This window comes from Lynx canadensis, chromosome B4 (assembly GCF_007474595.2).
Source record: "Lynx canadensis isolate LIC74 chromosome B4, mLynCan4.pri.v2, whole genome shotgun sequence".
Lineage (NCBI taxonomy): Eukaryota > Metazoa > Chordata > Mammalia > Carnivora > Felidae > Lynx > Lynx canadensis.
In genome coordinates, this window is record NC_044309.1 from 73,003,182 (window position 1) to 73,147,360 (window position 144,179).

General features: G+C 41.3%; 1 protein-coding gene and 1 long non-coding RNA gene across 6 annotated transcripts; one reads left to right on the plus strand and one right to left on the minus strand.

Annotated features, from left to right (window-relative positions):
- Positions 1-9,303: 9,303 nt before the first annotated feature.
- Positions 9,304-23,625, minus strand: SLC38A2 (solute carrier family 38 member 2). Of its 4 annotated transcripts, none has more exons than XM_030322405.2 (16): positions 23,275-23,625; positions 21,953-22,069; positions 21,564-21,645; positions 21,301-21,416; positions 18,106-18,179; positions 17,927-18,019; positions 17,716-17,797; positions 16,221-16,303; positions 15,766-15,824; positions 15,486-15,653; positions 14,998-15,077; positions 14,783-14,883; positions 14,075-14,199; positions 13,588-13,732; positions 13,369-13,466; positions 9,304-12,306 (listed from the first exon to the last, which is right to left on the minus strand). In XM_030322405.2, the coding sequence occupies exons 2-16, from the start codon at positions 22,066-22,068 to the stop codon at positions 12,208-12,210; spliced, it is 1,521 nt and encodes a 506-aa protein (XP_030178265.1). In that variant the 5' UTR covers position 22,069; positions 23,275-23,625; the 3' UTR covers positions 9,304-12,207. The 4 variants fall into 4 exon arrangements, with proteins under 4 accessions (XP_030178265.1, XP_030178264.1, XP_032449846.1 ...); XM_030322404.1 differs by having other exon boundaries at positions 21,953-22,150; positions 23,275-23,581; XM_032593955.1 differs by lacking the exon at positions 21,301-21,416 and having other exon boundaries at positions 23,275-23,580.
- Positions 23,626-31,518: 7,893 nt separating this feature from the next.
- Positions 31,519-72,728, plus strand: LOC115518856. Of its 2 annotated transcripts, none has more exons than XR_003970336.1 (4): positions 31,519-31,618; positions 57,561-57,675; positions 59,567-59,801; positions 67,481-72,728. It is a non-coding gene; the product is annotated as an uncharacterized LOC115518856 (long non-coding RNA). The 2 variants fall into 2 exon arrangements; XR_003970337.1 differs by lacking the exon at positions 67,481-72,728 and adding an exon at positions 63,310-63,347.
- Positions 72,729-144,179: the final 71,451 nt, after the last annotated feature.

Here is a 144,179-nt window from a genome sequence, read left to right on the forward strand (position 1 = left end):
GTCCCGTGGCCATTCTCATCCTCAGAACATGTCCTCTGGCTGCCTCTTGTAGTACCTCAGCTTTCTGAGGTGGACTCTCTCCTTTCTCCCGACTCCCTTTACTCTCAACCCTTCTTTTATTCTCCACTTCCGCACCTTTTTTTGGTTCTCCCTTAATTGTACCTTTTTTTCCAATTTTCCAGACTAGGCCCAGAAGGATAGAGAAGGAGGAGTCCTATCTTTCATGTCCAAAGAGACCATCTAGCTTCTCCATGAATCATGCATCAAGTATAGGAAGCTGCAGTCTGTTCTTATTTGAAGTCACACCTGCTAAAATGACTATAATTTTTTAAAAATGGAAACAACAAGTGAAGATTGTGAAGATTAGAGAAATTGGAAACCTCGGGCATTGCTCACAGGGGTGTAAAATGGTACAGCCACTATGAAAAACAGTTTGACAGTTTCTCAGAAGGTTAAACTTAGAATTATCATATACCCCAGCAATCCCACTCCTAGGTATATATCCACAAGAATTGAAAGCAGGGACTTAAACAGATATTTGTATGCCCATGTTTATAACACAGTAGCCAAAAAGGTGGAAACAACCAGTATCTACCGGATACAGATAAACAAAATGTGGTATATATGTACAATAGAATATTATTTAACCATAAAAAGGAATGAAATTTTGTTATGTGCTACAACATAGATAGACCCAAAAAACATTATGCTTGGGGCGCCTGGGTGGCTCAGTTGGTTAAGCGGCCGACTTCAGCTCAGGTCATGATTTTGCAGTCCGTGGGTTTGAGCCCCGCGTCGGGCTCTGTGCTGACAGCTCAGAGCCTGGAGCCTGTTTCAGATTCTGTGTCTCCCTCTCTCTGACCCTCCCCCGTTCATGCTCTGTCTCTCTCTGTCTCAAAAATAAATAAACATTAAAAAAAAAAGTTAAAAAAAAAACAAAAACATTATGCTTAGTGAAATGAGCCTGACACAGAAGGACAGATATAATATGGTTCCACTTATATGTGGTCCCTAGAATAAACAAATTTATAGAAACAGAAAGTGGGATAAAGGTTATTAGGGACTGAGGGGAGGGGATAGGGAGAGCTATTGTTTAATGGATACAGAGATAATGAAATGGGGATATTGAAAAAGTTTTGAGTACAGAGAGAGGTGATGGTTACACAACATTGTGCATGTATTTTGTGGCACTGAATTGCACCCTTAGGAGTAGTTAAAATGATAAATATTACGTTATGTAAATTTTACCATGGTAACCCTCCCTCCAAATACCATATTTTCTATACCTGCTATGTACAATTTCCCCCATGACAGAGATGCAAACTCGGGCTGAGGAAAATAACATTGTCAAGGACACACATCTAGGAAGTGCAGATTGGAATGCAAATCCAGTTGTGGACTCAGGCCTTCTCTTAATCCTAAACCACTAAATCATTATCTCTTATTTACTGTACTGGTTTGTGATAACACTTTTAATGTTAAAGTGCAGTTAACTGTTGGTTTGTTCCCCTGGCTTGATTGTGAACTTCTTATAGGAAGGAAAAGCTTTCTCCATATTTGAATGCTTAATGATTAACTCAGAGGCTGACACATGGAGTCTTCTGGAAGCTGAAGGCGTTGCTAAGGGTTAGGCCAAGACCCAGCCAAGGACTTGATCTGAAATGGGGCTGTGATGGATTCTATTAAGGAACTCTGCAAATGTGAACATAGCACTTATGCCAGCACTTAGATGTTGGGGTGCAGGGCCAAGGAACACAGTCTCCGACCTCAGGAAACTTGAGTCTAGTGGCCCAGGTGTGGACAGTGAGACAGTCTTAGAGAACCACCAGACACATGCTCAGAGAGCGCATAAGGTACAATGGAGGAGGCAGCGCCTGATCTGAGTCTTGATGAAAAGACGGGGAGAAGAAGAGCAGGAAACAGTGTTCCAGGCAGAAGACAAAGCAAGTGTGAAGACATGGAGTGTATGAAAGCATGGTGGGTACTGGGAATAATTCTTTGTGGCTGGGATATGGAGTAAGGGGAGGGAGATGTGCTATGATCCAAAGCCGGAGAGGTGGAAGAAGTCCCAGCCAGGAAGGGCCACTGAGATTTGGGACTTCGTGCTGACAGATGGTTGTAAAAAGAGAACTGACAGGGGCGCCTGGGCAGCTCAGTTGGTTGAGTGTCTCTTGATTTTGTGTCAGGTCATGAGCTCATGGTTTGTGTGATCAAGCCCCGAGTCGGACTCTGTGCTGATAGTTCACAGCCTGCCCGGGATTCTCTCTCTCTCTCTCTCTCTCTCTCTCTCTCTCTCTCTCTCTCTCTCACTCTGTGCCCCTCCTCACCTCAAAATAAATAAATAGGCATTAAAAAAAAAATAAAAAAGAGAACTGACATGATCACATTTGTTCTGTGGAAAAATCAGTCTGAATGCAATGTGGGGAATGGATTGGATGGCGACAGACAAGGCTGGAATCCCAGGGTGGATTCCAGAGATGCCAGTGGCTTGAAACCATCCGAGAAGGCTTACAAGCCAAGAGTTACAGGCAGGGCCCTGTCACTCAAGGGATGTAGCACAGATGTCAGAAATAGGGACTGACAGCCAAGCCTGACAGTCTAAGGGAGCTGCTGTCAGAGAATGGCTGCAGAAGTCAAAGATGGAGTCCCAGGAGCCAGGCTGAGTCAGAAGGCAAGAAAGCGGGTGCCAGCATGGGGCATGGATTCCAAAACTGGGATCTCAGGGACCCTGAAGAGCCTTCAACATTACAGAGGAAATGTCAAAGCAGCAAGACACATCCCCTTGTTATGAGAGGCGGGATGACCAGGAACCAACCATTCGGGTCCTGAGATCTGTTCTGATTCACTTCTCTGTGCCCAGTCCCCTCTACTTACTCTCCACACAGTGTAATCTTTTTCTTCTCCCGTTGAACTGCATTGAGATTTTGAGTGACCATTAATTCAATGATTATTCAGCACCCCAAATGAACTTATCACTTTGACAGAGTCCTTGGGACACAGAGGCCAAAAATTGGTAGTGGGATGGAGACACCTGTCTTCCTTGGAGCCTCGGCTGAGGGGCACTGATGAGTTCAGGGTGCTACAGTCTGTGTAAGCACCTCATCATATTAAGCAAGCTCAAGAAGGGATAAATAGAAAAAAAACCCCAATATTTATTGATTAGATCTTTTTAGTTCAAAACTAATTTTGAAATTTCCAGTTGTGAAGGTGAAAATTGAGAAAAAATTGACAATTTCACGTAGTTCGGACATGTAAAAGTCACCTTGTTGTGAGCCTCAGAAACACATAATTGACTTAATCAGTCACATTCACCATTGGTTCAAGTTGGCCACCTGTTGTCTGTCGGTTTTCCCACCCCCCACCCCCAACACCAAAGAACTAGAGCACTGACCACAGCATCCATCTCTCTGCATACTTGCCCCCCCCTGCCCTTTGCAGAACCCTCCTGAAACAACCACTGTCTTGAATGTTGCGTATATCACTCTCTCTCTAATCGTTGTATCCAGCACATAGGTAAGGCTGGTCTAAATACTGTTTAGTTGTTGTTTTGAAACTTATGAAAAGAACTGGGGCGCCTGGGTGGCGCAGTCGGTTAAGCGTCCGACTTCGGCCAGGTCACGATCTCGCGGTCCGTGAGTTCGAGCCCCGCGTCGGGCTCTGGGCTGATGGCTCGGAGCCTGGAGCCTGTTTCCGATTCTGTGTCTCCCTCTCTCTCTGCCCCTCTCTGTCTCTCTCTGTCCCAAAAAAATAAAATAAAAAAACGTTGAAAAAAAAAATTAAAAAAAAAAGAAACTTATGAAAAGAACATAATGCTGCAAGTATGTGATATTCTGAGGCCTTGCATTTTTCATTCAAGGTATTACTAAAATGAACTGTAGTTTATTCATTCTCAATGTTTACAGTTTTCCGCTGTGTGATATACACAGTGAAAGGCACTTTCTGGGTTATTTCACTCCATCTCCAAAACAACCCAAAAAATGGGCGTATAATATTCATCCTTACTTTGGGAGCAAATTAATTAATGGCACATCAGGACTGAGGCTTGAGTCTCAACTCCCTCACTTTCTGGGCAAGTTACATAATCTCTTAAGGTTGAGACTGGATTTGTAAGCCTCACTTTCTTCTTCGGTAAAATTTGGATTGAAAAACAAAAAGCCCCTCCCTTAGGGGATTGTCATGATTATCTCAGCATGGCACCTGGCAGGTGGTAAGTACTAAATGATGTGAATTACGTTAGATTTTATTACAAAGTGAGGCAACTGGGCCATTGGCAGGTTAAGGAGATCTTTCTGGAGATCACACAGCTAGCAATGGCAAACCAGAACTTGAACCTGTCTTTGCACAACTACAAGGTTATGCTTTTCCCCCAGACCTTTAAGTGTAGTGTGTGTGTGTGTGTGTGTGTGTGTGTGTGTGTGTGTGTGTGTTAAAAAAAAAAGGGTGCTTGTTTAAAATGCAATTCACTAGGTTCTCTCTCACAAGCAAGAAGGAATTTCTCTTGCTTCATTGCCTTTAATACAGGCGGTAAGTACTAAACATTTCTTTTTGGAACAGTTTATGAGAGAAAAATGTTTTCAAATTTATGAGGCTCTCATGCATTTTGAGAAGAGATTTTCATATTCCACATATTTCCTTCTTTGGATCTTTCTATTTAGGGATCAGTTTAAAAATACAATCCCTCTCTCTGGAGCAAAAAGGTTGTGAACCCTGAGTTTCATATCTCTTGAGATTTTCAGTCACTTTAAAGGAGAAATACAAAGAAAATGAAAGGAAATAAAAAGAAATATAGCTTATTTTTGGCTTGGAAAACAGCACGGTTCCATGATAGGCTGCAGTAAATTGGAGACACTGAAAGAAAATTCATCATTTACCAAAACTTATGGGATGCTTTTCCCCTCAAGAAAAATAAACAGTTGCGTACTGGAATTACATCCTTAAAATAGGCCTCTTCAATATATCTGGTTCCTTTTACTGCCTGTTGACCAGATGCCTCTCTTTAAAAAATTTTATTGATGTGTGATTTTGCCACATTTTTAGTAACAATGTATATAGCTTTAGAAGCTTAAAGCTCTACTTTGAGGACCTAGAAGTAATGTCCCAAGCCCCTTGGAAACAGATGATTTACAGGATTTGTTTGTGCTCAGTTGTCCATTTAAAACTAAAGACCCCTAGAACTAGATCAAACCAGAGTTCAGTTTTGTTTTTGGTTTTTTTTTCAAAGATTTCTCTCCCTACCTTTTTGAAAAGACCACACCTTCTTTCAGTGAACTGAAGGCGATTCTTGGCAATGGCATCATTGTTGACTCGGGGACAGGAAATGGATTGTTCAACATCTATGTCTGTTTTCTACTTTGATTTCTTTACCTGTCCCACATTAGAGATACCTGGAAGGACATGAGTGTTTCCTCAGCAATATATACATATCAAGGAGACTTGGCCTCTGTGTGACCCAGTGTCAATCATGAGATTAGTGGGCTGTTCCAAGGTAAAGATGATCGGGTTGTAGACGGGATGCCTGGGCCACCATCTTGTCAATAGGGGAGAAAGAGACTATTAGAAAATGGTGACTCAGTAGTTGAACTTCAGGCCAGCAGGTTCTTGGTATCTCGGGGTCTTGTTCTTCTGAAAGAACTTAGACTCATGTTTTCAAAGTATGTTCATGGGGCTTTAGATTTTAAAGTAGCTCCTTGTGGGCCATGGTGGAGAGATGAAGCAGGTAGAAAGGGTTTGGGAGCCAGAGCCGTTAGGCTCTAGACCTCACCCCTCACCATTTCAACCCACACAGCTCTGCTTTTATCTCATTGATAGATTGGACCTTACATCAGATATATTTTTTTAATGTGTATTATTTATTTTGAGAGAGAGAGAGAGAGAGTGTGTGTGTGTGGGGGGGCATGACCTGGGGAGGGGCAGAAGGAGAGGGAGAGAGAATCCCAAGCAGGCTCCATGCTGTCAGCACAGAGCCCTACGTGGGGCTCCATCTCACAAACTGTGAGATCATGACCTGAGCTGAAATCGTCGGATGCTTTACTAACTGAGTCACTCAGGCGCCCCTACATCAGATATTTTTAATATAATCATATAAGGAAGTTGAACTTACCAGAACTTCTTTCAGGGAAAGTAAGTGGTTAGGAAGACTGCTAAGATGAGTCCAGTAAATATGTGTCCAGTAAAATGCCATCTCAGGAAAGTGAATCTTAATGACTTCAAAACTTTTGTTCGTTTGAGAAGGATAAGCAGGTTTGAAGACAGAGTTGAATTGCTCAAAGACAGAGTTGAATTGCTCATGGGCATCAAGGACAGGCTGTGTGTGTGTTGTGGGAGGAAGGCCAGACAGAGAATCTCTTGTGCACAGCACAGCCAAAGGGACTTGGGAGAAGAAATGTGTCAAATGGTATTTTATGAAGTGGCACACAGTAGGACATGTAATGTAAAAAATCTCCTTTACTGTCCAATCCTCTGAACACCCACATTCCAAACAATATTTAGTCAAACTTGCTCAGTGATGCTTTGAGGCTTTCATTGTGAGTAGATTCTTCGTGGAGAAGGCAAGAAATACTGAGGTTTGTAAACTGATGGTGTAGACAAGAAACAGACACCATACATGTTTCATCTGGTGATTCACCAGAAGGACTCCCAAGACTCAATAGCCGGTAATACTCACTACTGAGATTTATTACAGCAAAGGGTACAGAGCAAAAGGAAGAGGAAAAGGATACGTAACATTGGAATCCAGAGAGGTCCGGCACAGGGTCCTAAGAACTTCCTTGTCTGAGGCCACACAGGAATGAGTGCTTTTTTTCTAGCAGTGAACTACAGGGATGTGTGTGGAATGTCTGTGCTCAGGGAAGCCAAAATGAGTCTCAAGGTCTAAGGCTTTTATGGGGGACTGGTTACGTAGGCATATTCTGCTTGGCAACCAGTCTTGGCAACCAAAACTCAGGATCTCAACAATGAAACCAGGTGCATGTCATTAATCTTGGTGTCTGTGTAGAGCAACCTGAAAAGCCAGGATAGCATGGTCCATTGCTTTAGGTATATGTAACAATACCATTAGTCACTAGCATAAAAAACTTTCTGAGGTCCACATTCCCAGGAGTTGGCCAAGAGACATTCATGGTTCCCTTGAAGACATAAGTAGTAAGCAACCAGACTTACTGTGTGAACTTTTCCCTCACAATATGTGGAACACAACCAAGTCTGACTAGGATTCGAAATAGATTTCACCACCGCAAAATCACATGTATGTAGTAGAGGTTAAAGATGGCTTCTGCCACCTGGAGGCAGATCACAGGCTAGGCAAGAAGCCTTCCTGTCATAGGCTATTGGTTGAAGATGAAGAAACTATTATCTTTTAAGTCAGAGTGTTTAATTTCATGGTACTTGCTGTATTTATTTTACAAGCATTTAGTAAATTTTTGCTTAAAACTTGGAGCCTTTTCTCAACTTCTGTGTGATGTGCTAGATTGTTGTGAATGTTGGGGACATATTAATGAAAAGACAGGTGTCTGCTCTTAGGAAACTTACGACGTATGGGGGGGGGAATCAGAAAAAAAAAGTAATTAGAGGAAGATATAATCCATTGATTTGGGGCAGAGTTGTAAAAGAAGACTGGTGTTCTCCCTGGGAGGCTAGAAAAAGGAAATTAGAGAAAATGAGATTATCAGTACTGCAAAGCCGTTTTATCACTTTCCTGTATGCCTTGCTAGCTAGGGTGATCAACCATCCCAGTTTGAATGGACTGAGGGGTTTCCTAGAATGCAGTACTTCTAGTGCGAAAGCTGTGACAGTTGGTGACCCTATTTCCAGCCCATGACCATTTCACTCCTCCTCCTCCTCCTCCTCCTCCTCCTCCTCCTCCTCCTCCTCCTCGGGGAACTGTTCTCCCAATCACGGGGCTGGGTCTTGGAAGCCCTTTTTGTCCTGTGTCACCCTGCCAACCTGGCTATAGTAGAGATCAGGACCCAGTATTAGCCAATGTTTATCTAGAGAAGTTGGCTGAGGAAATTGCTCACAATCTAACTGCAGAGTTCTGTAGTGAAGTCTCACATGTTTCTGTCACTGAGGTCTCTGGAACAAATCTCGTGTTTGACCTTTCGGAAGCCTGTTTTTCTTTTAATTCTCTGAGGTACCTGATCTTCTGAGTTCTCTTCCTTTGCCACCATTTTTGCTTAACCTAATTTAAATGGATTTTCTTTACTGTTACCAGAAACTTAACTAAGCCAATTGTCCAGGAAAGAGTATTGCCAAGTCAGGACAGACTGCTCTTGTTCTTTAGTTAGAAGTGTTCCTAGAATATTCCTCGGGTTTACTGGAGAGATCTTTTGGGAATAGCTAACTACCTGGTTATAGAACTGTATTTTCATCTCTCGAGTGGACCTACCCACCAAATATATCCCTAGTTTCAGATTAAATTGGTATTCTGCTTCATTTCGGTATCCCTTTTCTTTTTGGAATGGCTCAAAGTGTCTGGATTCTGTTAAAACTGGAGTGTGACACACAACCTCATCATCTTTCCCAAGGGCATGTTATTTGTATGCAGTAGGTGTGCAATGAACACTCAGATGAGTAACTGACACCTCTAAGCCTTTTGTTAATTCGGAGGTATTGCATATTCTGCTCTACTTTCTAACCACAAATAATGCCCTCCCACTTAACCATTGCACTTGCAGAAAAATTGTGGCCTTTGCAACCACTCCCAAGCACACCTGGTGCTGTATCTTCTTTTGTTTTGGCCTTGGATACTTCACTGCACATGCTCTAAGCTTTGAAGGCTATCAGTAGGCCATACCTGAACTACCGTTGTGTATCTTAGCAACCCCTCTCCCATCTAGTGTCACTCAGATAAACTTCAGCCTGTCTGTGGATTCGTCTGCAGCCACAGTGCTGATGCTTTCCTGGGACCTCACCTAAGCTGAACTCCACAGGACTTCTTCCTAGGCCTATTTCAGCACCCCTTAGTTTTATCTGTGCCTCAGCATCAGCTGGGGTAGGTTTCTGGGGTGGGGGTGACCTGTGGGCTGCCCTCCAGACCTATGGAATCAGACTGTGTAGCTGCACTCATAAAAAGCTCCCAGGTGATCCTGATGCACTACTGGCCTACCCACAGCAGGCCCAACTCTGGGTCCTTGGGAGGCCTTTCAGCAGGTTCTTCCTTCCCTCTTCACACTTTTAGGAACTTGAAAACTTTTTTCTGACCATTCTCATCATACTCCTTACCATTATATGGACACCTCAGTAGGTCCTGATGTAAAATACATCAGAGACTGTTTATCCCATTACCTCAAAGAAAACACGGACTACTCAGGATTAAGCATGTATTTATTTTAGTTCAGTTAAAACAAACATACATTGTTTCATTGAAACGGTGTAGCACTCTTTGCCAACAAGTCCTAGTGGAAGTGTTGGCCTCTAACAGTACAGTGGGGGTATTTACACTATATACATAAAGCTAACACACCCAGGTTCTCAAAGATCTTTCATTACACTAGATCACATTTGATTTCATTACACTAGATCACATTTTGAAACTACTGCATTTTGAAAATTAGACCTTATTTAAAATTTAAATAAGAGATCTGAATTTGCACCAAGTTTTCATGAAAAAATGTGATGTTCATCCAGTCTGTTTATTGCAAATACAACTTAAAGAATACTTTAAGGTTTTAGTGTTTACATAATTTGTCAATTTGTTTATATTGAAATCTCTGTACAGGTACTTTGGGGACAATTCTTATAGATACATAATGTGAATTCATCAAAATGCAGTTAAGAAACTTACAGGAATATATACACTTGAACCCAGACCCAAACCTGACATTATATACATTATATATTACAAATACATATGGACAGACAATGTATGTACAGATTATCATAAATATTGAAAAATAGGTTAGCTTTAATGGATTAATGCTGTTCTATAAATAACATTACAGTTATAACTGAAACATCCACGGAAGACAGTAATGCAAAATGAGGTGACAAGACAGTGGTTTTAATACTGAAGACTGCTCATTAATGGGAATTCACTGTTTAGGAACCTCAAGGCAGACAAGATAGCTCCAAGAATATCATGCAATGGAATTTACTCTAGGCAGTTCATTTTGAACCTCAAACAGCCAAAGAGGATTGAAGGAGCCTCCCCACATTAATTCGCTGTGAGAAGAAAATTCTTTTTTCCATTCCTTTCTGGTTGCCATGGTAGTTTCTCCCACATTGAAAGGATGTAAACTGTAGAAAACAACTCTACTTGGTATATTCCCTGGCAGGTCTCAGATACAAAGTCGGCAATCCTTCCAGGAACTCAAGTAGAAGTGCCAATTCTCGGTCTGAACTAGAGGTGAGGTTCTGGATTTGAAGGGAGTGCCAAAGCCCAATTAAATGAAAGCAGTGCTGTAGAATCCATCTTCTCACTGCCTTTCTAGATGGTCCCCAATTACTCAATTTTTGTAGAAACAAAAATGGACCATTGGTTTCACCCAATGTAGCACTACAAGACGTCTTCCAGTTCCATCCACAAGGGTCTTTACAGACACATCCTGTCTGCAATTTACTCACATATAATACAAGAATGTGTAACAAAAACCATGTCTGCCACATTTCTGGCCCTTGCCTACAACTAGAAATGCTTAGTTCAAGAGAAAACCTTAAGAGCCAGATGACCAATTAATGATTCCATTATTTGCTTCCCTCAACCACTAATGGAATTATGTATATACTGGATTTTAGACATTATGCCTGATGAGCAAAGTACCACATTATTTAATATATTCACCATACACCATAACGTACAATAAATGTGCTCTTAAAGCCAAGTAATTTTTTTCACTTCTAACTGGCATTGAAATGGCAGGGTGCACATGCAGTTGGACCAACTCCTTACACTCAGGTTGCACTGGTTTCCCTAGCTAACCACTTGTTGGATGTAAACAATTCTGTGTTGTACAAGAATGAGATGACAATCCAGTGCAAATGAGTTTTTAAAAAATTACTGCATGAGAAACCCAGTGGCCTATACAAAGAGAACTTATACCAAATATCGGTGTAACCTGTGAAATTAGACCTCTACTGTAGACAAAACATGAACACAACTAAGCCATACATTATCAAGTAATTCACACTTCCAGGAGCAGATGAGCATTTTGAAAAGTTGCACTCTCTGGATACAATAGTTTTGGCCTGTAGCCATCAAATGCTCATTTTCCACTGCTGGAAGCAATGTCAAAAAAGGGCTGGCCCAAAAAACCCAGAGCTGTCAATACAACTCTGGAGACAGATGCAACTGAATAAACCCTGTTTTACCCAATTGCACTATTTGGTACCTCAAAATTAGTTATTTTACTTTCCACAGAAATATTTGCATTGTATCTTCCATTCTAACAGACTGAAGCCATAAATAGCTCAGTCTGAACGAAGCAAATTATTTGGGGCCACAGAAGAAAAGTGATGAACAAGTTCACCTGATTTGGTATAACAATATTCAATTATTCTTTAATGGTGAAGTCTGAATGGAAAAAACTATGCTCCTATTCATGGTACAATTTTTCATTACATCATTTTCTCTAAAAATTTTTTGGGTAAAAAAAGTATTTGGCTTATTATGCCTACAAAAAGGCAAATAATTTCATAATACTAACATTTGTTTTTAAATACCAATGAGTTTTTCTTAATGGAATTTGTTAACAGTTGTTTTTGGAGAAGGTTTAAAAAAAAAGCAATTTTTTTAAAAGTAAAATAGTGCTTCTGAGGTCTTTAAATATTTTTGGTACAAAAACATAATAGTGTTTTCCTCAATGGTTATTTCAATACTTTGCTGTAAATTAATAAGAACTGTTTCTCACATCGAATGGTTCCATTAGGCACATTCAAGTAAAATCATAAAATATCCAAGTTAAACAATGACACAGCCAAACATGTGGCTTGATAAAAGTTAAGAGTTCGTCCATTCTCTGGAATGGAATAAAATTGTCACTTCCATTAACCCGAGACTCGTGGTTTTGTTGTTAATATCCATTTCTAGTATACAGAATAATTTCTTTAAAAAGAAAAAAAAAAAAAGTTCACTTATTCTGCACTCAGAAGAACCAGCGAGGAATCTGCACTTCAAAAGGAAGTGAAACTGAAAACATTAGGTGAAATTTCATAGTGAGTTGAGTTGACTCAACACTGGCATCAAGTGGACTATGGGAGTTTCAGTGGTGCCAGTTAATGGCCACCTCCATGGGCATTGTGCACCCAATCCAAAACAATCAAGGCCATGCTTCCGGTCATCACCACTATGCCACTTAATAGGAAGAACACAGCCTGCAATGAGCAAAGAGAAATTGATCAGCAAGCAAAGAAATATATCCACTCAACATTCCTTCTTACTTTTAAAAACAGTCTTGTAATTACTAAAATTACGCTGACAGCATTTCACATACCTTGCTAACTTGCTAAAGATATTTAAACTGTTGTTAAGGTACCAGGGGGTTACCTGCAGTACAAAATAAGTCTACTTTTGAAATCTGCCAAAGTTTTGCTTTTTCATTCCTTTGTCTCAAATGAAAAGGTAAATAAATGTTCTTTGCTTAATAAACTCCTTCATGTAATAGAATGGGACTGATTTTTTGTTTTGGATTTTTTGCATTTTTTAAAGCAAAAACTTCAATCACAGAATCAAACCGAAGTCATCCTAAAATGCAGCCTGCATCAGGGCCAGAAGTTTTCCAAAGAGACAGGAGTAACTTTACTCCTAATTCTACCCCCTGCAATTATTGCCACTATGTATTTTGAATAAAACAAGATGGCAGTTTTTTTTTTTATAAGCAATTCTAGTTCTTTAATCAGACTTGAATTGTAGCAGAGTAACAACTAAAAAGCAGTCTTCTCCCTAAATAGCCCCACCACCAGTTAACATATCATATTCTTTGTAAAATTAGTTGTTATTCCACTTTAAAGTACGTTATGGCACTTTGAAGTGTTGTGACAGCTCCCCACAGCTTTGCTTTGAAGATGGTTAGTTCAGTTCTCTCCTTTAACAAGAAGGCCTATTTGAGTGTCTGTCACAAGGGGCACTCCAGCAAACACCAGTTAAACTACTACTGAAAGCTGAGTCAGTATCTCCACTCTTTATCTCTATTCCTCTCTCTAAAATATCTCAACAGCTTTCCTGCAATTAACTTAGGCTTGTATTAGAAGCAAAATGGTCTTTCACCGCCCGTCCCCCAACCTTCCACCGGTATGCAGAATATACCATTATAGAACTATTTGCTAGAAACTCATAAGTATAACCACAACAAACAGCTAAGAGACTAAAATTAAAACCAGGTGAGGAAATTCTGGTTAGAAGATTACAGTTTCTGGTAGTCAGGGTATCTCACTCACCCCAATCTTCTGTACGGATTTCATAGGTTCTTTCTTCACTAGCTTGATATAAAAGGCAGATGGAAGAATAAAAATCAACATAGCAGCTGCAGATGCACCTGTAAAAGAAGATTTTCTTGACAAATCGTCTTGACAAATCAGTGAGTCGCTTGTTGTTCATTTTTTAAACTTTAAAATCCCTGATATGTGAAAAAACTTCTGACACTTGCTCAAACTTACCAATGAAACCAAAGATGTCTCTAATAGTTGGGACAAAGATAACAAGCAAATTGGTAAACGCCAAGATAGACACTGTAATGAGACTATGACGCCACCAACTGAAATCTTTTGCTGCACACAACAAGTGAGTTATGGAACTCCGGATCTGCAAAAGAAAACGCATACAGAAATTGCAATTCCAGCTTTGAATTAATGGGAGAAAAAAATCCCAAATAATGGGAAATATATCTAAAAAAGCAGCTTTCTAAATTGTTAAATTGTGTCCCTTCCTCTGCTGCTGTTTCCTTAACATCTGGATGCCGGAAGATCATTTTAGATCTTCAATTATGGAAAAAATGCCCCAAGATGTTTGGAAAATCTACAAAGTATTAAAAAAAAAAAAAAATCCCTCGAAAACGACCATCAACTTGGTGTTGCTCACAAATATCCACATGTTTAAAAACGCATTCCTACTGAATGAAAGCAGAGCAGGGAGGGGATTACTTACCGGGAAAATCACTACTGGTACTGTCAGAGTGACAGCCACTAGCACAGCCAGCCGAACGATGAGAAGGAGGATATCAGTTCCCATGATAGTAGAGTAGGTATGAAGCAATTCTGACTCCACATGTTCTATGGGGAAAGACAAAAAAAAAAAAGAAAAAAAAAAGCTTCAAGTGTGCCATTTCCTCTAGAGATCAGGTAGAAAATCTAACAAATCTAACTTACAGCAAATTTACACCAGTTATTAGCTACTCACAAAACGACTATAAACTAAGAGGCTAATAAGATTAATTTGGAATTAGGGTTAATGCAATTAAAATAACATTGAAGGGAAATTTTCCTAAATACCAAGCAGATTTAGCCACATGACCCCCATCAAAAACAACAGGAGCTAAATAGCTAAATCCCATGGTCTGGCTTACAGTTTGTGTTGTATAACAGAAAGGTGATTGGAAGAGGAGGTGGGGAGGATGAATTTAGGTGCAAGCGCATCACATACAAATGCCATCACATGACTAATGAGATGAACCTGGACTTGAGAAGTCACAGATTAAATACACTATATTCCTATAGTCTAAAGCTCCAAATTCAGGTTCTCATCACAGATATGAAATATACCAAAATAGACAGAATACAAGTGATAGATTATACACAAGAAAGTATCGATTTTATTTCACAAAGTGTCTTTTTCTGAAATCCAGACATTATTTACCATAAAATGTCAGGTATCCAAAGAGGGCAGCAAGCAGGTACATGAGAAACATAGCGAAAAATGAAATCTTGGACACATCCATCATTCTTCTACGGCTGCGGCTGTGTAAGTTCAGAGAAAAATACAAATCTGTATTTTAGCAGTAGTTATCGCAGTAATCTAATACTTTTCTAACTTTCCCAATGAATGTATATAAAAATAAGTAAAGCACTCACCCTTTCAGCTCTTCATAAATGGGAAGAATAGCAGGATGACAGACAAATGAAAAGGTCAAAATTGGCACAGCATAGACAGTCTGCAAAAAAAAAAGTAAAAATTTACTTAAAATCCTTATGGAACACGTTGTGTTACCACAGTTTTGCAGCTTCTATTTTGTATTAATGAATTTTAGGATCAGAACCTCAAAGTCTCCCTTGCATAATTAGATTCCCTTCTAATCTGTTCACTAAGTGTGACCAACATCCTAACTTCTAAATGTGTCAATTATTAACATCATAGGATTCGTTCATTTCTCCATCTATATTAAGATACAAACCTACGGCTTTCTTCTCAGTCCTCAATAATTCAATAACTAGCTACTCATGGTTGAAGAGTAGCTATTAACTCTCCTCCCTTTTCCTTGGGAATTAATTTCTGGTGGAGAGTTTCCCTCTCTTCTTCCCTAAAATCTTACTTTAAGGAAATAAAGACTATATTCAGTTACCTGGGAGTTGAAGATAAAATAACGTGGTTTGCAAGTATCATCATCAGTCACATTAAATACCATCTCAGGTGCAAAAGCTGTTGGCTGTGTTAAGGTGCTGTTTACTGTTTCGTTAATTATCAAGGCAACTTCCACAGGACAAGGGATCTGGAATTTCTTGCAAATCACCTGAAAACATTATTTTGCATTTGTTAAATTGAATAATTTTGCATTTGTTAAACTGAATAGTGTGACTGGGCTCATAAGAGAATCTCTAGTGTTACAGAAAAATTATACCTACCACAATCAGAAAGAACATCATGCACAGTAAGGAAAGGCCACTGGTATATCCCAAATATCCTGTAAGAGGGGCAGAAATTAAACTTTAATTCAGCAGATTGCAAGCAAATATATTTTCTCAAGTAAATAACTCAATGCTGCCTAGAAGACTTTAGTATGAACACAATATGAAATTTCTAATTCTTATATACCCAGGTATAGAATTATGTAAAAATAAATAACTGAAAGAGTGGAAACTTTCATTTTGTATGATTATTTATGAAGCAGAGATATTATCAAATGTCAACAAGACATTCTAGCCCCTGGCCATAGGATTTTGAAAGGCCTACACAGGGGTGTATTCTCCCGCTTCCAAAGTTATGTGTTGGGGACCTTTTGGCTTTCCGTTTCTATTAAGGGCAAGCCAACTAGCTGGTGAGAGGCTCATTTCAATTCTTTTGAGAGGAGTTTGCTCACCTAAGTTTCTCAGCAGTGACAGAGGAAGAATGAGCACCAGCGACACCAGCAAAACCAAATAGTCACCGTTCAGATACCACAGTCTGAATTAAAGAAAAGAGAAACAAGGTCAAAACCAATCACGAAAATCCCCAGAACGTTAGACACATCTTCTCCTGGGACTCACTTTATAGAAATACTATAAAAATAAACACACAAAAAAGACAAGTTTGGAAAAAGTGCCGCTTATTCACAGACAGAGCATAGGCAGGAATAAATGTCTAACTCTGTGCTAGCTGAATATTCACTCAGGTTAGAAATGGGGTGTGAACAGTATAACTTTTGTCCCACTGTCTGCTCTGGGAAGGCTGCCAGCTGATTCATAACATAAAATGCTTCTTAAAGGCTTGATACTAATGTAAGGAACAAAGCAGCATTGTTAGGCCAGTAATCTTATCTTGAAGCATTTTTAGAAGAATTGTACACCAACTCTGTAACAGATAGCTTTAGAGCCTGCAATTTTTAATGCTAGAGACAAGAAAATTTAAAACAAGTTTCCTTCAGACATCCATTAGCACAAGTACTTATTCAACACGTCAACAAGGAGACTTTTTCATACTTAGGTAAAATACACAGGCAAAGAAAAGACAACAAAACCCAATTCCCCAAACCAGGATTTATTCCAGGTTGTCAAAAGTATGTTGTGACACCTTGACCCACCTTGACTCCAAAAACAGTCAAAAGGTCCCTTCTGAACTTAGAGAAAAGATTACCCATGTGTCCTAAGAGTTCTAACGAGGTCTCTTCCTTTCCAGGTAATCAACCATACCCACTTTTAAATAGCCGTTTCCAAACTCTAAATGCCCTGTGAATTCTACTCCACTTACTTCGGCAACAAAGACCCCACAGAAAACTAGTGTTTAAGGTGGCTTATTAAATTTCTCAAGCCAAAGAGATAACCACATTGCTCTACTTTGAGATAATGAGCTGCAGGCGGGCAAGTGAATGATCCTTCCCCATGTTTACTTTAGATAAAAACCTGTTCCTCCACTGGGAGGAATAACTTTGCTACAAGGATAAGGTTTCCACAGTGTGGTCAGTGTGGTCATACATTTTCTGGTATTATACATTTTGAACAGATTTAAACTTTAAGAATTTCAAATTTACAAAAAAATCAGACAGGATTGGTCTTTAACATTACTCAAAGCTTCAACCTGACTTAGGTTGGAGTATGTTGTTATTCAGCTACAATCTCTCAATGAATATAAAAAAGTGAAGTTCTAGAAAACCTGTTTTCACACACAGGTTACAGAAGTTATTCAGAGTTACAGCACTAGCTTCAACCTGCCCTCTTTCTTAAGAGTTCAGCTCAGTTGATGGGGGACTTCTTGCTCAATTTCAACAGGAACACTTAGGGAAAAATTATTGGTAATTATTTTGTATCCAACTTTGATAAAATGTATCTAACCATTTTAGACTATAATTTTTCTTATGAGTAACCTTACTTAGCACCTACCCAGTTGTATCTTCAATGTTCATTAATGCCTGGATCACCAAAGGTAACTCATATTTCACTATGAAGAGGTAGCTTGACATAGCTGGAGGAAAACAAAATTATACCATTACAAGTGCAAAATGTGGCATGTGACACCGAAAGTAACGTGTCACCACTCTGTGCTACACAAAGAGCAAAAAGTCTACCCAAATCACCTTTTAAAAATCCTTACCTCCGATGTTCTGCATTGTAATTGATCCAGAGGCCGCAAGCTTTCCAACTAATCCAAATGCTTTATGTCCCAACTGTTCGTATAATAAAGACCCTGTAATATGAAGAACACAGAAGCATGAAGGGAGAAAATCGTGACAGGCATAAATTGTTTTAGAAATCTCAAGAATGCTACCATACCTCCTTCATTGGCAGTTTTCAAAAGGAGATGAACAGAATACAGGGAAAATATGGACACAAATGTCAAGAGAATTCTGATGAAGAGAAGGAAAAGGCACAGGGTTATCAATAAGCACAGCTGTATTTAAAGACCATTCTTTTGCTTGTAGCTACACATTAAATATGGAACGTAACGTGTCCTAATAGTTCTTGCGCTAGACAGAAAGCCTCCAAGGACTGGTGTTTACTCTCCTGGCTAGAGTGTCATCTTTTCTTACCTGGTACTAAAAACTTGCACCGTGTCTCAGGTGTTAGTTCTACAATACTGGTTAAAGCAGGGGTTTACCTCCTGACTCAAGGGTGTCGGGAGACCCAGGAAAGCTCAACTTTAAGGTGGTGGACTCATGAGACTTGAACTTTGATTCTGGCACTGTAATATTTAACTGTATCCTTGCCACTTCTCTGCATTTTAATAGTTCCTTTTATCTATAAAATGGTGGTAATTATCTGCCAGTAAACCCAGCCCACAAGGCACTTGTGAAATGCAACCGAGACAGGTTCAGGAAAGATCTTGAGACCACCTGGACTACATAAATAGGAGGAGGAATGGGACTATAAAGGGAAAAGAGATAGTCAGGCACAGCTTTACAAACAACTGGGCACAAGTCAGAGAAGTAACCACTGTGACAATATACCATATTGCCCACCATGGTGTAAATACAGGCCCAGTAATATGACAAAGTTAAACAATGCCTGTGCTAGAACAAGCAGGCTATCAGTTGACTGGGCTATCTCCTCCCCTCCATCTGGTGGAACAGAAAAAAAGTTAAAAAATAGGGAGGAACTAAAGGTTCCCTAATGTCACTTAGTTTTAAGGGCACAATTTCTTTCTCGTTGCAGCTTTACTTTCCTCCCCTCCTGGGCAAGCCAAGAAAAGTATGGATTTCTTTTTATTAAAAAGAACAACAACAAAAAAAGTCAAAACCAGAGAAAGCACAGAAAACTCTGCAAACAAGAGCCCCTTTTTTTGATTCTGTACACGAACACTGAATATGGTACCATATCAGGTCTGGCAAAGAACCGGATGTCTGTTAGTTAAAACCTAGGTGGTTGCATTAAAACTGCCATTCTCATGCCACAAGTTTCATGGGGTCTAGTCTGAGGTGGAAAAATGACACCATCAGCCTTACTTTTACTTCTAACTGTACAAAGTTGTTGGTGTAATCAAAAGCAATGTTCAAAGTATGTTGACAAATTCAGCCCTTCTTTCTTACACTGAAATTACAATGAGGGATGAATGGACTTCATAACCTTTGAGGTCACTTTCAATTTCAAGACTGAGTCTGCCTAATAAACGTAGCTAGAGTTGTGTAACCAGACTATGGCAGCCACGTGGCTTTTGGCCCATTTACCTGCATACCTCTATATCCTCTAAATATACCTTGTAAGATACTGATGGGATTAAACACTCACTTCATCACTCCTGATGTTATTTAACCATTTATTAAAAAGGTTAATCAAACAGAGACTTTACCAAAGTATAGGTAATTTCAAAAGTGCAAGGGTAACATCAGAATTTTGTTTTCACTTATGAAACAGGTGCCCCATTTTGTCTTGTGTAATTATAACATATAACCATACCAGCAGCCTTTAAAGACTGTCTCTGGTTTTTATAATAAGAGCCAGGAAGGACTTCAAATATTTAACAATGACGCCATTCAAGCTCCCCAGTAAAAACTTTGAAACTCTAGGGGCGCCTGGGTGGCGCAGTCGGTTAAGCGTCCGACTTCAGCCAGGTCACGATCTCGCGGTCCGTGAGTTCGAGCCCCGCATCAGGCTCTGGGCTGATGGCTTGGAGCCTGGAGCCTGTTTCCTATTCTGTGTCTCCCTCTCTCTCTGCCCCTCCCCTGTTCATGCTCTGTCTCTCTCTGTCCCAAAAATAAATAAAAATAAAAAAAAAAAAAAAAAAAAAAAAAACTTTGAAACTCTAGGGTCCTTTCGATGTAAATTCCTGGTCCTTCCCCTTAGTAAGAATTCTCAAAAGCTTCACGCTAAAGAAGCAAGCTGCTGGAATCCTAGCTTCCAATGCTCAAAGCCAGGCTTAACTTCAGTGTGGAATTTCACCACAAAGCAGAACTTTGCAAAGATCTGCTTTTCCTTTCATGAACATGCTATTCTGCTGGAGAAAATAACTTGAGTAGATGGCACCAGGCAGCTAACTAAAACACATCTGTCACAAAAGGGACAATCCCATACTCCCTGTAAGGTATAGTTTCCTCATCTGCACAATAAATCACACTATCTTCCACAGAACTTGCCTTAGCCAGGAGCCCATAGGTACTTAACAGCTATGATACAGACAACACTGAAAATGTATGGTCAAATTTACATGTACTTTTGTACTTCTTTTCTGGACATAATGTCCACACTTGTCTTATTTTCCAAGGATTAGTGACCCCACATCAGTTAACAACCACTGTCTTCTATAGCCCCCAAATTCTAGTCTAGGCATTTATGCTAGAAAGCACTGGAATAAGTAATTTTAATTGGGCAACTAGGGAAAAAAAAACATTTAAAAGCCAGTACTTATTAAAATATTTATTTCTTTGCTATGGCATGTAGCAACCACACAGACCTGAAAGAAATAAATATTAAAAAGGAAAAAAAAAAAAAACAAAAAAACCACACCACATATGGGTTCTTTCAGTGTCCAGAAAATTATGACTCACTTTTCTTAGAACAAACATGTTCCAGGTTAAGCAAATACCACCACACCCTATATATTTTAAAAAGTCTGTTTTCCTTATGCAAAGGTTCTTGGGGAAACTCATTTATAAACCAATTTGGAAGTACCATGCTTATTAGTATTTTTGCTTTCCATTTTGCCAGAACAAAATTTCTAACCACCTTGGATTTATCAATAGTTCTTCTTCACAATTCAATCCGTTACAACTTTTAACTATTCCAATTGATTTAAAGACTGTTGGTTTAATTATTAGTTTTAAGTGTTGTCCTACTTCTTCCTAATTGGCTTTCTTGGTATCATGCAGTTACACATCAGAATAAAGAGGTTTTTGGATTTTTCATTTTAAATTTCACACAAATGATTTTTAAGTCAACTACTTCAACTGTAAATTCCATCTCTGGAGCCAAAAGTATGTTTTATTGTCATATTAACTGCCCTGCATGGCAGACTCACTACTTACACATACTTACATAAAAAGAGCAATTCCAGTATTAGCCATGGCATAAGAAAGCCCAAGGATTCCACTGCCCACAATCGCATTGCTCAGATTAAATACTGACATTCCAAAGGAAGTAGTACCTGGATGCTACATAGAGGGAAAACGATAACCAAACATATAACAATAATTAAATGGAGAAAACCAGCTTTGGGCAAGTTAGATTGAAATCTAAACGAAAAACTATTCTTTTACTCCATAAAGCCACAGACACACAAATTATTATTTTCAACTTACAAAGTCTGTTTCATACTTCTTCTTTCCCAAATTCGATTCAAGTAAGAAGTTCTGGTTTTCAGGATCTACATCTGCATAATGGCTGTGAGGTTAAAAAAAAAAAAAAGAAAAAGGGTAAACCTGAACTGTTTTTGAAATATACAACGGAATGCTTGAACACAGACTGCCCTTTAGTGCTGTCACACACCTTTAGTAAAATGCCTAAGAATTAAGTAGGAGTCGACTTTCACACGAAATACTGTCACTGCGACAATCGGATACTCTTTCAGAGATTACACACTCTCCAAATGCTACAGTAAATTAAAGCAACAGAAGCAGAGTCGGGGGTAAAGAACCCCGGACCCCCCCCCCAAGCCGTTTTAAGAAAAAAAGCACACAACTTCTCCTACCTTTTCAGAGCAGCTTGCTTGGTGGGGTAGGAGTAGTTGAAGTCGCTGTTGGAACTGTAGCTGCTGCTGTCCTCATCCGGGGAAATATTGAACCTTCCCATTTCGGCTTTCTTCATGCTGGCACCGGGAGGAAATAGGGTACAGCGATCAACACTGGGCTCCTTTTGTCCTTGGCAGTGCACCGGCCCGCGCGGCTGCCTGCGAAGAAGGTAGAGGCGGCGCGTCAGGACTGCAGCGCCCGCCCGCCCGCCGTGGTCACGTGACGCCGCGGGGAGGCGCAGCGCGGCTGATTCATCCCCGGCCAGGCGAGTGGAAAAGTACCAGCCGAGCGAGAGGGGCGGGGGCGCGCCAAGGGGCGGAAAAGTACAGACAGCGAAGCCGCGAAGAACAAAGATGGTCCCACCGCGGCGATGTGCCCGCAGAGGCCCGTGCCCTCCGGACCCTCTCCAACGATTTTGGTACTGCACCCTCTCCATTATCCCAAGTGTGAGGAGTGGGGTGCAAGGGGGCTGTTTTGCTTTTCCTCCAGCGTCTCTGGTCGTGCACAGGCACGCCAGGCATTGGTTAGGTGTGCGCGCACCCCAGGCGCACAGCTCCCCGTTTCTAGGATTTGCAACAGCAGTGCGCGTAATCCGTCCTTTCGTGCCCACGGTCCCCACACGGGGAATTGCCTCTGCGGCACATAGCGGACTCGAAGAGGGCATAAAGGGCTGACAGGAGTCCTCTCTCGAGAAGGGGAGAACACCCGTTCCCCAGCAAGCAGAGGCGGCGAGGGTTTGTTTACACGCGCACGCCCGTGCCCTCGAGCACACTCGTCTACAGGCATTTGGCTCGCGAGCGCTTCGCCCGGCTGGCCCCTCCTATGCCCGGAAAGGAAACTGATGCAATATCGATCGCCGATTATCAAATGTTCCTGGCCCGTCTTCCCCAACCGTGGCCTCTGTATACCAGAAGCCCGAACCCACCTCCGCTGCGCCCAAATTCCAGGACCCCTCGATTTAATTTTTTTATTAATGCAAATCAGTCACAAGACTTGCCGCAGCGGGGCCGCGGGCCGGGCTGGTTCCCCTCCCCCTAACGGGAGGATGCGGCTCCCCTCCCGGCGGGCACGCGGCCCCCGCGCCGCGCCCCTCCCCCGTCCGGAGGAGGGCGGCGACCCCCTTACGGGCCGGGGTCGAAGATGGGCCCCGCCGACCACAAACGCCAGTCCTGGGAGGAAACGACCCCCGCAGCTGCCTTCCAGCCGCGGCCCCTCCCGGACGCCCCTCCCCCACTCCCGCTTGGGCCCGCGCCCTTTGCACAGACGCCCCCGCGCGCGTTACCTCGGTGGTCTCGGCTCTCGTATCCCGGAGACGTCACGAAAACGCCTTCAGTGGGGTTTTCTCAGCTAAACAAAAATCGCAAAACAAAAACAAAACCAAAAAAAAAAAACCCAACAATAGGCAGGAAAAATAATTTTAGCAAAAAAAAGGAAATGGCAAATTGCCGCCCCAATCGTCTGGCGTCCGCCGTCTCAAGGGAAAGGCTCGAGTGTACGGGAACGCGTGGTTCGGCTGCCAGCGGTGCTGTGGGTAAAGTGCTCCAGGACGGCGGCGTCGCACGACTCTGAAGCTGCCCGCCGAGCAGCGGGTTATAGCGGCCGCCCAGGAGGACGCGTTAGGGGGCGGGGCCGCAGCCGCCGGGGTGCTGTCTCTTTGTATATCAACACCACCTGGGCTCCGCCCCCGGCCCGCCCGGGCCCGCAGGCCCCGCCCCGTCCCACCCCTCTACCCGCGGCCCAGTCGGGGCCGTAGCTCCGCCCGCTGGCGCCCCCCGCCCTCCGGAGAGCCAAACCCCACTCTCTCCGGTCTCCTAGTCAGCCCGGAAAGACCCCCCATGCTCATCTTGGCCTGTTCATGTCAACCTCGATATGTGCCCAACACATGCGGTTGTCTTTAAGGAGCCTTCTGCTTCATTTCCCTTCCGTCCGAGTTACCAGCAGTCTTTGCTTTCTCCTCCAGGCTTTTTGGGGACACATCCCGCCCACCCAACTCTCTCCTGCCTGTTATTTTGTGATTTACTTGGGGTTTTTCTCTCGCAAACTTGGACTAACGCAGCAGCGTTGTCTCCATGGTCGATTTCTGTTCTTGTTCTTTCTTCTCCGTCTAGACCTGCTTTCACTCTTCAAAACTAGCCTGGTGGGGCCAGCTCCATGTCGGTCTATCCTTTTTGTATCAACGTGGAAAACCCTAGTAGGGGAAAAACTACATGCCGACCAGCAAGCCAGAGACCCTTTGAAAGGGGATCCCAGATGGGCCTCCGGGGTGGGGGAACCGCTCTTCTGAGAAGGTGTAGGAGTTCCCAGTTTTCCTTTCGAAGACACATTTCACTCATTCCACCACCCCCAGGCCCAATTTGAGAGCACTTCTCACCTCGCCTTTCTTCCCTCGTATTTACAAAGGCGCTGCCTCCACTGGAATGCTAGTCTGGAAGACTTTCTCCCGACTGAGCCCGTCCTTCCCTTCCAGTGGTGATGTGGTCTTGCTGAGCCAGGCAACTAGGGGGCCCCTTCGCTGCGGAATACTCTGTGCTGCCGAAAGGCAAGAGTCCATCCCTTGCTGGAAACAAAGGCCCCTTAGGAGAAATGCTTGCTGAATGAATGAATAAACAAACGATTTTGACCTACTGCTGTCTTCCTTTTGGGGACGTGGGAGAGATTGGGCAGGGCATAGAGGAAAGGGTTGGGTGTGATCACAATTTTTGCTTTCAATGTTTTCCTGAGGAAATCTGTACAGCTGTCTATTTCCGTGGCACGTGAGGCTGCGGATGCCCTGGGCCTGCACCAGTGTTCGTGATTGACAAGGGAGGACCCGATTTCCCCGTTGCACTCCTATGTTCTCCACCCCTTCTGGTGGTCAGACCAGTCTCACAGAAACAATATGCTTTCTTGCTTTAGTGCCCAACTTGCCCTCACCATCACCCAAGGCTTAGTCACGGAGCCTCAGGCTGCCCCCTCTTTCTGCAGGAACTCTTTTCTCAACCATGTGGTGCTGGACTTTTTAAACCTGTGCTGTCTTGTACTCAAAATTGTTGGTGTTTGTTTGTAGTCTGCTCTCCCCGGGGAGATGGTGAACTTCCCCAAGGCAGGTTTGGCATCTGACACACAATCAGGACTGAAAAAACTTACCTTTCTTCCACATTCTTTCCCTAATAACACCAATCAACTCTTCTTGTCAGGAGAGCAATCTTAGTGGTGGGTTAGAGAGGACTCCCTGCAAGTTTCTTTATATCAGGTTTCAACTGATAAAAATCAAAAGGTTTGAAACCACTTTTTCATCCAGGTGAGTCCCTTTGCCCAGTCAGATGTGCTAAGGAAGCCCTCAGGGTCTGTGGTTATGGTTGGCAAGGTGCACCCTCACAGCTGGATCTCTTGTCCTTTGGACTTTTTGGTGGTTTGTACTGCCACACACACTTAGGCGAACCTGCAAAATTCAGGGTTGTGTGTGTGTGTGTGTGTGTGTGTGTGTGTGTGTGTGTTAGTGCATATGTTGGGGGGAGAGGGCTGTAATCTTGTTCTGACTTCTGTATAAGAACCTGAACAGTAAATGACGAAAAAGAGAAAAAGAGGGGGAGGTACTGAAACATCTGTTCTTTTATTGTTTTATTGAAAAACGTCTTGTTTTTCAAAGGCCGATCTGAGGTCTATCTGCTAAGTCAAGTGACTTCCAATGGAGGCCTGATGTGCTTAGGTTTTTGCTGTTACGCTTTCAGTTAAAATGCGTGCGGCACCATGCATTACTAAAAGCAAACCTGAGACAGAAAAATAGTCACAAATATCGGTTGTCAACTTTAGATTTTCTTTTTTTTTTTTTTAATTTTTTTTTCAACGTTTATTTATTTTTGGGACAGAGAGACAGAGCATGAACGGGGGAGGGGCAGAGAGAGAGGGAGACAGAATCGGAAACAGGCTCCAGGCTCTGAGCCATCAGCCCAGAGCCCGACGCGGGGCTCGAACTCACGGACCGCGAGATCGTGACCTGGCTGAAGTTGGACGCTTAACCGACTGCGCCACCCAGGCGCCCCGAGATTTTCTTTTTTTAATTTTCATTTTTTATTTTATTGGGGGGGGGGCAGAGGAAGAGAGAGAGAGAGAGAGAGAGAGAGAGAGAGAGAGAGAGAGAATCTTAAGCAGGCTCCACACTCAGCTCAGAGCCCTACAAAGGGCTCCATCCCACAACCTTAGAATCATGATCTGAGCCAAAATCAAGAGTCGGATGCTCAACCTACGAACCGCCCAGGCGCCCCAGCTGTGGATTTTCAGAAATGCATTGTCAAGGTAGGGTGTTAGAACTTTCTAGTGAGGATAGGTAGTTTTCTTCTGTAGAATTATTTGACCATTATCACCTGACAAAACACCAGGGGTTTTGTTTCCTGAGGGCATAAGGAGTTAACTTTCCCAACCAGTTGTTAAACAACTGACCTTTAAGATGTTCCTCAAAATTCTATTTATCCAGCATTGTACTTTGCCTCAAGTGGGCTGAGATATTTACTTCTTTCTACCCTACCATTTCCAACTATGGAGTTTCATTCTCAGGTGGGCTTTCGTGGCTTTCTTTGATCTGGCCGTGGCCTATATTTATAGCCCCCACCCTTAGTATTCCTTGTGGTAGGCAGCTCCCTGCCACTACCGTATGTCCAAACTCTATCTTTCCTTTGAGGTTCAGCTTGAATACCACACCTTTCATTAATTTTTCCTTATTTGATGCTATCATTTGAAATTGATCGCATTGTACTTTGAACTTCGTGCTTTAGAAGTATGTTTTGTGGGACTTCTTTTTGTGATGTCTATGTACCAGAGTTTATGTTAGTGTCTTTTCAGGGTAGAATCTGGCTAATCATACCCAGCCTAGTCGCTTGTAAAGAGAAGGTCCTTTCTGAGTAGATGAATTAAGTAAGTTTTTTTCTCTATAATCACTAACTGAATTATATTTGTTTATTTACCTATTTATGTGTTTAGCTCCCTCACTAGAATGGAAGCTCCTGAAGGCTGGAATTTAATCTTGTGAAAAGTAATAAATGAAAACTTTACTATATGGATTGGGGATGCTAGAAGGGGAGGTTGGTAGGGGGTGCTGGTACCACTCAGTGACAATTACGGAGAAGAATTGTCAATTACAGACCAAACAGAAGAATTCTCAACAGGAAAGAATCATCATTTACAGGCCCCAACATGAGAAGAAGTACATTGCATCTTCCTTAAGAGGTTAACCACCCCTGTAACTCAGCCGATGAGAAACTGTCATCACTTGAACTCTTGCTTCTCTCCAATGGACTTTTGTTCAAAACAACCCCTCCCAACTTCCTCCTTCTTCTCCATAAAATAAGGTTCCTCTCTTTTGTTTGTTGGACTTGCCTATGGTTTTGCCTTGGCTTGCCTGTCCTGGATTGTAATTCTCTGCCATTCCCAAATAAACCCATTTTTGCTGGTAAAATAACTGGCAGTTTTATTTTTAAGGTTAACAGTCTGCTTTGATCACTGTTAGTGCCAGCACCCAGAACAGTGCCTGACAATACTTTGTCGAATGAATAAATGGAGGAGTAAAGAGTTTGTGAGGTTTTCTAGGACCAGGAGGAAACATATTATCTAGTGGCCCAAGCAGAACTCTTGATTTCCCTAGCAAAACTGTTCCTCTCCCATTTTTATGATTTAGAAGAGTAACACCACCATGCATGACTTCCTCATGGGGCCTTGGGCCCCAGACCAGGGAGTCATCATGAGCCCTTCTTTTCCTCAGATAGCCAATCCATCAGCAAATCTTGAGGGCTCTGCCTCCAAATAAATTCAGAATCCTGCCACTTCTTACTATCTCCACTGCTCTGGTCCTAGTCACCTCTCTCCTGAATCATTGCAAAAGCCACAGTCTAACTCATCTCTGGGCTTCCATTCTTGGTGCTCACAGTTCATTCCCCCCCCCCCCCCCCCAGCAGTCGGAAAGATCTCAGAATATAAATAAAATCCCTTGCTTAAAGGGATAAATTATTTCCCTTACTTAAGGCCCTCCAGTGACTGCTTTTTGCAACCAGAATAAAATTCCATATTTCTCATTCACCATGGCATTGCCTGGTTGTGCCCTTGCCTACTTCCTCAATCTTACCTCCTACCACTTTTTCTTTTCCCCACATACTAGCCACATTGATTTTATTTCTGTCCCTAAAACACTCTAAGTTATTCCTTTTTCAGGGTTCTGCTCTTGCTCTTTCTTCTGCCTAGAAATCTCCTTGCCTGGATCTGTGTGGTGGTCTTCTCATCACTTAGGTCTCAGTTGAAATGTTACTTCCTCAAAAAACAAAGAAAGAAAAAACTTCCTTGACCATTCCCTAGCAAAAGTTGCCCCTTGCATGAAATCTCCATTTCACCACTGTCCTATGTTATTTTTGATTGCATTTTTTTCATGGTATGAAAACATATTATTTGATCATTTGTTTATTTGCTTATGATCTCCCCCTTCCTGCCTCTCTGCCAGACCCCTTTGTGAAATAACTCCAAGAGGAAAAGTCCTTTGTTTTGCTAATCACTGAATCTTTAGTGCCTGGAACAGCACCTGATATACAGAAGGAGTTCTGTGAATTAGTGAATTCGTATATTTAACTCAGTGCCTAGGAAATAAGAAACTGAATAAACATCTGTTGCAATAGCTTGATGGTGGAAAAGGGCAGGTTTTTCTTGAACCCAGTCTTCTGTAAGCCAGTGTGAGAACTGATCCCAAGACTTGCTTTCTAATGGCTTCATTTCACCTAATTAATATGACCTTTTGCAATGTACAGAGGCTGACATTCTTGTCTGGACAGTATTATTCAAAATTCTGGTCCTGATATTAGCATTGTGAGGAAATACCCTTCCCCAGCCACAGCCCTCCCTTTATTCCAATGACTTACATATTTCTTAGCATTTGCCTTTCCCAAGTTCCTCAACAAATTCCTCACTCAACTCTTTACCCCTTTTTTTCCTTTTCTTATCATTTGGTGTATTTTATTCTTGGCATTCTGTTTTTAGTAGGGGATCAATAAATGAAGTGTTGTATTTATTTTATCTTTGTAAGACAGCTCTCAAGCCCAAAACAATACTATTAATTGTGAGCACCCTGGTGACTTTAGGCATGTTTCAATTTTGTGTTTTGGCTTGAAGTCTCCTATGAGGTTGCTGTCAGCTGACAGCTAGGTCTGTAGTTATCTGATGGCCTGACTGGCAAGCCCTATTCAAGATGTGAATGCCAGGAGGTGAGGATGGTTAGGGCTATCCTGGAGGCTGGCCACCACGGAGATGTTGTGAGCAGCAGAAAACCTTTTATTGCAAGAAACACAATATGCAATTAAAAATGGTTTAAGTTATAAGGACTCATATACTATTTCATATAATAGGAAGTCCATGGACAGGGCAGTCATAGGGTTAATTCTTGGCCTTGATAACCTCCTCAAAGATTAACAGCTCACCATTTCTTCACTTTGACATCTTTGACATGCTGGAGATGTCCCCTATCATGGTCACATGTTGACTGCAGTGGTTTCAGGGGTCATATGCAGACAGGGCCACATCCACTGACAAGGAAAGGAATGTCAGTTCCGTGAGTCAATTTTATTATGAGAAATAACATTCCCTGGAAGTACTGCTGTAGATGTCTCAGGTCGAAATGACCAGAATTAGGTAACATAGTCATACATAAAAAACATAAGATGTATATCGTGAAGCCATATGTTTGGAAGCATTACCATTGTGTTAAGTACACACCTCATTTTTTCAGTCAGAAAAGGAAAATCTTGGTGCCCACAGAAACTCAACTTTAAAAATGAAAAAAAAATTAGAGAATTTTACAGATATTTTAGTATAAATGTATTCAATTCCATCAGGACTGTAGAACTTACCAGAGTATCAGTACGCTGTTTTTCTCATCTCCCCAAGCAAAGGGGGAAGGAATGGCTTGACTAATGACCTTTTTGTGGTATTTACCCATTGGCCTTTTCATGTGACCCTAGGATGGTCTATTTTGCTAGGTGTGGTGTATAATAATGGATGTGAACGAACACACTGCAGAAAGATGAAGGATTTATTGACCATAGTTCTTGCACTGACACCTGCTAATTAGCAATAAGTAGCTTGGAAGTGAAATGTGAAAGCAAAATCACAGACGTGAATTCTCACGTACATGCTTCCAGGTTATTTAGAACGTGCCAAGTTTTCACTAAGAATCAAGAATTAAGCTAGAAGACAAGACAACATGGGCATATACTTAGTAAAGAGAAGATTTATGTTTTATCGAATAGTATACCATGCTCCGTTCTTTTGAAAATTAAAATTTTCAGACTCTTGACATTTTCCAAAATAAGGCGATTTAAAAATACCTTTATTTTTATGCTTGTTAGTGGTCTGTTTTCTTGTCCAAAGAGAAACTGAATGATGAGTTCTGCTTAAAACACTCTTAGGCCACAATGGACTTACATTCGTTCCTTCTCGGCCTTCAGTGAGTTTCTGAAACTTTCTTTGCCCAAGGCTAAGATGCTCAAATAGGGGTTTATTAACATTAACATACCTGTAACTCTGGTTCTTAGATGAAAAGCATATCTGAGCTTGGTTCTGGAATCCTTACTCAGGTAAAACTCCCAGTTTTGGCTGAAATCTTTGGCACCCTGTGTCTGATTAAGATGCCTGCATCCAGTTCCAAGTAACCCCATTTTGGGACAACTGGCGCTGATACCACTTCTCAACCCCCCACCCCATTCAGTGTCTTCCACCCAAAAGGACAGTCCAGAACCAACCAGTCGCTGAAACCGTTAAACGTTATTTGTTTTCTTGAGGTGAACCACGCGCATAACACACCCCTTTTGAGTGAAATAATGTCATTGTGTAGCCATTTGTCACCCCTGGGTGGATGAGGTCAACGAACTCTCCAAAGTTGCTGTCTCAGGAATAAATTTCATTCGTGGTTGGAAAAACCAAGTGAGGAATGTTATGGGAAAGGGAAAATAACTTTTATTTGCCTGGTGGTTAAGTAGGGGTAAGTAAAAATCGAGCCGAGTACGTGCTTTGTTTGAGCGACGACGCAGTGCGTTGAGTGGAAGACAAGACGCCCATCGGAACCGGCTTCTCCCTTTGTCTTTCACTCCACCCGAGGTGGGGGGAGGGCGTGTCATGCGGATCTGGGGTGGCGGGACTGAGGGGGCTTGCGGCGCCCCAGCGGCGAAGGCGGAGGCGCCAGGACGCCGCTCCTGGCTTCTCAGGATGCCAGCCGGCTACACACAAGGTCGGGGGCAAGGCCGCGCCGCGGCTCGGAGCCCCAAGGAGGGGCGCGAAGGAAGTGAGGGCTGCCAACCCGAGGGCGAGCGGCGCGGGCGGCGCCAGCCCGGGGGCTGCAGCGGGCGGGGCTTGCGCAGCGCGGCTCCCGGGGGAGAAAGGAACCTCTGCAGTGGCGAGGCCGGGCCGCGGCCGGAAGACGGGGGCAGGGGGGCAGCGAGGAGGGAAGCGACGGCGGGCGGGGCCTCCGGCGCGCAGCCCCAGTAGGTCTCCGGGAATTTTCCACTAAGGCGCGGAGCGCCAGAGCCGCCGAGGCGCAGCCCGCCTCTGCGCACCCGGGGCCCACGTGACGGTGATTCACCAGGCGCCGCCTCCTGAGCCCCGGGCGGGGAAGCGACGGGGTGAGGAGCGAGTGTGCAGTGGAGGAGAAGGAGCGGGGGAGGGGCGAGGACGGTGCGGAGAGTGAGGAGGGATGTGCGGGGCAGGCGGGTGGAGGAGGACGTCGGAGGTGCGGAGGCCCCTCCCGCGTGGCCGGGGCCTGCTGGGCGGCTGCCGTGCGCTCGCGGGCAGTGCTCGCGGGCCACGCTCGCCCGGGGCGAGCCCAGCGCCTGCCTGCGACGGGGAAACCTAGATAGCCCTCAAACGGCAGGGTTCTTCCGGGGTGCTTTGAGGAAAGCCACAGGGGGGCTGAGGTCCTGCGGGGTTTTCGCGAACGCGCCGGGCGGCTGGGGGATGCCCCGCTTGGGAGATCGCAATGTGGGAAACAGTCACGCCCTGTTGGAGTCTGTCTGTGCCTGTGTACGTGGCTCCTGACGTGGACAGCCGCGGCGCTGGAAAGCGGGCACCGGAGGGAGGCAGAGAGGGACAGACGGACAGAAGGAAGGGTGCGGCCTTGGGCCATCATCCGTGGCCTGGGAGACCCACAGGCACCGGTATTTGTCCGTTTAAACCCGCAGACCCACCAGGAGACCCTTGAGGCTTCGGTGGACGTGGGGGTTGTCGTGCAGCTGGTTCCAGATGGTTCCCCCGTGACGACTTTTGGAATTGGCATACCAAAGATTTCCTCTTACCCTTCTGCTGTGTTGATTAGACATTACACAGACACCCCGCCCTTATCGCTGCTCTTGCAAGGAAACATCTATTACAGAAGTACTCCCTACTGTTTCATCTCTCGTGTCCTTTTAGGTTCTTTCGAGTAATTGTGACCTTTTCCTTTTCCTCAAGTTCCATCAAAGACTTGGAAACAATATAAAAAGAAAAAAAAAAAAGCTAGCCTGAATTAGAAAGTTAAGATCTTTGTTTACCAAATGCGTTGCCTGGGAAGGCATCCTTGTGGGTTTGCTCTGTTGAGGTTTCCCCAAGGCCTCTTCTGGGGCCTTTTCCTCTCATTTCCACTTCGAGGCAAAAGCTGCTGAACTTGCTAGATGCCTTTTCACTTTGGTTTTAACTTTTGTGCCGGAACTATGTATATTGTTTTCCCATAGGTTTCTGCAATTAGAATTACTGTAACTAAAAAGAATAGCTAATGTTCGTGCACTGCTTGGGATAGGTGCTATTTCAAGTTATTTATAAATGCGTGAATATTTAATTCATCAACACTGTATGGTGGGGGTTATTAATACATCTTACCTCATTCCTTAGAGGTCGGGAAATTGAAGTTAGATAACTTGCCCAAGGCCATCCAGTTTGTAGGTGGAGGAACTGGAATTTGAAGCCAGACTGTTGGAGATTAATCCCATGCTAGTGGTCACTACGGTGTGGAAATTTCCCATTAACAAACATAATTGTCCTGAAATATTAAATGTACATTTTGGTGGAATTCCCTCCCCCCCCTTTTATTTATTTAGCCTTCCTGAAGTTTATTTTGAAGAGATGTCTAAATTTAGTTGGGGTGGAAAACCACACACAATTTAAAAAAGAAACTTACGAAGAAATCATGCATTCCAGGGCAGTGTTATTACATTTTTCTTACATGGAATATTATTGAAATATTTTACTTAGGAACTTGTTTTTCTTGGAAGGGTTTGTCTTCAAATACCTTTAACCCCTAGTAAATAGTAAAACCTCCAGGAAAATGAGGATGAGACTCTTCAGTTGTCAGTGTTTGATAAATATATATTGATTGAAATGTGCTTGAGAAGTGAATACCCTTGAAATGGTCGATGACATAATGCAAAGTGAAAAGGAAATTTCCAAAAGAAACATGAATGTTGGATACGTTCAATAAGAAGATACTATGGATTTCTTTCCTTCTTCTCTTCCTCCCTCCCTCCCACCTTCTCTTTTATTTTTATTAAAAAAAATTTTTTTTTAAGTGTTTATTTTTGAGAGAGAGACAGAGTGTGAGTGGGGGAGGAGCAGAGAGGGAGGGAGACACAGAATCTGAAGCAGGCTCCAGGCTCTGAGCTGTCAGCACAGAACCCAATGTGGGGCTTGAATTCATGAACCCTGAGGTCATAACCTGAGCTGAAGTCGGACACTTACTGACTGAGCCACCCAGGCACCCCTCTTCCTTCCACCTTCTTGTAAAAATATACTGAGTTGGGATTTAACAGAAACCAGGAGACCAATGTACGCATGGGGAACATAGCCTCTGTCCATTCTTGGTCTGTAGTGAACTCATCCAACTTCCCTTCTTTCTTACTTTTCCTTGTATTTTGTATACATTTATCTATGTTTACCACTAGATGTTAACTACCCAGGGCTAGGGATACACATTTTGTTTGAGTGGGTGTATATGCCATTGGCCCACTTGTTATTTTGCATGTTATAGTTTTTTGATGTTAAATAAGAACAAAAAACAACGGAAAAATTTTGTGTCTAGTTAGCCAATTTTATTTCAGGACCCAATTAATGGTCAGAGGTTTAATAACCATAGGCTTAATCCTGACCTCGCAATTTGGGATCCTTAGAATGATAGAATCATAGGATTTTTTTGCTGAAGGGGACCTTATTACTGCTCTGTCCAATGCACATCTACTAGCCACACAAAGCTATTTAAATTTAAATTAATTAAAATTAAATAAAATTAAAAATCAAGTTCCTTATAGCATTAACTATATGTATATATATGTATGTATATATATCTTTCAAGTACTCAATAGCTATATGTGACTTGTGGGTACCCTATTGGACGGTATTGAAATAGACATTTTCATGACTGCAGAAAGTTTTTTTGGACAGAACTGATAAATGAAAAAGAATAGGTAGAACACTTTTATTGGCCTAACTATGTCACTGTTAACTAAAAAATATTTCAGATTGCTTAGTTCTTTTACATGCAAAGAACATCATATTTGGGGTGCCTGGGTAGCTGAGTTGGTTAAGTGTCCAGCTCTTCGTTTTGGCTCAGGTCATGATCTCACGGTTTTGTGAGTTCGAGCCTTGCGTTGGGCCCTGCACTGGCATTGTGGAGCCTGCTTGTGATTTTCTCTCTCCCTCTCTCTCTGCCCCTTCCCCACTTATGCTGTCTCTATCTCTCTCAAAATAAATAAACTTAAAAAAAAAATCACACATTTCAAATGTTTATTTGTATTTGAGAGAGAGACCGAGAGCGAGCAGGGGAGGGTCAGAGAGAGAGAGAGGGAGACACAGAATCTGAAGCAGGCTCCAGGCTCTGAGCTGTCAGCGCAGAGCCCAACACGGGGCTCGAACCCACGAACCATGAGATCATGACCTGAGCTGAAGTCGGACACTTAACTGACTGAGCCCCCCAGGCACCCCAGCATCACATATTTCAGATGTCTGTTATTTCATATAGAATAAAATTTTCTTCCTTAACAGTTGTGTTTAAATTAATGCAAATTTAAACATATTCAGAAGAACTGATGGTTCAAAAGGACTCCTCTTTGTTTCCCTTAAAGTGAATATTCCCCCCCAACCAATCCTTTGTGAATCTTAGTTTTTTTCTGTGTACAAGTGCTCTAATCAACTTGAGTCACTGCACAAGTTTGACATTCATTAGATTTGGCTGTACATTTTAAGCTTGCATGATTGAGAAACTCAGATTCTCAGTAATGTTGGTAAAGGACAAATGCCAGATGGTTTTGGAATGTCCAAATCTATATTTAATGACATCACACGTGCAATACAGACAGTTCTCAATTTACAAACACTTTATTCAGAAGCAGCCCAAATATAAAACATACTAGCATACCTTTTTTAAACTCCTCCTTAGACCAGTATTGCCAAGGTAGTCCGTGCAAGTTAGTATATAAAAAAATAAAGGTAAATCTTGAAGTTCTTAAAGAGTGCATAGCTTGAGTTATGGAGGCAATGAAAAAGCTGTGAAAAGCCCTGGGGAATCAGTAGAGGTTGTTTCCACAGTGGCACAGATTTGCTTAAGCGGTAACCCCCTGACAAAAATAGTCCAGTCCCACCTTTCCCCAGCAGACCCCACCCCTTCTTCCTCAAGATCTCTTCCACGCCCCCTGGGTTCAAAAATCCTCCACTTTCATTTGTACTCCAGTTTAATTTCTGTCAGTTCGAAGTTTTGTGGTCTTGGGCAAATTTGGGTCTGAAGTTTCCTTTTACAGAAGGAAACTTCTCTGAGCCTCAGTTTCCTAAACCCTACAGAAAGAATAATAGCATGCTGATTATCAAGAATTAAAGGAAAATTTATGTAAAAATACTTAATAGATTAGAAGACTAGTATAAAAACAAGGCATTGGGGCGCCTGGGTGGCGCAGTCGGTTAAGCGTCCGACTTCAGCCGGGTCACGATCTCGCGGTCTGTGAGTTCGAGCCCCGCATCAGGCTCTGGGCTGATGGCTCAGAGCCTGGAGCCTGTTTCCGATTCTGTGTCTCCCTCTCTCTCTGCCCCTCCCCCGTTCATGCTCTGTCTCTCTCTGTCCCAAAAATAAATAAACGTTGAAAAAAAAAAATTTAAAACAAGGCATTATGGGGGTGCCTGGGTGGCTCAGTTAGTTAAGTATCCAGCTCTTTTTCTTTTTTTTTTTTTTAAGTTTATTTATTTACTTGGAGAGAGTACAAGCTAGGGAGGGACAGAGAGAGAGGGAGACAGAGAATCTCTACCAGGCTTCACGCTGTCAGTGGGGAGCCTGACGCAAGGCTCAATCTCACGAACCCGGGAGATCATGATCTGAGCTGGTCGCTTAACCGACCGAGACACCCAGGTGCCCTTCTTCTGGCTCTTGTTTTCGGCTCAGGTCATCATCTCACAGTTCGTGAGATCAGCCCCCTTGTCCGGCTCTGCACTGACCTCGTGGAGCCTGTTTGGCATTTTCTGTCTTTCTCTCTCTCTCTGCCCCTCCCCCTCTCTATCTTTCTCTCTCTCAAAATAAATAAATGAACTTAAAAAAAAAAACCAAGGCATTATGATTATATATTGATTAGTAAAGCTCAAAGACATCCCCCCCACAAGGTTAAGTGGTTATCAGTCACCTGCATATGATGGGAATCTGGTTCATCGGAATATTTAAACAAGTTGGTGGCTTGAATGTTCTTGGGGAATGAGGGGTGTTGGAAGGCAATGAAAAATAATAGGTCAAAATGTCAAAGGAGGTTGGGTAAATACCACGTTTTCTTTTAAAGAGTGAGTGTAATTGCTTGCATTTTCTCTCTACTCCCTTCTTCTGTTTCATTGATTATTCCTAAGGCTAAAGTTTCTCCTTTACATTTTAATTCACCTGACATAGCATGTTTTAAAAAATTTAGCGTCGCTTGCTTTGATTTTCCAGTTGTCTTTTGCTGATGGAGCTTCTGTGAAGGGCAAACTCAAAGTGCAACTGGCTGCCCCAGCACAGGGGAAGGGGAGTGGCGGTTGTGAGCGGGGACCCAGCAGCTACACCTTTAGCCCTCGAATGAGCAGTGCCAGGTACAGCTGCTTGCTGGCCCTACGGCAGAGGCTGCAATAGTTAGACCAGACCAGATCAATCAAACCAAACCAAGCAAAAAGGAGAGAGAGACTGAGAAAGAGGGAGAACAAGGGAATGGAAGTAGTGAAGAGGAAGGGAAGGACACCAAAGAGAGTGATGGATAATGTCAATAGTTCTAAGTACAGTACAGGTACCAGCTTATTTAAGCCTCAGGACAATCCTATGAGGTAAGCTGTGTTATTATTATCCCCATTTGATAGTTGAGGAAACTGAGGCACAGAGATGTTGAGCAACTGTCCCCAATGTCACACAGCTCCTAGGTGATAAAAGTGGGATTTGAACTCAGTTTGGATCTGGAGTTTGTGATCTCTTTTTTTTTTTAACTTTATTTATTTACTTTGAGACAGAGAGGGAGGAGAGAGAGAGAACTTGCATGTGCTTGAGCATCGGGAAGGGAGAGAGAGAGGGAGACAGAGAATCCCAGGTAGGCTCCATGCTGTCAGCGCAGAGCCTGAGGTGGGGCTCCATCTCATGACCCGTGAGATCATGACCTGAGCCGAGATCAAGAATTGGACACTCAACTAACTGAGCCACCCATGCACCCCGGGCGTTTGTGATCTTAACCACTGCACTAGCTGTTCTCAAACTTTCTGGTCTTAAGACCCCTCCCCTCTTAAGCTTTTAAAAATTATGGAAGACCACAAAGGGTTTGTTCAGGTGAGTTATATCTGTTAATATTTACCATATTAGAAACTTAAACATTTAATTCATTAAAAAATAATATGCTGATATAAATAACATGTATGTATGTATATATGTATGTATGCATTTTTTTAATTTTTGGGGGGAGAGAGAGAGAGAGAGCATGAGCCTGGGGGAGGGACAGGGGCAGAGAGAGATAGGGAGAGAGAGAGAATCCTAAGCAGGTTGCATGCAGCTTGGAGCACAACTCACAGGGCTCGATCTCACCACCCTGAGATCATGACCTGAGCTGAAATCAAGAGTTGGACACTTAACCAACAGAGCCACCCAGGTGCCCCTAACATAAAGAACATTTTATTTATTTGTTTGTTTATTTTAAGTTTGTTTATTTATTTTGAGAGTTTCAGGGGGTGGGGGGGTGGGGGGAGACTGGGGAGGTGCAGAGAGAGAGGGAGAGACAGAGAATCCCGAGCAGGTTCCACATGGTCAGTGCAGAGCCTGATGTGGGGTTTGAACTCATGAACCATGACATCATGGCCTGAGCTGAAGTTGGAAACAACTAACTGAGCCACCCATGTGTCCCATAAATAGCATTTTAAAGTGAGAATAGCTGTATTTCTCAAAATAAAAACATTTAGGGAGAAGGATGGCATGGTTTTATAGTTTTGCAAATTTCTGCACTATACCTCTTTTGGTGTGATGGTGGTTAAGAAGTGGGAAGGTAGGCGCCTGGGTGGCTCAGTCGGTTAAGTGCCAACTCTCAATTTCAGCACAGGTCATGATCTCGTGGTTCGTGGGTTTGAGTCCTGTGTCAGGCTCTGCACTGGCAGCATGGAGCCTGCTTGAGATTCTTTCTCTCCCTCTCTCTGCCCCTTCCCTGCTTGTGCTCTCTCTAAAATAAATAAATAAACATTAAAAAAAAGCTTTTAAAAGAAGTGGGAAGGAAATGAGAGACTGGAGGGCATAAAGTGATGGGAAGTCAAGGCCTGTCTCAGTGAGCACGCCATGTAGCCTGTATGAGGAAGAAATGGTAACAAAGAATTGTCTGAATGGGATAGAGCAGCATCTGGATTTTTATGCCTGTCTTACTCTTCAATAGGTTGTTCGGCATCTGTCTCTCTCCCTCTCTTTTTCCATATATGTATGTATGTATATGTATGTATGTGTGTGTGTATATATATATATATATATATATATAATATGAATAATATATATATACTTATACACATATATATATTTACACATATACATGTATATGAGGTTCAATATAAAAGGTTGAGTGTAAGATTCTGAATTGGAAGGGGTTTTAGAGATTTGACTAATTTTATGAAGGGAAGCAGCTGAGGCTGGAATATAACATCCCTGGTTGCACTACTGATTAGTGGGAAGACTGGTGGTAGAACCCAGGTCTCCTGTCTTCTCGTTCCACTTTAGAATGTCATGTCATGGGAATTAATAAATCTAATTATGCAGCTATTAGATGCATTGATTTCCACCAGAAAACTTGTGAATTGACAACCATAGAATCTATGGTAAATTCACATGCTTCATCAGTGACATTGTGAAAAATTGCTCTTCTTTCAAAAGTGCCTCTCCCCAAATGTCTTGGTCTGGTATTTTGTTAGGACCCCTTACAACTTTTTGCTTCTTGTCTTTTGTGTCACAAGTAGTGCTGAAGAGAAGATGGGCTTGATGTTGAAAGAGGGTGAGGGTAGGAGAACCGGCAGTTCTGAGACGTCTGAGAACACCGATTGGCCAGTCTCTGTTATCTGCAGGATCTACTTTTCTTAAGGATGAGCATATTTTGGTCTATAGGTTTCCAAGACAAGCACATTCCTGCCAACATGATCCCTGGACAAGCTGTTCTGGAATTTGAACTTGCTACTGAAAAGGGGTTAAGTCCAGGGCACACACACTCATTTCGGTGGGGGGTGAGCCATAGTTGGTTATGTTAGCACCTCATTATACAACAGTTTCGGGATAAAGTGATTCCAGATGTGCTCTCAGCAAGTACCTAGCACTTAACGCTTTTAATCCATTAGGCTAAAAAATCCACCCTTCTGAATTTTGGAGGAGCCAGAAGTTAGTTAATTAACCAGCCATTCTTAGTTTATAAAGTTGATTCTCAGTTGGCCATAATTTGCAGTATGCTTCAACCTAGCCAATTACAACCATATAAAATGTATATATTTACACATACATACATGAATTCACACACACATGTATCTGATGATGATTAGAAGTTCCTTCTGAGTACTGATTTAATGAGCGTTAAGTTCCTCTGTCCTGGAAATTTCATTTAGAAAAGTTAAGAGCACATGTATCTAAGAAGTAGTATTCTAGTTTCCTTCTTCCAACTGGTGAAGCTGCTTGTGACTCTGAAGAGTAAACTTTGTGGGAAGTCCTGGTTAAAGACTTACCCCCTCCCTTTCCTTTTTTTTTTTTTTTAATTTTTTTTTTCAACGTTTTATTTATTTATTTTGGGACAGAGAGAGACAGAGCATGAACGGGGGAGGGGCAGAGAGAGAGGGAGACACAGAATCGGAAACAGGCTCCAGGCTCTGAACCATCAGCCCAGAGCCTGACGCGGGGCTCGAACTCATGGACTGCGAGATCGTGACCTGGCTGAAGTCGGATGCTTAACCGACTGCGCCACCCAGGCGCCCCTCCCTTTCCTTTTTAAACGCAATTGAAATTTTTGCACTTCATAAACTTTGTTACCTGAATTTACAAAGAAGAATTGAAGAGAAAAGGTGCTGAATGTCTTCTCTGACAAGTCAGATTTTTGTGAAGAATATGGGATTTTTGCATCACTTGGTTCTGGAAAGTGGGGAGCTCAGGATGAGCATTTCACTTTGCTTTAAAATACGGTAAAACCTTGGTTTGCAAACATAATTCGTTCTGGAAACATGCTTGTAACCCACAGCACTCATGTAGCAAAGCAAATTTCAAGAAACCATTGGCTCAGCTGTGATCACGTGACGTTCGGCAACATGTACTACCCATATTGCAAGACATTGCTTGTTTATCAAGTTAAAATTTATTACAAATGTTTGCTTGTCTTGGGGAACACTTGCAGAACAAGTTACGATCCAAGGTTTTTACTGTATTTCAGATTTGACTGCAGAAAATATGTGGGGTTTTTGTTGTTGTTATTGAATGCAAAGCAAACCTGGTCTTTGCTTACCATAGTTGAGAACGTTGCATTCTAATATGCTCTTTTGATATGATATTAAACATATTTTGAAAAATTTAGGTATTATATCTGGTTTTCAGGACCACAGTATGTATTTTTCAAAGACTTTAGGATGTTGTTCACTGGGTGGAAGTATTGGAAAATATATTCTTCAGAGGTACTTGTTTTGTTGCGGCTAGAGCAGCGACTACAGCAGACAGTCTAGATAAGAGAATGGACTCTGGATCTAGACTGCCTAGCTTGATTCCTGGTTCTGCTTTTTTTTTTTTTTTTTTTTGGCTAGCTGTGTGCATCCGCTTTCACACATGTAAAGGATGAATGATGACTGGTGAGGACTTAATGCTTGCAAAGAAAGCACTTAGAACCCTGCCTAACACATATTAAACACTATGCAAGTGTTTGTTTAAACAAATAAAAAATCTCAAGCTTTGTCTCTGCCGTGCCGTAGATGCTAATATCCAGTGCCAGCAGAAGCAGCGTATCACTAAAGTGAAAAGAGAGATCATCCTTGGGATTGATCTCTTGTGAAACGTCTTCCACGTGCTCCCATCCAACTGGGGCCAAAGCTGGAGGACAAGAAGGTGAGGAAGGTATAGCAGAGTGTAACGCCATTGCTCAAAGTCTCAGGTTGGCGACTTGCTGGATCACGATGTGTTTATGTTATTTCCAATTAAAGATAAAGACCCTTGGCGTTACCCGGCAGTGGGTGATGGACAGAGTCAGGGTGTGGATTGTCAAGCATTTGTAGTTGAATGATGTGAAGGGCTTACTCCAGACAAATTGGAAGAGTTGTGAGTCATTTAGGGAGTCACTAGTGAGTCAGCCAGACAGGGCACACAAGTCCAGGTGACAGTTCTGTGTCAGTTAGCCTTGTGCTGTTGCAGCCCTTCAGAGGCGTGAGGCCTTTCACTTGAAGAAGGTTCCTCGTCATGCTGGCTGACAGAGTCCCATCCCCAGGGACAGAGCTTGAAAGTGGAGTGCAGGCTGGATGGCAGCCCCTACCACCTCCTCCGCCCAGGATTTAGTGCAGAACACAAGCTACATTGAATGCAGTAGCCCGGAAGGCAGGTTTTTGAATGTCCCCTCCTAGGCTTCAGCTCAGAATATGTGTTGTTCATTCTGTTCTGTCTTACTTGACTTAAATAGCTGGAGTTGGGGAAGAGCTGGTTTCGTGGTTTTTGTCGTCGAATCCAATGGACAATTGCTAATCACAACTTACAATAATCCACAAGCATCTTGCTGACAGTCCAAGGCTGTTTTTCACCAGAGGTTTTATTAAGGCACTTAATTTAGGGTTAGGGTGCTGCTGAAACTTTCAGGAGTCTAAAAACAAAGAAGGACACACCAGAGTATTAGACCCTTTTAGCCATAAATCATATTTCTACAGTACCATTGGTTCTTTTTTTCTACATACGCTTATGATTTAAGATGATGCATTTTCTTTTATTTCCAATAGTTAGCAAGCTGTAACTGAAAGATTGAGAGCTTGGGAAAGGCCCTGGGTAAACCAGTCTGTCTATTGACATAGAATCACATCAGGAGCGGCCTCACAAGATTTGTGAGTTTTGGCCTCTCCTGTTTCTCATCAAATATTTCTTTTCAGTATTATCCGCAGTCAGATTCCTCATTGGATATGCAATAGATTAAAATCCCATTGAAGTTTGGAATTCAACCAAACACAGCAGAAAGTCTTGGTTCTTTGACATTACCTCCCCAGACTATTTTCTTACAGTTTGAGTGGTCCTGAAATTTGGAAGGTAGTATCTCTACTATCCCCCACAAAAAGACTACTCCCTATAAAAAGTTTTATTGTTTCAAATATATTTACTCTCATTCTTAGGGAAACTTGAAATAACTTCTATTGTTCTAATCTTACCCTTTTCTTAGAAACCTGTCATTTCCATTCCCATCTCCTGCCCTGGGTTTTTTCCATTCTAAAATGAGCAGGAAGCCTGCTTTTTTAGCTCACTCATAAGTTAGTATAAGCCTAACTCCAGAAACAGGTGTTTTGATGATCATGCTTCTATCTAATAATGTTGCATGCATTCAGTTGCAAATTGAATGCAAAAATGCATTACAATTTCCAAAGTACTTTTCAAATGCATGATCACATTTAATCAACCTGAGCTTTTGAGATGGCGGTTATGATCTCCATTTTTACAAACTGGAAAACTGAAGCTCAGAGATCCACATACTGTGCTACCCAAAGGCTATGAAGAGAACCAGGCTTTTCACTTTTTATTGACTAGAATTAGAGATTTCCCCCCTCCCCATACTTTCCGTAGACTTAACCAGTAGTACAACTTTAAAACCTCTTTTGCTCACTTGATGATATGTAGCACAATTCACGTAGTGGGAAATATCTACATTGGTAGCTAGCCTGTGAATTTGTCCCAACTTATATACAGAATCTTTTGGAATGGTTTAAAATTCTTAGGATTTTCAACTCAGACCAGACAAAAGGACAATATACAATTCTTTGGCAAAATTGGTAGTAGTTAGCATATCTGCAGCCTCTCAAAGTAATCAGTCAGAGAATCTTGAATTTCTGTTTGTTTTACTTGTAATGTGTCCTAGCTAATTCGATATTTTCACTTTTTCTAACTTTTTTTCAGGGTGTGTTGACACTCAGGTTAATTTTGAGTGGCTTTTAAGAATATCCAGGGCGTGGGGCGCCTGGGTGGTTCAGTTGGTTAAGCGTCTGACTCTTGATTTCAGCTCAGGTCATGATCTCACAGTTTGTGAGATCGAGCCCTGCGTCATGCTCAGGACTAACAGCGTGGAGCCTGTTTGGGATTCTCTCTGTCTCTGCCTCTCCCCAATCTGGTGCGTGCTCTCTCTCTCTCTCTCTCTCTCTGCCTCTCCCCATGCTGGTGCTCTCTCTCTCTCAACATAGATAAACATTAAAAAAAAAAAAAAAAGAATATCCAGGCAGAGTGCCATGTAATAGGCACTTAATGCATTTCAAATAAATGATTGAATTGTTCACCATATAGGCATATAGCAATTTGTAAATAAGTATCCCTAAAATGCAAATAGTTATGTTTATTGTTTTAAACTAGAAGATTTTAACATAGTCTGAAGTGTTGTAGGAAGGAGCAAGGACTTTGGAATGTGAAACTTTCTGGGTTTGAATGTTCATCACTTACTGTGAGTTACTGCACCTTCCTTAGGCAATAACTTCTCTGGTATTCAATTTCCTCACCTGCAAGTTTGGGATTGTATTACCTACCTTGCAAGACTGCTGTAAGGATAATCTGGAAAGATGTATGAAAAGTATTCAGTAGTATGCTTGACACATAAAATGTGCTCAAAGTTCATGCCCAGAATTTGATGAAGACAGAGATAGCTATGGTGGCTCTAAATGATTGTGTTACTATATTTTTAAAAAGATATTTCTGAGCGCTGTTATGTAGTAAATATGTGAAAGGAGTATAAAGATACATATAACATTATCTTAGCCCTGCAAGATTCCTACATCTGCTATCGAGGCAGCGACAAGCCTGAAGTTTCCAAATGTGCAAAGACTAATTTAAATCCTATCCTAAAAGTGCGATTAATGTTGAGGACTCTGAGGGGCAAGCAGCATGGAGGCGGTAGGGGAGTAGAGTAGATGATAGGGGACATTTTTCGGTCTCATGTCCCACACTGGCTAGTAAGCCAGTGCTGGGGCCTCTGCTGGTGTCTTCAGCAAGCATGGAAGCTGCTGCCAACTACTGACACTGATCCAGAGGGGAAAGAATTAGCCACAGACTGCTGATGGGAGCTTTATACAAAGTAGAGTGAGATGGCTGAGTCTTTTTCTGAGGAAAGGCCCAAAGCCTGTCAGTATTCATAATCAACCAAAGTCATACAGCAATGTTTTTTTAAAATTTTTTTAATGTTTATTTTTGAGAGACAGAGAGAGACACAGTGTGAGCAAGGGAGGGGCAGAGAGAGAGAGAGAGAGAGAGAGAGACAGAATCTGAAGAGGCTCCAGGCTCTGAGCTGTCAGCACAGAGCCCGACGTGTGGCTCTAACTCACAAACCTCGAGATCATGACCTGAGCTGAAGTCGGACGCTTAACCAACTGAACTACCCAGGCATCCCTTACAGAAATCATTTTTTGACATGATTTTGGGGTATGGCATTTTTAGAATTTGTGTATGCAACTTAATTGGCAGCCAAGCTGCCAATGATAAGGTTGTATATTGTCTAATTAACCTTTGTATGTAAAAACCAATTGCATAATCTGTAGCATAAAATCCTTGTGATGATGATACCAGTTCAATGAAGTATTATACATTTTACATGTAAGAGCAAAGAGCCCAAAATAGTTAAGATGATTTTGAAGAGGAAGAGGTGCCTGGGTGGCTCAGTTGGTTAAGCATCCAGATTCTTGATTTTGGCTCAGATCATGGTCTCATGGTTCATGAGATGGAGCCCCATGTTGGGCTCTGTGCTGACAGCATGGAGCCTGCCTGGGATTCTCTCTCTCCCTCACTCTCTGCCCCAACTCTCGCATGCATATGTCTCTCTAAATATAAATAAATAAACTTCAGGGGTGCTTGGGTGGCTCACTTGGTTAGGTGTCAGACTTTGGCTCAGGTCATAATCTCATGGTTTGTGAGTTCGAGCCCCACCTGGGGCTCTCTGCTGTCAGCATGGAGCCTACTTTGGATACTCTGTCCCCCTTTCTCTCTGCCCTTCCCCTGCAGGTTCTCTCTCTCTCTCTCTCTCTCAAAATAAATAAGCTTTAAAAAAAACCTTAAAAAAATATAACTTTTGGGGCGCCTGGGTAGCTTAGTTAGGCGTCCAACTTCAGGTCACGATCTCGCGGTCCGTGAGTTCGAGCCCCGCGTCGGGCTCTGGGCTGATGGCTCGGAGCCTGAAGCCTGCTTCCGATTCTGTGTCTCCCTCTCTCTCTGCCCCTCCCCCATTCATGCTCTGTCTCTCTCTGTCTCAAAAATAAATGTTAAAAAAAAACCATAACTTTGAAGAACAAGGTGCAGAATTTAACCTTAATAGATATCAAAGCTTATTATGAAGCCAGGGTAATCAAGGCGGCATAGTAATAACAAAAGCTTAGCCATACATGCTGATGGGACAGAATGGAAAATTTAGAAACAGATCCATACATACATATATGAAAACATGGTATATATGAGAGGCCAGATTAGGGAAAACTTAATGGTTGACTAATGGATTTAGGTACAACAGGGAAAAAAAAAAGGAAAATTAGGTTTCTATATCATACCATACACAAAACTCAGTTATGGCTGGCTTAAAGACATAAATGTGTAAAGCACAATTTTTAAACATCTAAAGGAAACATTTTATGCACTTGAGATAGGATGTCTTAAACAAAGTACAAAAATCATAAAAACATGGACAAATAAATTTGACTATGTTAAAATTAGAAACTTCTAAAATTAAAAGACACGTAAACAAGTGAAAGACCAGTGAGCAACTAAGAAAGAGATTTAAACATATGGAAAAATTCATGTACGGGTTATATAAAGAATCCCTAAAATCAACCCAGCAGAAAAATGGGTAAAGGATGTGAATCGGCAGTGTGCAGAAAAGAAAACTCAAATGGTCGATAATCATGAGAACTTAGTGATCGGGGCAATGCAAAGTTAAAACTGTCAGAAGATAGGATTTTGTATCCACCAGAAACCAAATTTGGTGGAGATGTAGAACAAACAGGAATCTTCTGCATCGCTCATGGGAGAATTTCACTGGCACTACCCCTTTGGAAAACAGTTTGACAAAATCTAGTACTGTGGATGAGCCTGCATACTACCTGCACCTCTGCTGCTGGGTTTAATCTCTAGAGAAGCTTTCACAGCACCAGCCACAGTCCTAATGCAGAGTAGGGGCTCGGTAAATAGATCTTAGAAAAAGGAAAGAGGGAGGGAGGAAGGAAGGAAGAATATTTATGTCATTGGCTTCATTTTTGCTTTGTTCTTAGTGTTGTAGGACCCTATACGTGCCAGGCTGTGTCCCAAACCACCCTACAGGTTTGTCAAATGCCTGCAATTTTGAGAACCTCAGATTAGCCTCTACATCTCCCAGACTCTACTGTGAATGGAGATAACAATTTTCATAACTGATGAATTAAATACATTCCATAAATGTATTTTCTTACAGAATTCACAGGGGTATAAATACCAAGCTCTAATTGCTTATTTAAAATGAATCTAATATATAAAATGAGATGTGCCAGTATGTTACGGGTAGCATAAAACATTAGTTATCTCTAGATCCTTACAATTCTAATGGCAAAGAAAGATGAGACCTGATGCCCTGAAAAGATAAAATGTCTTTTTCAGGCATATGAATAATCAACAAATATTCTACTGGCTTATGGAGAAATGGGTGTTCTCTTTAAATAGTAAATATTCGTATGCACTAAGCCAATCCTTTTATAACTATATTCCTAAGAGCATAGAAAACATGGCAGCTCTTCCCATAGCTGGAAGAATGTGTGGTTACCCTGGCAACAGCATCTTAGTTCCTGCTTCCAAGTACCACCTGGTGATTTCAAGTCTAACAGCTGTGCAGCATCTACATTTCCATTGAGGAAATAAAATGCATTCATGCATCATCTCATGGAGCATTTAAGAAGAAACAAGCTTGCAAATTTGGGGAAGGAGGGAAAGAAATAACACTACATACCAGCAGAGCCAATTGAAGTTTAAAAGCCCTAACTGCAGTCTTGGAAGCTGGCCGAAGCAGCCAAGGCTACCACATTAGGGCTGTAGGGTCTTGAGGCAAATTTTCCATCAGAACACTAACAATCACATAGGCCCCTTAGCCCAAGCACGGTTTCTTACCTCTTACCCAAAATATGTACTCTTAAGTGGAATTGGCAATCTCTGTCCTAACAGGCAGTTACACAAAATGGCTGTGTATGCATCACAAGAGAAGTAGAGGAAAATGAAGAAAACACTATCCTCCGTTTCATGCTTGTTTCTTAGTGCTCCCACTTTTACCCACGGGATTAGGACCTTTCTCAGATCTAGTCATATTAAATTATTTTATGTTTATTTTTGAGAGAGGGAGAGAGACAGAGACAGAGACAGAGACAGTGAGAGACAGCATGAGCAGGGGAGGGGCAGAGAGAGAGACACACACAGAATCCAGGCTCCAGGCTCTGAGCTGTGAGCACAGAGCCCAATGTGGGGCTTGAACTCACGAACCGTGAGATCATGACCTGAGCCAAAGCTGGATGCTTAACTGACTGAGCCACCCAGACACCCCTTGATCTAGTCATATTAAAAAAGGCTAAATCCTACAGCGACTTCCAATAAAACAAGTTTTACGGGAATTTCTGGATTAAGTGGTTGACTGCCAGAGGGGAAGAATAGCATTGCTAGGCTGAAGGGACACAGCGGGCTAGGGAATAATTTCCCTGTCCTCTCAAAGAAAAAAAAAACTATAAACAAATAATTTAAGATTTAAATTTAATTTTTTCCTTTCCCTTTTTCCCTGATTATTACGATTCTGCACATGTTTGGAAAATTTATAAAACGTAGAAAAAAGTATGTAGGAAGGACAACCAAAATCACTGAAGATACTGACGTTGTTAATATTTTGGAAAAGCACTTTTAGTCTTTTTTTATGCATTTTTTTCACCTTTGTTCTGCATTTTGGAAGGGCTACTAAAGTGATCCACTCACAGCACAATTAATTTTCTGCAATACCCATTATGATTGTGATTGCTTCAAAGGAATACTTTAATTCTGATACGGCATTTTAAGTTTCCTTGCCTTTTCTTTTCTTATACTAGTAGCTTCATACTCTTTTCTCCTGTCATCTTAGTCTATCTGTTCTTGAATTTCTTCCTTTCATTTTATGGAGCTCACATTTTCATACACCTCAGTTTAGGACACCAAACAAGACGTGAACATCTTCTCTGGTACTGTAGAAACTTTTCAAAACCATCATGTTGCTTTTGTCCTGCTTCACCTTCCCACAGGGAGAGATTCATCCAGCACGATAGAAATAGGGTATACAGAACATCTCCAGCTAGCACTGTCCACCTCTATTCTGACAATTTCTTCTCTTCGAACTAAACATTGAAGGCTGGCTGTGTGCACAACCTCTGTCCAGTTTCCAGGGCTTAGGATTACTTCACTGGATCACTCCATAAATAACTAAAGTCCTACTATGTGCACATACTGTCGTAGGTGCTGGTGAAAGGGCAGTGGACAAAACAAGCTTATGTAAAATAAGTAAACATACACTTGTACAATGTAGATTATAATATTAAGCTTCTAGTAAGGGAGACAGGAGGTTAAAGAGGCAGTTATTTTACCTACAGGGCCAGGGAAAGACTTGCAGACTGAGAAGGTGATATTTGAGCTGGTGGGATTCAGGAAGTGAGTTCTTTGGTTATCTGGAAGAACATTCCCAGAAGAGTAGTCAGAGAGGGCCTTTTAAGCCATTCTAAGGCTTTTGGTTTTTATGCCATGTGAGAGGGATTGCCCTTCTAGGGTTCTGAGCAGAATGAAGTTCTAGAAACCAAGTGAACCAAATATTTTAAGAAGAGAGTGAGCAAGTGTGTCTGGTGTTGGACAGGGTGAATGGGAGGAGGCTGAGAGCAGACGTTTGTATGTAGCACCATGGGGAGGGGTCAGTGGTGACTTCCACAGGAACTATTCCAATGAAGTAATGAGGGTGAGAGCTGTTTGAAATGATTCTGGAAGGAGTGGGAGGGGCTGGACAGGAGGCAGACTACGACTCTTTGAGGAGTTGGAGTTTTACTCTTAAAAGGAAGAGAAATGGAACGGTAGCAGGAGGAAGATGTGGGACCAGGAACATTTTTTAAAATTTTTTAATGGAAGGAGTTATTACAGCACATTTGTGTGCTGGGAATGATCCAGTAGAGAGCAACAACTCAATGATGCAGGAGTAGGTAGACAATTGCTGGAGCAAAGTCTTGGAGTAGGGTGAGAAGGGATGGGCTCCAGAGCGCCAGTGGAGGGACATGAGCATTCACGTGACTACAGGAGGGAGGCTGCGGTGTGGCCTCAGAGGGACCTCCATGGTCGGGAGCACAGACGTCCACTTGGTATGGCTCAGCTGGCCTTCACGGGCAGTTAGCGTATTTGACAGACTAAAGTGCCATCTGCCGTACATCTGGTGAACCGTGTGCACCGGTGCCTCTCCCCCCCGCCCCAATAGACACACACCTGTGGGCACTGTTCCCAGGGCTGTCCTTATCCTCGCCACTTCATGTTGGTAAAGCAAGCACTATATGTATGTCAGTTTAAATGCACTATATGTATTGTGCAGTTTAAAAAAACTTGGGCTCAGACCAGTGTAGCCTCTAACGTAAGGTCACGCATTGATAAACGGTAGGGCAGGGGATTGAACCCAGATATTTTGACCGTTTCTGGGTTCTGTGGACCCAGGAAATAGGGAAGGGGTATTTACTTCCCAAGATTGAGATTCAATGTCTTTTTCCTGCTCTTGTCTCCAGAGGAGCCCACCACGGGGATGACTGTGTGAATGCACAATCCCTTCAGGTACACAAGGGTGCCTTCACCAGGTGGAGGGCATCTCCAGATGCATGCAATGTACAGATGGCCTCGTTACCCCATTTACTTGTGCAGAGGCTTAAAGCACCTGGAACCTGCCTCTCCCACCATAGTCTTCGAGGGGCTGCATTTGGACTGCACCCTCCTGCCCGTTCATCCACCAAACCACCTTTCCATTAACATTCCACAGTTTCCTCTTGCTCTTTAGATCTGGGGAGAAGCAGGGTTTTGTGCTCATTCAATTGCCCCGAACCAGAGGATAATAGATTTTTCAACCTGGAAGGAATCATTCCAGGGAGACCTCTGGTTAAACTTCTTTGTATTCACCCCATTTTCTTTATCCGCTCTGTTGGCATCTCAGGCACCAGCTAACATGTACTTCTAGAACCTTCTACCTTCAACACAAGAAAATACACACATCTGCTTTGTTTTCTTTTGGAAGAAGCTCTAAGAAAAAAGATGTGAGAGTTCAGCTGGCTCCCTGCTCTTCCAAGGGCTGTCACTGCAATCGTGTGGGGCCACTGGAGGTAGGGCTTTAACATGTACCAGGCATTTTCCTCAAAATCTGCTACTTTATGTTAGGTGAGCAGTACATTCTAAGTGGCAAGTGCTTTCTATTACACATTCATAATGTATATTAAGTCTTTGTAAACTATCATGTCAGGTCATGGTTAATCAGTTAAAACTCCTAGTTATAAGGAAGTGTTATTACTTAAAAAGTTCACAGATATAGGCCACTGGGTGGCTCAGTGCTTAAGCACCTGACTCTTGATTTCAGCTCATGGGATTGAGCCCCGCCTTGGGCTCGTAGTGCGGAGCGTGCTTGGGAGTCTCTCTCTCCCTCTATCTCTGCACCTCCCCTGCTCTCTCTCCCTCTCTCCCTCAAAATAAATAAATAAACTTAAAAAAAATTTCAGAGATACAGAGGAATGAAAAGAGTATTTTAAGAACTAAAATAAAACATGAGTAACCCAGGAGTATATTTAGGCGGTACTTAAATACACCTTAAAAATTAAATGTTAGGTTAAAAAGTATTTAGAAAAAAATACTAAAGTTTAGAATGTGTGTGTATATATATACATAATATTTTCAGATGCACCAGTGGCTCAGAAGCATACCCACTGGAGAACATCATGGAATGAAAGATGTTTCATTCTGTCCCCTCAGAAAGTTTTACAGGACTTCTCCTGTCGATTTGCTGCCCTTGGCAATCCCTTGTCCTGAAGGCATGCTTCTTTTGTGGAAAAGCCCAGGCATGGAGAGTCATCGGGGAGAATCAATCATTTCAAAGATGATAGCTTTACTAATATCTCCATATATGTTGATGGTGTGTATGTGTGGGGGGTGGAAGTGAAGTCTAGGCAAAGCTAGAATTAGTCATATGAATGATGTACTTGTCTGGACACTGGGCCACTCCGGCCCCAATCAGTGCCAGTAAATCGTGCAGACTGCTCCAACACCACCACTCTGTTTCTATCCCACTCATATAAAATTCCATGCCAAGGTACAAACCACAATCCTCCCTTTCTTGGTTTTTCATGCAAAAACTATTTTAGAATAAATTTAAATGTCAAACCTTCAAGAACTCTGAACAGAGGGAACTTCAGCTCACTTAGTTCCCAACATGGCTAAAATAAAAAAAAATTCTGATGAGAGTACTAAACTTTTAGAGGTCTATATTGTTCATTGATTTAAGTTCCAAAGAAAAGCAAAATTGCTATGTTCAAGCAATAGGATATAAGAAGAAACAGTGAGAAAAGCATAAATATCAACAGCAGCACTTTCGTGCCTGGGAGAGGTCCTGAGTCCCTGTGTGTGAATAACTTGGCAATGGCTGCTGCATGCAGTGTGTAAACAAATATGGTCCCCACACCATTTAAAATATTCAACATTGACCTAAACAGGCATAGACACAGAATGCCAGTCCAGGCAGACATTTGTGAATGTACACACAGAACACAATGCAAGAAGAACTTGGTGCTTTCTTTCCCCGACTATTTTATTATACACACATTTCAGATTCAATTCACATTCAAGTGTTCATAGTCTGAGCAATAGAAAACACATTTTTAATCAGTCCTAGACAGCAGGAAAAACTTCCTGCAGGAGTTCTAGGAGGTTTATTCTTCATTTAGCAGATGTTTATTGATAATAGAAGGCAGGAAGTTATATGACATGTCTCTAGTTTCAAAGAGCTTAAAATATGGTTGAGATCTATAGGGGAGTTGGTCATCAGGGAGTTTAAGAGAACTTTTATATAGTTTTTTGAGAAAGGTATAAAATCATAAAGAGGAAAGAGAAGGCCAGAGTTTTGATTTCAGAATTACAAACTAAAAAGGAATGTCCAGGCAATCTGGAAAAGTCTTGAGGTAGAAACAACTGAACCAAGAATAATAGATATGCATTATCTAATCCAGTGTTTCCCAGGTTACGGAGTGGGACTCTAGGGGATCCCTTTGAGGATCTGGTGAAAGCTATGGACCCCAAAATAGCCATCTACCCTCAAACTTTTATATAGAATATAAGAGATTTGAAGTCTGAGTCCATGGACTTTATATTGTAAATCTAATACAGTTACATTTACCATGGTTAGTGAATGGTCACTGTTTATTCACTTTCTTGTCTCCTCCAGTAGAATAGAAGTATTTCTAGGATGGGACTGCATTATGTTTTATCTTTCATTCAAACCCTTCTCTGTTTAGCATTGTGTTGTTGTGTAGAAGGTACTAAAAGAGTTGGGTCCTGTCTCAATGTTTAGGTATTAGGTTAATACAGCATCTTCCAAATGTCAGTCATTTGAGTAACTTTCTCAATTTTTGCCATGGCTGTTTACCACCTTGGTTATTATTTAGTACCTATAGCTGCAAAATAATGATTTTTGGTGATAGAACACTAAATAATATCACATATCAGGATGAGTGAGCATGTTATTTTCATTCTATTTTCTTTCAGTCCAGTTTACACCAAAGAGAGATTTCCAGTTTACTTCCGGTGTATCTTTTAATACTTTTCTGACATTTGAGCATCTTCCTTTGGAACTAATGCAGAGGCTTCCGTATGCAGCAGTATTTGGCTAGAAGTGAATAACATTGCTTTATTCTTTTTTTTTTTTTTCATTGTGTTTAGTTTTATGAAAAGTGATACTAGTTTTCCCTATGGAAGTGACAAAAATTTTCTTTCAACATATACTTGTTAAAAAAAGTTTATTTAAGGAAATACAGTAAATCAGTTCTCTGTTGCTATATAACAAGCTACCCTAAACATAGTGGCTTAAGAAACAGTGACTTATTAGGATTCTGCGGGTTAGCGAGACTCAACTGGGCAATTCTTCTCCTCCACATGATATCCGATGGGGTCATTCCTTCATCTTGAGAACTTGGATGAGGCCAGGAGGTCCAAGATGGCTTTCCTCATGCCTGTCAGCCCAGCTGGAGTGGCTGGAATGGCTGAAACTGGCTGAGCCTCTTTCTCCATGTGGCCTCTCATCATTCAGTAGTCTGACCTGGGCTTTTTCACATCATAGATGGATCTCCAGAGATTAAAAAAGAAAGCTGAAAAATTTCTTAAGGCCTAGACCTGGAAGTCAAAAAGTATTACTTCTGCTATATTCGACTGGTTAAAGCATGTGACTGGACAAGTCTAGATTCAAGGGGAAGAGAAATAGACTTCACATCTTTTTGGGAGATTAGAAGCACTCATGTCCAGAGATGGAAAGAAGCTTTGGCAATCATTTGCAAATAACCTACCACAAATGGTAGGTAAGTAAGTAATAGGACAAGTTGTGGCAGATATGGCAAAAATTGTGAGAGTGTTACTCAAATGACTAGTATTTGGAAATGCTGTATTAATCTGATACCTGAATATTGCACTAGATAGTCCATGGACATTTTTTAGTATGTTGTGCATACTAAACGCAGTGCTACATGCAAAGGGATTAAAGGAAAAAGATAAAACATGATACAAACATGTTCGAGGAGGACTTACATTCTAGTGAGGGAGATAGGTGTATAAGTAAATAGTTTTAAAGGGGCACCTGGCTGGCTCAGTTGGTAGAGCATGAGAATCTTGATCCCAGGGTTGTGGATTCAAGCCCTATTGTTGAGTGAAGAGATCAATTAAAAATTTTTAAAAATCTTAAAAAAAATGGTTATAACAAAATAACCATGATGCTTGTTGCAATAAGTACTTAGAGTCCTGACACTTTTTTTCACATTCTAAATATTTTTTGTAATTTAATTTTTTATTTTTTAAAGTTTACATCCAGATTAGTTAGCATATGATTTCAGGAGTAGATTCCTTAATGCCCCTTACCCATTTAGCCCATCCCCCCTCCCACAACCCCTCCCATAACCCTCAGTTTGTTCTCCATATTTATGAGTCTCTTATGCTTTGTCCCCCTCCCTGTTTTTATATTGTTTTTGTTTCCCTTCCCTTATGTTCATCTGTTTTGTCTTTTAAAGTCCTCATATGAGTGAAATCATATGATTTTTGTCTCTGACTAATTTCACTTAGCATCGTACCCTCCAGTTCCATCCACATAGTTGCAAATGGCAAGATTTCATTCTTTTTGATTGCCGAGTAATACTCCATTGTATATGTATATACCACATCTTCTTTATCCATTCATCCATCGATGGACATTTGGGCTCTTTCCATACTTTGGCTATTGTTGATAGTGCGGCTATAAACATGGGGGTGCATGTGTCCCTTCAAAACAGCACACCTGTATCCCGTGGCTAAATGCCTAGTAGTGCAATTGCTGGTCGTAGGGTAGTTCTATTTTTAGTTTTTTGAGAAACCTCCATACTGTTTTCCAGAGTGACTACACCAGCTTGCATTGCCACCAACAATGCAAAAGAGATCCTCTTTCTCCGCATCCTCGCCAACATCTGTTGTTGCCTGAGTTGTTCATGTTAGCCATCCTGACAGGTGTGAGGTAGTATCTCATTGTGGTTTTGATTTGGATTTCCCTGATGATGAGTGATGTTGAGCATTTTTTCATGTGTAGGTTGGCCATCTGGATGTCTTCCTTGGAGAAGTGTCTATTCATGTCTTTTGCCCATTTCTTCACTGGATTATTTGTTTTTTGGGTGTTGAGTTTGATAAGTTCTTTATCGATTTGGGATACTAACCCTTTATCTGATATGTTGTTTGCAAATATCTTCTCCCATTCTGTCGGTTGCCTTTTAGTTTTACTGATTGTTTCCTTCGCTATGCAGAAGGTTTTTATTTTAATGAGGTCCCAGTAGTTCATTTTTGCGTTTGTTTCCCTTGCCTCCGGAGACGTGTTGAATAAGAAGTTGCTGCGGCCAAGACCAAAGAGGTTTTTGCCTGCTTTCTCCTCGAAGATTTTGATGGCTTCCTGTCTTACATTGAGGTCTTGCATCCATTTTGAGTTTATTTTTGTGTATGGTGTAAGAAAGTGGTCCAGGTTCATTCTTCTGCATGTCGCTGCCCAGTTTTTCCAGCACCACTTGCTGAAGAGACTGTGTTTATTCCATTGGATATTCTTTCCTGCTTTGTCAAAGATTAGTTGACCATACGTTTGTGGGTCCATTTCTGGGTTCTCTATTTTGTTCCATTGATCTGAGTGTCTGTTCTTGTGCCAGTGCCATACTGTCTTCATGATTACAGCTTTGTAGTATAGCTTGAAGTCTGGGATTATGATACTTCCTGGTTTGGTTTTCTGGAGTCCTGACATTTTACAGAGAAGTTTAAGAGCATGTGGATTTTCTTGGGCCCATGACTTTTATCAGATTCTTAAGAAAGTGTGAGATCCTAAAAGGACCTAAAACGCATTGATTGACTCAAGAGACACACTGGTGTGATGCACAGGGGTGACCACTGCTAGCTGCAGTGTTAAGGAAAAGGCTTCACTGAGGCTCTAACACAGGTGGGCAGGATTGGTTGAGGAGGAAGAACTGGCTGGAGTTGAAAGTCAATTAGATGTGGTGAGAGGATGGAGGGGGTGAGATGGATGGAGGGAAAGGAGGAGGAAAGTGGTGAAAGAGGAGAGGAATGTGGGGAATTGGAGAAAGAAGAGAGAGAAGTTTATTCCAGGATAACTGGATTTTCTGGCTGGCTGGAATGGTAGGTGGTAGAAAATAAGTGAGGAAGAGTAGATTTTCTGGGAACTCTTTCCAGAATTCTGCTTTTTCCAAGTTGTCATTGAGATGCCCGTATGATAAAGCAATAAACAATTGGACATGCAGATCTGGAACTTACTTACCTTGTGCCAGGCGCCTTTATAGATAGAAATTGGTTATAAAACAGTGAATAGTCGAAGAGAAGTGATGCCTATGTTCCCACGGAGCTTATATTCTAGTAGGGCTGGGGTCAGGGGGAAGATGGACAGAGAGACAATTAGTATGTAAAAAAATTTATATAAATTTTATCTAATGCTAAATTCTAAGAATGAAAAAATTTAATTAATGGAATAGAGAGGGTTGGGGCAGCTACTTTATCTAGGGTAATATGGTAATTGAAGGCAGCTTTTTGAAATATAACCCAAAGCTAGGAAGAAGGCCTACCCTCTTTTAACTTAACAAGGTAGGAAAATTATACTAGCAGGAGGTTAACTTTTGCCATGTAAGGTGGTCTCACCCAGAGACCAGATGGTTGTGAGGGACTCCTTCCCAACCACCTCTACCGAATCTTCCGAATCTTCCCTATCTAGCCATAGAACCATGTGGAGTAGATAATGATAACCCACTCTGATGGTCAGGACACCAGAGATGTGGAAACCACAGGGAGAGAGGAACTCTAGGGGAGAGGGAGAGAATGCATAGAAGGCTGGCAACAGGGGTGGTCACTTACTGACTATTGATGGGGTGCCATCTGGGGCTCCCAAACACAAGGGAGCAGGTCTCATTCCCACAGTTGGTACCTAGGAATGAGTTAGTCTAGGGATGCCACTCTCTATTCCTCACCACACTTTGATGTGGTACAGGATGGATTCCATCACTGTGTGAGATGGACTACATCACTTGGAGTTGAGTGAAGAACCAATTGTACAGTCTTTTGGGTTTGGATGTGTTGATTTGAGATAGTAGTAGGACCTGATCCTCTCTCACCATCCACAGGCAGTTGTCTGAACCCCTACAGTGGGCACAATGGGTTGAGAACAGAATTGCCTGTGGATCAATCCACCACCAGGCACACGTTGTCTTCTGACCATTTTACTCCATCTACACCAAGGTAAGGATATACATATTTAATTTTTTAAGGACATTTCATAGTATAATATTATTCTTTTACTGTTATAATTTTTCAGTTACTCATTTCGGAACACATCTCCCCTCATCCTATGAAGAATGTGTACAATGCTAAGTAAATCAGTCGATGTCAATGATTCTGACTGCAACTACTTTGGTGCCAGGATGTCTCTTTAGATTTCGGGTGAACAAAAATAAATTAGGTTAAGACATGTGTTGAAATGATAGGATCCCATAAAATGAAATTTTCAGTGATCAGAACATATTATTTTAGAGCTTATAAAGATTTCAAGTGTTGGATGAACAAAAAAGAATATAAGTGATTGGGTCTATTATTATTTTAAGCCTTAGGCAAAAGATCTCAAAACCCCAGCCTTTGAGTGTTACTAGAAATTTGGGGCAGAAGAAACAAGTAATGTGCCAGTCTATTGCCACAGCTCTACACCTCATTCTGGGTTTGGGAATGATTTTAGATAATTATTTTTCTGCCACTTGCTGTCACCACCCTGATTCAATCTATAAGCTGGGATGTTATGCAAACGACAAAATGTAGTCAGGGAACAATTAATACATCAAACGCAGACAGTGAATAGGACTAAAATCCTAAAGAGTACACATTACAGAAAAGCTGGGTAAATCTGGGCTTGGTATCACGGAGCCGCTCTCTTCCTCTGTCCCATTGTTTGTGACCTTGACTATTTCCATCATGATGTAAACCCATGGAATCAAGTCACTGACATGTTTACGATTCCCTCATCACGTTTTGCAGTTATTAATACCATAGTGGTGGCAAGGACACTTTCAACATACAGTGCCTCCTGTCAAGAGAAAATGAAAACCTTCCGGTAAAGGTCCCAGAGCACTGGCAGTAGGCTCTGTTCTTCATCTGTCCCCTACGACAGACTCTATTCACTCTCAACCTAATCTAAAGGAGGGACAGATAACACTATTGGGGTCCCTTGTGTCGGTGACAGAGAATACTGCCATTACGACTGCTACTACTAATAATATAAATGATAACAATTATTTGGTGCTTACTATGTCCTAGGGGACCGTTCTAAGCACATTCTCTACATGAACCAATTTAATCCTCACAGCAGCAGTAGACACCATTACTACCCTCCTTTGCAAATGGGGAAACTGAGGCCCAGAGAGGTTCCCACAGCTGAGAAGTGGCAGAGCTGGGATAGCCGTGGGTGTTGACAGGTGCAGAAGATTGAGAAGCAGAAGTGAGGAATAGATGATTTTTCTATAAGATGAGAAAAGCCACTTGGGAAAAAGCTGTTCCATCTTGGAAGCCATTGCTATCTTTGAAGCATCCCCGAGGAGAGGGAGTGATGTCAAGTTCCCAGCCCCAGGCTCTGCCCCATCACGAAAAGAAGGGTGAAGGACCAAGCTGGAGGGTGTGAGGGTGCTGCCGAGACTCTTCTTGTCTACAGCCATGCACCCCAGAATCCTACAATGAACTGGAAGGATGGCTGAGGACACACTAAACGCCCCTGGTTGACAGAGGGCCCTGAGGTGCCACAAGCGCTTCCTGCTGGGTTATAGGGACACTGGTTTCTATTTATTTTTATTAACCTCCTGTCACTGATAGATAGGAATGACAAGGATAAAGCCCAAGACAAAAGGGAGGGGATCCTACTAGATTTTATGGAGACCTATGTGAACAGGAAGGAGACCTTCAGGTAGAATTTATTTACAGCTCTGCGGGGTGTATGGATCTGTGTTTATGGGTATGAGCATTTGGGAACTGTGGTATTTAAATTCCTTTAATGTTCTTAGAAGGTACCTGGGAGGATTCATTATTTTAGTTTTCATATTGATGCTATCAGGAAATGTTCAAAAACTCAGAATATCTTATTTCTTCACAGAAGTTCTTACTGGCACCTCTTCATGTGCTGCTCACTTGGCATCCATTGGTGCTCCACATTTTGGACACGGAACCATCGCTCTCACCTGGACCCTTTGAGGGGGACTAGGTTCCACGCAAGCACGTTGGAGAGGACGCACTTTCCCTTGCTGCCATGTTTTACCCTAGCCCCTCATTACTGTGCTCGGGAAATTATTCCTTTTTCCACCCCTAATTAGGCCTCTGGGTACTTTATGGTAAGTGTGACATTTTTCTCTTGACAGGCAGTATTATAGTGTAGAACTGTCCTTGTCACTCTTTATTGCTTTTAATAACTATGAAATCTCTTACAAGATGTCTAGAGCCTCATCAACATATGTTGATGGCACTGTTTTATCAGTCCTGAAACGGTCAAGGTCACAGACAATGTGCCAGAGGAAGGAAGACAGTGAACACATTATTATAAATAGATATGTGACTTGAAAATGACCCTTTCAGGCATGGGGACATTAGTTGGCAATAGGAAGGAAGTGATGAGATGCAATAATTTTATTTTGCTTAGGGAAGTCTCCAGGTGTATGTCAGACGCTTGCTATGTTTAATCTGATTGGCGTGTTAGCACATCAGAGGTTGAAACATTTATCATAGTTATTTCATGATAATGAAAATGAATTAAAAGATAAGGTGGGGAAAAGTATGGTTTGGATAGTCAAAAGCTAGCATCTGACACATTATTTTAACTGAGGAAATTTAAGTGAAACACGTGAGAACAATGTACCTTACATTTTGTCATTCTGGACTTAAAAAAAATTTTTTTTAATGTTTATTTTTGAGAGAGGGAAAGAGAGTATGAGCAGGGGAGGGGCAGAGAGAGAGGGGGACACAGAATCCTAAGCAGGCTTCAGGCTCTGAGCTGTGAGCACAGAGCCTGACGCAAGCCTCGAACTCACCAGCCGTGAGATCATGACACGAGCTGAAGTCAGATGCTCAATTGACTGATCCACTCAGGTGCCCCTGTCATTGTGAACTTTTTTGAAAACATAAGCATTGGGAAGCATTTTAGGTAGTAAGTTGAGATGCTAGTACTGAATCCCATTTCCTTCCCTCTTGATGTCTCATTCATCCTCAGAAGATATATTTTAACAACGAAATATCTAAAAGGTATATTGGTTTTGTTACTTGGGGCTCAAAAATGTCCCCAAGGCATCGGTTTAGACTTGCCAGTGTATATATGGGTCGGTGATTTGTGTTTAATAGACTTCAGAATTCCCAACATCTGGAGGTAGAGAAAAGCAACAAAAACAGTAACACCGTCAACAGCAATAGCTGTCAAAAATACTGACAGTAGCATTAATTGGTGTGCATATCCATTAATGTTAACCTTTCAACATCCCGTTTAGACAGGTATTATTACAATAATATAAAGGATCAAGAGTCAAGAGTTCAGGCAGCGAGGTTAGACCTTGGGTAAGTTAATTAACTCCTCTCAGAACTGCAATGTCTTCATCTGTAAAGGAGACAGTATTATCATTACTTGTAATAATAATTAATACTGCCTCGAAGTGTTTTTTCCTGAAGATTACGTGAATAATGCATGTAAGGCACTTAGCACAGCACCCATTTTATGATGGCTAGTTATCATCATCATCATCATCACCGTCCCCATTTTTCAGATGAAGAAGCTGGAGCACAGAGGTTCTCCAAACCCTAGCAAATGGGAGGCAGGGATGGAACAAGGGGACACTGGATTCCCAATCCCCTGCTGGTCACTGGCAGCCGCCACCTTACTTCATTAGGGAATGTCGCTTTGTGGGAAAGGAAGCCGCAGGAGTATGGTGTAGCCTTTGGCCAGGAATCTAACTCTAACTTTGGGAAGAGGCGACAGGGACATGGGGGAAAGGGGTTATTTATAGTCAGGGCCTCTGGGGCCTCGGATGCTGCCTGTGACTGGCTCCCTTCTCCCTCCTGCATTCCTCCCTTCTCCCAGTGGTGTTGCCCTTTCCATGTGTTGTGGTTGCCCAACACTAGAACATGTTTGTTAGGTTACTCACCCAGGTCCACTTTCTGTGAACTCCCTCAATTCCCTGGGTAACTAAAAGAAGGGAAGGAGGGGAATGACCTCCCAGTCAGATATCCTGCCCCGCCCCCGCTTGCTTTATGTTGTGTAGACCTACGTGTTTAGGCAGCTTTATTTGTAGTATCTTGCAACAAATTAAGCACTATTCTTTTTTGTTTTTTAATTTTTTTATGTTTATTTAATTTTGAGAGAGACAGAGAATGAGCAGGGGAGGGGCAGAGAGAGAGGGAGACAAAGAATCCGAAGCAGGGTCCAGGCTCTGAGCTGTCAGGACAGAGCCCTCTGGCAGGGCTTGAACCCACGAACCATGAGATCATGACCTGAGCTGAAGTCGGATGCTTAACCCACTGAGCCACCCAGGTGCCCCCCCAATAAGTGCTATTCTTGAGTAAGAGTCACCACAGGTGGGAACACAGCATTACAAGCAGTTACTCTGGTGTTCTATCTATATACTTCCTGCTCTGCTAAAGCATAAGTATTTGTACTGTGCAGTGCCTCACCCGTTTAAAAAATTTGGGAGGAGAGATGCTTTTTGAGGTTGAAGATTTCTTTGTATGATATCCAACAAATCTTTGGTTTGCACTTTTGTCTGTTTAAATGTTTTTAGAAAAAACCATTTTTTTTTCCCTGCAGTACAATCCAGTAGCATTGGTGAAATCACCATTCATTGATCACCACAAATCACTCCCCTCTGTATTTTCACCTCTGGGATTCTCTTTGTGTTAGATTTAGTTGTTTGTATGTTTGTTTTCCTCTGTTGGGACATAGACTTCTTGCAGACAACGACAAGACTTTCTTCTCTTCACTGGTACAGAGCATTGCTCAATAAACATCAGGGCACATAAAGCTAGTGGATCGCTGTATACTAATTTGGGCCAAATCTTCTTGTTGGCCACCAACCTGACAAATGAGTGAAAAGGAGAAGGGAGCTCATAGTCTTGACTCCAGGAGACAAATAATTTTAGTAAGTCAAGTGCCTTTGGGAGTTGCTAATTGACACCTGTGGGAGTCGCTAATTCCCCATAGGGTGGGGAAGGGGTCAAGAGGAAGAGAACAAAGGGAGAAAGCAAAAAACATTTTTCTAGATGAGTCTCCTGAGTCAAGGGAAATGAATGCAAAAATAAACTATTGGGATGATATCAAAATGAAAAAATTCTGCACAGCAGAGGAAACTATCAACAAAACTAAGACAACCTACTGGATGGGAGAAGATATTTGCGAATGCCACATCTCATAAGGGGTTAGTATCCAAAATATATAAAGAGCTGATACAACTTAACACCCCTCCCCAAAATAAACCAGTTAAAAAATGGGCAGAAATCATGAGCAGACATTTCTCCAAAGAAGACCTACAGGTGGCCAACAGATACGTGAAAAGATGTTCAACATCATACATCATGAGGGAAATGCAAATCAGGGAAATGAGATATCACCTCACACCTGTCAGAATGGCTAAAATAAAAAAAACACAAGAAACAAGTGTTGTCGAGGATGTGGAGAAAAAGGAACCCTCATGAACTACTAGTGGGAATGCAACCTGGTACAGCCACTGTGGAAAACAGTATGGAGGTTCCTTAAAAAACTAAAAAGAGAACTACCACAGGATCCAGTAATTGCACCACTGGATAGTTATCCAAAGAATAGAAAAACACTAATTCTAAAAGATATATATACCACTCTGTTTATAGGAGCAGTATTTACAATAGCCAAATTATGGAAGCAGCCCAAGTGTTCATCAAGAGATGAATGGATAAAGAAGATGGGGCACATATACATGGAACATCATTCAGCCATAAAAAGAATGAAATCTTAACATTTGCAATGCTGTGGATGGATCTAGAGAATATAATACTAAGTAAAATAAGTCAGAAGAAGACAAACCGTATGAGTTCACTCATATGTGAAATTTAAGATCCCAAAAGAGGAATGAAGGAAAAAAAATAGACAAACAAAAAGCCAGACCCTTAACTATAGAGAACACACAGATGGTCACCAGAGGGAAGGTGGGTGGGGGATGGGTGAATTAGGTGAAGGGGATTAAGAGTACACCGATGATGAGCACTGAGTGATGTCTAGAATTGTTGAATCACTATACTGTACACGTGAAACTAATCTAACCCTGTATATTAACGATACTAGAATTAGAATACAATTTAAAAACTTTTTTGTTTAACGTTTATTTATTTTTGGGACAGAGAGAGACAGAGCATGAACTGGGGAGGGGCAGAGAGAGAGGGAGACACAGAATCGGAAGCAGGCTCCAGGCTCTGAGCCACCAGCCCAGAGCCTGATGCGGGGCTCGAACTCACGGACCGCGAGATCGTGACCTGAGCTGAAGTCGGACGCTTAACCGACTGAGCCACCCAGGCGCCCCTAGAATACAATTTAAAGAAAAGGAGGAGAGGGCAGGTAGATGCAGAAGAAAGAACTTGAAGATACAAAAGAGGGTAGGGAAGGGAACATATTTTACATCACCAATTATTTCTACCAGTTCCCAGCCCCTGTCTTGGGCCAGTGTGCTCTGCCATTACAAACGTCTCCGTTTTTTTTTTTTTTTTAAACGTAATCAAGAGATTAGATTTTATTGGACTCTCAATTGGAAAGAAGTCAGAGCTGAAACTTTGGTGGTGAAAAGTGTGTCACTATTTTTCTTCCTTTAGCCAGACCAAGAGTTCTGGTATCGGCAGGGAGCCGGAGCTGGTAAATCTGAGTATCTGACCTCCTGGGCCCAGACTAACTGATAGTGGTGATTGGGAGAGGAAGCGTGGGATCAACTGTGTAAATAGGGGTAGGTACACAACAGGTCACACATCAGTTTGGGGGAATTATACATATTTTGTTCAGAGCGAGGCCGAGTAGGTAGATAGAAATCTCCTGGGAATTTCAACAGGCTGCCTCTTGCCTGAGCACTGCTTTGAAAGCAATGGCCTTACATTTTCTGTTTTCATATATGTTTTTACTTTCTTGTATTCTCCTCTGATGTCTTCCTGGACTAATAGAAAAAAAAAAGAAGGAGAATAGGAAGTAAGGGAATACATGGTTGTGAAAAGAATAAGCAAATTTCCTAAAGCCAGGTAACATAGTGTTAGCCTTACTTTCTTTCAGAAAAGGTCCTCAGACCTACTTTTGCCATTCCTAATACTCTTAGCAATACTTTTATTTAAATTTAGTTTTGTTTTTAACCAATCATCATGACTTTCATGACTTTTCATGGCTGCATTGGGTCTCTTAAACCTTACTGTAAACAAAAGAACTTTCATTTCAGAGTGCTCTGCAGAATTTAAATGTCAACTGGTTGAGGGCTACGTGTTTCTTTTCTAGAGACATCTCTGAAGAGAAAAGAAGGGATAGGAAAGGAGAAGGAAAAGTAACGGGCAATGACTGAAGTTAAGAGGAAACCCTTTTTAAAAAGTGAAACATCGATCACGATGGATAGATTTGATTCTTGTTGTGACAGAATAAAGGAGCTTCTTCTTATTTGGCTTGTTCTTCGGACACATGGCTGTAGTCAGCTCGGGTCCACTGCCAGCACTTCGGAGTCACTCCTTTCCTGGGCTGTGGGGCCTATGAGCAATGTAGCATTCCCCTCCTGTTCCCAGTGTGTTCCATCTGTGGCTCTTTCTGTCCTATAGTTTCCAATTTGCTTGAAACACTCTTATTTACTCTAAAGTAGGATACAGTTACGTTGCCAGGGACGGGCTCTGCAGCTCTATCACTACAGAAAATACTGTCAGCATAGTATTAAGGAATAAAAAGCTAACAGGTGGAAGTCAGATAGAGCCAGCAGCATGCACAGATGGCAATACAAAAACCTTCACTTTATTCTACTTTGGGCAGGCTTTGTATTTCACACTCCTGCTAAGGTGGCCCAAAGCTACCATAAGCATGGCTCTTTGTATCCATACTCATGGAAGAGGCAGCCCTAGAATTTCAATTTAATGATTTGGTTTCAGCATTTTTTTCATCTGGCCATGAAATCTGCTACCCACTTTATTAAAGAGTAACACAATAGGTACTAAAGATCAGTAAACTGGCCCAAAGCCTCAGTTCATTTCATGTTTATTGCCTTCCCTTATTGTGTTTCAACACTAGGGTTATAAAGATGATAAAAGCATAGTTCCTGGTCTCACCAAGTTCACAGGTTAGCCAAGAGAGGCAAAGACAAAGGAAGCATGGGCTCAAGTTGAGACACTGTCTATGCCTCATAATATTTTTGGAAGAAATGAATCAAGTGCTGGCTTTCTTGAACAGCACCGACAATCCATTTTGGCAAGAAGGACGGAGATGGAAAGCCACATGGTTAAGTAAGAAGGAAGGGAAAATTTGGTAGTGATGTTGTGTTAGGAGCAAAGGGAATTTTTCTCTTCAAATTTTTAATTTTAAAAATTTTTAAAATTTTCATTGTTAAAAAGTTTTATTTTATTTTTTAAATGTTTATTTATTTTTGGAAGAGAGAAATATAGAGCACAAGCAGGGGAGGGGCAGAGAGAGAGGGAGACACAGAATCTGAAACAGGCTCCAGGCTCTGAGCTGTCAGCACAGAGCTTGACTTGGGGCTGGAACTAACGAGCTGAGCCCGAGATCATGACCTGAGCCAAAGTAGGATGCTTAACAGACTCAGCCACCCAGACTCCCCTATTTTATTTTTATTTTTCAGTAAACTCTACACGCCATGTGGAGCTTTGAACTCTTGACTCTGAGATTAAGAGTCGCATGCTCTACCAAGTGAGACAGTCAGGTGCCCCGTACTTCAATTTTTTATTTTTTTAAGGTTTATTTATTTTAAGAGAGGGAGAAAGCATGAGTGGGGGAAGGGCAGAGAGACAGAGAGGGAGAGAGAGAATTCCAAGCAGGCTCCGCATTGTCAGTACAGAGCCAGATACTGGGCTCAAAATCACCAGTGGGTGAGATCATGACCTGAGTGGAAATCAAGAGTCTGCGGCTTAACCAACTGACCCACCCAGGTGCCCCTCCTTCAATTTTTAAATAGAATATTTTCAGATTTATAGAAAGAAAAATAGTACAATGAATACCCATATACCCTTCACATAGATTTATCAATTATTAACATTTTGTCACATTCATCTGCACTATTTGTGTATTTTTTTGAACCATAAAAGTAGGTTGCAGACCTCTTGACATTTCACCTCTCGGTGATCAGGCATGATCACACCCTTAAGATATACAGTGGTTCTATAATATCATCTGATCTAGAATCCATATTCAGATTTCTCCAGTTGTCCAGAAAGTGTCTTTTACAGATTTTTTTCCCTCCCCAATTCAGGATTCACACATTCCATTTAGTTGTTGTGTCTCTTAGTCTCTTTGCATTTATATTTTTGTTTTACTTTATTTTGTAACATTTAATATTTGAAGAATTTAGGCTGGTTATATAGAAGACTGTCCTATATGTTGGATTTATCTGATTATTTCTTCATGAACAGATTCAGCTTAAACATTTTTTGGCAAGAATCCCACAGATAGATGTTGTTGTAGTACAACAGCTTTGAATCTAGACTTCATGGACTTCTATTTTACTGTGGTAAGAACACTTAATATGAGATCTACCTTCTCAACAGACTGTAAAGTGCACCATAAATACTGTTAATTACATACAACATGGCGCAGTGTTGCACAGCACATCTTTAGAACTTCCTCATCTTGCATCACTGGAACTTTATACCCGGTGATTAGCAGCTCTTCCTTTCCCCTCCTCGCTGCCCCTGGCAACCACCATTCTTCTATGAATTTGACGGCTTTAGAGACCTTATATAAGTGGAGTCACACAGCATTCGTCCCTCTGTGACGGGCTTATTTTACTTTCTATGATGCCCTCAAGATTCATCCATGTCGTTGCAGATTGCAGGATTTCCTTCTTTTCTATGGCTGTAGAGAGCCTAGCTTTTAAAGACTGTGTTTATCACACAACATGGCCCTTAAATGGAAGCCTGCTTCATCTGATGTGCAACTGAAGAATTGAAATGCCTTTCGGTGCCAGAGGAAACACCAGCTCTATGCAGGATTTACTGAGAGAGGGTTTGTAAGCCACCCGACTGGCACTGCTCCAACGGGTCTTCAAGGGACATTTGGATTGTGTGCAATTCCAGCCCTTACACACTGACTTGAGAACCCTCTGCTCCTTGTTCAGTTTCCTGCTTTTAACAGAGTTAACAGGGGCGCCTGGGTGGCTCAGGTGATTAAGCGTCTGACTTGTTAAACACTTAGGTGGTGATTTCCCAGTCATGAGACTGGGCTCATGCTGAGGGTCCGGCCTGCTTGGGAGTCTCTCCCTGACCGCCCCCCCCCCCCCACTTGTGTGTGCATGCACAGGTGCTCTCTCAGAATAAATAAACATGTTTTAAAAAGTTAACAGAATATCTTGTTTGTTCTACACCAGCACATAGAAACCTAATTTATTCTTTTAAATAGCTACAGTGTATTCCATTGCAGGAAGGCACTAGAATTTGTTCAAAATCAGTTCTCTATTGGAGGATATTTTGACTGTGTTCAGACTTTTGCTACTACTATTATAATGCTGCAAGGAGGGATGTGTCTTTTTATAATAATACCTTTTGGGGATCTTGAATGACCAAGTCATTATAGGAGAACAAATAGAATATTTTTGCTGTATTTTTTTGGAAAATAGGGGCTTTATTTTCTTTTCTGGCTACTTTTGTATTGATACTATTTTGGTACTAATTCCTATGATTTCAACTTTTCAAAATTAAGCTTAAAAATATCAATTACACCTGAAAAATATCCCAGTTAGCATAATTTTAAAATCCACTTAATGGCATTTGGATCCCAAAAGACAAGTTACCAAATATCTTTAGTAGTTAGTGTTTATTCAACAAATATTTCTTGAGTGCCTCTGTGTACCAGGGGCAATATTAAGGGTTTTAATAGATTTTATGCCTCTTAGTATCATTGAAATTCTGCTGAAATTCAAGACTAAGAACTATGTATAAGATAATTGCTCATTTGTTCCATTAAATCTATAACAAGACATTTGTATAGTGGTAAGGTGGACAGGAGGGGAAAAGTAATATATTTGTATTAAAAATTGTATTTTAATGTATTTCCTAGATAGCACTTATAGAAACAGTGCTTTTCTTTCTTTTTCTTTTTTCTTTTCTTAAAATGACTATTCTGAATGCTATGGCTTAATGTGAAATGGTTTTGAAAGACTTGACTGTTCTAGATTCTAGAATGAAATCTTCAAAATATAGCACATTATAAGCTATTTTCTATTACAGAGGTATAAGTAATCTCTGAACTAAGATTGTAAACCTGCTATACATAAATGGATTCCAGATAATTAAATGCAGTTGATAATGCTTCCCTTAGTTTGATAGAACAGAAAATTATTACAATCTTTATTTATCCAATTAACATCTAAATATTATAATTATTTTATTTTTTACATTTTACGTGCATTATACACGCATATGATATAAAATTTTTAAATGGTGCAAAAGGCATATACAGAGCCAACCAGTGTTGCCAATTTCTTCTGAGATGTTCCATGCAGATACAGGCAATTATATAGACTTACATTTCCACCTTCTGTCCTTCCCTCCCTCTCTTCTCTCTTTAGTAATTGGTATGATCAGTCCTTCCTAATTCTTTTTATTTGTCCCTAAATACTTTCTCCTGGCTCTTATTGCTCATTTAGTTTTATGATAGAACCTTAAAATCAACTTGTCTAGAATGAGAAAAAAATCCTACTAATAATTTTAGAAGTGGGATGCACAATATTTATAAGTTAGCTTTGAAATAATTGACATCTTACAAGATTCCGAGTCTTTTAAGCCAAAAAACATGATATGCTTTCCATTTGTTTTAGTCTTTTGAAAAATGGCCATTAAACTTATCTGGAGGATTTTTTATCTTTTTATAAATTTTTTGGGTAGTGATTCCTTCTATTATAGCTTCTGGTTGCTTTGTATATGTATGAAAACTATTGCTTTTCCATATTATGTTTTTTACCATACTGGATTTTTTCATTGTTTATAGTAGTTGTCTAGCTGATTATCTTGAGTTCTCCAGCTAAGCAATAATTTTATCTGCACATACCTTCAGAACAATATTAAACCATGATGATGTGTATGGCTAGGTTGACTTCTTATGTGTGTATTTTCCAACAAAGTCTCTCTGGCAAAAGGCAATATGAGCTATTAAATATGAACACAGACAAAACAACCAAATCTACAGTCAACCATAAAAACCAAACCAAACAATCAACCAACAAAAACTCTTCTCATGTGTAATCTTGTGAATCAGACTTATCTCAATTTAGTGAAAACAGAACAACAAAATATCCAAATGAGATAGTTGGATACTGAGGTTAAGGTCTGTATCGTTATCATGAATAACCTTCAATTTCAAATTTTTTGTGTGCCTTAAAACTCATTGTTCTCGTTTTATTAATCTTACATTAAACACATGTAACAAATTTGAGCTGATAAAATAGTTTAATAGAATATTTAATTATCTTTTTATGTTGTAGATCCACATAAGATTTAATAAGAAAACCGAGTTTAGTTGACAAGAAAAGTGAAAAACTCTGGATTTAGTTTTCTTGCCTCTCTCACTTTGCTGGCATGGAGCCTGTCATTGTAGACCCAGAGTCAGTAGGTCAATGGCCTGATACAATAGTCCTTGTCTTTTATGCTAGAAATATCTGTAGAGAGGGAATCTTAGACTCCTATAAGTGAAATTCTTAACAATACTAATTGTTTGCTTACCTGCAACGTAGGGATTGTGAAGATAAAGCAGGGTGGGAACCTGACCTACCCGGGCATATCTTTCATCTGAATATGAAGGAAATGATTCATTGATACTCAACCTGAAAGACCTTGCCTGGAAAACACAGCTCATATTGCATAACCAAGCATTTGAAAACAAAGTGTCCGAGAAAACAGTTTGGAAATCAATTCCCATCACTTTCTCTTAGTTCAGCTATCTTTTGTTAGCGTTCATAGTAGTAACCGCCGCTGTGCTTTGTTTTGCAATTTGGTGTTTTGGGGGTAACCTCCTGAGGTGGTGGTGGGGTAGTCTCATTACTCTCATTTAACAAGTGAGGAAAGGGAGGCTCGCAGAGGTTCAAGACTTGCCCAGGGTTGCGTAGGCAGAAAGTGACAGAGCCAGGAATTACTAAATCTAGGTCTGCCTAGGGAGTGAGAGGGCATGGATTGTATAACTTCATCTTTTAGAAACTCAGTTTTTTGAATTGTAGAATGAGCATAATAGTCATTTTGCATGCAGTATTGCTATAAAAATGAAATGAGGTAATGTAGGTAAAACATCCACGTCGGTATTGAACATACGCACGGAGCTTAATACATATTTATTTCAATTACTCTTTAGCTCTTTATTCTCATTGCCATGCTTATAGTTCTATAGGGTATTTTAGTTGGTATTTAGTTGGTATTTTAGTTTACTGACCCCTTCCCCCACTCTTGGGCTAAGGGCCAGGAGTATTTTGAAGGGATTAAGATGAACCTACAATTTGTTGAATCAGACCATTAAGTAGAGCTAGAGTGAAGTTATAATACATTTGCAAGGTGACATATCTAAAGGCGCCATAAGCAGGGGGCGTAGGCAAAATCATAAAAATCCATTTATCTGCCAGCACATTTATGTAAGAGATTACACTACTGGGCAGGAATTTCCTGCCCAGTGTCTTTTTCTTTTCTTTTCCTTTTTTTTTTTTTTTTTATGGAACTTTTCAATAGCTTGTAATGGGCTGTTGTGCTTCCTCTTCAGGCTTGGCTGTTATCAGTTCCACTCAGATATTCCTTCCTCTTCAGTTGGGAGTATTTTGTGACACTTATGAATGAGTGCATCTATTTCTTAATGATTAGAGTGTTGATTTATATCATAGGAGGCTCATCATTTCTGCTTCCCCGCACACAGGACTGTTGTAAGAATGTACTCTTTTCAAGCATACATTAATTATTTGAACCTCCAGGAAAAGGGTGTCATAAAATCAAAAGCCACACGTGAATGTTATAAGAAATAACTTCCTAGTAAAATAATATGTAATGGTAGCAGTCGAGAAAACTTTGTAAGTAGGTGAGAAAACATGTTTGAGTGTTTCTAATTACATGCATAATGCCAAGTGGAAAGAAAAGCATGTAGAAAGAATGTTTGATGAGTAACGGAAAATCAGAGTTTAAGTCTGAGCTCCATGACCAGTATATTATGTGAGCATGGGTAAGATATGTGGGGCTGCTCAGTCTCATTTTCTTTAGCTGTAGAAATGGGTGCTGTATCATGGCCCTTAGTCTCTGTTTTATTTTATTAGGACAAATGTAACTCCCCAGAAAATCTTAGTTTACTGATGTGGCATAAGGCTTTCCTCATGCAGCCTTATTTCAGTGTGGTTAGAGATGCAAATTAAATCTTTGGCTATCGCAGTGTTTGTACCAGGAATTAGTAAATAGCAAGTAATAGAAAAGAAATAAGAAGATTTAATATTTTCTAACTTTCAATGGAGAGACATGGTTTTATGTTTTATTTCAAAAACGGATTCAGCAGTAGGTGATTCAATGAATTAATTAGCCACCTAAACATAAACCAACTTCAATCTTCTTTTCTTTTTATCAATTTTACATCAACAAGCTGCCAGCAAAGAGAAGAAAATTAAGATTTTGTCAAAATGATCTCTATACCAGTTGCATACAATTGATGTCAATTGTATCATATCAGATATTTGGATTCATCTAAATTAAAATTTCTGGTATATTATACAGGCCTAATACTAAAAAAAATTCCTTTTATGACTTTTTTCCTTGACTGTAAAAATACAGTTGACTTCCAGAAATTCAAGTGTGGGTAAATACAGGGACTATTGGAAAACATCACCGTGCTAATGGATAAAAGAAGAAAATGGACCAGAGGTGTACATCTTTGGAAAGGAGATACAAAATTATCACTATGTGCAGGTGATATGATTGTTTGGTAAAGCTAGAAAATCAATCATAATAATTTTGGAAACAACAAGAGAATTTAATAAGAAGACAGGTTAAAAGTAAATGCACAAAATTCAATAGCTTTCTTATATACCCAAAATTACCAGTTAGAAAATAGAAGAGAGGGGGCGCCTGGGTGGCTCAGTCAGTTAAGCATCTGACTTCGGCTCAGGTCATGATCTCTCAGTTTGTGAGTTCAAGCCCCGTGTCGGGCTCTGTGCTGGAGCCTGCTTCGGATTCTGTGTCTCCCTGTCTCTCTTCCCCTCCCCCACTCTCACTGCAAAAATAAGTAAAGAAAAAAAATAATAAAAAAAAATAGAAGAGAGAAAAAAGTCCCATTCTCACTAGAACATGAACTCCACGAGGATAGACATCGTCTTGCTCACTGCTGCCTCCCCATCTCCTAGAACCATGCCTGGTACATAGTGGACAGCAATAAATATTTATTGAGTAAGTGAGCGAATAGCAATAAAAACATCACTAAAGATTAGGAACAATCATAATATGGAAATACATAGGGCCTTTACGAAGAAAATTATTAAAGTATACTGAGGGACATAAAAGAAGGCTTGAAAAACAAAAGAAAAATAGTGGGTTCTTACTTGGAAGTATTCAATGCTATAAAGTTGTCAATTCTAGGGACGCGTGAATGTGAACTGTCGGTTGAGCCTCTGACTTCGGCTCAGGTCATGATCTCACAGTTAGTGAGTTTGAGCCCCGTGTTGGGCTCTCTGCTGACAGCGCAGAGCCTGCTTCAGATTCTGTGTTTCCCTTTCTCTCTAATCCAACCCCACTTGCACTCTGTCTCTGTCTCTCTCTCTCAAAAGTAAATAAACATTAAAAAAATGTAAAATCTTACAAAAATAAACTTGTCAATTCTTCCTAAAATAATCTTTTGATTCAACATGAATCATATCCGAATCCCATCGATTTTTCTTTTTTTAGTTGATCAAATCTATTCTATATTTCATGAAAGAATCATTGTGTACAAAAAAGTTGAATTCTCAAAAAAAAAAAAAAAGGTAGTGGTTGCATGTAGGATGTTTTTCTCTACCAGATAGCCATTCACTCAACAACTATTTTTGAGCATCTATTCTGTGCTTGGTAGTGTTCTGGGCACTGGGGACACAAAAGTACATAAAACAGACCCAAATCCCTGTTCTTGTGGAACTTAGTTTAGAAATGCAGACAATGTGCAAATAAGTAAAATATGTAAGCTGTCTGATGGTGACGTGTGTTAAGAAGAATGAGGCAAAGAAGGGACTAGATAATGGGAGGGTGCAGGGCAGGGTGGGGGTAGACAGAAGATGTGGTTGTAAGTAGGGTGCTTATGAAAACTCTCACAGAGAAGGTGATATTTGAGCAAAGACCTGCAGGAGGTGAGTCATGAGGTTCTCTGGGATATAAAAAGCGACGGTAATTAAAACAGCGTGGTCTTAGCTCCAAAGAGCCACAGAAGGATGGAATAAAATCTTGAGATCAGAGATTGCCCCAAATACGTATGGAGATTTAGCAAGCGATAAGGCGGGCCAAAAGATGGACTTTTTATAAATGGTGTGGAACAACTTGCTAGCCATTTGGAAAAAAGAAGTTGGGATTGTACATCACATAAAATTTACAAATGGATAAAAGATTTTAATGTTAAAAGACACACATTAAACTGCTAGGTGACCATTTAAGTAAATATTTTTACACTCCTACTCTTTGACTAGAGCAGGCCTATTAAGCCGCGATAACAAAGCCAGAAAACACAAATGAATGGCTCACAAATCCGACAATAAAAGTTTAATGTGGCAAAAACAAAATAAATCAAAATCAAAGTCACTACCGACAAAAGTTAATTTTTTTTTTGTTTGTTTGTTTTGAACAGCACATATCACAGAAACGCTATAGTTCCTTACTCTAATTTTTTCATCCTTTCTGAGGTTAGTGTATACATTCATGTGGTAATGTCTCTTTCCCTTTGGTCTTCAGAACTGTTAAATTAATAGTGCATATTCTAATAAACTGCTAGAAACCAAAAATAAGGTATACAAAGAGTTTTTAGAAAGCAAAAAAAATTTCTCTTGCATACTCCAAGAGCAAAAGTAAAAAGAATATGAGCACAATTCACAAAGAAATACAAACAGCCAACAAAAGTGAAAACATGTTTAATCTTGTGAATAATTAAAAAAAAAGTTAAGCCAAAACAACACCGAGATGCATTTTTCGACCAATTGGGCTGCTAAGGTCGAGGAGGACTAATTATGAGAAGCAAAGGGAGTACAGCATTCTCATTTGCTACTTATGGGAGTGCCCATTTATATAGACCTTCATCAAAACTAAATATGTGCAAGCCTTTTACATTTTTTCAGATTGTTTTCCAGATATAATTGGACAAGTGGTCAAAGATGTATGTGTAAAAATGTTTATCTCAGCATTGTTTGCAATAGTAAAAAACTGGAAATGACCTTGATGCCCATAAGTAGGGAACGTCTAAGCTACAGTATCTACAAACTCTGGAATACGATGCAGTTATTATTTATATGAAAAGATGTCTACAATAAATTGTTAATTAAAAAGCAGACTACAATAGTCAGTTTGGAAGACAGTTTGGCAGGTTCTTACAAAGACAAACAAATATGGTCTTACCATGTGATCCAGTAGTCACCATCCCTGGTATTTACCCAAAGGAATTGAAAACTGATGTCCACACAAAAACCTGCACGTGGATATTTATAGCAGCTTTATTTATAATTGCCCCAAATTGTAAACAACCAATTCTTCAGTAGGTGGATAGGCAAGCAAACTGTGTGGTGCATCCAGACAATGAAATATTATTTAGTGACAAAAAGAAATGAGCTATCACATCAGGAAAATAAAGAAAAGACTTGTTGCTGAGGGAAAGAAGCTAGTCCGAAAGGCTACACAATGTGTGCTTCCAACTATATGACATTCTATAAGAAACAAAACTTTGGAGACAGTGAAAAGACCTGGATTTGCAGGGGACTGGGAGGAGTAAGGGAGGGATGAATGGGTGGAGAACAGGGGGCTTTCAGGACAATACAGCTACTCTGTATGATACTCTAATGATGCATACATAACATTATGCATGTGGTAAAACCCATGGAAGAGTGAATCCTAATGTAAACTTATAATAATAATAATGATAATAGTAATAGGTTCATCAGTTGTAACAAATGTACCACACCAGGGCAGGATGTTCATTATAGGGGGACTGGGTGGAAGGTGAGGAATGAGTGTATATAAACTCTCTGCACTTACTCTCTGTTCAGTGTTTCCGTCAGCCTAAAACTGCTCTAAGAAATAGTCTATTAGTTTTTGAAAAAACAGACTATAAAGAACATGTATGGGAACGCCTGGGTGACTCAGTCGGTTAAGCATCTGACTTCAGCTCAGGTCGTGATCTCACGGCCCCTAAGTACAAGCCCCGTATCAGGCTCTGTGCTGACAGCTCAAAGCCTGCATCCTGCTTTGGATTCTGTGTCTCCCTCTCTGTCTGTCCCTCCCCCACTCACACTTTGTGTCTTTCTCTCTCTCTCTCAAAAATGAATAAACATCAAAAAAAAAAAAAAAGAACATGTATATACAGTTCTCTTTTTGTAGTGTGTATGTGTGTGTTTACACATGTATGTGTGTATATAGGGGGACGTGTGTAGAAATACTCAGAAGGGTTACATCAAAACGTGAACGGTAGCGTTTTCCAGCGTTGCGACTATAAGTAATGTTTGCTTTTTAATTGGTGTCTTTTTGCACTATCTAAATATTTTACGGTTGTCTTATAATCAGAAATAAAAAAGTATTTTCATTAAAAAAAGTAAGACAACATCTTAAAAAAAAGAACATCACACCACCAATAAAAAATAAACAAAAGTAAGGTAAAAAAACGGTCTATGATCCTACCATCTAGGTATAACCACTTTAACGTTTTGGTGTGTATATATCCCTTAAGGCTAGTTATAATAAAATATGTGATATGTGAATATATACAGATACAAACATTACATGTAATTTTACAACGTATTTATACTTTATATATATAAATATATATATAAAATATATATAAATATAAATATATAATATATATATATAATTGTGTTCCCTTTGTTTTAAGCTTACTTTATTCCTATTAACATTTCTCATGTTGTTAAAATCCTTTGAAAGCATCATTTAAAAAAATGTTGCATAATATTCTATCCTAGGAAACCCGCTCACTTACTGAATTTTTTCCACATTTTGATGTTATAAACCACATTGCGGTGAACAACATTTTATAAAGAGCTGGTATTACATCCTTGAAAAATAATTTTCAGGGCCAAGGATATTTCAAAGGTGATTCATGACATCACTTCAAATAAGTGGTAAACCAGGTAACTAAGCCCTTGAGATTGGAAGGGATATTAAGAAACTATTTAATCCCATCCCTGCTTGCATGGAAACATTGCATCTAACCAGTTTAGAGTCAAGTTTTCTTTCTGTCCTTAAACATTTCCAAATGTACATGAAGCCTTTATGAAAAAAGTCCTCAAATAGAAATCTGAACTTCTGGACATTCGAAGTGGTTGTTCAATTTACAAAAGATGTGATACACAGTTCAGTCAAGGTACCAAACATCTTTAGAATGATTGCACTTCACTTTTGGGGGAAGGGGGAGGAGCACGAGTGGAACTAAAGATCCTTTGGAAAATCTTATGAAAACTATTGTTCCTCCACTTAAAAAAAATGTCCATGTGTGGGTACGCCCGTGTTTTTGCATACTTTGCTGGATGCCATGATGGTCCATCTGTGAACCTCATGTTGAGGCCCCTACTATAGCATTTGAACATGACTTAGGACTTTGGTTTACTCATGCATTTTAAGCAAAATCACCTTCTATTTATATAGTATTTTGTGAAATCTTTTCCATACAGTTTTCATTCAAGCACCCCAATCGACTGAAATAAATAAAGGATACAATGTTCATTTCAATTTTAATAGCTAAGAAAATTAACAGTTCAGAGAGGTTAAATGACTTACTCAAGGCCCCTCTGTCACAGAGGGTTTGTACCAGGACTCAATTCTTTTTTTTTTTTTTTTTTTTTTGACTTTAAATCTGATCTTTTTCTCCTTCATTCTGCTGGACCACTCTACAGGCTTTGGACTACCTACAGTTTAGAAGAATAATATTTAGCTGGGCCTTCATGGTCTTAGGTGTTGATATCACTGTAGCACAGTATTTTAGTCTCTACAGAGTAGGTAATCAATGTTGATAATATTTAAGCCTTGTTTAGCAGCAAATTCTGGTTAAATGCTTCCATTACTTTACTTAGCTACATAAAGTCAGGGGTTTGGTAATCATTTGGTTATTTTGACCAAGATAGGTACCTGGTAATTGATGTTTAATGCATTGATTTTTCTCACTAAATTATTGGACACAGTGAAATCATGGAAAATTAAGCAGCAATGAACATAAGGTGTACATTTCTGATGATAAGATTTTTAAAAATAGTTTTACTATTGAGGCTTTTTTGGGTCAAATATTTATGAAGAATGTTAAAAGCTACTGGAGAGGAAAGATGTCACAGAGAACAATTCCCCTAGAGTCTAGGAGATTCATGCTATATATAAGGTGCTTCTTATCAGAGAGTTACCAATGACACCATTTCCTCTTTCAGTAAAGCAAGTAAGTGTTTGTTTGTTTGTTTGTTTTTAATATTTGACCTGTTTGACTGACTTACTGACATCAGAGGGGGCAACCCTAATGTATTAATAAATTTCCAAAGTACACGAAGCCCTCTCTTACCAAAGGAATTGTTCCACAGAAACCCAAGGCTCGAGGGTATTCCTTTTTAATGATATTTTATTGACCATTGTGGATCAGAGATGAACTGAGTCTATACCCAGAGATTAATTTGGAGGAAGTGATGAGGGGAATGGTATACGAATGGAGTGGAGGGAGAGCAGGGAGTGTTGGGCTATAAGGGTTTGTGAGCCACTTGAGGGATGTGCGTACTGCTCTGAGGCTCCCCCTTCTTCCCAGGCTTGGTGCTAAGTTTTCTACATATATCTTCTCGTTATTCTCCTTAACAAGCCCGTGGGGTGGCAAAATTATGATCCACACTTAAAAAAATGAGGAAACTGATTCAGAGAAGTTTAAGTAAATGACCCAAGTTCTCACAGCAAGTAAATAGCACAGTTGGAATTTAAACTCAAGAATGTTTGGACCCCAAGCCTACCTACATGCTTCACCATGATGCATAGCTCCATCTAAGCAATGCCGATGTTATGTAATCTTTTCCAATTTAGTTTTTGGTTAACTGCCCAGAACTTAAAAAAATACAAATGGCACATGCTCCAGTTTATTTTTATTCAAAGGTAGGAGGGAGTGATGTCACCAAGATGGCAACATAGGCCATTCCTGACTTCACTCCCCATCATAAGAAGAACAACTCACAACTATTCAGAAACAAGACACCACTGAGAGAATCCCAGAATACGAGGACAAGGCTGAAACACCACCTTGTACTTCAGAGACCAAGACGGATTGTATTAGAAAGATGAGTGAAGTGGATACATGTTGACTGCATTTCTCAACAGGAACTTTTCAGGCCAGGATAGAATAAGATGAGTATTGAAAATAACTGTCAACCAAGAATTCTATACCTCAGGAAGCTGTCCTTCAGAAACAAAGGAGGGATAAAGATTTTCCTGAACAAACAAAAGCTGAAGGAGTTCATCTTTATAGGAGCATTATTTACAACAGCCAAAACATGGAAGCAACCTAAGTGTTCATCGATGGATAAATGGATAAAGAAGATGTGATATATATATATATATATATATATATATATATATATATGTGTATACACACACACACACACACACACACACACACACTGCAATATTATTTAGACATTAAAAAAGAGGAAAGCCTACCATTTGCAACAACATGTATGAACCTTGAAAGCATTACGCTAAGTGAAATAAGTCAGACAGAGAAAGACAAATATTGTATGATCTCATTTATATATGGACTCTGAAAAAACCATACACACACAACAACAAAACTCAAAACTCCTAGAAAAAGAGATCCACCTGAGGTGGAGCTTAGGGGGAGGGGGAATGGAAGGAAGGTTGTCAAAGGTACAAACTTCCAGTTATAAGATAAATAAATACTAGGAATGGAATGTACAACATGATGACTATAGCTAATGCCACTGTATGACACAGAGATATATGTCAATTATTTCTCAATAAAACTGGGGAAAAAAACTAGGAAAAAGACTATATAGACAGATGTAGGCCCTTTCATAGTTTGTCGGAGATTATTCTGCATTTAGTCATTACTTAGCTACATAAAATCAGGAATTTGGTAATCATTTGGTTATTTTGACCAAGACAGGTACCTGGTTAGTCCTGGACCACATATTTGTTGAGGGCAAGTTCACACATCTCCCCTACAGTTTGTAAGACACAGAGCCTGGCACCTAACAGACATCAGACAGGTATGTGGTGAGCAAATAGGAGGGGAGAACCGATATCCACTCCACATCTACTCTGTGCCCAACACCATGTGGGGCCTTTAGTTACATGGTCTCAGGCTACCTGCATCACAACCCCCTGAGGTAGGATTTAATAGTCCAATTTGCAGGCAAGAATAGAAATTATCATCAAATGAAGTTCAGTCAAAGACTGACTATAGGCAGGAATGTGAAAAAGTGAGAATTTATTCCCTTCTTTTGTCGTGCATCAGAATGACCTTACTAGTTGAAAATTGACTCCTTAATTCTCGTGTAGGATTGCATACATGTACTCTGTATCTCTGATTTTTCCTTTTCCTGGAGTGTGGTAATTTGCATTTTCCTCTATTCCCATGCTTTTGGCAGAACCTGAAGCTTCAAGTATTAAACATCAGTGAATGACTGCATATGTGTATTGCGTAGGAGAAAAATAAAGTGAATCTGAGGGACAGATCCTGGTAATGGGAGGTTCTGGCTGGAGAAACTCGCAAAAGTTTTCAGATTCATAAGATGGCCCTCTGCCTATACCAATTTACTTGGCACTATCTGGCGAAAAGCACAGGGAGAACACAATGGCAGGATTGAGTGGTTTCTTTTCTGCAGGAGAATGCAATTTCACAAAATTGGGAATTTTAAGAAAAGTATCCCCACTGTCTGGTAATCATTTATTCATCAAATATTTTTTTGGTAGTGGATGCTGGAATACAATGACGAATTAGTCATTGTTCTTGCTTTCAAGAAGGAAAGGGCCATAATCACAGGGCCTTAAGAATGCACCTAGGAGAGGTGCTTGGCTTTATTGAAGGGGACACAGAGAAATTGTTCCAGAGGAGGGAACATCTATTCTGAGCAGGACTGGCTATGTGATTTGTGGAGCCCAGTGCAAAACAAAAATGCAGATCAGTTTGTTCAAAAATATTAAGAATTTCAATATGGAGACAACAGGATTAAATCAAGCATAGGCACTTCCAATTGAATTTCCCTTCAGTTAGACTTCAACACCCAAAATGGGAAAATTGCAAACCATTGTTTAACAAAATGCACCCAGTCTGGGCACTCATGCCATTTGTTTCTTTTAAAGCCTCATTATTACACAACTAACATCTGTGGATCCAAGAGCATATATTTAAATCAGTTAGGTGTCGCTATCATTTTTGAAAGAACCATAGAATATTAAAACAGGTCCTGATTGTTTATTATTTATTGCATTTCTCTCAGAAAAGGACAGGAACTTTCTGGGAACTTCAGGGGATATTTAAATACTTTTAACAGTGGCGTGCACCTCTGAAAGAAATAATTTATGTAAATGATAAAAAGTGTCAATATGTTTATCGGAAACAAACAAAAAAATTTGTACCTGTTGATTACCAAAAGCAGAGAACATGGTATCTGTGGAATATGGCGTTATTGTTGATATTTTACTGTACCTTTTAATAGTTTATAGACGTCTGTGGATAGCCATATAATTTACAGTGCTTCTCTGTGGGAGGAGTCTACCTCTGGGTCCCATTGGTATCATGCTGAGCCATGTGATTTGCTTTTGGCCAATGGAGTGAGAGAAGTCAGTATGCCACGTCTGAGCAGAAGTTTCTGGCAAACACTGAGGGCCGTTGCAGTTCGGCATCTCTTTTCCCTCCCCTGCCACTGTCCAGCGTGTCCTGTAGAGAAGCCGCTCCTTCAGCTGGATCGCTCGTGAAGTCACATGGAGCAGAGCCATAGCCAACATACGAAATGGGAATGAGAAAAAAATCTTTGTTGTTGAAAAGCAACTGAGATTTTGGGGTTATTAATGACCCTAATCTAGTGAAAACTGGCTAATCTGGTATCTTATTCATAATAGGGCAATGATTCACAAATAGAACATTTGCCTGCGAGATGTTCAGTGGGGAGTGACATTGCTCTAATAATGGCGATTATGGAGGTTTTTCCAGAGGCGGATCCACTGGGAATTCTGCTGATGGTAGTCTGATCAGCTGGGAAATCAAGCGGAGTCCTGGAGGCAGGAGCAGGGCCTGGTGTCTGACACCCTCTGTTTTCAATTCCCCACCTGGCCTGGCTGCTTGCTGCCTACTGGACTTTGAACGCATTGCTTGGCCCCAGCTCCCCCATCTGTAAACTTGGGAGGAGGATCATTTATTTCAACAAGTTGTCAGGGAAGAGTCAGTTTCTGCTTATTTCTTTTGTATCACTGCCTCTTTCCCATTCAGTTTTCTTATTCCGTTAGCTTTTTGTCTTTTTTACTTCGTCTTTCATTTTTAATATAAAAGAAAGAGGACATTTATGGATTAATGTTGAGCTTCTCTTTGCTGCTCTCCAAGTACCTATTCCTTTACTTCTTCCCAGTGGCAAGCAGTGTCTCCTATTTAGTGTATAATACATTATACACTATAATATAATATATTATTAATACAATAATTAATGTAATAATTATAATATATTACACATATGATATATTACATGTATAATGTACATATATACACACATCACATATACTTATTAGTATACATTATTAAATTATATATAATATTTTACATCATTTATTAGTGTACACATATTATAACTATATTAGTATATACTATGTTGGATACACATGTTTGTGTGTGTGTATATATATATATACACACACATAATATTACATACATTAAATACATACATTAAATTACATACATTAAATACATAAATTAAAACATACATATAACCGAGGCGCTTGGGTGGCTCAGTCAGTTAAGTGTCTGACTTTGGTTTTGGCTCAGGTCATGGTCTCACGGTTTGGGAGTTCAAGCCCCGCATCAGGCTCTGTGCTGACAGCCCGCTTGGGATTCTCTGTCTCTCCCTCTCTCTCTCCCCCTTCCTTGCTCATGCTGTCTCTGTCTCTTTCTCAAAATAAATAAATAAACTTAAAATGTTTTTAAAAAATATATGCATATAACCATAGTGTTTACATAGGACACACTTAACAATAAAAGAATTAATAAAGGGGTGCCTGGGTGGTTCAGTGGGTTGGACATCAGACTCTTGATTTTGGCTCAGGTCATGATCTCATGGTTTGTGAGTTTGAGCCCCGTGTTGAGCTCTGCACTGTTGTGGAGGCTGCTTGGGTTTCCTCTCTCCCCACCACCTCAAAATAAATAAATAAACTTAAAAAAAAAAGAATTAGTAAAATATTGCCTTTTCCTAAAAAAATACAATGGTGAGGAAAAGTAGTTTCATTTCTCCCTATGAAGTTTTAAATTCTTTTATGTCATTTGCCAGTTTTTTCTGATTGTCACTATAGGTCAAGCCCTGTGCTAGGAACTGGGGATAAAAAGGAGATCAGGACAGATATGGATTTGTCCTCTTTGAGCTTACCTCTTAGTGGGAGGAGGCAGAAAATAAACAATTGAGCAAATAAGTAAACACAATGACAGGCAAGAAAAAATTTAGGGTCATTGGGAGGACTCTTTAATGACCAGAGAAGAATAATGGTTGACCTATAGGTGTTTCGAGGAAAGGAAGTGATATTTATTGAGCACCTAAGTTTTAGTTAATCTGTATTATTTCATTTAAATCTATAAGAGCCTTGTGGGTAAGTCCCTTTTATGGATGAAGAAATTTGAAGTTTGCATCAGTCAACTAACTTTCCTCAGATTACCCTGCTGGCAAAATGAAGAGAAGACTTTCAATTCTTACCTATGACTTCTTCCTGCCTAACAATCTCTTTTTCAGTAGGAAAAGCATATATCTTCCTGTCTTCCCTCATCTCTCTACATCCTCAGTTATACTATTTTCTAGATGGAAAATTATTTCATCTCAGAATAAAGTTGAATTTTATCTTTCCCGGTGCACCTGGGTGGCTCAGTTGGTTAAGTGTCTGATTTCGGCTCGGGTCACGATCTCATGGTTCGTGAGTTCAAGCCCCCCCATCAGGCTCTGTGCTGACAGCTCAGAGCCTGGAGCCTGCTTCGGATTCTGTGTCTCCCTCTCTCTCTGCCCCTCTCCCATTCGTGCTCTGTCTCTGTCTCTCTCTCAAGAATAAACAATAAAAATGAAAAAAAAAATTCATCTTTTCCTTCACCTTAAGGGCAGTACTCTTTTATAAACAGAGAAGCACTGGACTCAAATTCTAGAGGACAACTTTCAAACCACAGTTCTGCTACTTGATAGCTGTGTAATTTCTGGCAAGCCACTTAGCCTCTCTGAGCCTCTGTGTCCTCATCTGTACAAGCAAAGAGTGCCAGCTTTAAGGTTTTATGGCCTCAAATTTTGAGTGAGTAGGGTCTGGTTTAGTGAATTTTACTACACTGTTTTTTTTAATGTTTATTTATTTTTGAGAGAGAGAGAGAAAGAGAGCCAGTGGGGGAGGGAAAGAGAGAGAGAGAGAGAGAGAGAGAGGGAGACAGAATCTGAAGCAGGCTCCGGGCTCTGAGCTGTCAGCACAGAGCCCTACTCGGGGCTCGAACCCATGAATCTTGAGATCATGACCTGAGCCGAAGTCGAACGCTCAACCGACTGAGCCACCCAGGCACCGCCCCCACCTCCCTTTTCTTTTTTTTTTTGAATTTTTCTACACTTTGCACACTGATATTGCACACGGATGCAGATTCTCTCTCTGGTGATGTGCACAAGGGTTTGTATAACTCACGTCACTTCCTCAGGGTAGTGGCTCAGAGGTCTGAGAGAACTAAAAACTTGAATTCCTGAGTCTGTGGAAGACCCTCCCCTTCCTCTACATCTCATTCTCAATAATTTTTCAGGCTGGGGAAAAGTTTGCCTGTGGTACACTCTGCCATTGAGGACAAAGGAGGCTCAGGGTGACTTTACACCTCCTCAGTGAAGGTGAAAGCACTAAGGAATGATTTCTTTTCTTTTCTTTTCTTTTCTTTTCTTTTCTTTTCTTTTCTTTTCTTTTCTTTTCTTTCCTTTCCTTTCCTTTCCTTTCCTTTCCTTTCCTTTCCTTTCTTTCTTTCCTTTCTGTTGTCTGGGTAAGTGTAGCTGTAATAAAGTATGGTTCGGGAGGGCAAAAACATTTTGGAAGAAGCTTTAAAAGTGATTCAGTTTCAAGTCACAAGATCAATTATGCAAGGTTCTAGAACGACTGATACTATTACAGCAGATGCATGGCACAGGTTCAGAAGGTGATTCAGGATGTCTCCTTCCTTGGACATTAAAGCTCATTACCTGAAAATTACTCAGCCTTGGCCCTTAGGGAAATCTTAAGTACCCAGCCCAAATGGCATAACCCTATTTGAAATACCAAGATCTCACGATAATGAACAATGTAGAAGGAGAGAGGGCACTGGTCCGGGTTAGACCTCATCAGTTTGATCATTTCCAACCAAGAGGACACATCTCTAGATAACTGTATGTCTGTCATATGAGGGATCTGTAGACTTTTAGCTGTGTGCTTAAATTATCTCAAGAAAACTAGGCAGCAGGAAGAAAGAGGGGAATAAATTCTCACTTTTTTACGTTCCTGCCTTTTTTACGTTAGACAGTCTTTGACTGAACTTCATTTGGTGATAATTTGTATTCTTGCCTGCAAATTGGACTATTAAATCCTATCTCAGGGGGTTGTGATGCAGGTAGCCTGAGACCATGTAACTAAAGGCCTCACATGGTGTTGGGCACAGAGCAGGTGTGGAGTGGATATCGGTTCTCCCCTCCTATTTGCTCACCACATACCTGTCTGATGTCTGTTAGGTGCCAGGCTCTGTGCCTTACAAACTGTAGGGGAGATGTGTGAACTTGCCCTCAACAAATATGTGGTCCAGGAAGGAAGAGAAGATGTGTAAACAGACAACTTACTGGTGGAGTTTGAGGGAGACCAAGAAATAGCACCCCTTTTCCCAGCTGAGTTGGGAACTAGGAGTCTCAGAGAGGGACCCAGGCACTGGGTGGACTGTGGGCAACGTGGCATGGATCTGTTTGCCCAGGAGACTCACTAGGTCTTCAGTCAGGCACTGCAATGGCCCCAGTTGCAAACCGCTGGCAACCAAAAGAAGCCCAGGCCTCCCGTGGGAGAACAGAATGTGCGGGAGGCTGATCGGCACGGGTGGGCGGAGGGGCTTCAGGAAGCTGGCTCAGAGAGAGGGGACTATTGCTTCTGGCGGAGCCCTTCCACATGGGAGCCTGAGACGGGGTGGGGGGGAAGGTCTAATGAAAGAAAACCCTAATAGAGTTTGTTTTCCACTCAAGTGGGAGGACTAAGGACAACTGACATTAATACTAATACCTCATTACTGGTTGATTTATTTGGTTCCCAAATCCTGGCTCTGTCACAGTCACCTGTGCAGATTTAAAAAGTTATAAATACCTGGCTCTACCTGTGGGTATTCTAAATTAGAGGATTTGGGATGGGGCACTTAAAAACCTCTCTACAGGTCATGTGGATGGGCATCCAGGGGTTTGACCCACAGTGTCAGCAATGTTGGTTTGGTTAATCTTTCTTTTTTTTTTAAGTTTATTTTTATTTATTTTGAGAGAGAGAGAGAGAGAGCAAGCGGGGAAAGGGCAGAGAGAGAGAGGGAGACAGAATCTCAAGCAGGCTCTGCGCTGTCAGCACAGAGCCCAATGTGGGACTCGAACTCATGAACCCTGAGATCATGACATGAGCTAAAATCAAGAGTTGGACGCTTAACCGACTGAGCCACTCAGACGCACTGGTTTGGTTAATCTTAAAAACAACAACAACAACAACAACAAAACTCTTTAGAAGAGGACCAACAATGATTGCATCATGCTTCTCTGTGAACAACTCCTTCAGATCTGTCTGTCTGCCAGAACAGATAAGAGAAGCCCAAGAGAGCAGATAAATCAAAACGTTAAGTCCTTCCTCTTCATGTAGTTTTTTGTAGAAATGGCCCCGCAGATACATTTTTGATTATCTTTGTTCCATACTTTGAATGCTCAAAGCCAGCATTTCAAAAGGCGGTTTTCCCTAGAAACCTGGATGGGATCGTAGCGGATTCAGCTGCAGAGTTACCTAACCTTTAGTGAGTACCTACTCTATGCTAGCAGTGGGGCTGGGCAAACTCTTATGTGTTTCCTCCAGGAAGAGAGTCAGGCTAAAAATGTAGTGGGACTAATGAAGACACTGTGAACTGGTGAGAAGGTTTAGGGACCAGGACTTAATGGAAAGTTCGCCTCAATGCTGATGACAACACGGTGATGCTGTGGCATGAGAACATTACTGGAGGCACTGAAAGTTGGTACAACTTCTGAACACACCTTTGGTTACGTATTTGGAGAAGTAGGTAAATGTTCTTACCGTTTCGCTCATGAATCCAATTTCTGAGAATTATATTAGGGAAAAACTTTTTAAGAAGTAACATGCTATGGGTAAGAAGAGAATAATTACCATATTTAAAAATTATGGCCACACCTACAAATTGCATAAATAATAATCATTAAGGATATAAGTAAATTATTTCATAGTGACTAAACGACTTGGTCAAATGTTATATAGACACTTAAAAGTGATCGTTATAAAGTCTATGTAGCAATTGGTAAAATGCTTGTGGCAAAATGTCAAATGAAAAAATGAGCCAGGATATTGTATAAGAGTTATGCACTAGCACTGGAAGGGAATGTGAAGATGGATAGTGGTTTGTTTGTTGGAGTAGAATTCAGAGTGTTTTTTTTTTTTTTTTTCCATTGTGGTTGTGGTAGATAAATATTGTTTGGGTTACCCTGCATTCCTTTCTACCCTATATGGACTCAGGAGGAAAAAGAAACTTTCCACTGTTGGCCAGGGAACTGGGGTGATGTATGCCTGAAGTTTTGGTGGCTTTGCCCTTTTTCCTCTGCCAAATGAAGAAAACTTGCCTCCAATAAGAGATAATTGAAAGCTAGAGAGACAGATCAGGAGTCAGAGAGATGGATGGATGGATGTACAGATAAAGGGGTGGGTAGATTGAAGGATCCACCTAATAACAGTTTATAAGTTCCTGCAACAACCCCCTGAAATTGTCACTTATCTGAACCCACTGAATTCCTTTTTTATACTAGTGAATCTCCCCTTAGTTATTTGTAATTCAAAGAATTCTGACAATAGAATTGATTTAATCGCAAATGTTTTTATTCCGTGTTAGAATTTGCCAAGGTTGTTACGTGTTTTTAAATAAACCTTTCCTACTTTCTGAAGTCACTGGAACAAGTTGTACTCGTGTGTAAATACTGCTTTTGTGAATCATTTCCCATTAAATTACTGATTGACTTTTGGTTTCTATTGAACTGTAATTTCCTCTCCTGTCTTTCTTAGCTTTTCCTGCAACATCAACCACATTAACTGTTTTCCCACATCCTGCTTCTGACAATAGATACCCTGAGAATGCTTTCAAAAGGGTGATCTGAAACACAGTGTGAACCCAAATCTCTACAAAGCAGGGATATATGGGGAATTTTGAGATAAACCAGCAAACATTAGTTGAGCACCTACAATATGCCAGCCATTGTAACCACAACAACGAAAATAAAAATGGACAGAGCCCTACCCTTCAGGTGCTTCCACGTGCAAACGCATGTGTGTATTCACTGGAGGTACAGTGCAGGTCTGGTCTGGGAGGGAGTGCGTTTAGCACTTATTAGTTATTTGCTTTATGTCTCTGCCAGGGGCAACAGGATAATAACCGGTGTTTATTGAACTTTTACTTTGTACCACAACTATATGCAATTATTATTATTATTATTATTATTATTATTATTATTATTATTATTATTTTATTTCGCTTCACTGTTTCCCCTCGATCCACGGTTGACGGAGGGCTCCAAGCAGCTGAAAAACTGCCTCGCGGCCGCCCAGAGAGGCTCGGACAGAAGCCCCGGACCCAGGCGGAGGCCCGAGGGGCTCCCAAAGGCTGCTGGGCTCCTCGTCGTGCTCGGGGGGCGCCTGGGGCAGGGCCCCGCGCCCAGGCCCGCGGTCTTGCGGGCAGCGGGGAGCCGGGCGCGTGCGCGGGCGGCCCCGGGCCTGCACGAGCCGCACGAGGGCCTCCGCGGGCGCTTCTCCCGGGCCGCGGGCGCTCCCACGGCGTCCAGGCTTCGGGCCCTCGCGGCTCGGGGAGCAGGGGGCTTCCGCACGCCCTCCGGGTCTGCACGCTGAGGGGCCGCGGGCGCCGTCGCGTTTCTCCCGGGCCACTCGGGGGACGAGGCGCCCGCCGTCCGGAGCCCGGGCCTGGCGGCGGACGGGGTCCGCAGACAGGTGAGTAGGCGGCCGCGGTGCGCGTGGAACGGGTGGTTGTCCCGGGGAACGATTCCGGCGAGTCTGGGAGCTCAGGGGTGACCGGCAGTCCGGAGCCCGGCTGAAAACAGGGTGCTGGCTGTTCCCCGGGGCCGAGGGTGGCTGAGAAGATGGTGGCGTGGGTTGTGACCGGAAAGGAGGTTGGAGGGTGGCGGGAGGCTGGATGAAGGGGCGTCCCTGGGTCCGTTCCGTCCCAATACTGTTGCAAGAGACAGATCCGGGACCCCCAGGGCCACTGCTTATATGCGTTAGTTATTATTTTCCCATTTACCGGATGAGGAAACCGAGGTGCATGAGGATATTTCATGTGCCCAAGTGGCCAAGGTGGATGACACCTGAGGCAGTCTGGCTTCTTACCACCCAACACCGCTGCTTACACAATATTGTGAGAAATGTAGTCGGAATTGCTGAATCTGAAGCTTACATCCAGTTTTGAAATTTTTTGAAAAAAAATTATTAAGTCTTGGTTGTGAGATAGCCAGATACCTGGCCAGGATGAGATGAAGGGGGAGTCTCTTCTCAACTTGTTATACTTTGAGTCATAGAGAACAAGGATCTGAAAAAAATGAATCCATCCTTCCATTCATGTCTTCAGCAGATGTTTATCGACTGTCTACTACTGAGCAAATTTTGTCAGAAGCCCTCAGTTTAGTAAGGGTAGATGAAAAATAAGCAAATCCAGGGGCGCCTGGGAGGCTCAGAAGGTTGAGCGTCTGAGTTGGGCTCAGGTAATGATCTCAGGGTTGGTGAGTTCCAGCCCGGTGTGGGGCTCTGTGCTGGCAGCTCAGAGCCTGGAGCCTGCTTTGGGTTCTGTGTCTCCCTCTCTCTCTGCCCCTCTCTTTCTTTCAAAAACAAACAAACAAACAAACAAACAAACAAACAAAAAGAAAAATAAGCAAATCCTTAAAATACGTCACAGGTGGTAAGTCCTATAATGAAAAAAAGTATGACAGAGGCATAGCGAGGGTATTGAGAGGAGGAGGGAGGGTGGTTGAGTGTAAGCTGAGCATAGAAGTACTTCTTCCTGCTAAAGTGGACGTGGGGGATGGGAGAGGAGCAGTGTGGAGGTGGTGTTGGAAGAAGGGCCTTCTAGTGGGAGGGTCTGCTTTTTTTTTTTTCTTCCATTTTTCTTTTTAAAGTAGGTTTCGTGCCCAGGGTAGAGCCCAAGGCAGGGCTTGAACTCGTGACGCTGAGATTAAGACCTGAGCTGGGATCAAGAGTCCTGGTGCTCAACCCACTGAGCTACCCAGGGACCCTGGGAGTGTCTGCTTTTAAGCTCACCCTTGAGAATTCCAAGTGGCTCCAAGTGCAGGACTGGAAGGAGAGGTGGAAGGACTACACACTAAAGGAAAGCATTTGGACTTAACTTTGAGGTCAGGGGCATATAGACGTTTTCAGTTGCATATACCTAATGGTAGAAACAGCTTGAGTGTGAATCTTAAAATATTTAGTTACGTAATACTTTATATGGATATTTATTTATTTATGTAAGCACTCTCATACTAGTCTGTTGTACCTCTTACAAAATACATAGAAATAAGATTACATGGACAATATTAACGGTAATCTTTATTTTTGCTCCCATTTAAAATATTCAAAATTAGAATGAGCAATGTGTGAACATTTGAAAACTTTGGTTTAATACTTTGTGATAGGATAATTTATTTTTTTTTTTTAATTTTTTTTCAACGTTTTTTATTTTATTTTGGGGACAGAGAGAGACAGAGCATGAACGGGGGAGGGGCAGAGAGAGAGGGAGACACAGAATCGGAAGCAGGCTCCAGGCTCCAAGCCATCCGCCCAGAGCCTGACGCGGGGCTCGAACTCACGGACCGCGAGATCGTGACCTGGCTGAAGTCGGACGCTTAACCGACTGCGCCACCCAGGCGCCCCATGTGATAGGATAATTTAAAGGACTGCTTTTAAACTCAGTTTGTTTTGATTTCTGGGTTTAATCAAAACAAGATATTTCAAAAAGGGGTAGAATTCTGAGGCGCCTGGGTGGCTCAGTCGGTTAAGTGTCCGACTTCGGCTCAGGTCATGATCTTGTGGTTCACGAGATCGAGCCCCGCGTCGGGCTCTGTGCTGACAGTTCGGAGCCTGGAGCCTGCTTCCAATTCTGTGTCTCCCTCTCTCTCTGACCCTCCCCCCATTCATGCTCTGTCTCTCTCTGTCTCAAAAATAAATAAACATTAAAAAAGAAAATTAAAAAAGGGGTAGAATTCCAATCAAAGAAGTATTTATTGGCAGGATTATCTAAATCATGCTGGTATTTTTTTTTTCCCCAAATCTCAAGCACTATGTTCAGATTTTTCTTGAAATTTAATTACTGACTTCCTGTCATCCCTGATATTGCAAGTCATTCTTGCAAAGTCTTTGGAAGGTGTTGCAGTTTGCATTTTTAGCAATTAGTTCAAACCCATGCATAGTCTTTGTCTGGGAAAATTTAAATAGCCTCGGGAATTCTTTTTCTAGTTTTTACAAATATGTAGATAGGAGAGTTTTTTTGTTTTTAAAGGGAAACATATTCACATTATTTTCAGCCATTGACTCATTAATCATGGGGAAATATTTCCCCAATTGTATGAGTTATCTCTTGCTGTGTAACACTGTCCCCAAAATTAGTGGCTTAAGACAGCAGACCTTTATCATCATATCATTTCTCTGGGTCAGGAATCCAAGAGTGGCTTAACTATGTTCTTTTGTCCCAGGGCTATAATTGAGGCATTGGTCTGTCCTCCAGTCAAGGCTGGATTGGAGGAGAAGCTGCTTTTAAGTTCGTTTCCATGCCTATTGGCAGGCCTTAGGTCCTCACTGGCTATTGGCCAGAGATAGTAGTTCCTTGCTGGGGGGGGGGGGCGGGGTTCTCCATAAAATGAGGATGAGAGAGGTCGAATAAGATGGAGATCAGCTTTTTTGTGACATAATCTCAAGTAACTTTTTTTTTTTTAATTTTTTTTTCAACGTTTATTTATTTTTGGGACAGAGAGAGACAGAGAATGAATGGGGGAGGGGCAGAGAGAGAGGGAGACACAGAATGGGAAACAGGCTCCAGGCTCTGAGCCATCAGCCCAGAGCCTGACGCGGGGCTCGAACCCACGGACCGTGAGATCGTGACCTGGCTGAAGTCGGACGCTTAACCGACTGCGCCACCCAGGCGCCCCTCAAGTAACTTTTTAAATACTCCGTTTGTTAGAAGTGAGTGCCTACATCCAGCCTACACTCAAATGGATAAGAACATGGATACCAGGAGGAAAGGATGAAAGGGGGGTGGGAGTTGGGGTAGTGAGGGGATGCGGGTGAGGAGGGCATCTCAGAGATTGCCTACTACACCCATTTTCAAGATAGCAGATTTATTTAGAAAAACAGTTGCTTATTTACGATGAGTATGTCATCCTTACCTTGAAGAGATATATTAAGCATATCTGTTTTTCTGAAAATATCTGCATAATCCTGGTGGCCACTAGTCCTCACAGGAAAGGTCAGACAACCTGGGAGCGAGCCTCTTCTTTTGCAAATAAAATATGGTTAAGTATTGACACAGCATGACTAGCAAACCGGTATAGGTGTAAGCTTTTTAAATCTCAATTAAAAGAATTGTTGGCTCGGTCAGTTGAGCACCCAACACTTGGCTTCGGCTCAGGTCATGATCTCATGGTTCCTGGGATCGAGCCCCGCTTTGGGCTCTACCCAAATGTATGGGGCTGTGGTCTGTTAATTATTAAATAATTAATAATAATTATTATTTATTAAATAATTAATAATTATCGCAAAGCCTGCTTGGGATTCTCTCTCTCCCTCTCTCTTGCTGCCCCTCTCCCACTTGTGTACCCCCTCTCCCTCTCAAGTAAATTAAAATAACTTTAAAAGTATTGCAAAGAATCTACTTCATAAATGACTTAATTTTATAAAATTAACCATGGATGGCACCATATCATACATAGAATGCACTTCATTTCTTCCTTTTAGAGAACCTTAGGTATGTTATGAGTGATTCACTTTCAAGGAATGAAAAACAGTAACCAAAGCTCTAATCAGGTATCCACAAAACATTTAGAACCTCTGCTGTAGGTAATGGGTAGCCATTGAAAAATGGTCAGAAGGAGAACATGAACTGATTTAAAAGTTAGAATGCTGCTTGGGTAGCAAAGTGGTGGGTAGCTTGGAGAGTGTGAGCCTGGAGGCAGGGAAGGCAGTAGCTGTTAGCTCCCCAGTGAGACAAAGAGTAGCAAGGGATGGAACCGTGAAACCACTGCTGAGCGTATGTTCATAAAGGCAGTGTAGAAAGAAATCATGTCCTCCAGAGGAAATCAGAATTCTGATCTAAAGACATTTGAGGCACTCTTCCTGTTTTTAAAAAATCATCCTCTCCTTTATATTATTATTATTTTAAATGTTTGTTTACTTTATTTTATCTTTTTATGTTTATTTATTTATTTATTTAGAGAGAGAGCACACGCAGGGGAGGGGCAGATGGAGACAGAGAGAATCTGCACTGTCAGCGTGGAGCCCAATGCAGGTCTCAACCCGAAGCCAAGAGCCTGAAGAGCCTGATACTTAACCGACTGAGCCACCAGGTGCCCCTGTTTTATATATATATATATATATATTTTATATTATATGTATATACATGTGTCATCTCTGTGGCATTGTTGCCACAGTGGCTTCCCGAGGTGGTGGGTGTCGTCCTCCTGAGGTTCACGGAAGAAGGTGAGGGGGCCGCAGGAGCCCTGGGGAGTCACGTGGGGAGAGAGGAGAGGCAGTTCCCTCTCAACAAGAGCCTCTTTCAGCCTTTGCCTCAGGTTTCCCGTGGCCCAGACTTGCTAAACCGATCCAGAAACAACAATGTGAACACGCGGGCCTTTCCCTGCTGCCTGTGTAGAGGCTGATGTTATTCCTGCGCGCCGGCCAGGGCGCCCTCCCGAGGAGCGTGGGGCCAGCGTGCCGTAGGAGCCCAGGCTGGTGTTGAAGTTGGCGGCCGCTCTCTACCCACCAGCACTTCCCACCGCAAGCAGGGCAGGGGCCGAAGGGTGGGGCAGGGGGTGCCAGCGCGAGATCCACCTTTCTGAGTGGCAGGTGTCCGCAGGACATTGCGGATTGTTCCCTATGAGATTACCTTGACAAGTAAGAGCTATTTTGGCTGTCAGTGGCAATGAGGTGAGCCCTCATACTGCAACGGTTTTCGCCTTGGCTGGTGTTAGACTTCCACAGCAGAGCTCCTGGCAGGTGGAGGAAGGTGTTTGGGAGCTGAAGAAATCTGATCTCCTGTCCAGAGCTGTGTCTTATGAAAAGAGCTCTTCCTTGGCTCAAGGGTCTGGTTTCAATCTTGTGTTGGAGCTTATGCACTGGGTGTTTCATTTAATTTTCTATTTGAAGATGATGGGTCTACAAGGACAGTGGTTTTTGTTTTTTTGTTATTTTGACATATAGGCATGAGAGATTCTCTCCATAATCTGTCTCATTCTTGAGCAAGACCCCACAACTGCAGTGTGGAGTTAGGTAGAGCTGCACTGTAGTCTCCTTCAGTGACATTAATTGTGTGACGTAGGACTGTTGCTTCTCTTCTCTAGGCCGTTTTCTCATCTGTAATGACAGCTGCTTTATCATAGGATGGGATTCCTTAATCATCAAGGACTGGAAGGGATGAGTAAAGTACTAGAATAGTGCCTGTCATGTCAAATGCACTTGTTAAAGGAGAAATGTTATTTTACTCTGGAAATTGTCACCCATAGGGCCTGTAGGGCCTTCGTGGAGGAATGAATCAAAGTTTCTTGAAAGGGATATGTGTGTGTCTTATGACCTGGGTAAGGAGTGTGACCAGCTTAGTCAACAAGTATTTATAACAGTGTCCACTGACAACACTGTGCTGCTGTATTAGGGATCGTTGTCCAAAAAGCAAAAAACATAAGCTTGTGATCTTAGGTGGCAAGACTTGTTAAGAAAAACATTTATAAAAATGTAATTTTTTTATGGGGCACCTGGATAGCTCAGTCGGTTGAGCCTCCAATTCTTGATTTTGGCTCAGATCACGATCCTAGGGTCGTATGGATCTAGTGTTGTGTTGGGCTCCATGCTGAGCGTGAGGCCCGCTTAAGATTCTTTCTCTCTCTCCCCCTCCGCTGCTCTCCCCCCTCGATCTCTCTCTCCCTAAAGTAAAAATTTTAAAAATATAGTTTCTTAAAACCATACGTAGGTTTGTAGTTCTCTAGCTCTTCTTATGGTATTTAGTAGTAAAAAAAAAAAAAAAATCTGCCATTGCTCCTGGATGTCGGTACCTTTCAGTGATCTAGATGAGGCCAATAATTTACTTCTAGGGTTTTGAAGTTTGGGGTTTGGGGCATTCACATTCCCAATTATCATAAAGGTAAATAGAAAGCTGACTCATTACCTAATTAATCCAGATAAACATGTGAGGTGGCAAAGTGTGCAACATAATTGACGTCTGCCTTCTAATCTGATTCAGCTCCCGGTGCTTGTTGACTATGTGAGTGCTAAGGTATTCTGGAGAAGTTTGCAAATTCCCTCACGTTCGCCCTCAGTTACCAAGGGGTCACTTTTTCTGCTGCCCCCTACAGTCTTGCTTTACTGTCTCTTGTCAACTCTGAAGTCTGCCTATCACCGCACTGCCCTTTAGAACTCTTTTCCTTGAAGCCTTTCCAAACAGGTGCCTATCTTTATATAGCCATGACTGCCTTTGTGTCTCCATATCCGTCACTGGGTGTTTACCAGTATTTATCTGATCTCCTCCAAGAGACCTCATGAGGATAGGGATCCTGTGTTGCTTTTCATGGAATGCTCCACATTGTCATGGATTAAATGAATTACAGAAACAATAGATAAAGGGCAAGTTGGGGAAAGCTTGCAATACACTTCTTTTCTTTTTTTAGTTTAGTTCTTTTTTAGTTGTTCTCATCTTTGTCTGATATCTTCCGTTAACTAAATACTTATTAGGCAAGGTTCTGAATTTTTCTTGCAGGAATGTGTACAAGTTTAGACTGGTGGACGATTCATAGACTGTAAGGAATTTAAATGTTATGATTTACTGAGAAAGTCAGAGACAGAGAGTTAGGAAGTCCTGCAGCAGAACCAGGACCCCGACAGGAGGCCTTGCCAGGCCCCTTGTGAGTTCCCAGTGGCTCTCCCCGTTGATGTGGTCCAGGTGGCAGGAGGTGAGCGCTCTGCGGCCTGGGGATGGAAGAATGGAGAAAAAGGGGCTCTGAGTACTTATTCCACTCCCAGCCTGATGTGATTGGTAGTGGTGATAATTATTACCACTTATTGAGCCCCTTACTTTGTCCGCACACTGTACTGTTTAAACACACACACACACACACACACACACACACACACACACCACTATCTTATTTAATCCCCACAAAACACCTCTGAGGAATTAACACAGAATTTTACACGAGAGGACAGAGAGAGAAGCCCAAGGTCACATAATTAGTGAACAGTAAGTTCAGGCTGTGCATCTAAGTCTGTCTAATCATTAAAGACTGTGCCAAGGCTCATTGTCACCTATTTATCTGTTCATTTTTTACTTTTGAGCTCCCCCCCCCCCCTGGGAGGGAGGGTAACCTAACATGTTTTAACTGATGAGAACTTGCCTTATACCCAGGGCCTAGCATGCTAGGTGGGTTCTCAGGACATTCTTGCTGAGTGAATGAGGGGGTGGAAGTTGGAACTGGATAGTGCGGTGTCCGAGAAATAGCTGTGTTGAGGGGTCAGAAGGAGGCTTCTCTGACTAAGCTGTATGATCTTGGGCAAGTTGCCTAAACTCTGTGGGCTTCAGAGTATTACCTGTAAAGCATAAGGGGGCTGAGGGACAGTGTAACTTCTCCAGGTTATGGGGAGGCATATGGGGAAAAAGCTATATCCCTTTGGGCATGTGTATCCCAGTCAAAGAGGGGAGATAGAGTTATCCATCCATGCCTAGGATTCTGCTCTCTCTTTTTGTTTCAGAACCTATATTTGTGATTTATGGTAAACTTGTCTATTTTCCTGTGTCATTTCTCTCATTTCAAAAGGAGCTATAGCAATATTTGCATATTTCCTTGCTTAATACATTTGTTACACTCCTCAAAGTTTCATAGAAGATAAACATTTAGTAATAATGTGATGAGGCTTAATGATTATAAAAAGTGCCTAAATATCATCTAGTGAAAAACCTTTCTTTTTTTTTAAAGTTTATTTATTTTTGAGAGAGAGAGAGAGAGAGAGGGAGAGGGAAAGAGTGCATGGTGCAGGGTAGGGGCAGAGAGAGGAGAGAGAGAATCCCAAGCAGGCTCCACCCTCAGCACAGAGCCCACTGTGGGGCTGGAACTCACAAACCGTGAGATCATGACCTGAGCCGAGATCAAGAGTTGGAAGCTTAACTGACTGAGTCACCCAGGCGTCCCTAGTGAAAACCTTTCTTAACTGGGAAATGCTGAACTGTGATGGCATTGACAGTTGTGGTTTAACTACAGATGTTTCAATATCCCGAAAATATCAGTACTTGTATAGTGGAAGAAAGGCATCAAGAAAATCACAGATTATTCAGACACAATACACAATTACCCCAAGTCCACATTTAATTGAATTCACTGACAATTCCTAAATTGAAATAATCTTTAATTATGACATTATTCTTGCTCTATAAAGTACATTGTTTTGGTGAGAAACTAGATATCAGAGAGAGGTGAATATTAATAACATCATATAACCATATATAAAGGGCTGACTTTGTGGTCTTTTTTTGGGGGATTCTGATGATCAGAATATACATGTTCCAGAAACAAGTGTCCTTAGGGAGTGACATGAAACCATTAGCATGAATGACCAGGTACAGGAGAAAGAAAGACAGTGTGTTGAGTGCTGGATTCTAGATTGTATCAAGAGGCAGACATGAGCAGATTTGAGGAGGAAGAAGACAGACACAGAGCGGTTGAGTTACTAACACAAGGCTACACAGATAATAAGCGGTTAAATGGAAATAAACCCCCAGATCTTTTGAGCTTCTCTTTAAGTAGTTGTTTACCACACCCTGACGTTGGTCTCTGTTTCTGTGAGAGCTGACAGCCCTTACTTGGATTTGCAAGATTTAGATAGACGAGAACTTCATTGCTTAAACAGTTAGGAATTAATCACTTCATCTACTCATGAGAGACTGCTGGAAAGTTGGGTGGGGGTGCTGAGAAGTTGGGTGGGGTGAAAAGCTTTACTGGGAGAAATCTGTTCCTGGCATTGTATCCTGGAATGTACCAGTTAACTTACAGAATGGGTGAAGGTGGGGTTTGCATGGAGGGCAAGGATGAGGAGTACTTCAAGATGGCAGAGGAGGATTTTGTCTCTTGTTTTCTCTCGAAGGTGCCTCATTTAGCAGAGGCCTGTTTCCTTCTAGAGAATTCTAGCATTAGGCGGGCTTGTGATGGATCTTGCTTCCAGGTGTTTCCTTTCGAGACCTATGTAGTCCAGGTTTTGTCCTCCCTTGTTAGTTTCATGTGTTCAGAGGTATTTTCATATGGTCTCCCCTGCGTTCTCGCTGCTGGAATTTGAGCTCACTCCCTCTCCTGCTACTGTTGAACTGCTCCCCCACCCAACACTGGTTAATCCCAGGAAAGAGCTTTATTTAGACTAAGCTACCTATTGGAACACACTGTTTTGGCCTAGTGGCCTTCATAGGCCCATTTGTAAGGGGATAGGTTATCTTGGTTTCTCCCACAGTTGGTTTGGAAGACTGCTCAGCTGCCCATGTCCCTCAACTCTCAAGGGTCACTTTTGTCATCCACCAAATATTGAAACAGGTGGAACTTGCCGCCAGGAACAAGACCCACAGTGAAAGAAGATGACTCAGTCCTGGCAGCCCAATTCAGATTTGAGAGAGGTGACTGTGGGAGTCCAAGTGCCTCCTGTGACTTTTGTAGCAGAGGGCCTTTGAATGGCTTCACTCTCAGAGGATGTGCCATTCCAGTGTCATAGATGTGAGCGGTTCAGAGCAACTGGGCATGCCTGTCTGCGGTCTCCTCCACTGGGCCCGAGTCGGCTGCTGGAGAACTGGATCTCCCAGCTCCTGCCGGAGCAACAGGAGAGCTCAGCTTCGGGCTGACATTTAGGCACAGATAACAGAATTCAGGGCTGGAGTGGGAGTTTCAGATGAGGCCAGAGAGGAAGGGAGTGTGTTAGGAAGCACTCCTGTTTCTCGCCTTTTCTGACACAGCTTCATGTTGCCGATCTGTTCCCAGTAGTTTCCATGTGGCTCACTGACTGCCAGGCAACATGCTCAACTCTCTCTGGCTCCCGCCCTTTCTCGCCAGTCTCAGGGCCCCTGCTGGGTCAGGTTAACCCAACCTCCAACAGTCTTCTTGGAAGTTGCCCAGAGAGTCTGTCCTGCCCAGCTGTGCGCTGTGGCTGCTTAAATTTATGTAGAGGAAGAATAATCTAGTGGGATAACACCCTATTGTAAGAAAAGACATGAGTTCTCAGCCAAGTTTCATAAGGTAATAGTTATGTGACTTTGTCTCCTCCGGACAAGGCACTTCATTTCATAGTACCTCCAATTTTAATCTTGTGTGATAAAGATAAGATACCAGTCACATGCCAATGTGCAGGGATGCTATGAAAATGAATAAACAGATGCATGCCAATCTAAGAACTCCTTTGAAATAAATCCTACGTCAGGTCAGTAAATCGAGGCTATTGTCATAAATGATGTAAGTGAATGCCTGTGCTCAACAAGTCTTAACTACATAAACATAGGGAAGTGGAAGAGATATGTTTTTTTTTGTGACAAAACAATAAACGGCTATCCTCCCCCCACCTTTTATTCTTATTTTCAGGGTGTGTGTGCATTAACATTTTTTTAATTGCCTAATTCCTGCTTGTGAAGCTTTTGCTAAAACCAGTAAGTTTAGACTATCTGGTGAAAAGCCATATCCTCTTGTTATTGATGTTTTAAAACATTTAAGTATTTTGACCTAAAATGCTGAAGAACAAAGTCAATTGTTAAACTAAAAAGGCAGAATGTAAATATTTAGTGTAGGTATCTGGAGTATCTATTTTCACAATCTCAATACTTCCTTGCAAATGTTTGAGAAAGAGTTGGAATAGGACTCTTTGAAAAGCGTGGGAAATTAAGGATGAAATAAAAACCTGACCAAGACTTCCTTCCTCAATTTTGAGTGACATCTCACTGAGGTTCTCCTATAATTGGATGTGGGTTTCATTAGCTTTTTTTTTTTTTTTAATGTTTATTTACTTTGAGAGAGAGCGAGAGCACAAGTAGGGGAGGGGGCAGAGAGAGAGGGAGAGAGAGAATCCCAAGCAGGCTCTGTGGTCTCAGCACAGAACCTGACACAGGGCTCAAACCTATGAGCCACAAGATCATGACCTGAGCCGAAATCAAGAGTCGGACTCTTAACTGACTGAGTCACCCAGGGGTCTTGGACTTCATTAGCTTTTAATGTGACTTCATACTACTTATTTTTGGAAACTATTAATTGCATTTTAATTTGGACATTGTTTACAGTGAAATATAGTTCTTGGAAAATTAAAAAAAAATGTGCCTTACATTTTATTCCCAGGTTCTGCAGATCAGTTTAAACTTCACAATTTTGTTTATTAGTCATTCCCTTTCTTGTTTGAGCTTTTGATCATTTATTCCTTTATTAGGCCATCCATTCATTTATTTATACATTTGTCATCAAAAGTATGTACCTGTCACAGATTAAGGTGCATTTATGTTTTATAAAAGCATGGATTTTTATTTAGGCAAATTTATTTTATGTTTGGCAAACCAGTTTGTTTTAAAACTTTTTTTTTTTCAACGTTTATTTATTTTTGAGACAGAGCATGAACGGGGGAGGGGCAGAGAGAGAGGGAGACACAGAATCGGAAACAGGCTCCAGGCTCTGAGCCATCAGCCCAGAGCCTGACGCGGGGCTCGAACTCACGGACCGCGAGATCGTGACCTGGCTGAAGTCGGACGCTTAACCGACTGCGCCACCCAGGCGCCCCAAACCAGTTTGTTTTAAACCACATCCCGAACACTGGAGAGACATATGAATATGCCTTAGTATGGTAGTAAGTGCGTGTCTGCAAATGATCTCTTAACCATGTGGGAGAAGGTGGGCCATAGGCCAGAGCAACAATGATAATAAGCTGACACCAAGAGAACCCTGCCATGGGCACTTGGCGCTTAATTGCAGGTGTTTTCCATGAATAAACTAGTTTAATCCTAACAATAACTCTTCATGTTCTCATTTTAGAGAGGAGGAAATGGAGGCAGAAAGCTTCAGTTTTAGTAATGTTCTGAAAGTTACAGAGCTTATTAAATGCTGGATTCAGAAGAAGAATATAACAAATCTCAAGTGTTTTTTGTGAAAATTAAAGTAGAAAAGTCATGTACAGTGATTACAGCTCAAAAACCATTCTAAAAAGATTACAGAATAAATGTTTTTGTAACTGCACCAAGTGACTAATTCAAGATGTGGCCTCTAGGGTGGATTTGAATCTGCCATCTATTAGCTATGTGACCTCAGGCAAATTGTTTCTCTCCTCTGTGCCTCAGTTTCTGCATCTGTAAATTGAGGAGAGGGATTATGAGGACAAAATGAAATAATAGATGTAAATAATTTATCATGTGCCTAGCACATGATAAACAATAAATATCAGCCATTTATTATTATTATTATTATTTTGCTGTCACTGTATTTTCCCTCTTGCCCACCAGAGAGGCATAGGCTGGTAAAACAGCAGATAAAAATTTTTGGTTAAAGCAAAGTCAGCAACTTGAACGTCATGCAACTGAAACATCACGTTTTATGAAATTGATAAACTTCCTACAATATATCATGCAAATTGTTGTGGTGCCCAAATTATATAATCCCAAGCAGCAATTTATCATGAAATAATAGAATGCTTAGAGAGTAAGTGATCCTTTGCAATTCAGCTTGTATCTAGTGAGCATCTTCTGTGCATCAAGCATGGCGGTTGCATTGCAGGGGTCAGGCAGGAGGCTTACGAAAGGAAACCTGTGTATGGTTCCTCCACCTGCAAGCATACGGTTTTATGGGTATGCTAAGTTGTATACAAAGCAAAGATTACATAGCAAAACCTGACGGATGGGGAAAGTGGTGTAACCATTGCTTTAGAACCAAAAGGGAGAGGCTATGGTTGCAGAGTCTTTGGGAGAGCTCCATGTAGGTAATGGGACCACTTTCAGCGGCAAAGAAGTGAGAAGTGCATCAGAAGAGGTGAGAAAAGCTATGGTAACTAAGAGTTGAGGCGATTTAGGAGACAGGTTTGACAGCAAGTCAAGAAAGTTGAAATCATTTCACTTTTTGAACATCTTTGAGCTCAGAATTTATTTTTTTAGATATACATGGCCTAGGGGAAAAAAAAGCATGCACTTTGGATTGAAAGGGAGTTCTTACGTCAGTCCTGCATTTATTAGCTGCGTGACCATATCAATATGTTTAACCTTCATGAGCCTCAGTTTCCACCTCTGTAAAATGAGAGCATATTTCTTATTCTACCTGGGTAGCTAATTATGAGGCTCCAGGGAGATGAGGGATTGATTAGGCCTCAGGGTTAGGCCATACAGAATTCGGTAAGTGTAGGGATTTTGCAGCAGCATCTGTTTTTAAAGGTCGTACTTCTTACTAGCACTCCCCAACTTGAAAACATGTATAGCCTAAATGGTGTACAGAGTAAAATTTATTTTGTACAGCAGGGTTTTTTTCCCCATTAACTACTTCTGAGTTCTTGGTAATTCTTTGTAAACCACTTCCTTTTTGTTGAAATCTTGAACTAGTCTTGATGTAGAAACTGGCAGTTGGGGCAATGGTGAATGAGCCAGTTTGTTAAAATTATTGCCTGATCTTTGGAGAATGGTGTTCTCTTCTCATTCTTTGTCATAGATGACAACTCCCTCTCAGGCCCACAGACTCATCCTTAAATAGTTTTAATTGACCACATCTTACTCTTCTGTAATCCTAGCCTGCAAAATAAGCCCTCCTAAATATATCATCTGATGACTACTCCGGCTTGTGATGCTTTCAGTTTCTTACATCTTGGGTTATTTGAAGATGTTTATATTTACAAAATCCCTCCAGCAGCCCCAAGGGAAAGCAGGCTGCCACCAGGCTCCATGCATGCTGTCTGCACTCATTGGCCAGAAGGGACAAGGTTCACTTCCCTTTGTTTGTCACACAGGCCACTACATTTTTGACTCAGCTACACATCCCTCCCTTTGTTATACTCTAACTTGAATCATTGCTGCTATCGATGCCCAAATGCTGGGTTAGTTTTATTTGCCTCTGTGTTCTTTTCTTTTTTCTACTCATTGGAAAGTCTTAACACCTTGCCCCTTCTCTATCCCCCAAAAGGAGTTAAAAACTAATATAGACTGATCTTCAGGTTATAGGACTGTAGATTTAATTAGTACAATTGGTATTATTCCACATGGCTAGAGGATTGGAGGAAAGAGGAAAGAAGCTGTTATAAAATTGTAATATATGTTTAGAAACAAAGTTATAATTTTTATCTTTTCCTTGTTCTTTGATGCAATATATCTTGTACTTCTGGGTTAAAATGTACCTTCCTCTCCTGGAATCTTGGATATAAGCCCTTGCTTCATAGTCTTTTTTTACAGGATACCTGGCAGCCAAAGGAGAGGTTGGATTGATCAGCATAGGTTGGGCACCCTTTGCTGTTGAAGGAAGATCTTGTTGGAAGTTTTGAAGCCTTAATTGTGGTGTACTGTCTGATCCATCCTCCTTCTTTCCCTCCCTTGCCCTCCTCTTCTTCCTTCCCACTTTGCTTTCAGCACTCTTCAAACACCTTCTCCCCTGACCCAGTAGGATCTAGAACTCCAAGATGGTGCCCTTCTACCTTACAATGCTCAGGGCAGTGCTCCTATCAGCCTCAGATGGAGTGGTCTGCAGCTAGAGGGTTCTCTCTAAGCAGTCAGGCCGCTGTGAGTGTGATGTTTTGGTCTGTTTGCACCCGCTTCCTGTTGCAGAATTTGGGAAGTGAATCTGGTAACCGCCTGAACTGAAATACTTCTCTGTACTCTCCACAACAAAGAGAAGCTACCTGAAATTGATGCCAACTTTTAGGAGTAAGGACGAAGCGCTGTGTTTTAAGGAGGCCACCATGAACATGGCAAGAACTTCAGCGTTAGCAGCTGGACTTGGCTACACAGCTTAATTTAGCCTGAGTTTCCTCTTATATCAGATGGACAGATACGATCTTCCTTGCATAGTTGTTATGAGAAAGCAATGATGTAGTTAAACAATGATGTAGTAAATGTGCCATGTACTTGGGAGGCCCTCAATGAGTGGTAGCCATTTCTCTTATGGAAAGTATATGCTGTTTTGTATACATGTTGTGGACTCTGCCGCCTGAAGTTGGTTTTTTGAGTTGCATTATTGTGACCCATACTTCTAGTATAGCCCCTGAGCTCTGGGTAGGGGTTGGTGTTCACCTTCACCAGTAGCATGAAAACTCCTGGAAGGAAGAAAGTCTTGGTGTGCTCCTAATTGTGTCGAAGTAGAGAAGCGTAGGGCACAGTGCCTAAAAGCTCAGGCCAGAGCTGGGCTGGCTGGGTTCCAACATACTCCTCAGCTACTGAGCTGTGTGATCTTGGACAAGTTACTCTGCCTCTCTGAGCTTTAGTTTCCTCATCTGTAGAATAGGGATAATAGTGTATACTACCTCATAGAGAGTTTGTAAGAATTAAAAGAAAAAAATTCACGAGTATAGGACAAAGGCTTAGGATAGTGCCTGGCGCAGGGTTATCTGTTACTAGTCACAACACACATCAGACTGCCCTACCACGTGGTGAGTATTCTCTAAATGCAAGCTTGTAGATGAGAGGGCAGTGGAACTTCCCTCTGTCCCTGTGCTCTAAAGGGACCCCAAATAAAAGTGAACTACACATGTTGGTAAGAGGTAAAGAGTAATGAGTAGCATTTAGGCTCCTGTTCGTGGGGGTGCATTGTTGGGAGGTGGGACATTGATTGGGACCCTGCATGCAGAGTCTCGCTCAGCACGGTGTGCCTCAGAGCATTTACTATCCCCGTTATCAATATTTTGGCAAAGACTGTCAACCTGCAAAAGGTTGCTGCATGTAGATTTGTCAGGATACAATCCTTTTTTTCTGGTGTCTACCTAATTTGGTAATTTGAGTGTCGAAAAAGTTACTTTAGATCAAAAGAGAAAAATGGCAACAGTGACTGATCAACAGAGACTTCCGGAGCCCAGAGACTTAGAGTTCAGATGTAGCTCAGGAAACTGAGGCTGAGAGGGGTGAATATCAGTTTGGACTTACACGTGGGCACACAGTGCTCCTGGGCATTCTGGTCTCTGTCAGAAATAGCTTATTTCTCCTGTTTTGGCCCTCCTCACACATTGTACAGCCCCTGCCCCTGCTCCTTCCTAACTTGGTGAATTCCTACTTGCCCTTCAAGTCTCAGCGCATATGGAATCTCTTCTAGGAAGCCTTTACTGGCCTTCAATGAGCTTCTGCCCGACCCTCTATTTCCCTCTCATTGGGTACCCCATGGTTCCTGGCTGTATCCATGTTGGCAGTCAGTTCTGTGGGGGCAGGACTGTTTCCAACTTGCTGTGCTATATTTGTAACTCCTGGCCTCTAGCATAATAGATTCTAAAAATATGTTTCACAAATGATACATGGAACACTAGAAAGTGCTATGGGACGTAAGCAGTTTGTAAGAGACATTATCCTTGCACTCAGTAAGGTCACCATGGCAGGGGGGTAGGAGGGATACATGAGAACACAGTTTTAATGGGAACATACCCATACATTTACAACTGCAGAAAAAACCAAGCAGCAGGCTCATAACACCTGATTTAGAAAATAGTCCTGTTATATGGTAGTATTAACCCCAAACTTCAGTATTCAGTTTTAGGGTAGAATTTGGGTTTAAAAATTGAATGGGAGATTCAGTACAGATAAACCACGAATAAGGACTGATTAAATGTTGTACATTTTTTTCTCAAAGCTATCTTGTAATAGCTGTTCCTTGCCTATTTATTGATGGTCCATCATCTAAAGGAAACAAACCTGGGAAGTTTATACCATCACATTTTTAGAAGTACTTAAGCGAACTCTTAACAACTCCTTGAGAGTTATGGCAACATCCATAATGTTTTGTGTCTTTGCTGGACACATGATATATTACTGCCTACCAGGCCCAATGTCTTTTAAGGAATTCTACAGATTAAGTGCCAGAACATGACGAGAGACTTATTCTAAGACAATTATCAGCCAGCTTGAAACGACAATTAAAAATGTTTCTAAGTTTGCTGAGAGTGTTGTTGTTCACAATGCCTCCTGTGTATCCTAGAGGTGTTTCCACGGAGGACACGCTCATATCATACATGACACCTGATAGGGGCACCATACCAGGTTGAATGGTCTACCTGTAAGCCTTTCTGCTTTAGCCAGAAAATTAAAGAGAAAAAAGAAAATCCTTGTTGATCTTTGACTCTGTGCTCATAATGCCTTTTATACCCCAGAGAATTTATATCTTCCAGATAAAATGTGAACTGCAGTACAAAGACTTGTATATCGAGTATTAAAACATGCTTGGACTTTGGAACCATTGTGAGACCACACACAACTGTATATAGTTTTATCATGTTAACAAATGACATGGTATTTTATTCTTATAGATGAAACTTCCAATTCTTGTTTTTCTTTGCCAGTTGGAGGAAACAAGAAAGAGAAGGACTATTTTTGCTTTGGGATTGGATTGATTTTTGGCTTATTTGTTGATTTGGGGGTATGTTACAAGCCCATGTAGGGAGAGGAAGGTCCTGAAATGTGCAGGACCAGGCTTTCCATTCTGCCTCTGGCACCAGTCAGACACACACACTGGGGTGAGTCACCTGCCACCTTATGGACAGTTTCCTCATCTGAAATCAGGGGCAGTGTATCTGCTTGCATGGTTGATGTCAGTGTCCAGCACATAACTGGGGAACAAGAATTTTAAAATCTGACTTTAGGTTGCTTTCTTACATACATATCTGTAGAAAGGAAATTGAACTTGAGCCATAAGCCCAGAGTTTTGGTTTTTCTACTTCTCAGGTTTGAACAAGTTAACTCAGAAATAGAAGCTTGACCCAGAAGGATTTTGGAGGATCATTCATTCCAACTCCTTTGACTTACAAATGACAAAACTGAGGTCCAAAAAGAAGATGGGCTTTGTCTAAGGCCATGGAGCAAGCTAGTGATTGGGCGTTGGTCATAAACCAGGAGTTGGGGAATGCCTGGTGCCAGGGTTTCCCAGTCATACTGTACTACCTTTGGTAAAGAGCTATGTAGATTTGTCAGGATACAATACCTACCTAATTTGGTAATTTGAGTGTCAAAAAAGTTACTTTAGGTCAAAAGAGAGAAATGGCAACAGTGACTGATCAAGAGAGACTTCCAGAGCTGAGAGCCTTAGAGTTCAGATGTAGCTCAGAAACTGAGGCTGAGAGGGGTGAATATCACTTTGGACCTACACATGGGCACACAGTGCTAGAGCTCCTGACTCCCAGTCTTTTTCCTTCCTCACATCACAGCTGCCTTAGTTTGAAGGGAAATGGAAAGGCACATATACCCTGTGTTGTTGAAAACCGTCACAGTGGCTGGTACAACACTAGGAACCCATAAGTTTCTCTAGGTCCTTCTAAATAATATAAACAGTGAAACACTGCTACCAAGAATTTTCAGTATATTGTCAAGTGGCACTTATAAACGATTGCACCTGTGTAATCAGCACCCTGATCCAGAAACGGAACATTATTAGCATTCCAGAAGCATCCTGTGTGCCCCCCAAAGTACTACCTCTATCCTCGCTTCTGACAGCCTGCATTAGTTTTCCCCCGCTCTGTTTTTGTAGTTTAAGTATACATGGAATAAAGCAATACATATTCATTTGTGTCTGGCTTCTTTAAGGGAACATTTGATGTTGGCTCAGATCCACAAGAAGTAGGATTCCAAATTGGGGGGGCCCACAGTGGAGAGAGAAAGTCTTTTGTGTGCTGCAGTTTCATTTTCATGATGGAAAGCTGGTATCAACATAGCAGTTGATTAGTAAGAGCGCGTAGGTGTAATTGAGTTGAAACTTGTCCTTATTGCCAAGATTTTTGTACCTTAAATGATTCATTTTACACTAAACTATAATTTTTAGTTAGGCCGACTGATGTAAGTAGTAAAAAATTGAGGAAAGTGAAAAATAAAACTCTTTCTCTTATGTGTTTACCTTGAATTTGTTACTTTTAAACAAATTTTTGGTTATCGTATATTCAGAAGAGAATAATGAATTTTCTAAGTAGATGGACTCTTAAGTAAGGACTCCAGATGATTCTGTCTTAGTTATCTTTGTATTCTGTCTAACTAAATGTCTGGCACACGGTAGGTATTCAATAAATGATGGCTGCTAGAATACATGAATAAGGGGATGATTAAATCAGTGAAAACAAGATAAGGAACAAAGCATCACAACTTTCTTATTCTGGAGAGTACATATCATCAAAGAGAAGAGTAGCAATAAGAGCCTTAATATTCTTTATAAATATCGGAAGTCAGTTTTGGAAGTAGTTTTGCCTTTGGTGTCTGGAGTCAAACAGTTGTTATACCCTAGTCCCCATGGTGGCAGAGACTGATAATAATCTCCTACGGTCCCTTTGCCTCTGATTGTCTTAGTAATGGGATTCCTGAGTATTAACAAGGCACACAGATACTCAGCTAGACGCAGTATTTCACAGCATCCTTCGTAGCTACAAAACCAAGTTCTTGCCAGCAGATGTCATCAGAGGTGATGTGGCACCTTCCATGGATATTACTTTTAAAAAACGTTTCTTCTGGCTGGGAAATGATAATAGGATAGCTAAAGGGAGCCCAGAGAGGAAAGTCACATATTGGTAGCAGTCTCCTTGCTTGCCTCTGCATGGTTAGGTGAGAAAGAAACAGACTTCTGTGTTATGAAGACACTGTATTTTAGGGGATCTTTTTTAAGAGACTTTAGCATGTATCCTAATTAATATATAAATTGGTACCAAATGTTGGTGTTACCATAATAAAAATCCAAATTTTGTGGCATAGGGTAGCAACAGGCAGAAGGTGACAGGGGCACAATATTTTAGCTAGGAATACTGGTAACCCTTGTTATTCTGTGGTGTATCATTTGCCAAAATAGTTACCTACCATAATTTAGAAGATTAGGCATGTGCCTAATGACCTTTAGCTCAAGGAGAATAACTTAGAATATAGTAGGTATATGTTGGCCAGCCCTCACTACTGTTAATAGTGTAGTATAAGAGGAAAGGGAAGTTGTGTAATTATTAGCCAGTTAGCAGAGAGATAAAGGAATATAACTCTGAAAATAGAAGTTTTCTCACTTATGGTTTGTAATCTAATATGACTCAGAACTTAAAAGCTTGGGCCATGCATGGTTGGAAAATCTGTTTGTGTCCCCAAATAGCTGCAGGTAAATTTGATGATGGAGGTCTTTTTCATGAGCTTTCTGTTAAGTGTTCTGCTTGCCCAGACAGTGGAAGTCAGCCCAGAGCAAAGACTGAATTAAAGACATTGCCTTCCTAACTGTTTGAAATGGCTGCCACCAAAGGTAGCCAACATTAAGTTGGAAGAGAGAGGAAAAGGCTGAGCACAGAGGCCAGTAAATAAAAGAAGAGGCTTGGCTCAAGAGCTGTGACCAGAGAGATCTTTGGCTATTGTTGTTTTCACATGGAAGCCAACAGATTAGAATCCTACTTTGGGATGAGGGTGAGTGCGGTCTATCTGCAGAAAGAAGAGTGTGCCTGGTTACTGGGTAGAGTGGTAAACATGGCAGACAGAGACTGGTAAGTTACCCTCATAACCATTTTTCTTTCTTTCTTTTTCTAACACAATATCTTCACCACCACCCCACCCCAAGTATTATAGGGTACATGTTTGCCTACCTACTGACTATATTCCTTCAGCCTTCTTTGTGGTTGGGTATTACTTGTGACTCATTTGTAGCCAATGGCATGTGAAAGGAAGTTTTGTATGTGGTCAGAAATCACTGGGAATGTACTGTTTCTCAAACCTCCTGGTTTTCCTATTGGCTGAGAAGTAGTCAAAAACTGGAAGCTTCCCTGGGCCACAGAGAAAAGCTGAATATTGATGGCAACAGAGCCATTCACCCTGTGTGATATCGCCCACTTCTGGACTGCTAGATGGAAGAAAAGGAAATTGGTTTCATTTAAGCCACTCTATTTTGGATGGGGGGGGGCTTTGTTTCAACAGCTTCACACATAGGCTTTTGCGTGTTGTCACGTTCAGTACAAGAAAAGAGAAACAACTTTATTCTAAACAGGGAGGGATTTAACACAAGGGACTAGGCACTTACAAAAGCATTAGAAGGGTTGAAGAAGCAGGTTCCAGGTTGTTCCAAAGTTGTCCAGGAATGGCTACAAAACTTGACCAAACTGACCCACTGGGGGAGCTCCTACTGCTGAAGTCAGCCGTGGAACTCTGCCAGGATCAAGAACTTGCTGTTGCCACTACGGTTTCTGGACACCAAGGTGCCAAGGTGGCTGTGGAATGGACCCTGCAGCATGGTGCTATGAGCCTTAGTGTCCTTGCCCATAGAAGTAGTCAAGAAGGAGAAGGAAGGGGGTGTCTGCCTCACTCTGCTTTGTGTATCTCCATGTCTCACTTGTGTGTAATCACCTTTTGGGACCCAGTTTACTCCCATAACCCTAGCTGCAAGATCTTGGAAATGTAGTTTTTGTCTTCGTAAGCTCCAGTGAGAATGAATGAAAATTGAGTGAACAAATCCCCAGTCCTAGCACTTAGTCATCTCATCTGTGAAATGGAGGTGGTCTGTTACCCACCTCAGAGATCCATTAGGAGAATTAGATGAGATTTTCTCTATGTGAAGCATGCATATATGTCTGGCACATATTAAAAACTCAAAGAACCTGTAGCTATTCTATTATATTGGCTAGGGATTGATAAGGATGACTTTTCTGTATAATAACATATAAGCAGCCACCTCTCTATTATTACAAAAGCTAGCTTCTTCCCGAACATATATTTTCTTTTTATTTTAAGTTTATTTATTTATTTTTGAGTGACACAGGGATAGTGGGAGTGGGGAAGGGGCAGAGAGAAGGAAGGGGAGGAAGAGAATCCCAAGCAGGCTCCACGTTGCCAGCACAGAGCCCGATGCAGAGCTCACAAAACAGAGAGACCGTGACCTGAACCGAAACCAAGAGTCAGATGCTCAATTGACTGAGCCACCCAGGCACACACACCATCCCCCCCACCCCGAACATACATTTTCTTTAGTGGGTGCTCCTGAAAGTGAGAATATTCATGCTTTGACAATAGGGTGAGGAATAAGGTTGGAGCAGGCAGTAGGGGTCCTATAATTTTTATACCATCTTCATTATCAAACATTCTATTTTAGAGCAGTGAGAATCTATCAAAGGATTTTAAGTTGGGAGAGGCATCATCAGACTCACGTTCAGGAAGCTCTCTCTGGTGGAACAGAGAATGTATTAGAGGAGGTGAGATGGACAGTGGGCAGTTGCAGTAATGTAGGTGAATTATGGTAGCAGCTTGGGCCACTACATTGATGCCACTGGAAAGGGAGAGGAGCAGTTTGGGAGGTGTCCTCAGCAGGACTTGGTGATTACTACCCTGGAATTCTGCCAGGGGGATTTTAGGGTAATAGAATAAATTTATGCTCTTCAGTTAATATATGCAAAATGACTGTAGGTGCTGTTGTGTACTTATTACCTGGTGTGATTTAAAAACCTGATTCTGATTCATATAATGAAATAAGAGGAAAGGAAGATGCTATCATCTTCTGTTGTTTACAACAATGAAGGAAGTAAGTGTTATATAAGATTTTCTATGAATTGGGTGCAAAGTTATCCAGCAGTTATTTCAAGTTTGAGTGTGAAAGATGTTCAAAGCATAATTATGCTGCACTATTACATATTAGTGACCAAAACGCTGGTAAATTGCTTTATGTTACGTGACCAGACATTGGAATGGTTTAGACATTTTACTCAGGCTGTCCTTACAAGATAGCAACGTGATACCTCAGGCAGGGAGGCCTTGCACAGATGAATGGCCTAGCTGTATATGCTGAGGATAATCTTGCTAGACTGCCATTTCAGTAATCTGTTTGGATCTTGGGTCAAAGATAACAAAACCACAGTACATTCTTACGATTTGTTTAAAAAGGAGTAGATTATAAAGTGTGGCATGCCATGTTTTTAAATCAGTGTTGTCTTGGGGCACCTGGGTGGCTCAGCTGGTTAAGTGTCAGACTCTTGATCTTGGCCTAGGTCATGATCTTACGGTTCGTGAGTTTGAGCCCCTCACTGGGCTCTATGCTGACAGCATGGAGCCTGCTTGGGGTTCTGTCTCTCCCTCTCTCTGCCTTCCTTCTTCTCTATCATTCAAAATACACAAATAAACTTAGAAAAAATAAAATCAGTGATGTCTGGTGTAATTATAGGACATTGCAAAACTGAAGGGATAGACATCAGGTCAATTGAAAAGAAGCCGTTCAATTGTCTAGCAAAGAGTTCTCGTCAGCTCTGTTCTCACATCGCTGGTGGCACATGCCCTTGTGGCTGCTATCATTCCAGGTAAAAGGTCAGTCACATTCCAGCTCCCTTGCTCTGGAGTGTTTCCTGTGCAGTCTAAAAATACAGTGGGAGAAAGTAGCCTCAGTTCACGGGGAGAGAACAGTTTATTTCATTCTGAGGAGAGGGCACACTTTCTTCATTCACTATCTAAGTGTGGAATATTCAAATTGTCATTTAAACAACCTCCAAACGGATTCCATTAAAAAAGTAGCTGTAGAATTTGGTGCCTGTTAAATTGTTCTTGCTTCTTTTTCTTCTACTTCTGATCATCTTAGTTAGTTTCCATCTTCCTGATCCTTCTTGAATCCAGTGAAAAAATGTAATTCAGAATAACTATAGATTTCTAGTATCTTTGAACTATAGCACTTTTTACAAGTTCAGTTTCTAAAGATGTCAGACATCTGGGTGTTTGGTCAATAATTTTACCAATTTGATTTATTTACTGAATACTTACTGAATGCCTGTTACATGTTGGGCTCTCTTGAACAGTTGAAGTTTTTCAAGTATATACTCTACTCAGGACAAGTTTTCCTGAACAGTCCCCACGTTATACATATGGAAACTCTTGCCCAGCTAGGAGAAAAGAGTTCCCTGTGGTGACAGAGAGGGTCACCAGACTGGCATTCCATGGATGAGCCAGATGAATTGTTTACCAACCCACCAATCTTCCTTGGGTTATTTTCATGTCATGCTTACATGACTTAGAATAATGGAAAGTAGCTACAAGACCTAAAATATTATTTTATTAAAAAAAAATTTTTTAACATCTATTTTTGAGACAGAGAGAGACAGAGCATGAACGGGGGAGGGTCAGAGAGAGAGGGAGACACAAAATCTGAAACAGGTTCCAGGCTCTGAGCTGTCAGCACCGAGCCCGATGCGGGGCTCGAACCCACGGACCGTGAGATCATGACCTGAGCCGAAGTCGGATGCTTAACCGACTGAGCCACCCAGGTGCCCCTAAAATATTATTTTAAATAAGTATTCTTAAAAACCATGGTAACCTTATGTTTTATAGTCTCTTAAAAAGATGCAAGCTTATGATTGATTGATTGATTAAAGACTTTCTTTGTAAGTAGTCTCTGTACTGAGCGTGGGGCTTGAACTTATAACCTCGTGATGAAGAGTAGCATGCTCCACCAACTGAGCCAGCCAGGCCACCCCTAAGGATGCAGGTTTAGATTAGACTGTTTAAAAGAATGCACCAGGAAACAGGAAATATGATGGAAACAAAAATGAGACAAGCTATTTACAAAACTTTTCAGTTTTTTATTAATAATTAACAGTTTATTGGGGCGCCTGGGTGGCGCAGTCGGTTAAGCGTCCGACATCAGCCAGGTCACGATCTCGCGGTCTGTGAGTTCGAGCCCCGCGTCGGGCTCTGGGCTGATGGCTTGGAGCCTGGAGCCTGGAGTCTGTTTCTGATTCTGTGTCTCCCTCTCTCTCTGCCCCTCCCCCGTTCATGCTCTGTCTCTCTCTGTCCCAAAAATAAATAAAAAACGTTGAAAAAAATAAAAAAAAAAAATTAACAGTTTACTAAAATTCTTAAGGAATCTATTTCCAGCTTTAAAATCATGCAAAGAAGATAAAATGGGAAGACAAGGAGGAAAATTCAGGAGTCTCAGAGTTCCTTAAACAATGTGCCAAAAAGGAGGCAACTTTTTTTCCTGTAGCCTTGCTATTCACAACAGACGTAAAGGAATAAATGTCCCTTGTCATAATACAAAATCTCATAAATTATATAGACCAGATTATGCCCCCACTACTCATGCACACCTCTTTCCACCAGTTCCACCTGGGAACTAACTGCTGTTCATAGTTTGGTGAGTATCTTTCTCTGAATTTATAAGTAATTCTATTTCTAAAATACTGTTGCATTCTGAGAAGAGAATACGGTATATTTTCATCCTGTTTTAGTGAGAAAGACCCTGCAAATGAATGAAAGAATAGAAAGTAAAAGTAAATTTATATTGGATTCCATGAAATCTGTTCTGAGATTAGCTTTAGAGTTTTCTCTTAGTTTGTTACGGACTGAATTGTATTTCTCTGCCCCCCCCCCCCCCCCCCCCCCGTCACATCCCTCACCCCCTGCCTAATTCATATGCTGAAGCCCTAACTCCTAAGGTTACTGTATTTGGAGAAGGGCCTATAAAGAGGTAATTAAGATTAAACGAAGTCATATAGGCCCTGATATGATAGGATTTAGGGTCCTTGTGGGAAGACACACCAGAGTGCTCTGCCTCTCTCTGCACAAGCACACAGAATAGATCATGTGGGCAGCTGCTGATAAGCCAGGAAGAGAGGAACTCACCAGGAACTGACCTTGCTGGTGCCCTGATCTTGGTCTGTTGTTTAAGCCACCCAGTCTATTGTTTAAGTCTGTGCTTTTTTATGGTAGCCTGAGCTGACTAATGCATAGCCCGGTGTTGTTTCTGCCCAATGACAATGCTTTAGGACAGAGCCTCCACCAGCAGGTAGTGTAGGAAAGTGATACACAGGAGCTGAGTAGATGGAGATCAAACAGTGTGTGAAAGGAGGAAGAGGATTGGTCCTAAGGGGGTACACCAAGATTGAGAGGCATGTCAGGAGAAACAGACGCTGTTCGGAAAGAGGCATCTGATGATTTCCACCAAAGAGACTTCCCTCTCTCTGAAGGACTGTTGACAAGGTGATCAGAATTCTCCTTCTTCTTGACTTGTCATGGCAAAGATAGTGGATTATTCTAGAACGAAATGACCCCACTCATCTCTAATAATAAATGTTAAGAACAAAAAATACCCGTACTCAAGCCCTCTGCTTACTCAGTCCCCAGAGTCTTGGTCTCCACTGGAAAAGGACTTGAACATCTTCTAAGTCACTCACTTTCTGTGGAGCCTCTACCCAGCCATGATGCAGGGAGCGAGCGGGGTGAGGTACATCTACACAGCATAATTGAAATGGGTTATCAGAAGAATGGGACTGCCTTATATTTTAAGTTAGTCTTTTGATATTTTCCCATTTAAAAATTAAAGAAAATATTTCTATGGACAATTAAAATTCCATTTCTCAGTTTAAAAAGTGCTATGAAGCAAAAATGACAACACATAATGATAATCTTGTTCAGGCATGAAGGAACTCCAATTAATTTCCAGAAGAAATAAGTTTCTTCCTATGTTCTTTTTAAGATGAAAAATTATCATCTGAATGAAGTTTGTAAGTAAATTAACATGCTTACTTTTGATGTTCACTTTTATTAAAAAATCTATTATATTCGCTTGTCATATTATATGTAAGCTCATCTTTTGTTTATTAATTTGCAAAATGTTTTTGTATTTTTAACTTATTAAAAAGCTAAGTTTTAGTTGTTCTAGAGTTTTAATGTTTTCCAATGTGTTTATTTCCATTTCTATTAATGTTTTTTCATTTTTCTTTTCCTTTGGATGATTCTTTTGTTATTTCCCTTAAATGAAATTTTAATGGATGTTTAATTTAATTCTTGTCTCACTTTCATTCCTAATAACAAAGAAACCATATTTTTTTGAAAAAAAAACCAACAAATAAAATGTCTCATTAGGGTAATGTTTTAACTCTTCTAAATGCCTTCCTGTCTGTCTTCTCATTTGATCCTCAGATCAACCCCTGAAGTTGGAGTTTATAATTATTATCTCCACATGTCAGCTGAAGAAACCAAGAAGCCAATAAGTTAATGAAATGACTTATTTAAGGTAGAATAGCTAATTAGTGACACAGTAAATCTCAAATTTCAAAATGAAAATACTGTAATAATAATGTAAAAAGTCTACCTTGGGAAGCCTAGCCAAAATTATGATGATATATTTTTCCAATCTAGAGGTGTTCTCATCCAGTTGCAAGCCTTCACCATCCAAATGCTGACAATTCCTGCATTTCTATTTCTGCCCTTGACATCCAGGCTCATATATCCAAATGCTCACTGAAGCTCCTCTTGGGTGCCTCATAGACATCACAATAGGAACAGTACCAAACTGTGAGTCCCATCCACACCCCCAATGTGTTCTTCCTGCAGAATTACCCATGATAGTAGATGGCCGCTTGGCTTTTCCAATTGCTTAAGATATAAATCTTGGTGTTATTGTCTCCCCTCTTTCTCACATACCCTACATCGCATCCATCAGCACATTTTGTTGGTTCTACCTTCAAGACATGTCCAGAATATGACCAGTTCTGTTATACATTGGGATCCTGGGAAGCTGATGCATAAAACCACTAGCATGCAGGAAGTTATTAGGGAGTGCCCACAGGGTTGCCCATCTGTGGATGGGAGGGGAAGGGAGCAGGATTGGATAGAGGAGAAGTTCTGCAACTCAGGGAAGGTCTCGGTCAACTCCAAAGGAAGGTCTGAGACTGGGATGAGTTTCAGAGACGCCCTTATTGTGGAGAATGGTTCTCCTTTCTACTGTTGCGTAGACCAAATGGTGGATACAGACTGACCACAGGAAGGGGGTATAACCTTGCTGAAGCTGCTCTCTCCAGCTAAGGATGGTCAAAAGAATGGTCATTATGGGGGAAATGATCAGAGTGATGTGATAGTTTGGGATTGGGAGGCTACTTTAGAAAGAATGGTTAAGAGATGCTCTTTTAAGGATGCTGACATTGACTTGAGACCTGGAAAAGTGAATGATGGGCTGGATCCAGCTCCTCCAAGAGCTGGGCAAAAGAGAAGAGGGTGCAAATGAGCTTGGTGGGTAGAAGGGTCGATTGAAAACCAAAGTGGCTGGAAGGTACTAGGCCAGGGAAGGTGATAGAAGATGGAGTTGGAGATCTAGACATGGGCATGATCGTGAAGGGCTGGATTAGGGAGTCTGGATTTTATCTAAAGTGTGAAGGAAAGCCATGGAAGCTTTGAGGTACTGAATGTCTCTCTCTCTGGCTGCTATTGGAGAACGGCTTTGAGGAGGATAGGAAAGAAAGCAGAGAAACACATATTGGCAGCTTTTGCAGCAGTCCAGGAGAGAGGTGATTTTTGGCTCAGGCTAGAGTGGTGCGCAGGGAACTGGGGAGAGATAGAAAGATATAGAGTATGTTTTGTGTTAGGGCTAATGGTGGATTGGGTGTGGGATTGAGGGAAAGCCAGGAACCTAAGAGACTAAGTTTTGGGTTTGAGCAACAGGATGAAGGGAGATCTGATGGAAGGGTTAGAGACTGTGCATGTAAATGTATGTTAATAGTATATTATAGATAATATTTATTTTAATAAAAATAAGAATTAGTATATATTTGTTGTAGTTCCAGATATTGACATCTCTTATGGAATTTAAAGAGTTGGTGGAAAGAGGTTAGAGTGGGAGAGAGCCAAAGCATAAGAGACTGTTAAAAACTGAGAACAAACTGAGGGTTGATGGGGGGTGGGAGGGAGGGGAGGGTGGGTGATGGGTATTGAGGAGGGCACCTTTTGGGATGAGCACTGGGTGTTGTATGGAAACCAATTTGTCAATAAATTTCATATATATATAAAAAAAATAAAGAGTTGGTGGACATTAGTTTACATTAAATCTATCTTTCCAGACATGGAGGCCATTGAAAATAGAATCTAGCTGGCTGTTTATGTTTAGATTTCACATCTAGTAACTGCTTGACTTCCTTGCTTCACCTCAGATCAAGTTCACACTTCTACGTTAATTGAACTACTCTGTGGAAATTTTGTCTAAACAATGTGGATAAGCCATTTTAAACATTTCAGACATATTTATATCCCAAGATTTACACTTCTCCTTAAGCTCTCCCCCTCCTAAGGGAGTGGGGAGCTAATATACCAATTTACATTGGGTTCTGAGAATTTATGTGGTGCATTGTACACCTGGGAAAAAGGAATGAACTGTTTGCTCTTTTATATGAAGAATCTTAAGAACAGAGGCAGAAATTGACATAAGCCATTGGAGGAACCTCAAAAGGGTGGTGGGAGAGTCCTCTTCCTGTGGCATCTCCTTCTGACTTTGCTCATTTCCTGCTTGTACATGGTCACCACAGCTTGTAGATATAGGAAGTTCTTAGTATGGAAGTGGGCCTCTGACAGACCTTGGATTATGTGCCAGGTTGCTCAGAGATCTGACTCATTAGTGCCACGGTGATTAATGTTCATTGCAAGGTTTGCTTGAGTGCCCTGAAGACCAAAGTCTTTCTGTGAGAGCTATTCAAGCATGCACAACAGCATTGCAAGTGTCCTCAAAAACAGGTCAATGTTTGGGTTCTGTGTCGATTTTTTGGGATTTGAGGTCATGTCATGAGCCATACTCTTTTGATCTTTGGCTCTTTCGCTGAATTCTTAATTAAATTTGTAACAGACGTTAACAGCACAGAAGAGTGATCTGACTAGGAGAGTTATGAAATGTGGGTTTGTGTTTCCAAGGCAGGCAGCACAGTCTAGTTCCCTGATGGTTTTGGCACAGTCCCTCCTGGCACTTCAGAGATGGGAAATGCAATGTCATGTCCACTCTTGTGCCTGTTATACATCAGGGTGGTTTGGGTAGACACAAAGTAAAACATGGAGAGGGACCACCACTGCAGTGTGGGGAACATGGGGTGGCAAATCATATCTCAACTGCTTATCCATAGAAATTTGTCAAAGGAAGTGTTTTGGTCCTAAGCAAACTAATTGGATTTCAGTCTCATGAAGATTTCCATCCATCAGTAAAATATTTATTAATTTCTTGCCAAATGTAAACATTTAACAAAATATAATCAAACAAAATTGAATGTAAAAAAACTTTTATGAGATTTCACATGGTATTTATTTGGATTTGGGTATGCTATTTTGAAGGATTCTATTTACCTATTTTGAAGGGAGCCATTAGCCTTCTTTTTGTATACACAGCGTCCAGATTCAGACCTGTGAGTTGAGGGAGGTAGACTCATGGGAGACTGGGGTCTGGCTTTCTGACTCCTTTGCAGCCTTCATTCATCTCTGGCATTCTTAGGCTCATCTATTCAGCAAAGACAACGACTCACGAAGAGTCACAAAACAATCAGAGCAAAGACTAAAATTTTTCCCTTTGCAAAGCCAGTTAGTCAGTCAACAAACAATATCAAGTGCCTGCCAAGCACTGAGGTAGGCGCTGTTGTGATGGCACAGAATCAAGCTATTTACATGGTTATTCAGGTGGTGGCAGGGGAGACAGAGTGAGAGGAGACGGAGAATTTTCACATAATTGATGTTTCCCGTTGGGTTAAGAAAGATACATTTGAGAGCTGGGATTCAGCATCCCAATGTAGACTGCGGCGGTGACCAGGAGGACAATGTCTGCTTTCAGATCACTGGTAGAGTGTTCACACAGGGTCCTGTGGGAGGAAGGTGACCGCTTTGGGCAGATAGGGATGGACAGCAGAAAGGGAAGGTGCACAAAATGGGAGAAAAAGACGACAATGTCCCCAAAGCATTATACGATTGCAATTTTGCATTTTTATGAGGTTATCTATATACACAGGGAAGGTATGTTTACAAAGAGATTAATGATTGTTAGAGCCGGAAATGACTTCATTTAGAGATTCTCTAACTTTGGTGTGTATCAGAAGAATCTCTTGGGGGATTTCATGTAAAAAGAAAAAAAGACAGATGCAGAGACCCTATTCCAGTGGCCAAGATCCCTGCTGCCCAGGTGATTCCCAAATACACCGTGGCTTGAGAAGCACTTATGTGTCTAGGTTTCTTATTTTATAGAGGAGGCAACTGGCATCCTGAGGGGTGAACGTGCTTGCCCAAGGTCCGTATCAGTTCCCTCCCTAGTTTAATCTTTATTGGCTCTATGCCCAGGCAAGAAAAAAATTCATCCACTTTAGGAAGTATCCAGAGATAATTTTTTCTTCTGTTTTATGTTAGAAAAGAATAGAAATGCATAAGCAAATTAGGAAAAAATTACTACATATGTATTTGTGGGTGTAGTTGAACAGATATCTTTTATGCTGTAAAGTTTTGTGATAAGTAAAACTGTATTTTCACTTTCTAATTTTTGCCTATAACTTAAAAAGGTATTTGTTTTATGAGCTATTCCTACTAGAGTTTATATGGTATTAGGCATAGTAGACTGAATTTCACCACAGCCCTAATGTAGGTAGGTAAGGCTTTTCTTTTTTTAGATGAGATAACAGAGAAAAGTGTCATACCTCTGTAGCACAGTAAGATACATTATTAGAATTATAATGGAAATGGAAAATTCCCAACACTCACATGTGCTGGGGGCTGGGTTCATAGCCTCATTGTTCATAAGACGTAGAGTCCGAGGTTCGGCAAAATAAGTTTGGATATAAGTTCAAATTACCTGTATTCTGCCCTTGCCTTTCTGGCAATGATTAACACTAGTGTTTAATGCATGGTCTGAGGTATGTTCTTTAAATTCTCTCACCAAACAAAAGTTCAATTTTTTTTTTTTTTTGTAATGAGCTAGCTCTCCAGATGTTTGTAGCACTGGTAATTGCTTCTCCAGTGGTGGAGATACGGAGCCCAGCTGCCAGGGGAAACAGCCACTTCCTAATATAACTGCTCAGAAATGCTGGAGGAGAAAATGTAAGAAAAGAAATTGCTTCCCCGTTTTATAAAAAGTCAATTGTGTTTTACAACAGTGTACCAGGGCTCCAAATCATTTATCAACTTGAGTAACTGTGGTTGCATTTCACTGTTAGGTTTACTTGGGAATCATATTAATCTTTCTCTCTACATAATGTGCCAGATTTCTTTGATGACAAGCATTCCATAAAGGGGCCTAAGTACAGTCGTGGGAACGAGGTTTTAATCAGACTAAAAGTTAACTCAGAGGCCATTTTGGCTTTTCCTGGAGTGGAGCCAGAAGAAATGCTCCTCCAGATTGACTCAGGACAAGGTGGTGATTTTTTTCTTTGATTGTTTTAATTTTTGTGATTATATCAACATAAATTAGTAAAAAATTAACCTTCAGTTAAGATTGGAATTCAGCCAGGGCACCTGGATGCCTCAGTTGGTTGAGTGTCTGACTTGGTTCATGAGTTCAAGCCCCACATCAGACTTGCTGCTGTCAGCACGGAGCCCACTGTGGATTCTCTGTCTCCCTCTCTCTCTGTCCCTCCTCTGCTTAGTCTCTCAAAATTAAATAAATCTTTAAAAAAAAACAAGAAGAAGATTGGAATTAAGCCAGAGTCATGTAACGGTGGCTAGCAAGGAAGCTTCCTTGGCTTATACGTCGGCTACTTGAATTGTTCTCTTCTGCTCACCAGTGAGGCTACTGACCACTGCAAATGCATGTTTTCTGTGTCCACAAGAATGTTAAGCTGTAATGTTCAGGCAGGATTCCTATGTGGAGAAGAACTTCAGGGTTCCCTATTTGGGGATCTATTCTTTCAGAGATGATGTCAGCTGATCCCTGATCAGACTTCCTGTAGTTTTATGGAGTGTTAAGTGTGCTTTAGGTTTATACAGGTTGGTGGTATCCTTGTAAGTTTGCTGGACATTGGTTAGCATGTATTAAAGATTCAAAATGTCCACATAAAGTATGTTGAATACAATATCTCCTTCCTTCTCTTATTTTCCAGCCATCTAATTCCCAATAATTATTACCGTTTCTCATATATTTCTAGAAGTCTGTTACATGTTTATAAACATATACATACATTTGTACATATGCATTTTTTCATACAGATATAAATATATGTGTATATATATTTTTCATACAGAGAGTAGCATACTCTATACAGTGTTCTGAACCATATCATTTTCCTCTTTTTTTTAATTAAAAAAAGTTTTAATGTTTATTTTTGAGAGAGGGAAAGAGAGACAGAGCATGAGTGGGGGCGGGGTGGTGCAGAGAGAGAGGAAGACACAGAATCCGAAGCAGCGTCCAGGCTCTGAGCTGTCAGCGCAGAGCCCGACGCAGGGCTCGAACCCAAGAAACCATGAGATCATGACCTGAGCTGAAGTTAGACACCCCAACTGACTGAGCCACCCAGGCACCCCAATTTTCCTCTTAATTATATCTTGGCAAGCTATCCATCTGAGTATATGACAATTCAATCAGTTGAGGCTGATTATCTCAATCTTTTGTGGAAGGGCATTTAAGTTGTTTCCAGTCTTTTGTTATTACATAAAAAAGTGAATTTTCACTTGTAGGAACATATTTATGGGTAAATATCCATGAGCCAACTGCTAGTTTGAACAACATGTGTACTTTCAATTTTAGTGATTATTGTCAAATTGCCTTCCAAGAGGTTATGATAATTTATATTTCCACCAGCAATGCAGGAATGTGCATGTTTCTATAAATTATTGCCAACATAGTATTCTCAAATATTTTAATCTTTGCCAGTCTGATTGTTGAATGCTGGTCTCTGTTTGTAGCTTAAGTTTATATCTCTTTTATTTTGAATGGTATTGTGCATTTAAAAAGTTTTCTTCCAGTTGATTTGTAAGAGCTCTTTATTCTTTGACAAAATTTGTTCTTAGTCTGTGATACAAAGTAAAACTTCTTTTGATCTTGATCATGGTATTTTGAGATATACAGAAATTTTGAGATGTACAGATTGAATCCATCAATCATTACTTTTGTGGCTTCTTGGTTTTATGGCAAAATTTAAAAAGTCTTTATTCACTTTGAAGTTATTAAAATCTTCTCCAGCCTTTCTCCTCCTCATTCTTTTATGGTTTCCTTTTTCATATCAATCTTGATCTATCTGGAATTTTTTTTGTGGGTATGTGGTGTGAGGTAGGGATTCAACCTTCCCTTCAAGAGAGTCATGGGTTCCTTTTGCATACTTACTGACCTTCATGTTTTGGGCATCCCTGAGCCAGGCAGGGTATGGCTGCCGTGTGGGAGAAGATGTGACCCCACCTTGTAGAAGACCAAGTAGGGCATAAGGTAGTGTGCCATCCCATTGTCAGTGTGTTTGCAGTAAAGACATGGTAGGACTCTGGAGGGAGTGTTAAGAGTCTTATGGGAAGAGGAAAATATTGACTTATTGTGGGAGAGGGAGCTGGAGTAAGAGGCTATGAGGGTGGTGGTGTAAGTGGAGCAGATAAACATTGGAGATAAAGAGAACCATCATGGGCTGTTTTTGCCATTGGGAATGAAATTCCTTTTAATATTTTGTATTCCTATTATATCACTATATTGTGATGGAGGAAGCTTTAAAAATTTGATTTAGGACAACTCTGAACAGGTTTTTGAAGATGTGAAATAATAGAAAAAAAATATATTGGTCTCTGCCCCCATTCCTGGTAGAGAGCTCCTAAAACCTTCGTAATTTCCTAAGTGTTAAGAGCAGTAGGAGCATTTCTTGTTCTAATATTTAGTCTTTGACCCTGTCCCTGACAAGACTGCTAAAGCCCTTGTAAATTCCTAAGTGATAAGAGCACTATGAGCATCTTTTGTTCTAATGAGGTGACTCTGAATGGGTCCTGGATGGGAGCTGGTCACCAGAAAGACGAAACCATGGTTGGAGCTTGGAATTTAAGGCCTGCTCCCCATCCTCCTGAGGGGGGAAAGGAGCCGGAAATAGAGTTAACAATTGATCATGCCTACCTGAGGCCTCCATAAAACCCAATTGTATGGGATTTGGATAGCTTCCAGGTTAAACAGGTGGAGGTGCAGGGAGAGTGGTGTGCCCGGAGAGAAATGGCCTCTCAGTGCCTTTCCCACATACCTTGCCTTATGCATCTCTTTCATTTGGATGTTTGTCTGTATCCTTCATCATGCCCTTTTACAATAAACAGGAAACCTAAGTAAACAGTTTTCCTGAGTTCTGTGAGCCACTCTAGCAAATTAATTGAACCTGAAGAGGGGGCTGTGAGAGCCTCAGATTTATAGCCAGTCGGCCAGAAGCACATGTGACCTGGACTTGCGATCGGCGTCTGAAGTGGGGGACAGTTTGTGGGGGACTGTGTCCTTACCCCTTGGGATCTGATGCTATCTCCATGTAGATAGTATCAGAATTGAGTTAATCGTAGGACGCCAGCTGGTGATGAATAGCTTGGTGTGGGTAAAACCTCCTACACATTTGGTGACCAGAAGGAACGTGTGCTGTGTGAGTAGCAACCAAGACAGGAAAGAAACACACAGTAGAGGAGAACTGGGTTTTTTTCCTACTCAGGAGCTAGACTGAACTGAATTTTTGTAATATGAAGAGGTTATGTTTATCTAACTTCCAATAAAATTTGTAATAGTAGCATCATCCTAAGCACCTATAAGTGCAAGATTGATAACCTGTAGTGAATGCATATGGTATTCTTATTTGGATACAAAAAAGGTGTGACTTTTGTTTGGATTTTTCTGTGCTTGAGGGTCTTATATATCCCACAAATGACTACATTTATTATATTTTTCTTCTGCTCTTGGCTAGATGTTTGTTTCTTTCAGCTTTTAGTGTTCACAGGAGGGATGAGGTAAGGTTCTTATTGCTAAAGATCTGATATATTAAAACAGCTCAGTTAGATTAAGAGATTGTCCAGGCATTTCCAAGAAGTTTGCTGACTGGTGTCACTAAAAGTTCACAGGCTCCAGCTTCCATTGGGTCCCTCCATGCTGCCCCACAGTCCTGCCTTCTGGGTCAGCTCCGTCTTTCATTTTCACCCGATTGGAGTGTACTTCCATCAACATTTTGTATTTCCACTCGTCAGTGTGCTGTGATGGAGGGAAGTTTTGGCTTTCTGATTTAGGAGAACTGTGAACAGGGTTTTGAGGGTTTGTGCACATCTGAATGTTGATAAAGCCTTGTTGCTTATTTAAAAAAATACCTTTTCCACACCTTTTCCACTCTCCATTCGTAGCACAAGGCCTCTCCTTCTGCTTCCCAGAGAAAGAAAAGACCATTGGAGAGGAGCTCCTGTAATGTCCTGCGTCCAGTTGGTCTCATTCTGCATTTCCTTTTCCTTCCCTCTTCCTTGTCAAACAGGAGGGGCTTTCTCTCCATCTCTCACCTGGATTCCATCACCTCCTATATGCTCAGGAACTTTGTTCCTTTCATCACCCCTTCTCTTGATATCAGCCTCTCTGTTCACATCAATATGTAATTGTGCTCAGAAGATCCTATTTTGAGAATAAATAAATAGGCAGAAACTGCTTTGACTATACCTTATTTCCTTCCATTCACAGTTGAAGTTTCTGGAGGTTGTATATATTCACCTCCCATTTGCCCTTTCAGCCTTGAGTGGTAGGTTCTGAACCTGTTGCTTCACGGAAATTACGATTGCCAAAGTTTTTGACAACCTCTTCAATGCTAAATTTCTGAAATTTCCAGTCTTTTTTCCCCCTGATTGTCCCCTGAAGTTTGACCACTGGGTGTCATTGACCACTCCTTCCTTTCAGATATCTCTTCTTCCTTCTTGAGGCTCCCTCTGGCTGCTCACTTATCTTCGAGCCTCTTCCTCCCTTGCCCATTTCCCAGTGCCAGATTTTCTCTTGGTTCTCTCCATGTTCCTCGTGTCATCCCACATTAGGAGAGTCAGCCACGTCCAGCACTTTAAGAGCAATGCATCCATACATACAGTCATAATATCTCGAGTCCACGAGAGCCAGATTTGGCTCTTAATTCCAACCCTTTTAAGTTTGGTCATCTGGACAGGTCACTTAACACTCATAACCATAGTTTCTCCATCTTTAAAATAAGCATAATAGGGGTGCCTGGGTGGCTCAGTCGGTTAAGTGTCCAACTCTTGATCTCAGCTCAGGTCATGGTCTCACAGTGGGTTTGAGCCCTGTGTTGGGCTCTGCACTGACAGCACGGAGCCTGCTTAGGATTCTCCTCCCCACCCCCCACCCCCTGCCCCCCACTAGCATGTGTGCGAACTCTCTCCCTCTCAAAATAAATAAATAAACTTAAAAAAATAAGCGTTATAATTCCTACCTCACAGGGGTATAGTTGGGAGTAAATTAAATAGGATAAACTCTATAAAACATTTCATTTATTTATTGACTCAACAAAGCTTTTGAGCCCATAGTATATTACAGGTACCATGTATAAGTTTTTTTTTTTAAACTGTGATACACAATAAATACAATTTATAATGCCACCTAGGATGTACATACATATAAACAAATTTTCCTAAGGAATTCTTATTCTAATGTGATATGTTTTGTTAGTTTCTATTTCACTAACACTTATACTGGTTACAATCTCTGAATCTATCAATCCATGAGTGAAACATGGCCTATGGTTTGAAAAATGTTCTTCTAGGTTCTACATGAATTTTTTTTTTTTTAATTTTTTTTCAACATTTATTTATTTTTGGGACAGAGAGAGACAGAGCATGAACGGGGGAGGGGCAGAGAGAGAGGGAGACACAGAATCGGAAACAGGCTCCAGGCTCTGAGCCATCAGCCCAGAGCCCGACGCGGGGCTCAAACTCACGGACCGCGAGATCGTGACCTGGCTGAAGTCGGACGCTTAACCGACTGCGCCACCCAGGCGCCCCATGAATTTTTTTTTTTATACAGCTGAGCTGTCCATTAGAATTTTCTACAGTGATGGAAATTTTCTATGTCTGTGTTGTCTAATATGTTAGCCACTAGCCACACATGGTTCTTAAGCCTGTGCAAATGTGACTAGTGCAACTGAGGAACTGAATTTTAAAATCTTATGTAATTAAAAAATTTAAGTTTACAAAGCCACATGTGTCTAGTCGCTATGGAACTGGACAACATAGTTCTTTTTAAAAATTTTTTTTAGAGAGAGAGAGAGAAGGCACATGTGCAAATGGGGGAGGGGCCAAAGGGGGGAGAGAGAGAGAGACAGAGAGAGAGAGAGAGAGAATGAATCCCAAACAGACTCCACACTCAGCATGGACTTTGACATAGGACTCTATCTCACAACCATGAGATGATGACCTGAGCTTAAGTCGAGAGTTGGACACTCAACTGACTGAGCCACCCAGGTGCCCCTGGGCAACACAGTTCTAGAGTGTGGGTGACAAACAAGAAAAAAATAAATGAATAAAAGAACAAGATAATTTCTCATAGTGATAAGAGCAGTGAAGATGCTATATAGAATAGGGTAGGTCATAGTGACTTTGCTTAAGTCACAGTTGTCCTGACCTGAGCCACTGTCCTGTACTTATAAAGCTGATTTCCATTTGTGGGGCCTAAAATAAAGATTAAGACTAGGAGATTTTCTTTAGTTTGGTTGCCTATGTCTCAAAAAGGTCTTCTGAAAGTAAGCCCTCTAGGGGGTGCTGACCAAATGCTCCACCAGTGGGCTCCTGTGTACTGGAGGAGCATCGATTGGTGGTGTCCATGGGGAGTCAGAAGCCAGGAGCTGGGATCTGAAGTGTTGATTGTGTTCTGGCCAAGGCATTTGCATTCTCTTTGTGATCATTAATCCATTTGGGGAGTAGCCTTGTTTTTCATATTTCAGGAACTATCACAGAGTCATCCTGGGGTTTACATTAACACCATAGCTTGGTGGAAATTTTGATAGACTATTGTTTCAGTGCCACTTGGGGATTTATAGCCCAGTGATTTGATGTGACTTTGGAGATTTTCATTATGCCGTTTTGGCCTATGTCTGTCATCTTTATGGTGGGTTGAACAGATAAGTAGAGTGTCTTCCTTTTATAAAACTCCAGGCACTCATCAGATTTCATCTTGTTTATTCTTTGCTACTTCCTTCTTCCGCAAGAGAGTGGCAATTGTTGGCTCTATTATAGTAAGAAGGACAATGGGGGCCAGAGAGGTTAATTGGCTTACCTCAGGGAAACGTCTAGGTTAGAGTAGTGCAACAGCACGGAATTATGTTTCTGAGTCAGTGTTCCATCTTACTGGAACTACATGCTTTATATTTAAGGATCCACATACTTCCACATATATTCATTCATTCCACAAATATTTGGAGGGATGCACTGGGAATATAGTGGGGAATAGGACCGACATGTTGCCAAGAAACTGACATTCTAATTGAAGAGGGAGAACAGACAAAAAATGTAAACATATGCATGAAATTTTCATTTAAAAGTTTCTAGAAACTGACTCTTTATAACTCTTACACTGTGCTTTCCTTCATTAACATGCCTCAAATCTCTTGTGTCACTTCATCCATTTAAACTCTTATCTGGTTAATTTCCATGCCTATGTTGTTGCATTGGTTCAAGCCAATTCAACTATTCCCATAGCTTCCTTTTAGTTCCCTTATTCCAGCCAATCTCTACCCTCTCTAGGTTACATTCATCCAGCCTCTCAGTTTAGTTCTTATCCTGATCCTGGGTTACATTATCCCTGTTCTCCTCAAAAATTATTCCATGGTCCCCATTGTCTCCAGGATCAGGTTCGTTTTTAGTGTGGTGATTGGTTTACCAGTATTGAGGTGTTCATTTCTTGCTCAGCATATTGCTTGTTGTTATAGCACGGGGCTTATTTGTTTTTGTAGCTGATGACTCTTACCACATATGTGGTGAAGAAGATTGGGAACAGGCAGTCCGGCCGATTCAATTGAACTGTTTAGAAGTCCAGCATGAGCCATGCTAACTACCAATGGGTGAGACATTGCAATGAAGGGCCAATAAGGTGTTTCCATAGCCTCCTGGTAGAGCTTGTTGACCCAAAGCTCTGGGAAGTCTGTCAGCTGGATACATTTTTGTTGGATTCAATTGCATGGAAGGGACATAAGGAGAGGCTTGAGCTCTAAGGCGCATAAAGTCCAAATTAGCGACAGACTACCTTAACCTCTTACTGGCATGCCAGAGGGAAAAGGCAGTCAATACTTATGAATAGGAAGGAATCACTTAATGAAAAAGTAAATGGAAATTTCTGGACAGAAGGAAACACCCATTTAGTGTGAGACTTACTCTAACCCTATATTCAGTGTTGTTTATGGGCAACAGGTCCCTGTGTGGTGAAACACTGAATAAACAGAAGGCTAAGAAACGGAGGAACTATATGGTTATTTTTGGAGTTGAATTACACCTGTAATTCAGTAATTCAAATCTAGCTGTCAATACCCAGCCACCATTCTGTAAGCAATTATAATCATGAGGCAAATACATGCTGAAGCATTTTCTGACCTCGGCCTACTAAGGATTCCTCAAATATATGGTAGTTTTTCCAGAGCAGTTTTCTTAATTTTTCTTTTTAAGTAAACTCTGCACCCATCCTGGGGCTTGAACTCAGTACCTTGAGATCAAGAATCATATATATGCTTTACTGACTGAGCCAGCCAGGCACTCCTATGGAGAGGTTTTCTGGTCTGCTAGATAATAGAAAATTTAAGAAAAAATCATTTCGTCTGTCATTCCTCATTGAAGAAAATAAAATTTTGAAGCTGTTGTCAGTGATGTCAAAGGAGATAGATGAAATTCATTTTTGCCAATTTTAAGAACTATGCTAGAAGTTGTTCTCTGTTTTATTGCAAAATAAGTAATAGTTTTTAAAGATAAGGTAGCATAGGTCCATATTTTCCATGTTCAGTTTTAGGGTAGAATATAATTTTTAGTGTCTGTACTAGTGAATTATGATTTTCTACAATATTTTAAGCAAAATATATGTTTAGCTGACAACCCTGTATTGTACAAACAATACTATTACGACAATAATAGAAATCAAGCAGGAAGAAAAGAGAGAAAAACATCTCTCTAATCTTGCCATTCTAAAAACCAGCTGTTTTAATGTCGCCTTCCAGTTACTGTCAATATGTTAGCTCATTTTCATATAGTTACTATCTTAGCATAGACACGACTTTACAATCAGTTTTTTGCTTCTAATGTTACATAAGCCTTTTTCGCAGCCACTTTGCATGTTGAAACGTTAATGTGCTTTTATAATAGAATTGCAAAGCAATAATGGATTTCTCCAAAAAGGTTCACTAAGTTCTGGAATCGAAAGGTTTTCAATGCTATTTTCCACATTACCATATTGTGGTTAATCGTACTTATACTGTTTCAACTAAGACAACAGTCTGCCAGGAGCCAAACGGAGCTCTTCAGATAAACAATCCTAGGAGACCAAGGGACATGTCACACTCTGTGAGTGCTAAGAAGACTTGAGTTCTCCCTTCTTGTTATATTAAGAGCACAAAACTCTTAGATTTTTACCCTCAAGGCATTGAAACTACTGCTCAGTTTGATGGAAGGGAAGGCACGTAGGGACTTGCGTTTTGCTACCTTTACTAGGTACTCAATAGAAGAAAGGCCATTGATAATAGTTATAAGTTCTAGTGCCAATACAGAATCTATTGTTCACTCAGTCATTCCAAAACTCCCAAGCTGTTCTGCAAGGGAAAGAACATTTTGTTACTAGAAGCAAAGGGAGGACATAAAGGGTTTGCATGCTGTAGGAAAGGCAATCTATGAGCAGTTAGGGGAATCTTTCATCTGCTTTTCTCATATTTGTGCAGGATTGTGTAGGAGTTTCCCAGGGATTTAGTATTTGCCCATTAGCAGACACCAAGGGTATTATTCAGAAAGCAAGCCCTAGAATAAAGTGTGAGCCAAGTTAACAGTCCTCCTTGGAAAAGACCTGGAGGAAAGGTGCCATGGTGGGAAGGGGTGATGCAGAACCATGTGGCCTGCCTCATGAACCCAAGTGTCACAACTGATGGTCAGAAGACAGGACAGTGTCACACCTAGGTGAGGGATCCAGCTGGACATCTGTTTATGTATCTACAACATAGAAAATTAAGATGGGCTAAAAGAAGCAAGGGAGCTGGCTCTCTGTCTCTGTGTTTCTCATTTGGCACATGACATGACCTTTAAGAGCTACTGTTCTGTACTTTCTATGTATGAGCCCGATGTGTTCTGGTGCTTAATGTGCTAGTATTCATAAGCCTTGTTAATTATTACAAGATTATCATTGCTGTTGTCATTGTCTTCATCAGCTTCGACCATGGATTACCAAATGTCCTTGGTCAATGAGGACTGCATGAATATGAATTTTATCCCAGACTCATCTGATTTCTAAAAAACAAATATTGCTAATAATTTACTGGTATTCATTCAGAGATGACATGGTGCTAACTTGGCTCCACTCAAGCAGGGATGGATTGGCTAAATGGCAAAATACTGGGTTGTCACATAAAAGGCAAGCTGGATGTGCTAACCCTCGCATACTCCAACAACAGCAGGGCTGCTCCTGTTTGCTCATTCATTCATTCATTCATTGGACAAATATTGGTTGAGTGTCTGCTCTGTGCAGGCATTGTGCAAGGGACTGGGCTGTGTCTGTGAGCAAGGAGGCAAAGTCCTGCTCTGAAGGGGCCTTCAATCTGGTGGAGAAGACAGACATAATCTAAAAATCTTACAACAAATGCAAAATTAAATCTGTGATGGATACAAGGAGGCTCAGAGTGCAGACGATGGGTGGTGATCTGGTCAGGGAAGGCTTATCTGGGAAGTAATGATTGATCGAGGTGAGAAAGAAGAAGAATGAAAAATAATGGACATCTGCCAAGTGGCTATTATGTGCCAGGTCCAGATTTTAGTGCTTTATGTGAATTTTCTGTGAGGTATGGACTCATTAACGTAGGTCAGAAAACTTAGGTGTGGAAACGTTAAGTTTCCCCTACTACTTACTGTTGTGAGTAGTACAACTTGAGGATAACCCCTACTGGTGAGCAGAGGAGTGTGATGGCGAAGCTGGAGTCCTGACCACTCTGCTATACTGTCTCCCATCCTGCTGCAAGGACAAGTTAACCAGGTGAAAAGAATTGTGGGAGGGGGGTACTAGGCAGGTGGAACAGCACAGTCAGAGCACAGAGGTGGAAGAGAAGTGAGGAAGTGAAGGGAGGGCAGGGTGGTTGGCTTTGTGGATACTGGGAGAGTGTGAGGTGAGGAGGTAAGTGGGGTAGACCCGGTCTGGACAGTCACATCAGACTCTGGCCCTGCCCAAGAGGAAGCCACCTGAGGTGTAGGTCAGACTTGGGTTTGAAAAGGTAAGTCTAGATGTAGGATGGAGCTTCGAAGTGGTCAGAATCAGATTTTGGGAGAGGAATTAAAACTTGGGAGTGTGAGGGTTTGAGAGGAATAGAAGTGCTGAGGTAAGTCCTAATTTTCTCACTTAGGCGATTCAGTGGATAATGATACTATTTCTTGAGAGGGAACAGTGGGAGGTGACCTTGTTTGGAGGAAAAGGTCATGAATTTGATGTGGGCAGGTTGACTTTGAGGTGCCTTTCTGACACTCAGGTGGATTTGTCTAGGAGATCGTTTTATATATAGATTAAGAGCTCGGGAAGAGGTTAGGCCAGGAAGTAGAAATCTGTGAGTTGTGGTAGAGGTGGTAATCGTGTCCATAAGCATGGGCTAGATAGTCTAGGGAGAGAGCCTTTGTATTCTTACCATCCCCTCTCATGCTTTCTTCTCTTGAATTTGCTTCACAGGTGTATGCACCCTTCTCCTTGCCGTGTTAACCCTCTCTGCAAACCTGAGTCCTTCGTCCCTTTCTCCGTCAGTCCTTCCCTCTTCATTTACATCTTCATTTTTTTTTTTTTTTTAAGAGAGAGAGAACCTGAGCGGGGAGAGGAGCAGGGGAAGAGAGGGAGAGAATCTTAAGTAGGATTCACACTCAGCGCAGAGCCGGATGCAGGGCTTGATCCCACGACCCTGAGATCATGACCTGGGCTGAAATCGAGAGTCAGATGCTTAACCAACTGAGCCACCCAGGTGCCCCTACATCTTCAGTTTATATCCCTCCATCACACTTCCTAAAGTCTACTTCCTTGCTGTCCACCGCGCAGCCTTTACTGTCTCGAGTGCTGACTTTTCTGTTCTTGGCCCCACTAAAGTTTCTTTCTCAAAGGCAGCCAGTGACCTCTTAAGTAGCAGATCCAATGATTCATCTCATCTCCTGGTTTCTCCTTAGCGTCTGACTGTTGATACCTCCTCTTTTGCACATCCCCCTTCTCTGGGTTCCCTGGCACTGTGCTATCATGACTTTCAACTTTTTTCTCATCTCCCCTGTCTTCTTCACAGGCTTCTCTTTCTGCTTCTACCCTATGAATATAAATATTCTCCAGGAATGTGTTAGTCTTCCTCCTCTTATATCTACACTTGCTACCTCAGCTATCTTGTTCAATTCCATGGCCTTAGCAGCCACTTCCTTGTGAATAGCGCCCAAAATGTATCTTGTTTGCTAAAACCTGATTACCCTACCCATGAATGTCCAACTGCTTTCTAAACACCTCCCCTCCACGTCCTGCCAGCATCCCAATCTCAGCATGGCCCATAGAAAACATTTTGTTTTCAAACAAGTCAGTGTCCTACACTGTATATTTCGGTTGAGTCCCTCTTCTTTTCATTCTCTTTAATCCTCTGCCCTGCTGCCATATTCAGAGCACTGTTACCTGTAGCCTGGGACTTTTGCTGTTGCCTCTGAACCAGTCTTTCTTCCTCACTTCTTTCTCTGAATGAATCTTATGCATTTGCTCTAAGTGAGTCATGTATTTAACCCATCAGTATCACCCCTCAGCCCCAAATCTTTAATAATCCTCTATTGCCACAGAAATTAAGTACTGACCCTTAGCTTTGTTTTAAGGACCCTCCTGACATGGTCCTGCCGTAGCCATTTTTATCTCCTACTACCTCCTGACATGTAACTTCTGAGCCAAGTATGCCAGCCTCTCCTCCAGGCTGTGTGGCACTTGAAGACAGACATTTGTGCCTCAGAATCTTTGTATCCCCTATACTTCACACCTGAAGCATCGTAAGGGCTCAACTGAAGTTTTGTTGTGTGCGTGAAAGAAGACTTTTGCCCGTTCCTACAAATGTCTGGTACTCCCCAGTCTTTGCCTTTGCTTGTGGTATTCTTTCTATCTGGCAGGACTCCTTTTTGTCTTAAGCAATAACATGATTTATGTAACAGTGCCATTGAAAGTGGTGCATTATATATTTTTGTTATTATTTTACCCATTTATTAAAAGTCTACCTAGCCTTCAGGACTCATTTCCAATGCCACTTCCTTCATGAAACCATTCCTTAGCCCTTTGATTTAAGAACCATCCCTTTGGGGTGTCTGGGTGGCTCAGTCAGTTAAGTGTCCAACTCTTGACTCTTGACTTCGGCTCAGGTCCTGATCTCACAGCTCATGGAATCGAGCCCTGCATCGGGCTCTGCACTGACAGTGTGGAGCCTGCTTGGGACTCTCTCTTTCTCTCCCTCTGTCCCCCTCCCACTCCCACCCCCGCTCTCAAAATATATAAATAATAATTTTAAAACCTTAAAAAAATTAAGAGCCATCCCTTTTTGGAATTTCAAAATACCTCTTTTTTCCTTCCTTCAAAAAAAGAAATTTAAGTACCCCAGTGGGATGCAGGGAAATTTCAAGGGAGATATGGTTCCTAGTTGTTTGGGATCATAGGTGCATTTTTGTTGTAAACCTTTGATTCTAAACAATAACTCATAGGCTGGTCATCTCTTGCTGCCCCCTCTTCCCAGTCCCTTCCCAGAAATCACTCCCTGGATTTAACTTTTTGGGAAAGAAGGCTGTGTCTTGTTCAGATTTAAAGTGTCTTCTCTGGGGCACCTGGTTGGCTTAGTTGGTTAAGCTTCTGACTTCAGCTCAGGTCATGATCTCGTGGTGGTCCATGAGTCTGAGCCCCATGTTGGGCTCTGTGCTGATGGCTCAGAGCCTGGAGCCTGCTTCAGATTCTGTGTCTCCCTCTCTCTCTGCACCCCACCCCCCTCACGCTCTGTCTCTATCAAAAATAAGTAAACATTAAAATTTTTTTTTTTTAAATAAAATGTCTCCTGCAGCACCTAAAGTGATTCCTTGCCCACAGCATGTTCTCAATGTTTGTGGACCTGACTTAGGTGAAATGATGTGTATGGCTGCCAGTATCTTCCATCATAAATGAGAAATGAGTCAAAGATTTAGAGCTGTGTTTATTTTGCTTGAATAGCCAGAGGGAAAGCAATAATGCTTCTCCCATAGAACCATCAAAAGAAGCAATGTAACCCTATGTACCACAATGAGTATCTGTCTCTGCCACTCAGTTTGGGAATAAATAAAATTAAGCCATTATGAAGGTAGAAACATGAATATTATGCAAACATAGGCATGTTTCTTGTGGAGCTAATCTCTGTGTGATCTTTCTTTCCCAACCCACTGGCTCTGCTGGATTCCAGTTGCCAACCAAGCCCAGGGCAAGTACATCAAACATATCACAGCCTTATTTCTACCACAGGGGCTACGAAGTGAGCTACATAAAATTGCACTTTGTTTTCAGAATCCTGTATTTGTGATTTGACATTGGTCCACTCCTCAGTTAGTTAATGGAGCGGGGTATAATTTTGAAATCCTCTTAATTATCCCATTGATTTAAGATGTTTAGGACGTGGTAGGATCTTTCTCTGTAGCACACAATCTACCTCCTTCCCCTTTTGAAAAATAAACTGAGAGATGGCCAAAATTGTAGGATGAAAAAATAGCCCTGATGAAAGTGTTCTGAACAGCTCTCCCAAAGCAGCCACTGAATTACTGGAAAAACATTTATGGGGAGAAACCACAGGGCATGGGCAGCAGGGTGTAATTCACTGATCACTAAGTCCATTGTTTCTATCTGGGAATTTTGTTTTTCCATGGAAATCCTTGGAAAGGGCTAAAGCATTCAGAGAACCACTTCAGTTCCATAGAGGGCCCCAGACAATGATTTGGGGCAGTGAATGAGAGGAGAGCATTTTGTTCTTGAAGGGGGCGGAGCCAGGCATTGGGAGGGGCTGGTGGACTACAGGCCTGTGTCCAACCATGAGGAGGTTCCTTCTGGACTGAATTGGGGTTCCTTTGTGAGTCAGGAGATACAAGTGTGAGGACCGTCAACTGTTAGTGGGAAGCAAATTATTTTATTTCTTTGCTCCCAGGATTTTCATTTGTAAAACGGGCACAATAATTCCTGGGCCCCGCCTACTTCACAAAGATGTTACATTGATCCAAGTAAAAAATGAGGAAAAAAAAAAGCTAAAGCTGTTATCGAGGCATTTTGAGATGCTGAGAATGTTCTAGAAATAACACATGCTTCTAGGCTTTCATTTCATTTTGAAAGAAGCAATACCATTTTCTGCTTATTAAGTGCCCCCCCCCCCCAAATTAATGAGACATTCAAATGCTCTGAGCCCCTGGGGCAAAACGCGTGTGAACACGTGAACTGACAGCCTGGCTTCTGTAAATTGCGAATGGGGGTGAAAATAGGCCCAATTCCAAGATGTTCTTCTTGGGTTTGAAGTCTTTGCCTAAACAGGATTATGCAATGTTTTGAGAGTCAGTTCCAAGATCTCTTGAATTGCTTATGAGACATTTTGTTTATTAAGTAATTTTTTTTTGAAATCTACCAGGTTTTAGTGACTCATGGATTCATGCGAACATATATATGACATTCAGAATTATAGACTTAAAGGGGGAGAGATCATCTAATTTACCCTTTGTTTTACAGGAAAGGAAACTGGGTGCCAGCAAGTTTAAATGACTTGCCTGGAGCTGTAGGGTGTGTCCATGGGAAAGCTGGGGTTAAAACCCAAACCTTCAAGCTTCCCAGCTCAGTGTTTTCTCTTTTGAATATATTTTCTGTGCATATTCTTGTGACAATGCTAAATCCTTGAAAGAAAGTAAGAATGATTTTTTCCTATGATTTCAAAAGACAAACATTTTATAATACATCATGCTTTTTAGGATATACAATTCTGTATGAAATTTATAAGTCATAAAGTGCTTTTTAAAAAATGTTTGTTTATTTGTGAGAGAGAGAGAGAGAGAGAGAGAGAGAGAGAGAGAGAGAGAGACTCAGAGTGTGAATGGGAGAGGGCCAGAGAGAGGGGGAGACACAGAATCTGAAGCAGGCTCCAGGCTGTAAGGTATCAGCACAGAGCCTGATGTGGGGCTTGAACTCACGAACGGTGAGATCAGACCTGAGCCGAAGTCGAAAGCTCAACTGAGTGAGTCACTCAGGCTCCCCAGTCATAAAGTGCTTTTTTTTTTTTTTTTTTTTTTAATATTTTTTTTCAACGTTTATTTTTATTTTTGGGACAGAGAGAGACAGAGCATGAACGGGGGAGGGGCAGAGAGAGAGGGAGACACAGAATCGGAAACAGGCTCCAGGCTCCGAGCCATCAGCCCAGAGCCTGACGCGGGGCTCGAACTCACGGACTGCGAGATCGTGACCTGGCTGAAGTCGGACGCTTAACCGACTGCGCCACCCAGGCGCCCCCATAAAGTGCTTTTTAAAAACATTTAATCTTTACAACAATTCAGGTGAAGATTGTTATTACACCAGATAGGGAAACCACCAAGTAGGAGGAATGGGCTTGGTCAAGGTTTCTAAAAATCAAAACTGGGACTCAGGAAAGCTTGAGTTTTTCATTCCATTCCTGGAGTTCTTTTTTACGCTACCAAAAGTTGCTATCTAAGTGTTTTTAAATATGAGTGACTATTAGTCATGGAGATGAGATTCTTCCTGCCCCCCTCCCCCCTCCACCGGCCTTTGTTTGGAAATGAGCCAAAGCCAGGCTCCACTCCAGTGTCTCCCAAAATGTTGACTGCAACAGGCCAATCCACGGTGGATTGAGTTTCCCACTTCATTAACAAAACCTTATTTCCTTGAGAAAGGCCTGGCTGAATTATCAATAATAGTGGTAATAACAATAATAAAAAAGTAAAAGCAGTTGACACATATCAAATACTTATTGTTTGCAGGTTCTGTTCTAGGTAGTTTACAAGTATTACATGATTTGATTTTTCCCAGTAAGTCTAGGAAGTAGGCACCATTATTATCTCAATTTTACAGATGATGAAACCGAGGCACAGAGAGGTTAAGTAACTTGCTCTGGGTGAGACAGCTAGCAAATGGCCAATATGTAAAATTCACATTTTTCACATTTTTTTTTTTTTAATTTTTTTTTAACCTTTATTTATTTTTGAGACAGGGAGAGACAGAGCATGAACAGGGGAGGGTCAGAGAAAGAGAGGGAGACACAGAATCCGAAACAGGCTCCAGGCTCTGAGCCGTCAGCCCAGAGCCCGACGCGGGGCTCGAACTCACAGACCGCGAGATCGTGACCTGAGCCGAAGTCGGCCGCTCAACCGACTGAGCCACCCAGGCGCCCCTCACATTTTTTTTCTTATTAAAAATGTTCACAATTTTTTAATCTTTTTTTTTTTCTTTTTATTTAAATGGGCTGTACACCCAACATGGGGCTGGAACTCATGACCCTGAGATTAAGAGTTACACGCTCTTCTGACTGAGCCAGCCAGGTGCCCCCAGAATGTGCACAATTTTCTTATAATAATAACCCCCACTGTTTGATTCTTTGTCTTTGGGCAAAGATTCCCCCATCTTTGAGTCTCAGTTTCTGTGCTCTGAAACAAATGGGTTGAACCAGATGATCTTGAGAGTTTAGCCCTAGTTCTACACAACTAATGGCCCACCACTCCCTTTCACATCATACCGTAAATTCTGTGGACCTGGGCTGTCCTGTCAGACCTTATTCTACCCTTTCCTGCTCCACCTTAGCCTACCTCTGGGGATAAACAAAAGCCACATATCATTATCATTTTCATTTGCATATAAACATCAGGTGCGCTAATCCTTCAAAACATTTTAACTTGGGAAAAACAGGGAAAGGAAATAACCCCTCCTTCCCTCCTTTCTCCTACTTATTTCTGAAAATATTCTTTTTTGAATGCTTTTCTCAGAGGTAATACAAAATCCTTTACAAAGAAATAGAAATTCTAAAATCCCACAGTTTTTTCCCCTGCCCCAACATGTTTATACAAACAAAATTAGGTGGAAATGAATAGGAGGACAACCTGAAATGGGGAAATAGCAAGGTGACGTCACCAATAAGCATCAGGGCTTTGTGTACAAGCCTTTGCAGAAGAGATAAGGCTCACCACTTACGTGATGCTGTTGGAGTGTGTTCTCAGTGCACGGTATTATTTGACATTAAGGTCTTTTTCAGCATCAGCTGCTGCAAGGCCGCCCTCCTTCCTACCCCTGAAGTATGAAGTCCCAGAAATGCTCTCCATCTGTCCTTTGAGGTGCCCAGCTGTGAGTTCAATGCTACACCATGGTGCAGCTCAAAACTGAATCATCACAAATGATAACTTTCTTGACGCAGAATCAATGAGTTTTCACAAACATTTATAGATGTTGAAATTTGCACCTTTTTACATGTAAAGGTTTTATGAGATGCCTTTACCAAGGTTTGATGTAAACCCAGGTATGGGGGCAAAAGAAACGTTCAAACCATCTAGAGTAGATTGATGCTCAAAGGCATAGACATAATTGTTTATATGGCTATTTGATGTTCCAGCCAGAAGGGGTTAAATCCCTGCTCGAGTTGATACATTTTCTTCCTTATGAATTAAGCACTGAAGTATGTCCACTACATCATTTTCCTCACACACCTAACTCTTCCTTTATTATGCCTTGTCTCTACTTGCCTACAGACAGATCTCTCCATATTTTGCTTCTGACTCTAAATAGCCGTGATCACTCATGATGAGAGAGCATTGGTTAATGAGATGGCTGTGAGATGTTGAGAAAGGTCCATTTTGCTTATAAAGACAGGACTGTCTCTTTTATAATGTAACTTTTTTGACAGAGAGCATGGATCCCACATCTTTGCTCAGTGTTTGCTCAGTGTTTTCACTCAGTGTTTTTTTTTTTTTTTCTCAGTGGTTGATGGTTATTGTTCAAGGATGTAATTCTTCACTCATGGAGAACTGGGCTGAACGTGAGGACATGGGGCTTGGAGGACAGGTGGACGTTTCTCTCTGCTACTCTTTAAGTGTCTCCCACAACCCTTTTCCACAGCAAGGTGGTAAACTATCTCCTGGAAGAGAGAAAGATCTGTCCTTCTGGCATATAATTAACCCACGATTGTGGTAAATGCACAAGGCTGATATACACCTTGTTTTCTTCCTTCTTTTCATATGGGATTTTTGTGACTCAGAACTGGTTTCTGTCAGGTAGGAAGGTGTGTGTGTGTGTGTGTTGAGTTTGGCATAGGCCTCTTCCTCTAGCAACAGAAGGGCCTCTTAAGCGAGGGTCATGATGACCTTAACCTGGGTTCTAGTTCAATCAATAGGCCAGAGGCAAAAGGAATTACTCGATGTATAATCACCACTTGAATTTTGCTCCACTGTATTTACAGTTAGAGGAGAGCAAATCCCGCAATATGTACACACATTCTATCAAGGATGCAGTGCAAATGTAAACAAGGTGTCCTTTTAAGTCAATATTTTCTAGGAAAAGCACAGTGTGTTCTTGGTATTATTATGTTACAGAAGGTTTCATAAGTTAATAAAAACATTGAATTTGGTACGTATTTATACATAAAGTACTATGAAGCTTAACAGGAGAAAAGCAGGCATATATTTTCATAAAATCAAATTCATACATGCTCTGATGGCAAAAAGTTTTGTACTTACATAGATCATGGATGGAGTTTTCTGCCCAGTTTCTTGTGGGGAAAAAGCAGCTTTGAATATTTCATTGGAAAGAAAATTGTGTCTTTATTGTATTTCCTTCAGATGAAGCTGAATAGATGAATAATATATATGTCTTATGCCAATAAAAGTCCTGTGATTTGTACAGCTGTGACTGAGAGGAGCCAATTGACACTTGAAGGCAAAGAAGTTGGAAGATGAAAGAATAAATGAGTGGAAAATTCCACAACTCAAAACCCCAACGCTCCCTCAAGGACAGGATTGTTACTTGAGAAGGCTCTGTTGAATTTTTGGCATTCTTGTATTATCTCACTTTGAAGATGGAATGTAAATCATCGTTTTCAGCCAGTATCACTGTTCTCTAAGGAGACTCAGATCTGCTGGGACTTTTTGGTAACACCAATTTCCCTAGATTTAAGTGAATAGTTCACGTTTCAAAGGTTTTGGGCATTAACGATCTCTCGTAGTGGAAAGAGCAGTCTCATTTTAGGGAAGTCGATGGCAAATTTCCTTTCCATGGATTCCTACAGTTAACCCAGAAAAAAAACCCATTCTTACCTACAAAGACTTTGATGAACTTTGGCCACTTGTAGATTCTACTGAAATTCCCATGGAATATTGTTAAAAATTCATTTGCTATAAGAGTCATGAGGGCTGCCACCGGGTGGGCTTGGTGGAGGCTGCACAGGTGCTGGGCACTGGTGGTAAAGATGTTCCTTGGGTCCTTTGCTGTGTGCAGAATAGTTTCACTGGTAAGGTGGGCACCACCTGCTAATGGGCAAAACCTTTGAGTTTAAAGTTAACTTTCATTATTATCTGCTGCCCAGTAACATTTGATGATTTTCTAAGAGTTTGAAGCATTTTTTAAAATGTTTTATTTATCAGTGAGAGAGCACAAGCAGGGGAGGGGCAGAGAGAGAAGGAGACGCAGAATCCAAAGCAGGCTCCAGGCTCTGAGCTGTCAGCACAGAGACTGACATGGGGCTCAGACTCATGAACCATGAGATCGTGACCAGCGTCAAAGTTGGATGCTTAATTGACTGAGCCACCTAGGTGCCCTGAAGCATTTTTAAATAAATGTTTATTTTTGAGAGAGAGAGAGAGAGAGCAGGGGAGGGGCAGAGAGAGATGGAGACAGGATCCGAAGCACGCTCCCCACTGACAGCAGACAGCATTAAAGTTGAGCCTTCAGAGTGTAAGTCTCCTTTAAAAATGGTAGAGGGGTGCCTGGATGGCTCAGTCTGTTGAGCATCGGGCTCTTGATTTCAGCTGGGCTCATGATCCTAGGGTTGTGGAATGAGCCCTTCATAGGGCTCCATGCTGAGTGTGGAACCTGCTTGAGATTCTCTCTCTCTCTCTCTCTCTCTCTCTGAACCTCTGCCCCTTTTTCCTACTCATGCTCTCACTCTCTCTTTCTAAAATAAATACATAAATGGAGAAAGATTTTCTTTTTTTATAAACTGTTTTTTAAAATTTTTTGTTTTTAAGTTTATTTTTGAGAAAGAGAGAGAGAGAGAGAGATTGAGAGCGAGCATGAGCAGGGGAGGGGCAGAGAGAGAGGGAGACACAGAATCCGAAGCAGGCTCCAGGCTCTGAGCTGTCAACACAGAGACTGATGAAGGGCTCGAACTCATGAACCATGAGATCATCACCTAGGCTGAAATCAGAAGTTTAACCGACTGAGCCACCCAGGTGCCCCAAGAAAGATTTTCTTCTTGAAATTTAGGCTTCTCACAAGATGCTTTCAAATTATTTCCCTTTTATCCAATAAAGCATTCTATAGCTCATGGAATTAAGTGTCCTTAATAATAGAGAATGTAGCCATTGAGAAATCTGTACCAATGAAGAAAATATAGTACTGAAAGTTTTTAGTAACACTGCTGCTGCATGAGTTGGAAATGTTCCTTTTGTGAGAAGTCAGAGATAATGAAGATTTATTTAAATGATTCTGAAGACTGTCACAGTCTGTAATGTAGAGTTGAATAGGTAGGCTAGGCCTTGGTGATTGAAGGTGAGGTACCATAGAAATTTAGAGATCATGTTAAGCGGACTCAGTTCTAGGGACATTAGATTAGCACCAGATTCCTAATTCTTGAAAGATGGCATCTTATTGGGCCAGTGTGGGTCAGTCCACCTTGGATCTAAGAGCTTGGGTGAAAGGGGTAGGATCAGAACACAGACCTGACTAAGGGGCCACCGTGGCTAGGGCCCCCAGAGGGAGCATGCATGTGACTTACTGCACCATGAGAGGGATTGAATTTAGAATTACAGCTTCTAAGTTTTATGTGACACACACACACACACACACACACACACACACACACACACACACACACAGAGGTTTCTTACATGCTCCGTAGCTATAGTTAACACAGTTGTAGGAGAAATTATTGCAATGCCAGGTAATTAGTTTTAAGGAACATTATCTTCATAGCTCAACCCTCTTGTCATATGCTTACCTCAAGGTCATTGAAGTAGAAATGTGATGATTGGGAAATAGTATATAACACATATTTAGTGAATAAACATGCAAGGTAAAATGCAGGAAAAAAATAGGAAATTGAAGGAATGTGGAGTTGGGAGAAAAAATGTAAGGCAATGAAGGAATATTTCAGCCAGAATGTGCAAAATCCCTGGGGCAATGGAGGGCATTTTCCACTTAGTGAAAGACAATTAGAACCATATTTATCGTGGCAAATAAATGGGGAGTTATCATCACGTGAAGCTAGAGAGATCCGCAGAGGTCAGATAATGAAAGGTATGGTGAGTTACATTAAGGACTTTATTTTGATGATAACGAGGTCTTAGTAAGGTGTTTGAAAAGGAGAATACATGATCATGTTTTTGAATGATAAAAGCTACCTTGATAATTGGACCAGAGCTGTAGTGGGGA

What these genes read in the sequence shown, in the direction of transcription:
- SLC38A2 (XM_030322405.2), bottom strand. Translation starts at nt 22,068, where the DNA reads ATGAAGAAAGCCGAAATGGGAAGGTTCAATATTTCCCCGGATGAGGAC. An exon ending in ACTGGAATTGCTCTTTTTAT is followed by an intron (nt 18,180 to 21,300) that starts GTAAGTATGTGT and finishes TCTCTTCATCAG; the next exon opens with AATTCTCTTGACATTTGTGT. An exon ending in GAAAACTGCCAATGAAGGAG is followed by an intron (nt 18,020 to 18,105) that starts GTATGGTAGCAT and finishes TTCATATTACAG; the next exon opens with GGTCTTTATTATACGAACAG.